The sequence below is a fragment of the Stegostoma tigrinum genome, chromosome 23 (assembly GCF_030684315.1).
Source record: "Stegostoma tigrinum isolate sSteTig4 chromosome 23, sSteTig4.hap1, whole genome shotgun sequence".
Lineage (NCBI taxonomy): Eukaryota > Metazoa > Chordata > Chondrichthyes > Orectolobiformes > Stegostomatidae > Stegostoma > Stegostoma tigrinum.
Window position 1 is genome coordinate 7,728,025 of NC_081376.1, and position 125,714 is coordinate 7,853,738.

Below are 125,714 nucleotides of genomic sequence, written 5' to 3' on the forward strand. Positions count from 1 at the left end.
GCATCTTACCACCACCTTCTCAGGCGCAACTAGGAATGCCACAGATGCCAGTCCAGCCAGCGATGCTCGCATCATATGGACAAAATAAACCTCTGTCCAGAATAATAATTATTTTCCTGAAGCCCAATCAAGGACAGCTCCAAGTTTTTATGTTCATTGTTATATTTGCTGTCTGATGCCTCTTTACTTCATTTATTAAGGCAGGCGTTGATAGTTTTCCTAAAGGTTCAGTAACCTTTACACTTTCATTTACATTTTCTTTGATATTTTGAATATAAGTTCCCATGCTGCATTTCCAGTTCAAAGTGTAACAAAGCTTAATTTTAGTTTGCATAATCAAGGATTTTGTAACTATAATACACAGAGTCATAGAGCAGGAGTAGACCATTCAGCCTGTCAATTCTATCATTCAATATGATCATGGCTGATCCTCTGGCCCAATACTCTTTCTGCCCCACACCCTGTGATGCTTTTAATATCAAGAAATTAACCTGCTTCTTTCTTGAATATATTCAGTGACTTGGTTTCCACAGCCTACTGAGAGTTTCACAGATTCATTATCTTTTGAACATAGGAGCCTAATAAATAGGAGCAGGAGTAGGCCATCTGGCCCTTCGAGCCTGCCCTCCCATTCAATAAGATCATGGCTGATCTTTTAGTGGACTCAGATCCACTTACACGCCCACTCAACATGATCTTGCATTCCTCTACTGTTCAAAAATCTATCTCTCTTTGCCTTAAAAACAATCAGTGAAGTAGCCTCAATTGCTTCACTGGGCAAAGAATTCCACAGATTCACAACCCTTTGGGTGAAGTAGTTCCTTCTCAACTCAGTTTGAAATCTGCTCCCCCTTATTTTGAGGCTATGGCCGTTAGTTCTAGCTACTCGTGCCAGTGGAAGCAACCTCCCTGCTTCTATCTTATCTATTCCTTTCATAATCTTAATTGTTTCTATAAGATTGCCACTCATTCTTCTAAACTCCAATGAGTATAGTCCCAGTCTACTCAATCTCTCTGCATAATCCAACCCTCTTAACTCTGGAAACAATCCTGTGAACCTCCTCTGAACCTCCTCCAGGGCCAGTACATCCTTTCTCAAATAGGGAAACCAAAACTGTACACATTACTCCAGGTGTGGCCTCACTTGCTCTCTATGCAGCTGCAGCAAAACATCCCTGTTTTTAAACTGAGTGCAGAAAAGATTCCTAATTTCATCCCTAAATAGCCTACCCCATCTGGTGAGACTGTGTGTCTTCGTCCTCCAGTCCCCAACCAGAGGAAAAAGTCCACTCTGCATCTAGTCTGTCCAACCATGTTATAATGTTGTACATTTCAACCATATCTCCTCTTATCTTTCTAAACTCCATGTGAATACAGACCCAGCCAAACTATGTCTCTCATGGGACAGTCCTTGTCATCTCCAGTGTCAGCCTAGTGAACCTCACTGCGTTACTTTTCTGACAAGCACATCATCTCTTAGGTAAGGAGATCAAAACTGTACACAATATTCCAACTATGGTCTCGCCGATACCTACTTACATAAGCCTTCCCTACTTCTGAACTCAAATCTTCTTGTACTGAAATCCAATATACCATTTGCTTTCCCAGTTGCTTGCAGCACCTACCTGTCTAGTTAGTGGCGTGGAAGGGGTCCCAGATCTCTTTGTAAATCTACTCTTCCCAATACATCACCATTTAGATAAAATTCTTCCATTCTGCTTTTCACATTGAAGCATGTAACTTCACATATAACCGTGTTGTGTTCCATCCACTACACATTTGTCCATGCCCTCAACTTATCTAAACCTCTTAGCATCTTCCTCACAACTCACAACCTCCACTGGAGGATTATTGATGACACTGTTGTGTCATCAATAAACCTTGATCCACCGAGTCAATTCCATTCTTGTTTTATTTGAATTTTCAATTGCATTGATGGTACTGACAATCCTCCTTTTACTGTGGGAAGATTTTTTTCAATAATTAGAGTACCATGTACATTCGTGGGCATGTCTGTGGCTAACTGATATTCATGTTATCTGCTGTATAAGCATCTAGCATTTCTGTCCTATTTTCTTTGACTACAAATGTATCTAACTTCTGTTTAATCAAATGTCAACATTGTATCTTACATAAGTAATAAAGTGGATCAATCTTTGTACGTGACACTCACAATGGGTCAATATTTTTAGTTTTGTTTAAGTCCAGTTGATGCGCATCAGTTTGCATGTCAATATTATTCTCACATAATGGTCCTTTCATTAAGACAAAATATCTTTGCTTTCCTATATTCACTGCCTATCTTGTCCATTAGCTTCGTGACCTGTACCATTTCATACTAATTTCCTCACACAATAGAGTAAAGTAGAGAGAGAATCATATGCACTTGTATTTGGTAAAATATTTTTAAAAAGCTGATGTTCCATTTCATTCCTCATTTGATTTGGTCATGTTTCCAATCTTTTGGCAGGCAATGTATTTTTATAGTAATATCTACATTTATATAGGCTCCTAAAATTGAATCTATTTATAATTTCCTATCTGAATTCCAAGATTTTATAATGTTGTCTTCAGAATACTATGTTGCACAGAAAAATCATTACATAATATGATTGAGAGACATTTATGTTTTTCCTGAGATGATCTTGTGAATATTCACATCCCTATAGATTTCTATTTGTACATTGATGAGGATCCTGTAGGGGTATAAGGAGCAAAGCGGTTTCGAATGTTGTTCCCATCCTTCAGTTCCATTTTGGACTACTTGTCTTTCACAATGATCTCCTACATGTTCATTTTTTTTGTTCTCAGGCAGTTTTTTTTGCATTGTGTCATGTTATTATATAACAGTGCATTAAAGTTCCATGGCACTATCATTTAAGTAAATCCTTTGGTAAACCTTCAGGTGAAAGAATAAAATCTGTCATACACTTTTTCAGAGAATCATGTAGCTTTCTTTCTTCTTCATTTTTCTCTTCTGTTTGGATTCCCAGTTGTTTATGAATGATCTCTGAAAAAAATCACTAAAGCTTTTGGCAGGCAGTATTTACTTTTTGTTAAGATTAGACCCTAAGACTACAAGAAATACAAACAAAAAGAAGGCTGTTTAACCCTTCAAGCCAGTTCAACAATTGAATGGGATCATGGTTAATCCAATATTCCTCAAGTCCAATTTTCTGCATTTTCTCCATTACCCTTGATTCAGCTCTCTGTGGCAACAAGTTCCATCTGGGAGAAGAAATTCCTCTTCATTTCATAGAATTCCTACATGGAAGCAGGTCATTTGGCACATCAAGTCAACACTGAATCTCTGAAGAGCATCTCACACAGACCCACACTCCCATCCCTGTATTTCCCCATGGCTGTCCTACCTTACCTACATATCCCCAGACACTATGTGCTACTTTGCATGGCCAGTGCACTTAACCTGCACATTTTTGGACTGTGAAACACCCAGAAGAAACCCACACAGACACAGGGAGAGGGAGAATGTGCAAACTTCACATAGACAGTCACCTGAGGGTGGAATTGAACCCAAGTCCCTGGCACTGTAAGGCAGCAGTGCTAACCACTGAGCCACCAAGCTGTCATCTCAGTCTTAAAATTACACTCTTCTATCCTGAGTCTGTGCACTCCTGTACTAAATTCTCTCATGAGGAAAAACAGCTTCTCATTTTTATAGTGATTTGAATGAGGCCCGCCTCATAGAATGTGAGTTTCCTGATTGGGCTTGTTAACTTGGTCCAACCAGAGAGCCCTGGCCGACAGATATAAACAGGAGTGTCAGGAGTTCTACTCACTCTTGGAACCAGCTCTGTGCTAGATGGATCAGTGTCTTGTATGGTGCACCTGTAAATCAAGGGTGGCTTTGTGATGGGATACTGGTCTTCTGGGAGTTATTTCAATTTTTGTAATTTCAAGATTAATAGTTGAAGGTTTCTGCTCCATTATATTCCATTTTGTACACTAGTTTTGGTCTATTTTAAGATGCCTTGGGCTTCTTTCAGTGACATTTTTCTCCTTTATGAGTGCCTGATTTTATATCACTTGCAAAACATCCAATGCTGATTATACCACTTGTGTTTGAGCACTGAATTATTATACCTAGAGCTAAAACACAGCTGGAAATATTATAATTAAAGTCATTGTGACCAGCAGCTAAGCTAGAACTATCCAACACTAATGCTGAAATTTCATCGCTGAGCTAGCTTTACCTGCTTTCTTTTCCTTTTCTATATTTTTTTTTGGCTAAGTGAGTTTGTTTTCCCCCATCTCTTGGAAAGTTTTTAGTTGCTTTTTGTTTCTGTCAGTCTCGCTTTCCTTGTATCATTGGTTCAAATTCTTTCCTAATTTATTGAACATCTGGAATCTGTCAGATTGGAATATATTTAAATGATTTGAGTAAATCCATTGAGTTCTGATCTTACATGTCTATTGCTACCTTTCCTTTGTTATCATTTTCTCTTTCCCTAGTCCTTTGCAATCTCGACTATTCTAAATCACTGTTACAGAGATAGTAGGAACTGCTGATGCTGGAGAATCTGAGATAACACGGTGTGAGGCTGGATGAACACAGCAGGCCAAGCAGCATCAGAGGAGCAGGAAAGTTTGACGTTTTGGATCGAGACCCTTCTTCAGAAAAAAAAGGGGTCTCGACCCGAAATGTCAAACTTTCCTGCTCCTCTGATGCTGCTTGGCCTGCTGTGTTCATCCAGCTTCACGCTGTGTTACTATATCACTGTGGAGTTTTAATATCTGTATTGGTTTCACGTCACTGCGCTGAGTTCCTTTTCCCTTGTATCAGTTATCCCGTTTGAAGAGGCTTGATTTCATTAATTGATCTCCATCTTCAGTGTTTCTGAATGGTTTCTGTTCAATGTGATGTATCATTTCAGTAACTTGCTGTAGCTATGCTACTCTATCCCTGATAATGACAACAGTTTCTGGACTAGCGCTCACAAAAGGTGCATTCATCTGTGTACCAAATTATAAGTCGTGTGTAGTTACAGAAGATACTGTACCATTTGACTGTTATAGCTGATTATTTGAAGTCATTTATACCCCTTTTATTATGGTGCTCCATGGATCAAAAGTAGTTTATTCAGAAGTTTCTTCATTGTTTTTCTTTCCTTTGCACCACGCTGCTGATAACAAGGTGCGCTGTGCACTCGAGCAGTCTTTTTTTTTTGCCTTTTGACCACTCTTGACTGACATTAGAAATAAAGGTACTGCCAGAGATCAGCATGCAATATACCATGCAAACCAACAGTAGGAACTAACTCTCTTTCAAGATCAACAAGAAGTGCATTCTCTGATATATCTTTGCCAAGGATGCACCACGTAAGTCGATACAATCGTCAATACAAACCAGTGCATATTTGTATCCATTTGAATTCAGTAGAAGCCCAATTACATCAATTATAACCTGATCCAATGGATGCTCCACCTTTAGGCTAAGACTGGTAATGCTATTATAATAGTCGTTTGAATTCAAGTGTTTCTTCCTTGATCAGCTGTGGAGATATGGCCGTGAAGTTCTCACCAGCATGCGCTTTTGACTCTAAGTCTGCTAACATATCTACATAGGTGTTAGAGGTTGCAGGAGGCAGCCTTGATGGTGCATCCTCTGAGGTGTTCATGCTCTCTTCCTCAGAAGTGGAAGATCGGTTGACTTGAGGCAGCACCCTTTTGACAGCAGACCAGGGTAATAATGCTCCTTGCACATGGAGGAGAGAATGTGTCATTAACAACGGGTAGAGGTTTGGGTATATTAAGAATACATTCGCAGTGTGGGCAATGAGAGAGTAATGCTTCTTCCATGATTGAAGAGACACAGATCTTTGTGCAGCTCCAAAGGACTAATCCTAGCACTTGTGATCAAGACCCAAAATCTTCTCTTAGTAAGGAATGAGCAACAAATTTCAGGGCACCTTTCCCTGCGTCCTGTCTCATTTAACCCTATTGCGGACCATTGTCCCATGGAATGAGACAAAAGGATGGGCTGACTGAGATAAAAGTGAGTGGCAAGAGTTTAAGTGCTCGTGCATGACAGGGGTGGAAGTGGTGAAGTGTCCCATGTGAGGATGTAAGTTGTGCAGAAACCAGACAAGGATGGGGGAACAGGAGTGGGGTTGTGGTTGGTGGGTGGGGGGGGGGGTGGTTTGGTGGGTGAGTGACGGAGAGGGGGAGAGAGAGAGAGAGAAAGAGAAGATGTCATGTGACCCTTGGTAGATGCTGTTGCAGAGATAGAGTGAGCATGAAGCAACACTCCCTGTCTGCTGAAACCTCTAGATTCCCATCTGAATGGCTGGCACTATTTTCCCATTGCCTTCACATTGAGTACAAATGTCATGAACCAAGCAGGGCACCTCTGGGCTGCTAGCACTTGATGATTTCAGAACAGCCTTGTAAAATAATGCTGGCACCAAGGTCACTAAATTTAGCAAATCGTTCCTCCTATAGCGAGCAGTAGAATCAGGTTAGTGTCAGATGAGTGGGCTGTTATATCATTCATGAAAGGTTGGGACAATTGGGCAAGAAAATCTGCTACACTTTGTGAACAGAAGCCCTCCATGTGCACGGTGGGTCAGTGGCTAGCACTGCTACCTCACAGCCCCGGGGACCCAGGTTCAATTCCACCCTCAGGTGACTGTCTGTGCAGAGTTTGCACATTCTCCCTGTGTCTGCGTGGGTTTCCTCCGGGCACTCTGGCTTCCTCCCACAGTCCACAGATGTGCAGGCTAGATGGGTTGGTCATGCTAAATTGCCTACAGCATTCAGGGATGCCTAGATTAGGTGGATTAAAGGGGGATGGGTCTGTGTGGGATGCTCTGAGGGTTGGAGTGGACTTGTTAGGCTGAAAGCCCTGTTTTCACACTGTAGGTATTATGCCACAAAATGTTAATGTATATTTATGAACATGATAATGTATTTGCATTAGATTAGATTCCCTACAGTGTGGAACAAGGCCCTTCGGCCCAACAAGTCCCACACACCCCTGAACACTATGGGCAATTTAGCATGGCCAATCCACCTAGCCCGCGCTTCAATGGACTGTGGGAGGAAACCGATGCACCCAGAGGAAACTCACGCAGACATGGGGAGAATGTACAAACTCTGCACAGACAGTCACCCAAGGCTGGAATCGAACCCGGGTCCCTGGCCCTGTGAGGCTGCAGTGCTAACCACTGAGCCACCTTGCCGCCCATTAAAGTGTCACCCATGACAGCCATTTGTCCTCAGTTGGCCTTCTTTCTCCTTTCCTTCTCACTCTGTCTAGGTTCAGTCCCAATGTCTGGTACCTGGAATGGCAGAACCTGTTGGCCTTCGAGTTTTGAGGCTAGAGGTCTCAGGGAGCTTTCATTTATCTTATATTTAATCATCTCATTGACCAAACTATCTTAAAAACCCAAACAAAAGCTTTCCAAAACATATGAGTCATGAAAGTATATGCTTGTAATAATATTCAGGAAGGCAACTGGATTTGATAATCCAATGTTGTGGGGGGGTGAGGAAGTTGCAGGTTCAGTACCTCTGGATCTCCAACATGACCAACAAATAATAGATGATCATAGAATGATCTCTGATTTGTCGGTCATGTTACAGATCCAAATGAACTGAACCTGCAACTCCGTCACCACACCCCCACAAAATGGAGCAGATTTTAAACAGAGATGGAAGAGGACGAGGAAAAGAGACCTTTGCATAACCATAATTGGCCTCTACTGTGAACTTCTTGTAGCTCCAGCCAACCCAGGAGCAGTTCCTGAGGTAGCCCAGGTTCATTCAGGAGGTGGCCACAGATTTCGTAGAGTCAAAGAACGCTGAATCTTGGAATATTTTCCCCATGTGACCCTTCCAAGGCTTGAACATTTTCGCAGCCACTGGGTGAAAACTGAGAGCATTGGACAACAGCTGTTATAACTCAATCAGAGCTCCATGGCAATACATAATGCTTTGGAACTCACAGCACAAAAAGTTCAGATCGTGACCCAACTTGGGATCCAACTTTGGGAAACCCCGTCATTAAATGATTACAGCTCAGAAGAGGCCATTTTTGGCTGGTTATTATCATCTTCAAGGGTGCAGATCCTTTATTTTATGTTTTTTTCTCATTCACCTCTGTCTCTTCTACTTCTGACTACTCACTTACAATCTTCTTCCTCAGTTCTACACACCCTTTCCCAGTCAATGGACTTTTCACAAGTTCTGCAATTCAATCTATCCGTGGGACACTTACTTCTGTTGTGAAATTTTGTGGCCATTCTCAGGAGTGGTCAACCTTAACAATGGAAGAGTCATTATGACCCGAAGCCCAATAGAATGTGCTCAGCCAGAGCAGAAAGCAACGACATTTCGTTTGTGTATTCCCCTGTTTTCGCCGGACCATAAGAACCATGGAGTGATTAAATCTTGGAAAGGGGAAGGCTGCACCTCGGGTGACCCAGCCTAATTTCTTTGGGTGCTGTGACCCCTGCCCTCTGACCCCATTGGCTGAAGCTGGAGAACATTCCAGAAGGGCTCAGAAAGTCGGGAGTGGGGGATAAAAAGGGACACCTGATGGCCATCCCCTCAGCGAAGACTGTCTCTGTGAGAGACCCACCTTCATACCAAGAGGATCCTGAGTGCACCCATTCGATGGAGCTCTGTGAATTGAATCCAGCATTCGAAGCCTATTCAACAGAGCAGGTGGTATGTGTGTTTTTCAGGTGGTCAGCCTAGTTTGGGGAAATGTTAATCAAATTTGTTGTATAGAAGTTATTTTTTTAACTTGCATTTGTTTTCATATAAGTTTGAATCACAGTCCTTTGTTTGTCTCACATAGTAAGAGTACCTGGGTAAACGCGCTTTACGAATAATAAACTGGTCAAAGCATCTGTATAGACTATTTCACAGGCTGCAGATTTTTCTCCATCTAATCCAACATTAACTTTGTTACTAAATACTTGAATTGTGTTCACAAATACCTGCTGTCAAAATGTACTGACTTGTGGTCACTGACATTTGGAATAATTGCATTTAAGGACACAATCACTGAAGATGTCAAATGAATTTCTCAGACCTCCCCACGTATTGCAGAATAATACATTGTTATTTAGATACATTAAAGGAGTGCAGTGTTGCAGAATTCTGGGTTTACGTATACACAAGAGCATGTCAATATAGTTCTTAAGTCTTTCAGATATCACATATTAGTCTATAATTTCTCCTCACGTCATTGCCACTACAGAAAGATGATTTTCCCTCATTTGTCTACTCTAAAGTCCTCTCTCACTATAGACTCCACCACCTCCACTTGATCTAATTCTCTCTGCTTCCTTTCATGTGTTGTAACTTCTCTGAATTAGCCATGGCAAACACAAGGTTACAGGGGCTGGCTCTTCAATGGGCCACATAGCCTGCTTCCACACTGCAAACATTCACTAATTCGGCAGATGTAGATGCTGGACAGTGGGCACACCAGGACCTAGGCATTTGCAGACTGCTGACCCAGACCTTCACATACCCAGCCCTGTACACTCAGGAACGTAGAATGGAACATTCACACAGCTAGCCAGCTGTGGGGCTGAACCTTAAATCCTTGCTTTCAAAAACTCTGTGAAAGTCACGGTGGGTGTGGCTACGCAGCAATATACAGATGTCTGACATATTGCATAATTTAGTCATGTCAACACTATGTCTGTTCTGACAAAATAATGTGCAGTTAAAGATGGGCATCTGCAAATTTTCTCTCATGTTGCCGACTCTGTATCATGGGTAGGAACTGTCAGTTCTTGGAAATTTGTATCAAAACGTGGAAACCCAACTTTTAATTCATACAATGAGGCCTTTATTGTTTTGTACATCACATCACAGAGAATGGCTTTTCAGATTTTGCAGAGAAAAAGACTGAACATTTAGAAAAATCTCCAAATATGTGTAAAATCCTGAATCTCTTGAAGAAATTTAACACGTTAATGACTTTTTCAGAAACAAAAAGTTATTGCTGATTTGCTGTTTGTGTAAATTTGTGTTTTGATTAGGTCATCATGTGATAAATTTTAAGTGATCTTTTCATTGCTCTGCAGGTTAATAAGCTTCCAGTAGTTAGTCTCTATTGTTTCAATATTTATGCGTGTGTGTATCTCACTGTGAATGGTGGGAAAACACAAACTATGCCAGTAGTAAAGATGGCGCCCAGCATTCAAACTGTCATAGGAGTGAAGAATAAACAGTGCCAATAAGAAAGCTGGCGGCCACACTGGTTCACTCACCATGGTAACCAGTGTGGTATTTCCCGTTCTATCTTCATTTCCGGTTGGTTTCCACGATCACGGAGGTGCTGCCTCTGAGCCGTTGTTTTTATTTGTCGGAGAATTGATGGGATTTTACATGAAATCCATTTCTACCCTTTTTTATTCCGGACTCTGGTGATTCCGGGCAGCGTCTCATCCAAATGGCTCTGGTTCAGATAAAGGACGGGGAATACACTACAACCATCTATAAACTGGTCAGTTCAATACCAGCTTCTCAGTCTGTGCCCAGGGGACAACGGTCAGTCTATAACCCAGTGGGTAGGGGGCAACGGTCAGTCTGTAACCCAGTGGGTAGGGGGCAACGGTCAGTCTGTAACCCAGTGGGTAGGGGCCAGTGTCAGTCTGCAACCCAGTGAGTATGGGTAATGGTCAGTCTGCAACCCAGTGGGTAGGGGGTAACCGTCAGTCTGTAACCCAGTGAGTATGGGTAATGGTCAGTCTGCAACCCAGTGGGTAGGGGGTAACCGTCAGTCTGTAACCCAGTGGGTAGGGGGTAACGATCAGTCTGTAACCCAGTGGGTAGGGGGTAACGGTCAGTCTGCAACCCAGTGGGTAGGGGGAAAAGTTCAGTCTGTGACCCATTGAGTATGGGGCAATGGTCAGTTTGTAACCCAGTGGGTAGGGAGCAACGGTCAGTCTGTAACCCAGTGGGTAGGGGGCAACGGTCAGTCTGTAACCCAGTGGGTAGGGGACAATGGTCGGTCTGTCCCCGGTGGGTGGGGGGTCAATATTCAGTATGTAACCCAGTGGGTGGGGGTCAATGATCAGTCTGTCCCCAGTGGGTAGGGGGCAACAGTCAGTCTGAAACCCAGTGGGTTGGGGGCAATGGTCAGTCTGAAACCCAGTGAGTAGGGGACAACGTTCAGTCTGTATCCTAGTGGATAGGGAGCAACGGTCAGTCTGTAACCCAGTGAGTAGGGGGCAGCGGTCAGTCTGTAACCCAGTGAGTCGGGGGCAATGGTCAGCCTGTAACCCAGTGGGTAGGGGCAACGGTCAGTCTGTAACCTAGTGGGTAGGGGCCAGTGGTCAATCTGTAACCTAGTGGGGAGGGGACAATGGTCAGTCTGTAACCCCAGTGGGTAGGGGGCAACGGTCAGCCTGTAACCCAGTGGGTAGGGGGCAACAGTCAGTCTGAAACCCAGTGGGTTGGGGGCAATGGTCAGTCTGAAACCCAGTGAGTAGGGGACAACGTTCAGTCTGTATCCCAGTGGATAGGGAGCAACGGTCAGTCTGTAACCCAGTGAGTAGGGGGCAGCGGTCAGTCTGTAACCCAGTGAGTCGGGGGCAATGGTCAGTCTGTAACCCAGTGGGTAGGGGCAATGGTCAGCCTGTAACCCAGTGGGTAGGGGCAACGGTCAGTCTGTAACCTAGTGGGTAGGGGCCAGTGATCAATCTGTAACCTAGTGGGTCAGGGGCAACGGTCAGTCTGTAACCCATTGAGTACGGGGCAACGGTCAGTCTGAAACCCAGTGGGTTGGGGGCAACAGTCAGTCTGTATCCCAGTGGATAGGGAGCAACGGTCAGTCTGTAACCCAGTGAGTAGGGGGCAGCGGTCAGTCTGTAACCCAGTGAGTCGGGAGCAATGGTCAGTCTGTAACCCAGTGGGTAGGGGCAATGGTCAGTCTGTAACCCCAGTGGGTAGGGGGCAACGGTCAGCCTGTAACCCAGTGGGTAGGGGGCAACGGTCAGTCTGTAACCCAGTGGGTCGGGGGCAACGGTCAGTCTGTAACCCAATGGGTAGGGGGCAGTGGTCGGTCTGTCCCCAGTGGGTGGTGGTCAGTATTCGGTATGTAGCCCGGTGGGTGGGGGTCAATGGTCAGTCTGTCCCCAGTGAATAGGGGGCAGTGTTCTATCTGTAACCCAGTGAGGGCAGAGGGGGCCATGGTCAGTCTGTAACCTAATGGGTAGGGGCCAGTGGTCAGTCTGTAACCTAGTGGACAGGGGGCAATGATCAGTCTATACCCAATGAGTAGGGATCACTGGTCAGTCTGTAGCCCAGTGGGTAGGGGCACTGGTCAGCCTGTAACCCAGTGGGTAGGGGCCAGTGGTCAATCTTTAACCTAGTGGGTAGGGGGCAACGGTCAGTCTGTAACCCAGTGGGTAGGGGGCAATGGTCAGTCTGTAACCCAGTGGGTAGGGGCAACGGTCAGTCTGTAACCCATTGAGTATGGGGCACTGGCCAGTCTGTGACCCAGTGGGTAGGGATCAATGGTCAGTCTGTAACCCAGTGCATAGGGGCCGGTGGTCAGTCTGTAACCCAGTGAGTATGGGGCCAGTAGTCAGTCTGTAACCCAGTAGGTAGGGGCCAGTGGTCAGTGTGTAACCTAATAAGTAGGGGGCAATAGTCAGTCTATAACCCAGTGGGTAGGGTATCAGTTGGCATTCTCTCACCTAGTGCGTAGGGCTCAATGGTCAGTCTGTAACCCAGTGAGTAGGGGGTAATGGTCAGTCTGTACCCTGCGAACAGAGGCCATCGAGCAGTTCGTGCCCATTGAGCAGCAAGCATTGGTTAGGCCGTACTCAGTGGGTGGGGAACATTAATCAGTTCATACATAAGTTAGGGCTCATTAGTCAGGCCAGATTCAGTGAGCAGAGAGCATCAATCAGTCCATTCCCAGTGGGCAGGGGCATTGGGCACACTATATGCAGTGGACAGGAGACGCTGATCATCCATGCCCAGTAGGCAGAGTTTGCAGTGGACAGAGAGCATCAGGTATTTCACGTGTAGTGGATAAAGAGCAATAACCGAAAAAGGGCCAGTCACAGTCAGAAACAACATGCTTTCCGATCTGAAACACAAACAGAAATTGTTGCACAAACTCACAGGCCTGGCAGCATCCGTGGAGAGAAAATATAGATAACGTTTCGAGTCCGGTGACCCTCCTTCAGATTGGACTGAAAAATGGTCACGAGTCAAAATGTTAATTCTGTTTTCTCTCCACAGATGCTGCCAGACCTGTTAAGTTTGTAGAGCAATTTTGGTTTCTGTTTCAGATTTCCAGCATCTAGAGTTCCTTTGTTCTGTTTTAGATCTGGTGTCAGGTCTGAATTAGATGGTGCTGTCTTGTATGTATGCAATAGTATCCAAGTGTTGTCAATTTGGAGATATTTATTGAACACAATATGTTAGAAACATTCAGAAGACTCAGCAATATTGCTGTGAGTCTAAGCAACTTGGTTAACTAATCTCTGTCTTGATGGTAATTCCTTCAGAGCTTAATGTAGCCACACCTTTGTTACTCTATGCTTGTTTGTTCTCTCCATCGATATTGCTGATCTGTGCTTATTGTGATTTGTGGTCTTGGACTCAAATATAAGAATGTGGTAAAGTCTGGAGGCAGTGCATTCATTGGCCATATTACTGATGGTGAGAAGGAAAGCTGTAGCCTGCAGGATACCAAAGATGGCCTGGTCAGTCTGTCAAAAAAGTGGATAATGGAATTCCTTTCAGTGAAGCATTGAATAAGACATTTGCAAATTCACAAAAAGAAGGGAAACAGAATAACTGTGAGGATACTGCACAGTGTGGAGAAACAGAGGAATTTTGGAGTGTGTGTCCACAGATCCTTAACATTAGCAACACAGTTTGATAAGCCTGGCAAGTGCATTTTACATATTTTCTGAGCTATTAACTATATGTGCAGGAAGTTATGCTTGAGCTAAATCTAATACTACTGAGAGCACAGTTTGTGTACTATGTGCAGTTCTCGTCACCACTAGAATCTGATTGGACTGGAGAGGGTGCAGAGGAAATTAATGAGAATATTGCCAGGGTTTGGAATTTTTAACCATTAGGAAAGAGTGTATAGGTTGGTGTTACTACTTGTGAAACAGAAGAGACTGAAGAATGACCTCAGTTGGGGATATAAAGTAATGAAGTGCCTATCTAGAGTAAGTAGTAACAACCCATTTATCCTGGGGGTGGTGGTGTCAAATATCAGGGAACATAGATTTAAAGTCATTGGTTTAAGAAATATTGGGAAGATGAGAAAACAGTTTTAATTCAGGAAACAATAGTAAACTAGAACTCTGCCTGAAAGGATGCAGCAGGCAGACCCTCTTCCCAACATTTGAAAAGCTCACAATGTTCTACTTTGATGTGCAGGAATATAGACCCAGTACAGGCTAGGTTTGGGTAGCTCTCCATCAACCATCATGGGACACGATTCGTCTAATGGCTTCTCTTTAGTTTTATAAATTTACTCTGATTTCAATAAATGTGGAATTATTAAAGACAAGTTGTGCCTAAGTTGATTTGAGTTCTTTGCTTGACTAATGAAGAGGACTGATTAAAGTGGTTCTGTTGATGTGGTGTATTCAAAAAATAGCAAAACTGAACCCTTTGCATTTCAATAGCAGAGGTGACATGACTGCAACATTGGCTCAGACAAAAAAAATTATTGGAGGAGGTTAAACTATGGTGTTCCCCTGGTTTTAAGATCACTACTCCTTTAATGTGGACATGAGCATATGGGTAATCGATTCCAAAGCTTGCAAGAAGGCATTGGTGTAGTGGTAATGTCATTGAGCTAGTAATCCAGAACCGAAGACTTATGTTCTGCTGACATGGGTTCTTATCACAGTGTGGCAGGTGGTGAAATCTGAATGAAAATCTGGAATAAAAAGCTAACTTTAATAGCAATCATACAAATTGCTATCAAAACCTATCTATCTCATTAAAGTTCTTAAAGGAAGAAAATGTGCCACCTTTAAGTTATCTGGCCTGTGAGTTCAGTTGAACAACAATGTGGATGACTCTTAACTACTATCTGGTAATTAGAGATGGGTGATATAAACTAGCCTATCAAACAATGCCTATGTCACATGAATGTTCTTTTTAAATAGAATAAGGAGGTCGGAAATGTAACATTCTTCAGGATAGAATGGTGAAGTGAACAAATACATGGCAGATAAGTTTTTGGACAAGTGTAAATGAAGACATATTTGAAGGAAAGATGATGAGAGGCAACTTAAAAGAAATTATATAATTTAAACAGGATGCAGGTGTAGAGATCCAGGGTGTTTACAAAGAGAAAAGCATGAAGATAACAGGGCAGATTCAGAAGCTTTTAAAAAGACGTATGGCTTTGTAAGCTGAGTAGAAAAAAAATGCACATTTAATCTAACCTAGGGTACTGTGCCCAATTTTGTGTACCAATTTAAAAAGATTATGAGGTTGTTGACTTGCTTGCTGAACTGGCTTGTTCTCGTTCAGATGTTGTGTCACTATGCTAGGTCACATCATCAGTGAGGCCTCCGATAAAACAATGTTATTGTACTCTGTTTGGAATTTATACTGACCAATCTGTTATAGTAAGTAGTGTCGTTTCTGGTTTCAATCTGAATGGGTTTGTATATGGGGTCCAATTCTATATGTTTGCTGTTTGCATTACTGATGGAGAACCATGCCTCTAGGAATTCCCATGCGTGTCTATGGGATAATTTGGTTACCTTGTCCCAATTAAACTGATGGCCTTCATTGTCTGTGTTTAGCGATATTAAGGAGAGTTCGTCATACCATTTTGCTGCTAGTTGATGTTCAAGTATTCTGCTGGCTAGTTTCCATCCTGTCTGTCGGATGTAAAGTTTGTGGCAGTCAGTGCATGGTATTTTGTAAACTACATTGGTTCTGCATGTTGTGGGAATGGAGTCTTTAATCCTTGTAAGTGTTTGTCGTAGAGTGGCTTTGGGCTTGTGGGCCACCATGATTCCGAGTGGTCTTAGAATCTTGTTGTCAGTTTCAGTATGTTTTTGAAGTAGGGCAGTGTGGCCAGTGTGTTGGGGCATACTGTGTCCTGTTGTTTTCTATTTAGTAGGCATCGGTGGATGAAGTTGCAGGATTATCATTTATTGCGAGGATTTCGTATAGGTACTCTTCCCGTTTGCTGTGTAGTTCCAGAATGTCGCAGTGTGTCCTGGCCTGTTTAAATTGTGGCCTAATGTAGCTTTGTTTGTGGACGTTGGGGTGGTTACTGTGGAAGTTGAGGACTGGATCCTTATGTGTTGCTGTTCTGTGTTCAGAGGTTCGGAACTCCCTGTTTGTCAATTGCTCTACTTTAACATCCAGAAACAGAAGTTGATTGTGAATTTAATCCCTGCAAATACGCTGTTGATGAGGAGGTGAGGCTGTTCCAATTTGTTGTGTTTAATAATGACAAATGTGTCGTCTGTGTACCGGATCCACAGTTTAGGTTGAATGCAGGAAAGGGTGGTGTGTTCTAGTCTTTGTATGAATGCTTCTGCAATGAGCCCTGAGATGTGTGACGCTGTTGGTGTACCGTTAACCTGTTTGTATACCTGTCCATAAAAGACGAAGCATGTGGTGAGGCATGGGGCTGGTAGTTTAAGTATGTTGTCATTACTGATGGAGCTGCTGGACAGCGTTGCTGTTTCCTCTAGTATTGTGGCCAGTATTTCTTTTGCTTTTGGAATGTTGATTGATGTGGATAAAGCTGTGACGTCAAAGGATACCATAATCTCATTGTCGCTGATTTTTATGTTCTCAAGGGTATTGAGAAAGTCTTGGGTGGAATGGATAGAATGGGGTGTTCCATCAACTAGGTGTTTAGTCTCTGTTGTAGGCCCTTGGTCAGTTCGTGTGACGGTGTGCCTGGTAGGGAAACCATGGGCCTGAGGGGGATGTCTGGTTTGTGTACTTTAGGAAGTCCTTGGAAACGTGGGGTTGTTCATACCTTCTGGTTTCATTCTCATGAAGTTTGCCCTGCATCCTTTAGTCTCTTCAGTGTCTGGATGATCCTAATTCCTAGCTGTGGTTTTGGGTTTATCGCCACTTGTTAGTAAGTGGTTGTATCTGCAAGCAGTTCCTGTGTTTTCTCAACGTAGTCTGGTTTGTTCATAGTGATAGTCATGGACCCTTTGTCTGCTGGTAGGATTAGGACGTTTCTTGTCTTTCTTGAGTTTATGTAGTGCTTTTCACTCTGTGTTCAGGTTGTCATCTTTGTTCCTTCTGTGTAGTGTCAGGATTGTAGTTTGCCTAATGGCTTGTTGATTGCATCCGTGTGTCTGTTCTCTTTTAATGTAGTCTCCAGGGCGGACATGGAGTCTGTCTGTTCACATCTTTGTGGTTATAGTTTAGTCCACATAACAGGACAGCTTTCTCAGTTTATGTGAGTTGTCTGCAGGATAGGTTTCTTATCCATGTGTGATTTGACATCACAGCTTTATTGATATCAATCAATATACCACCAGCCAAAGAAACAGTGGCTACATTACTAGAGAAAACAGCAGCGCAGACCAGCAGCCCATCAGCAATGACAACATATTTAAATTACTAGACCTCTGCCTCACCACACACTTCGTCTTTAATGGACAGATATAATAACAGATTAACGGTACACCAATGGGGTCACCCATCTCAGGGCTCATTGCAGAAGACTAGAACACACCATGCGCACCCCTCCACCCCCCCCCCCCCCAATTCAACCTAAACTGTGGATCTGGTACATAGACGACACATTTGTCATTATCAAATGCAACAAATTGGAGGAGACCCACCATCTCATTAACAGCATATTTGCATGTATTAAATTCATGAGGGAAGAAGAAAACAACAGTCAACTTCCGTTTCTGCATGTTACAGTAGAACGATTTGACAAACAGGGAGTTCCAAACCTCAATTTCCAGAAAAGCAACCCGTAAGGAGCAAATCCTCAACTTCCACAGCAACCACCCCAACGTCCACAAACAAAGCCACATTAGGACACTATTCAAACGGGCTAGGACACACTGAAACACTCTGGAACTACACCGCAAAGAGGAAGAGTACCCATCCCCGCAACTTCATCTCCAGATGTCTACTAAACAGACAGCAGCAACAGGACACAGTGTGCCCTAATATACTGGCCACATTGCCCTACATCAGGAACATATTGGAACTGACAACAAGACTCCTAAGACACTAGAAATCATGATGGCCCACAAGCCCACAGCTCCTTTACAACAAACGCTTACAAGGATTAAAGACCCCATTTGCACAACATGCAGAACCAATGTGGGCTATAAAATACCATGCAATGACTGCTACAAACATTACATTGGACAGACAGGAAGGAAACTAGCCAACAGAATATATGAATATCAACTAGCAGCAAAATGGCACAACAAACTCAATTTAATATTGGTACACACAGGAAACGAAGGTCATCAGTTTAACTGGGACAAGGTAACCATATAAGCCTAAGCCAAACATAGACATGCACAGGAATTCCTAGAGGCATGGTTCTCCACCCATAATGCATCAACAAACATACAGAATTGGACCCCATATACAAAACCACAAATGATACTAATCACCATAACGAATTGGATAGTATAAATTCCAAGCAGAGTGGAGTAACATTGCTTCATCAGAGGCTCCACCTAACATGTCTGAATGAGAACTAGCCAGCTCAGCGAGCAAATCAACAACCTCATCCACAAGCCGAGCTACAGATCTTTGCCAAAACTTTAAAAAGATTATAACAAGACCTTGAGTTAAGTCCAGTTATGTGGAGAGGCTGGAAAACTGGAATTGTTCTCTACAGAACAGAGTAGGTTAAGAAGAAATTATTTAGATAATCAAAGTGATTGCTTTAAGAGATTAGCTAGAAATGTAATTTCACTAGCAAGAAGCACAGTCATCAGAGGAACAGTAACATAAGTGACAAAGACACCAAGGAAGAGATAAGGAAATTTAGTTCTCTGGCATGAACTGCTGAAAGTATGTTGGGAGCAGATTGAATAGTAACTTTCGGAAAGGAAGTGGATTTATAATTAGAAAGTAATATTTAAAGGGGCAGGGCAAATGAGAAAGAAAATGGGACTAATTAGCACTTTTGCCAATAGATAGCCTTCTGCAGAATGGGATGAATGGTTCTTTTTATGCACTATGATTTTTTGATTATGAGATAACATTTGTATGTATTTTTAAATGTTTATTCCACACTCTTTCCAGTAATACTATGATTTTATTTTTATTTACCTCTATTTTTCCTTTTCTAACCTAAAATTCTACTTTGCAAACATTTTTTGGCAGTAATTTGCCTTTCTAACTTCCTTCCTTAGTGCTCATTTTACAGCTGTCAGTAGCATTTTATTTGAAATATATATTCATTAACTGGAACTAATTTTGAAATATTGCTTATGTTGGCAGACTCGTGTCTCCTGTGGGCACGGTATCGAGATGAAAATGCTTTTACAAAAGAGAATAGAAGTTTTGTTTCCTATTAGTTTGTTAAAAGCACTAAATTGTTCTCCAGTGTTGCAGAAAATCATTGCATTCTGTAAATCTATTTTACTTAATAATTGACATGACATCTAAGTGGTCTTAGGCAGTGGCTTGTTCTGTATCTGCTCATTATGGCAAGCATTTCTACTGCTGATATCTCTAATGGCATATTTTAATTTTTCAGATTCGAGATGCAAGATATGGAGAAGCCATTCATGTACTCAATAATGAACTTCAGAAACATTCAAAAGTAACTTCGAATTTGTCTTGTTTTAGTTCACGATGGTTATATTTATTTTCAAAACTTAACTAGATGTACATCTAATTTGAAGAAAAATGAGTGTTACCAATGTTGAAAACAAATTTCTGACAATGTAATAATCTCAGTGAGCCTCCTTTGCCCTCCATTTGCAATGATGCAGAACATCTGAGTTCAGTACTGTGGCTGAAAGATCCAGAAGCTATGACATTAGTTGTCAATGGTTTGCAATTTTATTAATCTCTTTATGTTTCTATAAAGTTATAAAGGGAAAAGTCCTAAGGAAGTTTACCAGAACTTGCAGTGGGATGAAAACTTGTCGTGGGGCTCTCCTTGTAACAATTAAGGTTAAGAAGTTACTTAATAGAGTTTTTCAAGATGATCACATATTTCAGTAGGATAGATGGGAAGAGGAAATTCCTCTGGTGAGTAGGCCAGTTTCTACTAGTATCAGTTTTAAGTCATTGTCAAAACATCCAGAGAGGAGACAAGAATTTCTTTGCTGTCAATTGTCAGAATCCAAAATTCTCTAATTGAAAAGGCAATGGAAGCTGACTTCAGAGATAATTTTAAAGTGGAGTTGGATAACTACTTGCCGATGTCAAACTTAATGAGTATGGGCAAAAAAAAGCAGGGTATTGAGACTAAGCGTGACTGTTTTTTAAAGAGCCGGCAGAGGCACAACAGGACAAATTGCCTCTTTCTGTGCTGGAAGATTTTACCAAAGTCTGAGATATTGCAATGTTTGAATTCTGTCAGTGTCGGCTGCTTTTTCTGAGAAATTACATGCTTCTGTTGTATAGGTTTGTTGCTAGATCTTTACCTTGTGTATTCATGGAACAAAAACACAGCATAAGCTTGTTTTTCTAAATTTGTCAATGATAGATTAGTGAATAAGGAAAAAAAACTGCAAATGCAGGGAGTAAAAACAGAAAGTGCTGGAGAAACATGGCAGGTCTAATAGCCTCTGTGGAGAGCGAAATAGAATTAACATTTCAAGTCTAATATGACTGTCCTTCAGATTGATAGATCAGTATCTTGATGCTCAGTTCATCAAGCTTAAATTAAAACATTACAACTAATGACATGTATTGGCTGTTAGAGTTTGAAAATATATTGTTCAAATAAGATATTTTGGTTGTACAAAATTATTGTTATTATTGCTAAACATTGATATGCACTTTTGCTTCCTCCTTTATAAATAACTTGTTTCCAGTCCCGGGCAGCACTCTCGCTACTGGGTTACTGCTACTTCCAGATGCAAGATTTTTCCAGTGCTGCAGACTGCTATGAGCAATTGGTACAGATCCATCCAGAAGTGGATGACTACAAACTCTATCATGCACAATCCCTTTACAAGGCATGCATGTATGCGGAAGCAATGAAAGCAACCTTTCTCATAGATAATCCAGTTTATCAAACTAAGGTAAGATTAGACGTGCATCAAACTATATGTTTACAACTTGTATCTTTTAGAAAGCTGTTATTTTATTGGGAAATTCAAATCTGTATTTTGCCTGATTCGAGAGGAAATTTATGTAAAATAGTATTATCAGACCTCGTATAGAGTAATTAACCATATAATAAAAATATATCATCATTAGCCATGCTGTTGTGAAGAACAACTTTGTTCTGTAATTCTTTATCTCATGCTTATCCTAATTACTGAGGTACAACTCAACTATTTGATTCTCGCCACTCTAAGAGAAGACTCCATGACAAAATAAAAACAGATGAATTATGGTTCTAAGAAAAGATGCCTTGATCTAATTTCTTTGAAACTGTAATATGGAGTTAATAACTCCAGTTGAATTTGACTTTTTTCAACGATTGGAGTATCTACACTCCAGAATGTCAAATAAAGCTCTTTGATTCCATTAGCATTTGCAGAATATAGTTACTCTTTTTATTTTAAGTAAGGTTTCTCATACTGTTTCAACATCCAATGCAGTCACGCTGTGGATTCTTGAAGAAAAACAAGTTTTTGAAGTATATTTATATGTACTTCAGCACCTGTAATATAGCAATGGCTCTATTGATTTTTAATTTTGATTTAAATAATTTTAATTCAGGATTTCCTATCTTTTAATATCCTGCTCACCACTTCTATTGCCAGCTGATTTGGTTTTTCTAGTTTCAGTATCACATGATTGTTATAAATTATTTTTAATCACCTGTTCCGAAGTGTTATGTCATAACTCCGAGCCAGGTTGGACTTGAATCACCTGACCCAGAAGAAAGAACACTACCACTGCATCACAAGAGCCCCAAAATGATTGTTATTTATTTGCATATTTTAACCTAATTACTTATTCTTAGTAGGAATTTTTCACAATAACTCACATTGTAATTCAGTCTTTGGGCTGAAAATGTATTATTTATAAAAAGTTAACAAAAGTAGAAGCCTGGAAATGTCACAAAATGTTCACCAATCACAATGCAATAAAATTGGCTAATGCTTCTCTTTGTTCCTTCGTCCCCCTTTCACTCAAATAATTTTACATTTCCTTTCAGCAGCGCCTTGCTCTTCAAACTAAACAAAAACTATCCATTCAGACTAAGCTGCAGAATCTTTAAGATCAGTGGTGGAGCATTTCTGTTTTGGGTTCAATTGGCAATACAAGTGCAAAACAATTCAGGAAGTATTTTATTTTCTCTTCAGTTTCCCTTCAAACTGAATTGCCTATCATCTGTCAGACATTCTACCATGAAGCAATAAAATGGGTCTCTGCAGCTTAAAAAGCAAAGGAACTCTTATGGCAGAGCAATAGTGTCCCTACCTCTGAGCTAAGAGGCCTGGGTTCAACTCCCACCTCATTTAGAGTTGCATAATAACATCCCTGAACAGATTGATTAAAATTGTCTGAAATTAGGCAACATTCTGAATGTAATTTTTTGAAAATCCTTAAAATATATTTCTTAGGCATTTGGTTATTATATTGTAAGTGGTCAATTCCAAAAATAAGCTGATGCCCCTCCAGCTCTTGCTAATACTTGGTTTTAACTTATTGAAAATTGCTTTTAAAAATTTGCTAGTTATAGCAGTGTCACTCTCTCAAGTTAAAGAAAAACGTGTTCAGAAACTTTAAAAATGAGCCTTTTACTATCCATGCACAAATGAACCAAATTAATTATTAGACCCTCCTCAAAAACATATAAAAAAGTGAATGAAGCTGTTGCAGAAAATTGATTTGTGCCAGAAATCTGCATCTTTTTGTCCTGGTCTTGCTGATTTCAGGATTAATCCTCAAAAAATGCAGTTCAGTCAGGTGTAAACTGCATGATAAACTGTGTTTAGCATCATTAATAGTTCAAATTTTCAGGTACAAAACTGATTTTCTCAAGAAAAGTACAGTGATAAATAAAATAATTCTGATTTCTTAACCAGGTATTAAAGTTACAAGCTGCAATTAAATATGGAGAAGAAGACCTTTCTGGAGCAAAGGTAAGGATAGATTCATTCTATTTAACTTTCAAATGCCCACAGTTTAAAGCAAATCTAGATGTTTAACTTGATCATATGCCTAATATAATGTAAATTAATTTTGCACACTGTGATTGTGTTGAAGTTTGTGTTGCCCACGTTAAACTGCAAGTAATGTACAGTAATCAACGAGCAATCAATCTGCATTCACAGGTAGTTCATGAGAAGATGATTATGTTCTTATGTCCTAGTCAGTTTCTATGGTCTTTTTCTGTATTCCCTCCCAAAATATCCTTTCTCCTGATTAGATCTCCCTAGTAGAACTGCTGCTTCTGCACCTCTCCCCCTCTCTCTGAACCTTTTCTCAACACCAACTCTCTAGTTTTAGTCAACACCCCTAACTTCTTGCTGATTCAGATTCTATTCTCATTATATCTGTTTATAACATTTCTTGGGCTTTTCTTCTTCACATTAAAGACTAGAATTTCCATTCAAGTTGTGCCAGTAATATAGGTTTCCTTGGTAGAATCTGCTAAATCGATGTATACATTGGAGGGTTTTTAGTTAGAGAATTCTATGGCATGTTATAAATAGATATAATGACAATAGATTCTGATTCAGCAAGAGGATAAGATGGGTGACCAATAACTACATCAAAGAGGAAGATTTTTCAAGGTGTTTTTTTAGTTAAGCTTTGCCAGATATAACTTATGTTGTGTTGATGTGATGTCTCATTAATTTAAGATTTAGTTTGAATGGATCAGGCTATATCTGCAAAGCTGGTCACTTAACTGCTTAGAACTGGAATATTTGGACCCATTTTCTTTGGCACACAGGCAGTGGAAAGTCAATTTTAAAAGTGCTCTCACGTAAAAAAAAAATTGCAAAGGAGTTGACAAGCATAGACCAATTAAACAGGTCAGTCTAGCTGTTTACCAACAATGTTTAGCTGTTGACTCGTGTGACTAAATAGCTGAAGGTGCTTCATAAAGGCACTTATAAAACAAAATGACACCAGCCATGTTTGCATATGTTGTCAATGCGACTCTTGGGGGAGTGCTTCCTGCACATCCAATTATTTCCCCTACTCCCTTGCCATAAAAAACACTCAAGCAAGCACAGGTCCATTATTTATACTTGCAATGAAACAAGGACTACCTTTCAGGCAGAAATAATCCCACTTGCAGTTCATTTCCAGAGTTCTCACTTGCACAGATGCCTGGCTGTCTCAGAAACAGCACACACAATACCCACAGTCTCATTAGAGGACCTTGATGTCCGATTGTGATAGACTGACTTGAGTTAGAGCGACTAATAACATTCTGATTCAGTTAGTACTGTTCTTGCGATTTGTTTGGGCCTGTGTGACTTCCTTTGGTATCATTTAGTGAATGAGGATTTCACATGGTGTCAGCAGTTAGAGTATGGTGATTCAAGGTCAGATAATGAAAAGTTTCATCAAATGAGTAGGCTTTTAAAAGTGTTTTTAAGGAGGAGAGTAAGGTGGAACATGAGAATGCAGGTCGCTTTGGGGCTCAATCAGTACAGCCTCAGAGTTGATTTGAGAGCAGGTGATATTTATGTACTGGTGGCAAAGTGTTAATGCCACTGCATTGTTCTTGTGGTGCAGTGGCAGTGGCCCTACCTCTGAGCCAGGAAACCCAGTAGAGGTGTGTGAAATTATGTCTGAACAAGTTGATTTAAAGTATCTTATATTAGCTTAGTTCTGATGCAGAATGAGAGAACTGACTTCTTTACTAATTAAACAAACAAGTTACACACACTGCTGATCAGGGGCAGACTGGTTGATTTGGTAGTGAGTCTATTTAAAAAAAAAGAGAGACCATGTATAGGGAGGTGGCCACTACGAGGTGCATTATTTCTCTCTCAAATTCCATTTCGATTTAGTCCCCTCCTTCATCGTTTTCACTTTTTGTGACACCGTCTGTAGTGGGCAGTGCTAGTTATTTGCGAGTTAGTTATCCAGGTGATTTGGTGTTGGGTGCTTCAAAATAGGAAAATGAGCTGAGTTTTTGTAATTTGGATACTAATAAAAAGAAATTGAGTTCTTGCCTGTTACCTGCAATTTATGTCCATGCCTGGATATCCTTGGAGGAGGAGCATGGGTTATCCACCAGCACCCTCCTTACTTCTGTAGGGAGGTGGGCACCACAGGGCTGAGGTGCGTTTTTCTCCATTGACTCTATTTTGATTTATCCTTTTCAGTATTTTGTTATTATGAACTGCTTCTGGTGGATTGGGTTTGTCAATTGGTTAATTTGGTGGTGAGAATCTTTATTTTATAAAAGACAGAAAATAAAATTAAAAGCAAACATCACTGTTTCTCTCATTCAAGTTTGAGTATTTCTAACAGTTTCCATATTTGCACTTACAACATCTTTTATATTAAGAATGGGTTAAGCAAGATATCATGGAAATAAAATGGTGATAGACTGAACACATTGTACAGAAACACCTGCTCAAGTGGAGGACAAACTCTTCATCGCCTATCTGCCCGATCAAGCAGATCGTTTCTCTGTTAATACAGTGTAACTTTTGGTTGACACTATTTTAAAAGAGCAATTTCAATTCAATTAATCATAAAGCAACAGTTTGTTTGTTTGTTTTTTGATTAGAAGGAAGTTGCAAGTGATACAATTATTCATGGTTCTTGAATTGTTATTTCTAAAACATATTTTTCTTTATGTTTGTAGAATGCAGTGTAACTAAATGTATTTTTACAGAGCCTTGTAGAGCAGCAAACTACTGATGATCCAGACACCGAGATTAATCTAGGATGTCTGCTGTACAAGGAAGGACACTACGAAGAGGCCTGCAAGAAATTTATCACAGCTATGCAGGTTGTAGGCTACAAACCAGGTAAACTGTCCAAAATGCAAAATTTGATGGGTGACTGAGTATTTATCAAGCTTTTCTTTCGTCAATTTTTTTTTGAAGCCCTTACCACATTTTTTTTTGACTCCTGTGGAATAGTACAGCACAGAAGATTGGCATTCAGTTCATCATGTCTGTACCAGCTCTGAGGTAGAGTTATTCAATTAATCCCTATCCTCTTTCCTTATGACCTTGTGTCTTTTCCCTTTCAGTATTTATCCAATTCCTTTGCAAATATTTTGGTGAATCTCTTCCATAACTTTTGAAGCAGTGTATTCAAGATGCAACAACATACTATTTTAAAAGAATGCTGTTTCCTCATGTCACCTCGGGCTTTTCTTGTCACCTTAATTATGTGTCTTCTGGTGACTGATGTTTTTTTCAATTTTTTTTATTCTATTTCTCCCAAAGCTAAATGCTACTGGACAGTTTTATGAATTCCGGTAATTGTGTAGCTTTGGTTTAAATATTTCCTATTTACTCGTTAAAGCAAAATAAAGAAAATTAGTTTTGAGTTATCTTGTAAAAATAAAAGTACTGCTTATAAAATGCAACCATTTTTATCATATCCTAAAATGACTGAAATTCATAGCATACTAGAATATAATATTCATTCTGGTTTGAGTCTTTTAAGTAACCAACCATTGATTTTTAACACAGAATTTCCCTGATCATTGCTCATGAAAATAAGAAGGAGATGAAATAGATAATTTTGCTCCTTGAGCCTGCTTCACTATTCAGTAAAATTTGTTTGTACTTTGAATTCCACATTCCCACTTCCCCTCAATTACTTTCGATTCCATTCCTAACAAACCTGAGAGAAACTTTAGCTTAAACATAGTGAAATCCTAAAATGGGCCAAAGATGTTCAGATTAGGTGGGTTGGTCATGCAAAATTGTTGTGTAGTATCTAGGGGATGTGCAGTCCAGGTGGATTAGCATGGTAGAAATAAAATATGTGCGGCATTATGGAGATGAGGTGAGTCTGGGTGAGATGTGCTTCGGAGGGTCGGTGCAGATACAATGGATTGAATGGCCTCCGACTCCTATATCTTAAAAATTTTCCCTATCTAAATAGAAAATGTTTAAAAGAAATTAGTGTTAGAGAGAAGTTAATCCTTAAAAAAAGAGTAAACTTTGAAATTACCACTCTCATCATACTCCCAAGATTTTCACACTACTAATTTTAATTGTATTGGATTAGATAGCTACAGTGTTTAAAGCAGGCTGCAGCTTGCAACTTCGAGATATAGTCTGATTTTATTCAAATGTCTCACTGTGCTTTCTTTCAGATTTGACCTACAATATTGCCCTGTGTTATTACAGCATGAAACAGTATGCACCCGCTCTGAAATACATTGCAGAAATAATAGAGCGAGGGATCAGGGAACATCCAGGCAAGATGCTTTATTCACATTCATTCTTGATTGTTGTGATCACTAAAATTTATAAATTAAAATATAGGTAACCTCAGTCCAGCATATCCCCAGGCTTGGTGGTAATGGCAGAGTGGGGATCAACCCCGGTTCAGTGAAGTGTGCAGGAGGCCATGCCAAGTGTAGCACCATAAATACAAATGAGTTCACTTTGTGAAGTTACAGCACTGGACTACGTGCTTTCCAAAAAGCAGATAGCAAAAAGTGATAAACTAAGGTAAGCAATTACACAGTCAGTGAATCACATCAAAGTTATACAGTTTTGCCACAATCAGTTGTGAATGGTGATGAGCAATTAAACAACTCAATGAAGGAGGACGAAGTTCCACTGATATTGACAATAGTACTGAAAGCTTGTGCTCTAGAACTAACTGCATCCGATTCCAAGCTTTTCTAGTAAAGCTACAACTCTGACTGTGTGGAAACTTGCACAGGATGGAAGCTGTCATCCATAGTCCTATTAAGAGAGACTTATTCGGCAGTACCTGCTCATTGATGCTTAGTTCGGGCCACTTGGATTCTGATCTACAGCTTTGGTTCAAGAATTGTCAAGGGATGACATGAGAATGACTGTTCAACACAGAGCTCAAAATACACAGAGGGTAGGGGAGTGTGTGGCAGTGCAGGATAAATTTGCCCTGAAAGCCTCCAAAACTACTAGGAAGATCCAAACGTAGGGATAACCAAACTGAGAAAAAGCTGTCCCCGTGTACAGAATGAAGAGACCCTCTTGGGGCTGCTCTTTCACTCACCAAAAGTTCACTCGCGTGCATGCTGCATAGACATGAGAAACAGCCTGTGATTGGAGGAGCAGCAAGCTATAAGAAGACCACAAATGCAAGGTGTTCCTGAACTGGTAGCTCCACCATTTGAATCAGTGTGGCATCAAGGTGTTGGAGTTAAACTAGAGTCCATGAAAATCAATGGTGACACTTTGTATTGACTATAGCACAAAGGAGCGTCCTTGTGTTTCGTGGAAACTAATCCTCTCAGCCTGAAATGTTGCTGGGACAGTTCCTTGAGCTAGTGTCCCCAGAACCAACCAAATTCGGCTTTCTGATCAGTGATCTTCCCTCCAAAATAAGGTCAGAAATGGGGATGTTCGCTGTTGTTTGCATAATATTCAGCACCTTTGCAACTCCAGAGGTACAGAAACAGCACTTATCCATATGTAACGATTCCTGGAAATGTTTGGGCTTGGCATGACAAGTAACATTCATGCCACACAAATGCCAGGTAATAGTCGTTTCCAAGAAGAGGGAACCTAACCATCTTCTTTTATCATTCAATGGTTTTACCATTGAATTCCCTCCCTATTCTAATCCCAAGGGTTACTATTGACCAGAAACTGAACTGAACCAGCAATATAAATACTATGACCACATCAGGGGCTGGGAATTCTGGTTGCAGTGATTCAACCCAACTCCCTAAAGCCTGTCCATTATCTGTAAGGCACAACTCAGCAGGGTGATGGGATATACCCCACTGGCCTGGGGAAGTGCAGCTTCAACAAGACTTCAGAAACCAGACAACATCAAGCACCCTGTCTTGCCTACATGTGACTCCAGACCCATATTAATGTGATTGACTGTGGGTAATTGGGCATGGGCAGTAAATACTGGCCTGACTAGTGACATCCATGCCCCATGAATGAATATATTTTTAAAAAAGCCAGCCCACTTGATGGGCACCCCTTCCACCATTCTCAGCATTCACTTCCTCTACCACCATGGGAACAGTGTGTACCATCTACAAGATACACTGCAGCAACTAAGCAAGGCTCCTGCAACAGCACTCTCCAAATGTACAACCAGTACCACCTACAAGGACAAAGGAAGGAGGTTGGTGAAAGTACCTTTGCCTGCAAGTTTCTTTCCAAATCACACATTCTCCTGATATGAAACAATATCACTGTTTCTTCACTGTCACTAGTTCAAAATCCTGTAACTCCATCTTTATCAGCACTGAACTCTTTTTAAATACACTGGTTCATGAAGGCGGCTCACCACCACCATTTCCTGGGCAATCAGGAAGAGGCATAAATGCTTGTCTTGCCAATGATGCCTGTATGCTGTGAAAAAAATTTAATGTAATTTAAAACAATTTAATTTCTAACTATCTTTTATGGTCTCAGCTCTTAAAAGGATGTTTGGTTTCCAGTCTTATTACCATGGTATAAACTGCTTTATGATTCTTCTGTAGGTTTAGAAAAATTTGTTTAAGTTATCATGCTTTTGTATTGCTGAATTATTAATTGCTTGGGTTTAGACATACGTAGCATTTTCAGCACAGAAACCGGCTATTGACCGAAAGGCTCATGTTGGTGATTGTACTCTATATGAACCTCCTTGCAACCTTTTCAGTCAACATTTCCATCAATTTATTTCTTTGTTGTGTTAATGTAATTTCTCACTTAATGCTTCTATATTATGTGCCTTCACTTTCCTTTCAGTAGGAAAGCTCCACATTTAACCAGACTAAGCCAAACATAAGTCCTTAAACTCCTGCAGGATTTTTAAAATAAATGTATCGTGTTTATGGTCCCCAGTCCTAGTTTCACTCACAAGTGGAAATATCTGTCTGAATTCTCTCTAAACCTGAGGTATCTTAACCTTAAATAACCTTGAATTACCTTAAATATCTATTTCAAATCACCTATTTTTTAATGTATGGAAAACAATCCTAACCTGTGTCTTTCCTGGTGGATATAACCTTTCAGTTCCCACATCATTCTAGCAAATTTTGTTTTTACACTGTCTCCAATTGTTCTGTATTCTTTCTGTAATATAAAGACCACAAGTGAACACAATATTCGAAGCAAATCCTAACCAAAGTTTGATAGAAGTTTAACATAACCCTTCTAGTTTTCAATTCTGTGTCTTGGAAGTGAACTCCACTGCTTTCTTTGCTTTTTTTTTATTAACTTCATTAATCTCCAACACTACTTCCATGATTTGTTGTTGTGTTCCTTTTCAGAGCTTAGTGTTGGTATGACAACTGAAGGAATTGATGTAAGAAGTGTTGGGAACACATTAGTGCTCCATGAAACTGCATTGATTGAAGCTTTTAATCTTAAAGCAGCTATCGAGTACCAACTGAAGAACTGTAAGTGTTTAAGATAAAAATAATTGGAACAGTTTTCTAACTTGTGTCATACTTTTTAGTGAGGCTAAATGCATTTCTGAAAATTCCAAAAAGGTTGCAGATGAAATTGAAAAAAAAAGACAACTAAATAATATCAAGAGAGGCCCAAGGTCCTTGGTACAAAGAGATAATAAGATAATGGCTTAATAGACCTTAAAATGAAAATAATGCTTAGAATGCAATTCAAGAGGACCAAAGTGTAAACATGTTTGAAAGACAGTTTGAATAAGTGCATGAATCGGAAAGATTTGGAGGGATATGGGCCAGGAACAGGCAGGTGGGACTAGTTTAGTTTGAGATTATGTTTGGCATGGACTGATTGGACCAAAGAATCTGTTTCCATGCTGTGTGTTTCTGTCTAAATAGATAGAATCTTGACTAAATCTACTTGGAATGCTGAATAAGGTTCTGATCTCTCATGGGAGCATAATGGAAGGTATAATAGTGATGTTCAAAAATGACAATCGCAATGGGTCACGACTCTCAAGGAGGCCAAGATTTTTCTCTTTTTTATTTCTCTTTTCCAATTTGTTTGTTTTACATTGCTTTGTTAAAATATGATTTCAAGAGTTTGTAAGGTTGTGATTTATGCTTTATTTCTGATGTTGACGAACTTACCCTGTGACCTTGGCCTGAAATTTCCTCAGAATTATTTTTGCTTCATGTGCTTCAGCTTCTCAGAAATTGGCAGAACCTATATTTCACGTTAACAAGGTTTGTGGCTCACTTCTGTCTAAATTTCAGCAGGAAAATGAGTGCAGTTGCAAGAAAATTCTGGTTCTGATTCATTGTGTTCAGCCAGTTTTAGGGAGAAACCTTATCCCCTGGATTTTCTGCATTCCAATGATGTTACAGATAAATATATGTTGGCAGACCATATCAGATACCACGCCCCATTGCCAATTCGCAACAGGCAGCATACAAATCATGTTCAACCAGTCAATGTTTGCAAGCCTTGGAAAAGTACATCCTCCATTAGATTCTGCTGTTGGACATCATTTGTTAATAATCCAGACTGCGCTAAGAGTTGCAGCAGAAGTCGATTTAAGATCATCAGTCAGGCTCACAGTTTAGTGCATTTGCTCATGCCACAAGCTATATATACCTATCTGTTTTAGATAGGTAATGTGAATTTATATATACAGTGTACATTTTTTATAAAAAGGTTTTATGGAGATAACCAATTGCTGCTGCATCCACATGGCAACACCCTGACTAATCAGAATCTACCTGCTTGGGCTAAGAATGAAGGTTGATAGTCATCTGTTCTTGCAACATATCCATGCCAACTATAGTCTGATCAGTTGGCAATGTCTTCACATGATGTTTAAAATGGTGTTCCTTTCTCCCTCAGCCTGTTTCTTGCAGTCTAGTTCTAATGATTGCAAAATGTAAAGCTTCGATACCTTGTGTCATTTTAGCAATGTTTTAGTTCTGTATTTAGTTCTGTACCAAGAAGTTCTTTCTGATTATCTTCTCTGTCATATAGTTATTTGTAATCTGGCTTCAAAGGGCTATGGGTGCAGAATATTGTTGCAGTGGCAACTATAGTGTCCATCTCTTGTCATCAAACAGATGAAGCAGCACAAGAAGCATTGACAGACATGCCGCCACGTTCTGAAGAGGTAAGGCCATTTTTAAAAGTTTTGTTTTATCTTAATCCGCAGTTAAAAATACAATAACTTCCTGTGTTCTCAAGTAGTAGGAATGCCCCACATAATCCACTCACATTCTAAAATGATTGAGCCTGTGGGTACAATGTTTCTATTTTTTCTGCTGAATGAATCTGGCAGCTCTTGATCCATGCAGTATTTTCAACTTTAATCGTTGCTGCAGAAGTTTGTGAATTAAAATAAAAGGATAAAATTAAGTAGAGATAGCAACAACTGCAGATGCTGGAGACAGAGACAAAACAGTGTGGAGCTGGAGGAACACAGTAGGCCAGGGAGCATCAGAGGAGCAGGAAAGTTGACATTTCACATCAGGACACTTCCTCAGAAATGGCGAGGGGAAACAGCTGGAAAATAAATAGAGAAGAGGGGTGGTGCTGAGGAAGGTAGGTGGGATGGTAATAGGTGAATACAGGTAAGGAGTGGTGGGGAGTGCTCAGTGGGATGGGTGTGGTGGATAGGTGGGAGAGACGATGGACAGGTTGTATCAGGTCAAGGAGGCAACGTGAGATGGAGAGTTGGACATGGGATGAGGTGGGCGGTGGGGAGATTTTAAAACTGGTAAATTCCATGTTTAGGCCATCGGGCTGTGGGCTTCCAAGGTGGAATGAGGTGCTGCTCCTCCAGTTTGTAAGTGCTATCATTGTGACACTGGAGGAAGCCCAGGTTAGACAAGTCACCCAGGGAGTTGGAGGGGGAGTTAAAATGGTTGACGACCGAAAGATGTTGTCGTTTGTCGTATACAGAGCACAGATGCAGCTACAAAACGGTCTCCAAGTCTACGCGTGGTCCCACCAATGTAGAGGACTGGGAGCAGTGGATGCGGTAGACCAAGTTGATGGATGTATAGGTGAACTCCTGTCTAATATGAACAGTTTGCTTTGGGCCTTGAATGGAGGTGAGGGGGGTGGGGGGGTAGTTTAGGGGCAGGTGTAGCACTTCCTGCGGTTGCAGGGAAAGGTGCTGGGGGTGGTTGGGTCCATGGGGAGTGCCGAACAGATGAGGGAGTCACAGAGAGAGCAGTCCCTACAAAAGGAAATAAGGGTGGGGAGGAAAATATCTGTTTGGTTATGGGGTCGGGTTATAGGTGGCAGAAGTGGCAGAGAATAATACGCTGGATGTGGACATTGGTACGGTGATATGTGAGGACAATGTGGATTCTGTCTTTATTCTCGTTGGGGGGGTTTTGAGGGTGGAAGCGTGGGAATTGCAACTGTAAATGCTTTGTCTTTCAGAACCAGTTATTAAAAACCTTTTCATTTTGCTTTAATTAAAATCATTCAGAGTTCTAACTTGTTTAATCTCACTCCCCTTTAATTTCCATTTAGCTTTTTTTTGAGTTTTTTTATAACTGAGGATAAAACTGGTGACTTTGAAAGCCACTGGAGCTTGCAAAGAAGTGGTATAATGCCAATTAGGGATGAGGAATCTCTGGGGTCCAGTGGAATTTTGCGTATAAGATCTTGGAATCCCACTCTTTGAATTTGCTTTCCTACCCCAGGGAACCATCACTCCTCTAACTCTGACCTGACTTTTCCTCCCTTTCTGTGTCTGGGACGTGCAGAGGCCATGCTTCCAGAAGTTTCTGTTCCTTTCGGTACCCTCTAGGGGGCCTTCCTGCACTGGGCAATTTTCATGACTGTGTCGGGCAACCAAAGCTGTGCCATCGGGCAGATTGAGCCAGAGTAGATCAAAGAATCAATTCACATGGATTAATACTTCAATTTATCAGCGACAAGAGTACAAGTGACAGTCAGAGGCTAAACTATTGGAATGGATAAAGGAGCTGTAGATTACCTCAACACATACTGAACCCTTCCATAAATAGCGCAGCATTTTTTTAATGCCAAAAGATGGCAGAGAATATGAATATATTGTACCTGAAAAAAAATTGCAAGCATTAAGGGTAGCAAACAGTATTGATGCTGTAGTCAGGACACACAAAGCAAGCATGCTATAGGGCAAGTGTAATCTGCCACACCCACTATAAAGTTGTCCTGCATTCCAAGATCTGCTCAAGGCACAAGGATAAAAGCACGCTGCATCCACCTGTGCAAGAATTATGGCTCCAAAGATGCAACCAGAGGTTACAACAGGTCATAACCGAACAGAAGACAGATGCAACTATATGGCAACAGCAGCAAATAATGCACCAGAAACCAGGATAAACTTAAGCCAATATACAAAGTTCACAGGCAGACCTGTATTACGTGGAGCAACTTTCAATCAGGAGTCGGAAAGGCTTTCCACATCGTGAATGTAAACGCACTGTTTGGACAAAGCCAATCAACTAGAAACTTATGCCAGAATCAACCTAACTTTCTTAAAGAAACTGGCAAACACACACTAAAACCAAGTCGGCATGGAAGTTTGTGTATTTCTATGCTGTATGACTCTATAAGTTCTGTCTGAATTCTAAATTAAATGCATGCAGTTGGTTGCCAGTCCTTTTCATTGAGTGCACTTAAAAACAATGCAGTGATGCAATTCAGCAAAGACACTAGAACATATTATCTGATGGTCACAAGTGGACCAGTGGTGGCAAGACTAACAACATCCTCGATCTTCAAAATACCGCTGGCTGCAAAAGAGACACAGTATGTTCACAGTGAATCAATTCAGGACTTACAACTTAAAAGCAGAAAGTACTTCAGAAACCAAGCAGGGCAGCACGGTTGCTCAGTGGTTAGCACTGCTGCCTCAACGCACCAGGGACCCAGATTCAATTCCACCTTCAGGCGACTGTGTGGAGTTTGCACATTCTCCCCGTGTCTGTGTGGGTTTCCTCCGGGTGCTCCGGTTTCCTCCCACAGTCCAAAGGTGTGCAGGTTAGGTGGATTGGCTATGCTAAATTGCTTATAGTGTTCAGAATGTCTAGATTAGGTGGGTTGTATGGAGATGGGTCTGGGTGGGATGCTGTGAAGGTTGATGTGGACTTGTTGGGTTGAAGGACCTGTTTCCAAATGGTAGGGGTTCTATGAACTAAGGTCTGGCAGTATCTAGGGAGAGAGAAACAGATTTGACATTTCAAGTCCTTTAACTTGTAGAGAAAAATTAATTGGATGACCTTTCAAAATATTGCAACTTATTTTAGAAACTGAGGCAGAATTTAATGTTGGAGCAAATTACTATAGATGCTTGAACTTGTACTGAAAACAAAATATGCTGGAGATCACAATGGGTCAGGCTACATCTGTAAAGAGAAAGCAAGCTTGCTTTCCATGGATGCTGCCTGACCCGCTGTGACCTCCAGCGCTTTTTGTTTTCAGCACAGATTCCAGCATCTATAGTTATTTGTTCCTACATTGTGGTTAATAGACTGGCATGTGTCTTTGAGGAATGCCCACCCTGAAGTCGTTTTGCTCATAGCTCTGACAGGAATTCCAGCTGTCTCTTTCAAAGTGCACATCTTTGTTTTCCTTTTCACTGCTGGTGCTCAACAAGATGTTTGCCAAAACTCACTTTCACAGCCATGTTTTCTTTCTGAGTGACTGCCAATGACTCCGACTTACCCCACATGGATTTCAATTTTGAGTTTCACCCTTGTGTTTCAAATCCACCCAGGATTATATTCTCCAGGGCGTAAGACATTCTTGGACTGCTGTTCCCATTACAGCCTACAATCCACGATCATTGCCATGCGCTATCATATTTGTACACTCGACTGCATCCTGCAGGAACATTGACTCACCCTCTCGCCAAGCTGTTTCACTTCATCCTTCATCTCGTCCATCACCTCAACAAAAGACTTTTTTTCTCTTTCTTTTGGGCATTGTGGCGCACAAGCTCCAGCAACTTATGGACTCCAGCATCCATCCTGCACCACCCTGCCCTTTCCGTCTCTTGGACCCCATCCCCTCCCATCCCTCAGATTCAATCCCATACTGTCCCTTAGCACCCTCCTGCCTTCCCAGAACTCAGATGCCATTGTTTTCTGGCTCTCAGAGGTCAATACCCCCAACACCAGCCCCTGCTCTGTTTTCACCATACCTCCTAAGCTTCCCCTCTCTAAGGTGAATATAATGCATTGGCAAAAACATCATACCCTTACGCTCCCACGTTAATAAAATACGGGCTTGCCAGCTTGCTTTCTGTCCATGGATGCTGCCTGACCTGCTGTGAGCTCCAGCATTTTTTTCGTTTTCAGTATACAATCTAACAGCTTTAGGAAAGCTTGTATTGTTAATAGATAACACAGCAGGCCAGGCAGCATCAGAGGAGCTGGAAAGCTGACGTTTCGGTTCGGGACCCTTCTTCAGAAATGGGAGAGGGGGCACGAAGCTGGGATGTAAGTCGCGAGAGGAGGGGTGAGAGAGAAGACAGACAGGTCAAGGAGATGGAGATGATTGCCCTGCCTCCTTGACCTGTCCGTCTCCTCCCCCACCTTTCCGCTCCTTCCACCTCACTGACCAATCCCCACCACTTTCTACCTGCACTCACCTATCGCCATTCCCACCTACCTTCCCCAGCCCGACCCTTCCCCTCTCTATTTATTTCAGAGCCCCCTTCCCCCTCCCCCATTTCTGAAGAAGGGTCCCGACCTGATACGTCAGCTTTCCTGCTCCTCTGACGCTGCCTGGCCTGCTGTGTTCCTCCAGGTCCACACTGTGCTATCTCAGACTCCAGGATCTGCAGTTGTTGCTATCTCTTGCATTGTTTTTATGTTGTCATTTATTTGAATGAGGTTAGTCAAGCATGGGTTCATCCACTGTATTTTCTTTCCAGGAACTTGACCCGGTTACTCTACACAACCAAGCTCTAATGAACATGGATTCCAAACCTACTGAGGGATTTGAAAAACTACAATTCTTACTTCAGCAGAATCCATTCCCACCAGAAACCTTTGGCAACCTGCTTTTGCTGTACTGCAAATACGAAGTGTGTTTACTGCTTTGCTATTATTTTTGCTTGTTTGTATGTGATATGCTCTGCCTACAGTGGGATTACTTTACTTTGAAAGAAATAGTGTGGAACAGATACTTTCAATCAGCATCATGACTGTCTTTTTTTGGTGAAGTCATCAGTCTATCTTTGGTTCGTTTTTACTGTCTAACACCCTTTAGAGAAACAAAAGTTGGGAGAATATGGAAAAGGAGATTGTGAGGAACTATATTAGACAGTAGGGAAACTATCAGGAGTATTTTAAGTGAAGAAAGATCTCTGATACTTGCAAAGAGGTTAAATACAACTTATAGAGCCTAAATGTTAGATCAGTTCACATGCCGCCTAATTTTTCCATCAACACCAGCGTAGGGTTGGGCAGTGCACTACTGTTTTCATATTGACGTGGAATTTTATCCCTGTATGGCAAAAGCTAGGGCTGAAAGATGAAGAGGGGAATGATGAGGCAGTATGATCGGTTGTATTCTCCAATTATGTTAGTTTCAGGTTTTATCAGTTTTATAAAGCTATAAAATGCTGCCCGTGAAAGAGGGCCTAAAACCCAGCTCCCTGCACGCACTTCAGAAATGTCCACCTACATTCTTCCTATGGAGTTGAATTACTTCTCACTTCTTTGCATTTAATATTTTCTGCCAGTATTCTGTTCATTCCACCGATCTATCTTGAATTCTTTTGAAATTATGCTCTATCCTCACAGTTGACAAATATTTTCTAAGTTTTATATAATCTGCAATTTTGAAATTGTGCACTGTACACAGCGATCTAATATAATTAATATATATCAGGAAAAGCAAGAGCCCTTTGACTCCTGCAGAGCTGCTATAAGCTTTCCTGAGAAACAAGCATTTACCACTACTCCCTGTTTTCTGTCACTGAGCCAATTTTGTATCCATGTTTCTACTCTGCTTTATTCCGTAAGCTCCAATTTTGGTCTTTTGTGGGCAGTTTATCAAAAGCCTTTTTGTAATACATGTACCTCAGATCAACAACATTACCTTCATCAGCTCTCCATTATCTTATCAAAGAACACTGGTAGGTTGAGCAGGATTTGGCCTCAACAAATCTATGCTGGCCTTCCTTAATTAACTCCTGTTTGTCTATTATGACTGCAGGGGTCTGAATTTTGTCCTAAATTTGCTCTCAAGTTTATAGTCAGGCCGTAAAATGTAATATTAAGGACTTCACCGTCATGTTTCAGTTCCCAGACTGTTCTGTTGCATATATTTTACAGTATAATTTATTCAAAGCACAGCATCTATTTGCATGTTTATGACTGCATTGAGATATCCATCTTGAACAACTAAAGGATCTGAAATAGTGTAAAAGTGTTATTCCCATGAAGTTGGGTTATTTATATTTTTGTTCTTTAAAACAAAATCAAATTAAAATTGATAGTTTATGCTGCGGGACATAATCTGTCATTTTGCCCATCTTTCTATATATGTCAAAGGGAAAAGACGTACTATATAGAAGTACCCTTTTCTATTTTTAATAAGCCTTCACCTCAGCCATGCTAATATATATGTAGCATGCAAAACATCAAATATGGTTCTCAATAAACAGAAGACCAATGGTCAAACAAGTTTCTTACACATTGGCAGAGTTTTCAACTAGCAAATTGGATGATGCAAATTTTCTGGCTGCACTGCTCTGGGCTAGAAGTTCTCCGTATTTGTACTTTTGTATGTTTTTTATTCATTTGAGGAATGTGGGCAGCAATAGCTAGGCCAGCATTCATTACCCTTCCTTAATTGACCTTCTGCAAGTGGTGATGAGCTGCCTCTTGGATTGCTGCAATCCTTGGAGTATGAGTACACCCATAATGCTGTTAGATGTTCCAGGATTTTGATACAGAAACTGTGAATGATCAGTGGTATAGTTTCAAGAGAATGATTCGTAGCTTGGTGGGGAACTTTGCAGATGATGGTGTTCACTTGTATTTGCTATCCTTGTCCTTCGAGATAGTAGATGTTGTGGATTTAGATGGAGTCTTGGTGTGCTACAGTAGTGTAACTGACTGTAACTCAATCCAACTAAACAAGTTGATATTGACCTTGATAGCTGTGCCATCACTTTTCTGATGACTGACAATAAAATGATAGGGCAGTAATTGGCCAAGTTGGAATAGTCCTTCCTTTTGTGGATAGAATATAGCTGGGCAATTTCCCCTATTGCCTGTTAAATACCACTATTATAACTATCTGGAACAGCTTGGCTTTTGGCATGGCTAGTTCTGGATCACAGGACTTCAGTACTATTTCTGGGATGTTGTCAGAGCCTATAGCCTTTGTGGTAAACAGTGCCTTCAATAATTTTGTGATGCAAATTGTGGTGAATTAAATTGAAGACTAGAATCTGTGATGCTAGGGACCTCATGAGGAGAACAGGATAAGTCATTAATTTGGCTCCTCTTGCTAAGGATGGATGCAAATACTTCAACCTTGTTGCACTGATGTGCTGGGCTCTTTCATCATTGAGAATAAGGATATTTGTGGAACCTCATTCTGTTAGCTGTTTAAGTGCCCACGACTAGAGCTTAGACTCTCTCCGTGGGCAATGAGATTGATTTATATGAGTTGACATGAAAGGTTATGTAGATTTGCAGTTCAACCCTCTTCGAATATTTTAAAGTCCAAGTATTAATAGACAGTCTTCCATTATATTTAAGTGCATGTACGGACAAATTTGATGATTAACCTTACATAATAATGTGTAATTGGAAGCACTGATATCGTAATTAAGTGTAAAAGCTATCAAAATCTCATAATTTTCATATGTGTTATATTTATTTGGTTCTTCATCATCCCAATGTAAAATTCCATTTTGAATGTTTAGCATATAGGTCACAATTTTCAAGCAATAACTTAGTGGTGGAATTTTTTAAAAAACTGCTATATTTTTAAAATTTACTTTTTCAGTATTTTGACTTGGCTGCTGATGTCTTGGCAGAAAACGCTCACCTAACTTACAAGTTCCTCACACCGGTAAGTTAAACAAAGGCAATTGCCATTTAGTAGTTTTGTCATGCTAAAATATTAGAAAAATTGGTTGATAGTGGGACATAAATCTGTAGGCTTCAAAAAGATAGGAATGGGCTGGTCAGGTAGAAGATAAATAGAAACATAGAAAATAAATGCAAGAGTAGGGTATTCAGCCCTTCAAGTCTGCAACACCACTCAATGCGATAATGTAATCTCAGTATCCCGTTCCGGCTTTCTCCCCACACCCCTTGATCCCTTTAGCCACAAGGGCCACATCCAACTCCCACTTGAGTATATCTAATGAACTGGCCCCAAAGGCTTCCTGTGGGGAAGAATTCCACAGGTTCACAACTCTCTGAATGGAAAAAATTCTTCCTCCTCTCTGTCCTGAATGGCTTACCCCTTATTCTTTAACTGTGAATGCTAGTTTTGAACTTCCCAACATCAGGAACATTCTTCCAGCATCTAGCCTGTCTAGTCCCATCAGGATTGTATATACTTCTATGAGATTCCCCCACCCCCTCCACCACCCTTCATCTAAATGGCAGCGAATACAAGCCCAGTTGAGCCAGTCTTTCCTCATATGTCAGTCTTGCCATCCTGGGAATCAGTCTGATGAACCTTTGCTGGACACCCTCAATAGCAAGAATGTCCTTCCTCAGATAAGGAGACTAAAACTGCACACAATACTCAAAGTGTGGCCTCACCAATGCCCTGTATAACTGCAGCAAGACATCCTTACTCTGATACTCAAATCCTCTTGCTATGAAGGCCAGCACGCCATTAACTTTCCTCACTGCCTGCTGCACCTGCATGCCAACCTTTGGTGACTGTTCCACCATCACACCCAGGTCTCATTGCACCTCACCTTTTCCTGAACTGGTGCCATGCAGATAATAGTCTGCCTTCCTGTTTTTCCGAAATGGACAACCTCACATATATTCACATTTATATTGCATTTGTCAAGTATTTGCCCACTCAACCAGTGTCCAAGTCACCCTGCAGCCTCTTCGCATCCTCCTCAGAGTACACACTGTCATCCAGCTTAGGGTCATCCGCAAATTGCAGACATTGCATTCAATTCCTTCGTCCAACTCGTAAATGTATATTGTGAACAGCTGAAAAAATGGTAAACAAAATTCAACCCAAATGCAAGGGGAATATATTTTTGGAGGACAAACAAGACATTATTCATTTATGTTATAATCAGATATAAGATGCTAAGAAGGTGAGGAACTGAAGAACTTTAGATATTGCATCTAAGGATCCCTGCAATTGGCAGGTTAGGTAGACAAAGTAGTTAAAAAAGCACACAATATGAGTTATTAGTTGAAGCACAGAATAAAAGGTCAGGGAGATTATACTGGAATGATGTAAAACTTTAATTAAACCACAGAACTGCGCAGCATTTTGGTCATCACATTTGAGGAAGATGCAGTTGCGTTGGAGAGGGTGTTGTCAGGAATGGCGAATCAACAGAAGTGTTTTTCCACCAGCTAGACCACTCCCTATAGACGCCAACAGATGCAGTGTCTTAACCTAAAAAATAATCTATTTATGTCTACTGTCTGCTTCCTGTAATCTAACAGATATTCTTTGCATGATAATGTTTCCTCTATTCTAATTGCTCCTAGTAATCTTTGATGTGAACCCTTCTCAAATACCTTTTAGAAATCCAAGTGCAGATTCGTTTGCCTACATTGTTTGTAACTTTCATAAAGATTCTGAAAAATTAGTAATGAGTAATTTCGCTTCTACAAAACCATGTTGACTCTGACTGATTTTGTTGAGTCTTCAAGTGCCCTGCTATACCATCTGTAATAATCAATTCTAATATTTTCTCAATAATGGATTCTAAGATTATTAAGTTTTTCGCTGTTAACTTAGAAACAATAAGGGGTCTTGAGTATGGCTGGGAAGCATTGAAGCATATGAATTGTCACGTATGAGAATGGAATGCTGATGGGAAGCTGGGTGCTGATGTGAGGAAAGAAAGCTCGGATGGTCTAATAGCTAAGAAAATAATGGGACAAACTTCCAGAGGAGTAACGTAGACCTTTTAAACAGCCCTAACTCTATCTCATGATTAGGAGTACTGAGACCAGAGGCAAGTGTGGAAAACTGGAAAATATCTCAACTCTACCAGCCAATCTGAGAGTGAAACTCCAGCCTAAGACTTCTGTTGGCTTTCATACGTCTTCATTGTCAAAGACATGTTCACATAGTTTTTAGAAGGCTGAACAGGCACAGCTTATCCACTTAAAAACCAAAAGAACTGCGGATGCTGTAAATGAGGAACAAAAACAGAAATTGCTGGAAAGGCTCAGCACGTCTGGCAGCAACTGTGAAGAAAAAATCAGAGCTAACATTTTGGGTCTGGTGATCAGTTCTGAGGAAGGGTCACTGGACCTGAAATGTTAACTCTTGATTTTTTCCTTCACAGAAGCTGCCAGATCTGCTGAGCTTTTCCAGAAACTTCTGTTTTTGTTATTGCTTATCTAGTGTTGGATCTCCTCATTGGCCTGCGAAAGGAAGTAACTAGTTAGGTTTCGGAAGAGTGCAATGTTCTTGAGAGTATCCAAGTAATTATATATGGAAAATATGTATTTACTATGTAGCAGCACCATAGACTGCTGCAGTTTCTTGGATTTCATTTTATTTGTCAGTGTTGCTTGTCAGTTTGACATATTTTGGGAATGCTCCCTGAATGCAAAAATTAAAGTATTTGTAAAATATTCTAAGCAAACGTTCCTCAAATCAATTGATTAAACTTTAGATTTATATTCTGTAAAAAAAAAGTCAGCATTGTCATGACAGGGTACATGTTTATAAATTTAGTTAATGTCTGAATGGTTGTCTGGATTTTTTCTTGTGTAGTACTTATATGAGTTCTTGGATGCCATGATAACGTGTCAGACAGCACCAGAAGAGGTAAGAACTCCAAAGTTTCTCCTCTTTTATTCTGAAACTACTACGCCTCACCCAGTACAATTGCATCGGCATGTGTTAAAAACAGTGTTAACGTTATGAATTAAAAATAAGCTTTGCAGTTAACACTGTAGGAGGATATAGCTGAATGCTTAATTTGTTCTGCTCCAATATCATAACATTACATTAGATGAGACCTTAAACTTTTTAAGATAATAGGGTTCTGTTTCTTTAAAGCAGTGAGAGAGTAATTGAGTAGTATATGATGGGAAGAGAAGTTTATAATAACAGCAGATGTGGCCAACAAGAACTAATGGCTGTTCAAGAAGTTGTCTGGTTCGTGTGCATAGGATCTAGCTTGTATGTGCTAAATGAGTAATTTGGTAAGAAGATATTGCTTTATTATTAAGTCTTAGATATGGAAGATTGAGCAAAAGATTTACCCTAATCCATGAGGAACACAATGTACGATGAACATGAGAAGGAATTACAAGGGGTTTGCCAATCTGAAACGTTAAAACTAATCATTTTGAGGGCACCTGCAAGAAGATTCCTTTAAAGGAGACTTCTCACTTTTTTGAAGAACTTCCTTGAAGGCATTTACTTCATTCAGCAGAAGACTTCATTTCTTTGAAAACTCATACGCTCTATTTTCAAAACAAGATGATTTTCAAATCATACTGTTGTCAGTTGTTTCCATTTTGTGCCATTCAGTAAAGTCGGATCAGCTTCAAGTTGTAGTTATTATGATACAAGTTTGTATATTAGGTTGAATGAGGGCTTTTGTGGCTGGATCTCTGCCAATGAGCTGGAAGGCCTGGGCCGAGTTTCATCATGTCTGAGCACATGAATTAAAAATTCCAAAAAGGCTCATCTTCAGAAGTTTTCACTGAGCAGTTTTACCACTAGAGGGAATCTCAGGAAGTTGCTAATGGTTAGATAGTGTGGGATAGGGGAGGTAGGGCCTTTTCTTCCTCCCTAGGTGACACTATCACCTCAACCTCTGAGTCCTATCTGCTACAACCCTGCCCAACATCCTCCACCCCCATCACCACAGTGCCTGAACCGGTACTGGACCAGCTACAAAAGATGGATAAATTGGCTAGTGTCCAAAGCCTTCATTGCCATTTAAATTTGGTAGTGTGGTAAAGCATATGTGACTAAGATACATGCTAGTTAGGGAAAAGTATTTTATTGTGGTCCTTTCATCTCATGGACTCCTCATCTCTATTCCCTGATGTCACTGCATGACCTGGTTTGCTGAAAAATACAAGCCTTGTTGTCTGCTCTCATTTTGTTTTTATTTCTTCTCTGTAATGTGCGATGGGAATCATGAATATTGCCCTCAATAGTTGTCTAATGAAATACTCATATCATAGAAAGTTATATTTTTGGCATTTTAGATAGTGTTCTAGTAACTTTTTCAAACATTGAAATTCATAATTAATTTGCTACATTTTTCTAGGCATTCAGAAAGTTTGATGAAATGGCAGGCAAACTTACTGAGCAGTTACGGAAATTGACCAAACAGGTAATTAACTAATTTCAGAAACAGTTGACTATGATTTAGATTGGATTCTTGTTAGTGCTTGTCTCATTTGTTGTTGTGTATCAGAAGGGCTATTTAACTTATCAGTATAGCTAAGTTTTACAGAAAAATTAAAAATGTGCTTTAGCATAGCAACACATTCTGACCCCAAACTATCAAACTATTGCCACACCGATTGCAAATCTATAATTACTTCTCCCCAGTGTCGCAGGGCCTTATATTCAAAGCCCAAGCTTTGGATGGAGAAAATATGTAATAACTGTTGGCTACTTTTCACAGTTCAAGAAGGCAGTAGAAACAATTTTGATATGTATAACTGAAATTTTATTAACAACGCTGTCCTTTTTAATCTGTGGTCTGTCCTTTCTATCTGTGATTTGCCCCAGTTTAAATTTCAACATACTGGCCTGAGCTATACCAAAAATGAGCAAATTGTCAATTTCGCGGAGTTTCACAGAGAGTTTCCATCTCTGAGCTTTGAGTTATCTCACACAATTTTATGCTGTGCATCTCAATATTGTGTGAGTCACTCCTCAATTATGCCACACTTGCACTATTGTCTGCTCACTGGTGGGTGTACTTGCCACTGCCTGGATCTCCCAGGATTCTTCACACAGGTGCCATATTTAAAGCCAGCTGTGCACCAGGTCAATCACTGCTAGTCATAGATAGCCCCTCACAATGCACATAGTGGTGTAAAATGGAAAAAAAAACAGCTTCTTTTGGCATACAGATGGCACAGGTGACAATTCATTGAAAGCAGAATGCCACAGGAATAAATACTGCTTGTTTATATCAAGAACTGTCTGAACGACTGTAACTGCTGCTAAAAGAATCATTCTACACAGGCAATCTGTCCTTCAGGCCATACCACTTTAGAACCATATCTAGGAGAGAGCTGCACTTTCTCTCTCACCCAGCATAGCATAGCATCTTATTTTATTTTAGCATAGCATCTTGTTGCTAAATGTGGGACCATCACATTATGGAAAGCTTCAAAAAGTTAAAAATGTTAACTTCTATTGAACAGCAGGAAAAGCAAAGAAATAGCGGAACAAAAAAAAATGCTGTATTTGCTCTGAAAACAATCAAGGATTCCCAGTATTTCAAGCAACAACAAATTTACAGTCAATGAATAATCGCTTTACCCTGTTCTCATCTGTTGGAACTGGGTATCCGCAAAGATCTATCTAGCTTGTTGTGTTTCATGATTGTTCTGCCATGCAGAAGGCAATGTTCCTCTTGTTCGTTTTCCTCATCATCTTCCTCAGAAGATAGCTGCCACTGTCTAAGGTCTTCAGTGTCTATCACAACCCCTCTTTCCTGCTCCAGTTGTGCATTGTCCGAACTGTACGACAGATTGATCCAAGCAGTGGAACCTCATTTTCAGCTGGCATATCATCTAGAGCCGTACAGAACAGAAACCAACTCCTCAGCCCATCTCATCTGTGCTGACCAGGTTTCCCAAACTAAACTCGTCCACTTGCCTGCATTTGGCTCATATCCCTCTAAACCTTTTGTATTCATGTACCTGTCCAAAAATCTTTTAAATGTTCTGACTGCACCTGCATCGGTCACTTCCTCTGGCAGTTCATTCCACATACGAGCCACCTGCTGTGTTAAAAGATTGCCCCTCAGATCCTTTCTAAATCTTTCTCCTCTCACCTTAAAAATATGCCCCCAAGTTTTGAACTCCCCCACTGTAGGGAAAAGACCTTTACTATTCACCTTGTCAATACCCTTCATGATTTTATAAACTTCTGTAAGGTGACCCCTCAATCTCCCACACTTCAGCAAATAAAGTTCCAACCCATCAAGCTTAACCTGATAACTCAAACCCTCCAGTTCTGGCAACATCTTTTCTGAACCCCTGTCCAATTTAATAATACCCTTCCTACAACAGGGGGTCCAGAACTGTAGACTGTATTCCAAAAGTGGCCTTGCCAACATTACAACCTCGACATGATGTCCAAATTCCTATATGCAGTGGCCTGAGCAACAATAGCAAGTGTGCTAAATGCCTCCTTAACTGCCCTGTTTACCTGTGATGTAACTTTCTAAGAACTATGTACCTGAACTCCTAAGTCTCTCTAAGTCCTTGAACACTATTCAGGGCCCTACCATTCACTGTGTAAGTCCTGCCCCTTGTTAGTATTGCCAAAATGTAATATCTTGCATTTATCCAAATTAAACTAGCCCTGGTCAAAATATAATTTCAAGTCTTTTACTTTTGTATTTCCAGTTGACTAAACACTTTTTTTTTCTTGAGTTTAATGTTTTTTTTCCTAAATGTTTGTGAACTTGCTTATGTATTTCCATCGAAGAAAATGTTTTCTTCAATGCAGTACTGTATTTAGTTTAGCAAAGTTTGGCCTAATTCAAAGTTTAGAGACTATTCTTTTTATGAGAAAGGATTATCAGTCATTATACTGACAGCTTTGTAAAATCTGGCGGTACTTCAGTAACCTACAGTGGAGAATAGTTGGTGCCTCTTTGATATTCAAATGAATTTTCTCGTGAGTATCACAAATGCAAAATAACATCTTCAATTTAGGTACAAGAAGCAAGACATAATCGAGATGATGATGCTGTGAAAAAGGCAGTAAATGAGTATGATGAAGCACTTGAAAGGTGAGTTTGATTCTATAATATCCTTCAATTATATATTTTAATAATTGCTGGGAAAAAAACTTGCCAGGTTGAATGAATAGAAATTGTGCAAAGACTTCAGAGCAAACAATTTCCATCCACTTCCTACATCCTTCAAGCTATTTATGGTCATGCCTTTATCTGCCAAAAGTTCTGGAATTTCTTCTGCGTGCCCCTCCACCTTGGTCGTGTTATGAGAGCTCCCTTAAAATCCAATTCTTCAGGGAAGCTTTTGATCATTCTTTCCAATATGGTATATCTTTCCCATATTGTGGATCCATTTTTTAAAAAAACTATGCTTCTGCAACATAACCTTGCATCTTTACTCATTGAGAGAAGAATGCAACAATGGGCTGGATTCTCCAATGTATGTCAATCCTGTGCACATTTTCATAAACATCACAGTTCTTTCGTAGTGCAAAACTGAGACGAAGGCAAGCATGCCTACTTCCTAAAGCAATCATTTGCTTTATTCTCGAACTTAGAGATTGTGACAGACCACTTTGACAGCTACTATAAAACATTATGTAAGATAAATATAGTGTCAGGGTGCTGAGAGGTAACGTGCCAGATATGTAGGGTGCCAGTTAGGGGAGAGGGCAGGATGCCAGCTGGGTAGGGGTCCTGGGGGATTGTCAGATCAGGGCCTAGATGTATATAAGGCAGAAGTATGGTTGGGAGCTTGGACTTAGACTCTATTAAATAATCTTAACATTTTCTGAGTAACTTTTCACTTTATTTCATTGAAGTCACCCGGAGTCTCCAATTTAAATGGAGACTTTCAGAGGGTTCCAGGCGTACAGGCCTTGCCCAATTGGATCATCAGTTGTCCAGACAATTCTTTTGGAATCTGCCACGATGGGACTTGCACAGCTCCAAGCTACACTGGAATAACAACAGTGTGGCCATTAGAAAATCTTAACCATAGTTTGCATGTTTGAATATGTGCCATAAGTGGACCAAAATTACAACCAATGCAGTGCACTCAATTCTGAAAATTGTACAGGGTGTCACCTTGGTGTGATCATTAGAACACATGTAGCTAATGTCCTAAGTGCTCTGAGCAGGCAAATCGTGACATTAATTAAGGCATAACATTGATTTGACACCAGTGGTACTATCTTGCACCTGACTGCTGATTCCTTCTCTTAATCTCTCACTACTGAATGCTTGTAGAGCAACAGGAAGGTCTGTACCAGAACTCTTTAAAAGGCTTGTCAACTATAGTAAGTTAAAACTTTGAACTGTTCCTTCAAGGTCTAATCCGCATACTTCATCCTTCCCAATCTTTGGATATGGAAAGTTATGCAGGAGCAGAAGTGGCTCCAGTGAACTTCTGCCTCTGTAAATGGTAAATTTGCAATTTGTAACCTTCCCCATTCCTCAGACTCACTGACTGTGAAAATGACGGGACTTGTATTACTAGGTAGGACTTCCAGATTTCATCCTTTGTGTCATCTTTGAAATGACTGAGGCCGTGCGCTTCTGTGAAAATTCAGGGAATAGAACGTAAAATTGCATTTGATGAAATCTAAACCTCCCGGCAGGTGTAGTTTCTCTGAGCAGCAAGCACAACTTCTCCCTCAGCTTTCAGCATTCTAAAGTGGCCATGCTCTTACACACTTGCCAATTCTAACACTGCAGTATCTGATCCATTTCCCTGGCATCTTTCGATGCAAGAACAGGAGACGTAACGTGAGCCTTCACTTCCTCCATTCTTTACATGCAGGATTCCAAACTCTTCTAAATGTCTACTTGCATAGCTCTGCTCTGCCGTTTCTGTTATCTTCTAAAACGATTTATTTGTACTTTCTTTCATTGAGTATATCATATTCACTGCTGAAGATTCAGTCTTGTTACTCTTATTACTGTCAATATTCTCATAAATCTGTATTGTACTTTGTAGGAAATCAAAGTATTCCGAATTGTAAGTTTTTTAATACTCACTTTACAGTTTTAGGGAATCACCTAAAGACTTTCACCTGTCACAGTAACTGCCTTCATTAAGGCCACAAGTTTGATTAGCTTCTTTTGCACAGAACTAGCAACTCCATGCTGTCTCTTCACTGTCCTATGATTCTGTCATCCCAAATCTTTCATTGCTGCACACTAATTTCCATTCACAGCTTATTGACATTTTCTTTCCATCTATCAAGTTTTAGGCTTATCAATATCATTCCACAGCTTTCTTTTGCTTTCTAAAATTGCATCATGTGAAAACGTTGACACCGCTGCCTTTAGTTTATATCAAAATCATTGACAAAGTTGAAAGAAGGGGCTACAGAATGAACCCTGTGGAAATGCCACTGACAATTACCTTATTGTCCTTAACTTCTTGTCTTAAGTTCCATCTGTACCACAGCTACTTGCATAACTCTGATCTGCCATAAGTGTTATCTCCTAAATGAATTCTCCTTATCAAGCCTGTTATTCATGAGGCAAGTTGAGAGAGAGAGCCCTTAAAATCAAGGCCACATTCAGTCAAGTGTGGCATCAAGGATCCCTAACAAAACTGGAATCAATGGGTATCAGGAGACAACTCTGCTGGTTGGAATCATACCTGGCTCATAGGAAGATGGTTATGTTTGGAGGTCAGTCATCTCGGATCCAGGACATCTCTGCAAGGTAATGTCCAACCATCTTCAGCTGCTTCATCAATGACCTTCCCTCCATCACAAGGTCGGAAGTGGGGATGTTTGCTGATAGCACTGTGCTCAGCACCGTTAGCGACTCCTCAGATACTGAAGCAGTCCATGTTCAAATGCAACAAGATCTGGACATTTCCATGCTGGGGCTGACTTGTACCAAACAAATACCAGGTAATGATCGTCTTCAATAAGAGATAATCTAACCAGTGCCCATGACATTCAGTGGAATTACCATCACTGAATTCTCCCCTATCAACATCCTTGGGATCACCGTGGGCCAGAAATTCAGCTGGACACAGCACATAAACAGAGTGGCTACAAAAGCAGGTCAGAGGCTAGTAATAATGTGGCAAATAACTCACCTCCTAACACCACAAAGCCTGTCCACCAACTACAAGTCACAAGTCAGGGATGTGATCAGATGCTCTTTGCTTAACTAAATGGATGCGGCTCCAACAACACTCAAGAAGCTTGACACCATCCAGGACAAGTCAATCCACTTGATTGACAATATATCCACAAGCATTCACTGCCTTCACCACTGACGCTCAGTGTCAGTAGTTTGTATTGTCTACAAGATACATTGCAGAAATTCACCAAAGATCCTTGCACAGCACTACTTCCATCTAGAAGGACAAGGACAGCAGATACTTGGGAGCACTACCATCTGTGAGTTCCTCTCTAAGACAGTCCCCATCCTGACTTGGAAATATCTTGCAGTTTCTTTATTGGTAAAGACAAATCTTGGAAACCCCTCCCTTAAAGGCATTGTGGGTCAATCTACAGCATGTGGACTGCAGAAGTTTAAGAAGAAAACTCACCACCACATTCTCAAGCAACTAGGAGCAGGCAATAAATGCTGGTTCAGCAAAGGGAGAGATTTTGAGAAGAAGACACCTTCATAGTAATCTCAGCTTGGTGCGGCAATTGAACCTACACTGCTGGTGTTAATATCCATTGCAAACCTGTCACCCAGTCAATTGATCTAACCAACTTCAGGCCATAAAGTGCATTTGAAATTAGAGATCAGCCACAACATAATTGAATGGTAGTTCAGGTTCTGGTAGCCCTGCTCGTAATTCTTATATGCTTTCGTTCTTATTTTTCAGGTATATTCCAGTGCTTATGGCTCAGGCCAGAATCTACTGGAATTTGGAAAACTACCAAATGGTTGAGAAGATCTTCCGAAAGTCAGTGGAGTTCTGCAATGAGCATGATGTTTGGAAATTGAATGTTGCCCATGTTCTCTTTATGCAAGAAAACAAGTATAAAGAGGCAATAGGCTTTTATGAACCAATTGTGAAAAAGCATTATGACAACGTAAGGCACCAACATTTGCATGCAGCTTTGTTTTTTTTAAACAATAGTGAATTATCATTTTTAAGTGATTATTGAGTGTTTTGTTCTTTTCCTTAGCCCAGTAATTTTAAGACCGTGTCCCTGAATATTGTATCGCTTGTTATTTATACTGTAATAGCTGTCAAACTACTATTAATGAAACAAATACAGAAATTGCTGGAAAAGCTCAGAAGGTCTGGCAGCATCTATGGAGAGAACTGAGGTCTGAGGAAGGGTCACTTGATTCAAAATGTTAATTCTGATTTCTCTCGACAGGATACTGCCAGACTCACTGAGCTTTTCCAGCAATTTCTGGTTTATAGCATCTGCGGTTTTTTTAATTTTTATTGTAAATGAAAGCTTAATAATTTAGATAATCAGTAATGTTATATTTTCAAGTGGTGGATATAATCATAATTCATATTTGTTGGATACTGCATTGCCATATCCTGGTATGCATTTTCAAATAAGTTCTCAGACTTGTGCCCTTAACCTGACCTCCTTTGTTATTTAGCAGCCATTGTCAAAATCCTATGGTTAACTTTGAATTTGAAAACATGGTAAAGACAAATCTGAAACTTCAGTGGCATCTGTCAATTGAGTGATCACTAGCTGCTCTTCTCTGTTACGTTGTTTGTTTTTTGGAAGTTTTCCCTTTGTGTAAAAACTAAATTTCGCAGATTCTATGATTAAACAATAAACACGTCCTCACTGAGCACAAACCTAAGCTTAAATTGACCAACTAGTTAGTGCTGAGATACTTTTATTTGGTGATTTTTGTCTGTCTATTAAGTTACAACAGAACATGTACCAGTTTTTTGGGGACACATAATGTTTAATTTTTAGAGATATCAAATTGGAAAATGTAGTATTTCGACAGTTTACCTGGATTTAGTTCAAAGACAAATAAAGCTGCCCATTCTTTTTTCGAGTAATAGATTTTTATACCAAAATGTGGCATTCTGCAAAGTCAAAAAGAATGTTGAATTTTAGATCAATCTCAAAAACCTTTATGAAGTACGTTCCCAATGTCCCAGAATTTCATAGGTTCTACAGAACAAAATCACCGTGTGAAGAACTTGAGTTAAAACCCATTAGCCCATTTAAGGAGTAATTAGATGTTAAGCAATCCTGTTTAGCAGCTTGAATCATATAAGAAATGAGATCAATTTTGCATGAACATAATTTACTAAAAATTTTCACATCACATTTTTAAGATGTTTTTATAACTTTTTCTGTTATGTCTTTAGATAACAGTCAAATGCTCCAAAGGAAAAGTTTTTTTTTTAAAAGTCAAAAGTTAAATTAGGCCTATTGTATTCATTTCAATTAAACTAAAATAATTAAAATTGCTAACATGTCCAAATCTGTACTATGTAGCAAGGGCTAAGAATTTTTGAGGTGAAACACTGAAAAGAAGTTGAGTTGTGAATGTTAATCAACTATAAAATATTTCCAATGCTTCACTGACCACAGGCGAACAAGCTCTACAGTATTTACATCTACATTGTACTGCGAGGCTCGTTAATAGGCAAAAAATATTAGTTACGAGGGTGATCAAAATATGATATCAGATTGATTTGAAAATTGATGTTCTTAATGAACATTATGGGCCAATGTATAGAATTAGTTAAAATTCATACAGAAACAGGCTATTTGCCCACCCAGTTCTTGTGAATGTCTATTCTGTGTTCCTGATCCCTTATGCTTGTCCTGCTGTCATATTTCATTTACGTTCTTTTCAACCCACCTATTCTTAAATAGTAGTACAGTCCCTTCTTCAGTCACTAACTGATAGCACGTTTTAATGTTTCCTTGCCCATTGTATAAAACCGTTGCTCTAACTTTTTTATACCTAAATTTGTCTTTGTACCTTTACAATCTCTACCTCTCCATCACTGGGAACAGGCTGTTTCAGCATTCTCATTCCTTTTGTTAATAGTTTTGAATATCTCTGTCAAATTACTCCATAATCTCTCATTTTCTAACCAGAACAGGAGCAATTTTCAAAGTCTTTATTCACATTTGATTCTACTCATATAAGGTAACATCTTCACAAATCTTCATTGAAATCTTTGACGATACAAACATCTCCCCTGTAGTATGAAGCTCAAACTAATTTGACTCTTCTAATTATTTCCTTTCCACCACATTTAAGAAGTTAATTTTTGAATGCAGACACCAAATTTTTCCTGACCACAGAGTCATACAGCGCGGAAACAGACTCTTCAGTCTAACAGCCCATTTCGAACATAATCCCAAATTAAACTAGTCACACTTGCCTGCTGTTGGCCTATATCCCTCTAAACTTTTCCTATTCATGTACTTATCCAAGTGTCATTTAAACGTTGTAATTGTACCCAGAGCCACCACTTTCTCAGGATATTCATTCCACACGCAAACCACCCTCTGTGTAAAAAAAAAAAATTGCTTCTCATGTCCTTTTTGAATCTCCTCTCACCTTTAAAAACATGTCCTGTAGTCTTAAATCCCCCATCCTCAGGAAAAGACAACTATCATCACCCTATCAGTATCCCTCATTATTTTATAAACTTCTAAAAGGTTGCCTCTCGATCCCTTATGTTCCAAGAAGTAAAGACCCCAGCCAATCCAGCCTTTCTTTCTTAACTCAATCCTTTCATACCCAGCTACACCCTGGTATCAGAGATAATGGGAACTGCAGATGCTGTCCCTGAGGTTGATCCGGAGGGAGGAGGGTAACTTCTTCAGGTTAGGCATCCCTGGAAGAGGCTTCGCAGTGAGGTTAAAATAGTATCAGAGATAATGGGAACTGCAGATGCTGGCCCTGAGGTTGGTCCGGAGGGAGGAGGGTAACTTCTTCAGGTTAGGCATCCCTGGAAGAGGCTTCGCAGTGAGGTTAAAATAGTATCAGAGATAATGGGAACTGCAGATGCTGGCCCTGAGGTTGGTCCGGAGGGAGGAGGGTAACTTCTTCAGGTTAGGCATCCCGGAAGAGGCTTCGCAGTGAGGTTAAAATAGTATCAGAGATAATGGGAACTGCAGATGCTGGCCCTGAGGTTGGTCCGGAGGGAGGAGGGTAACTTCTTCAGGTTAGGCATCCCCGGAAGAGGCTTCGCAGTGAGGTTAAAATAGTATCAGAGATAATGGGAACTGCAGATGCTGGCCCTGAGGTTGGTCCGGAGGGAGGAGGGTAACTTCTTCAGGTTAGGCATCCCGGAAGAGGCTTGGTAGATGTCTTCTCAGTCCTGTCCAGCTTAATAATATCCTGATCTGTCATTACTCAGGTTGGCTCTGTCTCTCTTTTTTTGTAAGGCGTGAATTGCTGTTCAGTTTTCCTGTGTACAACCACCAACTGTAGAACACTGTAACATATTTTCCAATATTCCCCCCAACCCACCCCCCAATTTCTGGGAATTATACTATGGAACGGTTGCCATATTATAGAGGCAGAAGAGATCTAGAAAGGTACCGAGGAGGAGGGACTAAAGTTAGTGAAGCTGTAATAGTTGACTTTAGACCAAAGATGTTTAAGGTCAATAGAGGTGTTCAAAATCGCAAAAGATTTTGGTCAAGTATATAAAAATAAACCATTGCTACTCACCAAGGGATCAAGTAACCAGAGGTGAGGTGAGGAGAATTTATTTTAAGCAGAGAGTTATTACAATCTGTTATGCACTGTCTGAAAGGGAAGTAGATTCACTGATAACTTGCAAATGATAATAGAATAAATACTTAAAGGGAGGAAATTTGCAGGAATATAGGGAAATGACAGGAAGAAGAACTCTTACAAAGTGCCCACAAAGCAACGATGGGCAATGATATAATATCTTATTTTACAGAAATAGAGATAACTCTTGCCCAACATGTTTCTCATCAGTCAATACTAGAACAAATAATTAAGTATTGCTGCTAATTTCCTTTCGTTGTCAATTGACTCACTAGGTGTTTGGATCCCACTTCCCATTTGATAATTTGCTAATATATTTGAAAAATACTTCATTGTTTTTTATTCTCTTTGTGTTTCTGTTGCTTCCTATACCTTTCTTAATCTTCCATCATTTTCTTGTTTCTTTCAATGTTACCAGATCTATAAATCTGATGACCTTTTCCCCACTCCTAGTTTGTTTTAACCTCTTTTTGTAGAAGCCCTATTCTGAAGCAATATTTTTAATAGTATATGTTTATTCAGCAACTTTGCAATTTCATCTTTGAAAGAATGTGGCTGTTAGTGTACAATTTTGTGCAGCAGTTTCTCCTTCTATCTCTCCTTACCCAGCTCACTCATTTGTCTGCAATCTGCTCTATTCCAATTCAACCCTTTTCTTTTCTATTAACTTGTTTCCTCTTCTGTTGATTTTGGGCTATTCTTGATGGAGAAACTAAATTCAGAGGAGATTTGATCAAAATAAATAAGATTATGATGGGTAGGGAACATATGTACCCCATGACATAGAACAAGGACTGTGAGATAAGAGTTTAGACAAGAGATAAGGGAGGAATCTTTTTACGCTGCGAATGATAATAGCCTCAAACTCCTTACCTGCAAATGTGGTGGAAGCAGAGATAATGTATGATTTTGGAATGCCATAGGAAGGACTCATAAAGGGCATTAAATTGACAAAGATAGAGCAAGGAAATGAGACTAATTGGATTGCCCTACAGAGAGCCAACATGGACTCACGGGCTAAATGACCTCCTTCTGTGTCATAATGACTTTAGGACCTGCGCATCTTCCCACCAACTATCTAAACAAAAATGGCAATTTTAAAGGCCCGTGTTTATGTCACCTGTTAAAACTTGTAATTTTAATACCTTTCCAATGCTAATAATTCATGATATATGCTTTATTAGAAAAGGTCCATTAGTATTATAGCAAAGAGGAAAATTGGAATTACTGCTATGAAAAGGATTGCTTAAGAAGATAAAATTGTTGTAGTACGTTGTTCCAAAAGAGAAATTATAAATGTTTCTTTAAATACTGTAAAAATAATTAATTTTTGTAAAATATCATTTCTAGTTTTTCCATTTTAAGAGAGCTTGTTCTTAAAATATTGCATCTATATTCCATCAGGATTTGTACTTGAACATGGCAAAATTGCAGGTAATTTAGAGTCCATTATAATCAGATTTTTTTGAACTGTGCCAAAATTAAAATAAGTTATTAAGAGACACTGGGCAGTTGGTTGATATAATTCTGTGAGTTTCCATTACCACTGATAAATAAAGAGGATAATGTGTTGATTGCTGCTTAAATTGTACAAAGCATTTGAACATCTACCTGTGTTTACTACATTAGGAAAATGTAACATCACTTCTCACCTCTGTTAGCTGTAGTTGGGCTAGTCTGATATGATCTTGCCCCACTATTCATTGCCATTGGGCCAATATTAGATAATATTTCTCTGTTTTTCTACATTTGGGCTAGGGTATCAGGTAAAGATGTTCCTGAGGAGATTCTCAGTAAAATCGAACTGTCAATAGATTTTTTTAACTTTTTGACCTGATTTAACAGAGCAGGATCTAAATGTGAGAGATAATGGGAACTGCAGATGCTGGAGAATTCCAAGATAATACAATGTGAGGCTGGATGAACACAGCAGGCCAAGCAGCATCTCAGGAGCACAAAAGCTGACGTTTCGGGCCTAGACCCTTCATCAGAGAGGGGGATGGGGAGAGGGAACTGGAATAAATAGGGAGAGAGGGGGAGGCGGACCGAAGATGGAGAGTAAAGGAGATAGATGGAGAGAGTGTAGGTGGGGAGGTAGGGAGGGGATAGGTCAGTCCAGGGAAGACGGACAGGTCAAGGAGGTGGGATGAGGTTAGTAGGTAGCTGGGGGTGCGGCTTGGGGTGGGAGGAAGGGATGGGTGAGAGGAAGAACCGGTTAGGGAGGCAGAGACAGGTTGGACTGGTTTTGGGATGCAGTGGGTGGGGGGGAAGAGCTGGGCTGGTTGTGTGGTGCAGTGGGGGGAGGGGCGAACTGGGCTGGTTTAGGGATGCAGTAGGGGAAGGGGAGATTTTGAAGCTGGTGAAGTCCACATTGATACCATATGTGGATCTAAATGTGAGAAGTGTTGTTTAGTATTATAGTTATATGTCTCCATTGTAATGTAACTATAAAGTGTGCAAGAGCTTATCTCAAGGTTATGTCAAGACTACTATATTAAATCCATCATATTAAATCAATTTTACTTGTAAAATGAGTTACTACATTTCTCCAATATTATGTTATTTTAAGGAATTGTTTTAAAGCTGGCATGGCCGCCTGTTTTTTGCCTCTACTAGGAACCAGTAGTAATGAAGACTAATTATCGAAATAATAAGTTAGATTGAACTAATTGAAGAACGTATCTTGAAAACAGATATTGTAGTAAGTTGTAGTACCACTTGTGTTGCACAGGTGAACTTATTTTGCTTGTAAATTGTTGGTAGATGTTTAAATCTTGCCAAGTTTGAGAGTGATAGGACTGATTTGGCTGGTTTAGATCAGGTCGTTGGATGGCTGGTTTACAATGCAGAATGATGCCAATAATGTGGGTTCAGCTTCCTTACCTGCTGAGGTGATCATGAAGGATTCTCCTTCTCGATCTCTCCCTTTGTCTGGTTAAACTACCATCAGACATCTCTCTGTAATGACAGAGCAGTTCTATGGTCAAGAAAGACAATGGTGATTTTACTTTTACACGGGTTCCACCACTTTAGTGCAAAATTCAGGTGCAAACGAGCAGAACTTGGGGCAAATCTTTAAACATGGTGTCCTGATGGTGCAACAGGAGGTAAGCCTTTTAAGCCCTCTGGCGTTTTGCTGATTCTCACTTAATTCCAGTGAAAGAACGTTAAGCAGTGGAGATGCTTGAGATCACGTAACAGGAGACATTTTTTCAGTGGTGAAACCCACTATTAGCTGATGGTATGGGAAGCACATATAAGACCCTCCTGCCCAAGATGGGAGGTTCCCCATCACAGACGTAGCTTTCCTATCCAACTCTATTGCTATGAACATAAGATTTATTGAGAACACAAAGGTAGCACATGTATTTTTCAAGCGTAAATTTAATATGTAAATATCCTTGGTGTTATTTTATTCATCTGCATGATTGTCACTTATTGAGACTAGCTTAGGCAGAGCAAAATGTAGTGGCACAGCCCATGGTTTCCACACGTCGATTGTTGTGGGTAGCTAGGGATAGTTCTCTATTGTGGGAGAAACTGATTTTGCATTCAGTTTTTATTGAAAGGTCTGTAGGACAAGTGTGAACTTGCAGGCTCACTGAGTCTTTTGCACTGTAAAGAACATGGTATAAGATCACGTTATTGGGTGACTTAAAAGCTCATTAAAGACACTACCTTTCAATACTTTTTTAAAATTTATTCATGGGATGTGGATATTGCTGGCTAGATAACATTTATTGCCCATCCTGCAATTAGGAGTCAACCACATTGCTGAGAGTCTGGAGTCACATGTAGGCCAGACCAGGTAAGGGTGACAGATTTTCTTCCCGAAAGGGCATTCCCAGAACATTACCTGAGTGTCTAGATTAATAATCTAGCAATAATACCGTTAGGTCATCACCTACGCTTGATGCTCTTGCAAGGAATCCACATGTAGACAGTACTGACACTGCACTTGACCAGCAAAGTGGTAGAGATTACAGGTTTGGAACAGCTTTTGTGTTTTAACTAATTGTTAAACTATCAGATTACTGTAACAATTCAATGTGAATGTTTTATTGTGAGTTCTTATGGAACTGTATGTCCTTCATACAGCACAGATTTAATTCCTCCCAATTCAGCTGCAGGAGTCTGTATTTAAATGCGATCTTTAGTTGAAGTTCAGTTACTTGTTCTAAATACCTGTACTCCTACAACTTTTTTCTTAAACAATAGAATCCAAAAGTCAACTGGTTACTGGAGTTAAAATTTGTCATCTTTGTTTGATTAGACTGTTCATACTACTCTGTTCACCAGTTCCAAATAGAAAAATCACAGTACTGAAAGAGGTATTGAACTCATTGGCATTAAACCATGACTAACTCCAAAAAGGGAGCTACCTAATCTAATTGCATTTTCTTGCCTTTCCTTTGCATCTTTTTGTACTCATTTCAAGATCCCTTTTAAAGCTATAATTTTTGCTTCAACAGTCATTTGTTTAAAAAGTGCAAATTCCAGTTTTAAAGTACAGAAAATTGGCAAACTACATTGAAACAAAGTCTATTGATTATAAAATAGCAAGTGCCTGCAATATTTTCAAAACAGTTTCTTTTGAATAACTGGAATCTGCAGCACACTTGCAGGCTATTTGGCCCAACGGTATTTATCCTGTACATTAGTTTTCCCCTTATTCGGCTCAACATCTCCATGTGCTACCAAGTTCCCCAGCCTTTCCACTCTGATGAAAGGTGTTTCAACTGAATTCCCTATTAGATGTATTGATGAATATTTTAGATTTCTGACCTTGATTTTGGAGTCCCCCTCAATAGGAAACATTTCTCGACAGTTAACAAACACCTACATAATTTTAAAGATCTCTTTTTCACCTCGACTCCACCCTCTCATTTCTAGGAAAAAAGACCATACCTGTTTAATCTTGTATCCTTTCAGTTCATCGATCTAAACCATTTTTGGTCTTTGAACAATGGTGCAATAATGTTTTAGACCCAGACTGCTGAAACGTGCATTAAAATATCTTTTTGTAATATTGAACCTAAAACTGTATTGTATTCCAAATGTGGCCTAACCACATTTTGAGTTTAACTCAACTTTTGTGCTTTTAAATTTTATGGCTCTACAAATCAACTGATGTATTTTTGTGGTGTTTTTAAGGTCTATCATTAATTTTGATGATCAGCTCATTGTACCCCCAAGGTCTCTTTGATTCCTTAATCTATCTGCAGTTCTTTGAAGCTGTTTGCCTCCTCTTCTTATTCAAATGTTATAGTTCATACTTATATACTGAACTTCATGTTCCAATTATATGCATATACTGCAAGTTTGTTAATGATGATATAGTTCACTGGAAATATTCCTGATGAAACCTACACATACTGTGTGTTTGTATCACAATAATTCAATATCAGCATTTTGCATGTTGATTTTGCCAGGTGAATTATATGTAACAGTGTTGGCCCCATGTTGTCACACTGTTCACCTCTCAAGGGTGTTTAGCACTTTTCATGATTTACTGAAAATCTAACCTCAGACTTCCTAGAGTTCTGTCCTCCGTCAGTATGAGAAGTGAACTTGACAAAGGAATTAAAATTGAAGCCACAGTCCTATTGAATAGACTGCTTGTGCTCCTCCTTCTTATGTTCTGATATTTAATGGAGCGTATCTCAAGGATGTTGTTTTCTAGAGCTACTTAGTTCAGGCAATTAACTTAAATATCTTTAAGAAACATAAGAAATAGGAGTAGGAATAGGCCATTCAACCTTTCGAGCTTACTCAGGCACTCAACTATATCATGATGTTTCTCAGCAGTATTTGCACAGAATTTCTTTAACCTCTAGAAATCTACCTATCTCTATCTTGACTATATATTACAGTTGGATGTCCACAGCCCTCTGAAGTTGAGAATTCCATAGAGTCTGAAGAAAGTCCTCCTCATCTCGGTCCAAGTGAGCAACTTCTACTCCTGAGAGTTTTCCCCTGGTTCTACTCCCACTTCTGGGCCAGGGGAGATTGCTTCTCATTTTTCTGAACCCTAGTGAATATAGGCCTATTCATATCAATCCCCCCAAGGATAGGACAAAACAACCATCCCAGGGACCACTCTGCTGAACATTTGTTCCATTCCTTCTGTGGCAAATATATCCTTCCTTTGTTTCCACACTGTTGGGATTCTATGAAAAGAAAATAAAGAAGCCAAAATGTGCCAAGCCATTATACAGTCGCAGCAATGATTGTGTACACCTTCATTCACATTTTCTTGATTATAAAGGCCAACACACCATTTGCTTTCCTAGTTGCTTGGTGCACTTCCATGGGGCTTTTAGTACCTCATGGACTCAGATATCCAGGTCCCTTTGGACTTCAGCAATTAATAATGTCTCCCCATTCAAGACATTTTCTGAAATTCTGTCTGTCTTACCAAAGTGGATAACTTCCCATTTTCTTCTTCTATTTTCTTGCTCACTTACTTAGCCTGACTAAGTTCCCTTGAGTTCTCACCATCTCCTCACGATTAATATTCCCACCTTGTTTTGTATCAGCGACAAAACTGGAGACATTACATTTGGTCCCCGATTCTCAGGACTGTTTAATTCACTCAGGGTGGAATTTTCCCACTTTCAGACCAAATCTGAAAGCAAAGAATTTTGTGCAGAAAATCCTGTGGCCCACTTGTTCAATGAATCTAGTGGGTCAAATGTCAACCTAGCAGCCTTTTGGTCTTGGGTGAGATTTCTAATGCATTATGAAGCTGGAGCAGGATATCCAGGCCACTTAGTGCTTCTGGCCAGCAATGAACTGGCATCTCCAGGTCTCGGCAGCATTATGCAGCATTTATAGCTGCTGCCTGAACAACGCTCTCTGGAACCCCAGCTGGAAGATTAACGGGAAAATAGCAGGTGTTGTTTGGTTCCTGACTTTAAGGGTCGCAAGATGAGGAAGCAGGGGGTGGGACTCAGGTCATACCTCTGCCCCAGGTCAAGTTCTTCGGTCTTGTAAAACTGAGCATAGATCAAGGAGACCCCCATGATCAAACTGTCGGTCTGCACAGAATGCCTTTACTATCAGAAAAGTGAGCTCTTTCTCTTCCTGCATGGAACTGGACTATCTGCAACCGGGTAGAATGAGACCCTAGTTAATTAATCACTTGACTCCATTAATTGGCAGTCGGATGGGAAGTTTGACCATCAGGTTCACCAATTAGAATTTAATTTCTGAGCGGGCAGTAAAGAAGTGGGTAGCTCTCCCCGTCCTACCTTATTATCTAGCCTATCCCTGCCACATTCACTGCTGCTCCCTTAGAAAATCCACCTTGTTTTATGAAATGCAAATTAGAAATTATTCGCACAAATTCAACGATAGGAAATAAAATAAATATTGTGCTACTTTGTCACCTAAGAAAAGTTACTTTTTACTCTTTAACCAAGTTAGCATTTGATAGATTTTTGAAGCTACTGTTAAACATTTACACTTTCTCATAAGTGGGTAGTATGCTTGGTCAATGAAATCAAATATGCTGTCTTCAATTTAACTAATGCTACAATAAGTCACTTCATTGACCTTGCTCATACAAAATAGAGTTTACTATAATAGCAGTTTTGAACCTGTGAAATAAATGCATTGTGACATTGTAACAGTTTATATCTATTCCTATTGTGCTTGTCATACTCTGCAGTGCTTACACGTGTATTAGTTTAATTGTGTTGCTTGAAGTACTTTAATTGCTCATACTTTAAATGTCTGATTTTAATATTATGTATATTATAATTGTCCTTTTGCATGCATTGATTTTGAGATCTACTTAGATGTAATTTATGTCCTTCACAGTTTTAATGCATTGTTACTTTTCAGTTGACAAATGCTGAAACTTATTCTATTTTGTTTCCAGATCTTAAATGTGAGTGCCATTGTCCTTGCTAATCTCTGTGTTTCCTACATTATGACCAGTCAAAATGAAGAGGTGAGTAAAAAACACCCGTTTACTGATGACCTGAATAAAAAAAGTTTTCTTTTTTATTTTTGCATTTGTTTGAATGTATCTGCCTTAGCTTCAGACGTGTTGTGTTCAAATATGACTTCTGATCAGCACCCCGCAATCGCCCCACCTTAAGCTATAGAGCAGCACAGCAGTACTTGAAAGAGTTTAAAAGGATGGGAGGGATAGAATCTGATTGAAACTTACTGAATACTGAGAGGTCTAGATGGAGTGGATGTGGAAAAGATGTTTCCAATAGTAGGAGAGACTCAGACCCAAGGGCATCACCTCAGAGTGAACGTATGACCCTTTAAAACTGAGCTGAAGAGGAATTTCTTCAGCCAGAGGGTGATGAATCTGTGGAACTCTTTACCACAGAATACTGTGGACTCAAAGTCATTGAATGTATTTAAGACTGAGAGAGAGAGACGTTTTTGATTGGTAAGGAAGTTGAGGGTTACAAGCAGAAGGCAAGAGAATGGGGTTGAGAAGCATATCATCCGTGATCAAATGGCAGAGTAGAGTTGATGGGCTGAATGGCCTAATTCTGCTCCTATATCTTATGACCTGCTTACTGACACTCAGTCTTGATTCCACAAGGGCCGCTGGTCTAAACGTGGACGAAAGAGCTGAACTCCAGAGATGAAGTGGGAATGTCAGCATTTCATAAGATTGCTTTGTATAACCTTGAGGCCATAAATATTTAGAATGATATCCAGTGTTTTGTCTTAAACGCATTAATGTGTAGAAAAAGGAAAAGCCTAATAATAAACCACAAAGTAGATAACATGAGTAATCTAAATTGTTATGGTTGAGCAGTTTGTATTGTCTAGTCTGCAGTAAATGGAGCTGTGAGCTGTCCCTTAGTGGGTCTGTTTTCATAGATTCTGCAACTTACGACTTGTGGGTTAGTAACATTGAGCTAACATGCAAGTTGGGGAAACTTCAACACAAAAGAAAGAGGGAACAATGTCAGAACAGTTTCTCAAGACAGTTATACCAAAGAGAGAGGTACAGATTCAGAACATGATTTGGTGTGACTGATGATGTGCTGAACTAAGGGGAACTCAGGTGAGAGAGAGAGTGAAGATCTATAGAGTCAGATCTAACTCCTGAGTTCCTTCCAAATTGGTGCTGATTAGGAAAGAGAACAGAAAATGTCTCAGAAACTTATGTCTGGCAACATTTGTGGAGAGAGAAACAAAGTTAACATTTCAAGTTCAGTTACTCTGATTTTCAGTGATTTTGGGACTTGCTATCTCTGCTTCTGTCCTCATACGCTACCAGATCCGGTATTTCTGCAGTGATTTCTAATTGTCATTTCCAACATCTGCAATATTTTGCTGTTAGAGGACTGAGAACATGACTGACTGAAGGAATGGTCGAGAGAAAGAGGGTTTTCATTTCATTTGACACAGCAAGATGTTGTACCATTTGAATGGACTTGACTTGAACTGACCTGAAGGCAAAATCCGAGCAGAAAGGATCAGCTGTGATCCTATTAAGTGGCGGAGCAGTCTCGAGGAGCTGAATGGACCACTCCTGTTTCCATTTCTTATGGCCTGATATGTTATCTTTAAACTGGCAAATGGGGAGTGAGGGGAAAATTTCAGGTGGAAAAGCTGATGGGAATAATAAGTCGGAACAAAAAAAAGCAACAAAATTAAGTAAAAGTCAGAAATTTTGCTTTACGCATTACAGGTACAGAGAATCCTAACAGATATAGCATAATTAAAATTGGGGAAAGAACTAAGTAATTCAAGAGCATAACAGAGCAGAAGGCCAAGTTGGTGTTGCGGTCTAAATAAGAGATTTGTTACATATGGAAAACATAGCGATATTGAATAAATTGCAGCATAAATTCAGCCTGAAGGGTACAACTTTGTCACTATTACACATAGATGGCCGAATTCAGGTCAGAACAAGGAACTAATTAAACCAGACTGAAGGTCCACAAAGTCGGAAGTCACACAACACCAAGTTATAGTCCAACAGGTTTATTTAAAATCACAAGCTTCTGGGGCACTGCTTCTTCACCCGATGAAGGAGCAGCACTCTAAAAGCTTATGATGCTAAATAAATCTGTTAGGCTATAACCTTGTCATGTGACTTCTTTGTCCACCCCAGTCCCACACCGACATCTCCATATCCAGAGACGACAAAACGGTTAGGGAGTGTAGTAGAGGGTGAGAAGTAGCCTTCGTGTTTACAGTGAGTGGGTTCGCATTCAGGCCCCTGTTAATGATAGCCACCAAGAGCTGTCTGTGAATGCACCAATTGCACCTGTAACAGTGGTGCAATGATAGGTGCCTGCCAGTATATCTCTGTGCATCTCATGTCACAGCTGTTGTGTGTGATGACATCTGTATCACATCAGTTTCACATCACCTGAGTTTCTCAGATGTGTTTGTTCATAATAACAATGACTTTGGAAATTCCACTTGACCAGAATAGATCACCGTTCCGAGGAATAGCTTACTATTCGGAACAGTGAACTTCCTTTTTATTTAATCGAACACTGCACTCAATGTTAAATCACATGTTTACTGTTCTCATCAAGGCCCATATTAATAGCAAATAACTATTCACTATATTGATCATGAATATCATTCACATTTCTTAGAGTACGTTTGGCAACTCCACATTGCAATCAGGATCGGTTGATGCAGTTCTCAGCTTTATTTTTAATACAACGTTCAGATTTCTGACATTCAGGAATTTCATTCTGTCTAATGATTATATGGGCAGCACTTTCCTTGTGATAGGGTTTAGCTGCTCTGTCCCTTAGCAGTGACGTAGCATTGCAGTGCTCTGTTTTTGCACGTGCATGCTCATTGCTCCATCTAAAAGTAAAATTGATGTTAAATGCAGGCTATTGATTAAGAATTTTACAGGTAGAATTAAGAAATATAAGCAAATTTAAAACTATGGGACAGCTTCCATAGGTTACAGCTATGAAATTGTAGATGGTATAAATGCAGCAAGCTGAGTTTTGTGTAGCAATGGTGGTTTAATCAAAATATTTAACTTTATTTATTGGGGCTTTCCGAAAATTCTTGATTGGTTCAGGATAGATTTCTGCAGCAGTTTGTTTTTAACTTGTTCACTAGATGTAGATGTCACTGTCTAGGCCAAAATTTAATGTTTATTCCTCTTGGATAGATGATGGTAAAATACCTTCTCGAACTGTTGCAGTTCATGGAGTATAGTTACGCCCACAGTGCTCTGAGGGAGGGAGCTCGAGGACTTTGACTTAATGAAAGAATGACAATATAATTGCATATCAGGGTGATGAAAGGCTTAGATGGGAATTTGCAGGTGCTGCCTTGTAGATGGTCCACATTGTTGCACCCGTGGTAGAGAGTGTGTGCCAATCAATGGGCTGTTTTATCCTGGATGGTATCAAGCCTTTTGAGCTTTGTCCAAGCTCTGACTGGAGAGTATTTCATCACTGATTGCAAAACTTGTGTCTTGTGAACAGTGGTCACATCTTGAGGAGTCAAGAGGTAAGTTATTCACTGCAGATATCTTAGCCTCTGATCTACTCTTATAGCCACCAATTGTCAATTAAACTTATGGGAGGTAATTTTTTTATCGCAGCATTGCATTCATCTCCTAGCATTGGCTCCCATAGCTGTCTGGTTCCATTGCCTTCTGAGAATTTGAAAGGAGCTTTTGCTGGATCACAGTGAATGGAATACATTTCTCTTCCTCTGTACTTCGAGAAAGTATCGCAAAATCTTGAAACCCACTTTCTACTTCGTCATCTCACCATTCAGTCATTTTCCACCTCAGAATGAGTTGCACAGCATCTTCCAGAGCTTGATCCAGCCACAATGCACTTACCATTTAGATGATGCAATTTGGCACACTGGCCTTGGATGACAGCATGGTATTCATTCAGGGATGTGGATGAGGGATAGATTCGGGCTTGCCACTGTGGACATGGAATGTGGGTGGACACAGGGTCTGTCAAGTGCTAAGACGAGTTGGTCAAAAGGTCGCCTCGATTCACTGAAGCTTTGCTTGGGTTATATTGTAAAATATTAGGTCCTCTGGCCCTGAACCTTGATATCTGACCATCTCTGTACTCCTTTCATACCCATTCATGCAAATCATGCTCCAACCCACGTCAATGGCCCCTCATATCTGCCATGCCAATTCTCATTCCCTCTACTCTTTCCCAAGGCCACTTACAGCCCCAGGACTTGCAATGCACCAATACATACACTACCCCTACCGCCATCCAACCATCCTCCACACCCTCCATAGTACTTAGTGTGGACAGAGAGCATGAGCCATGCTGAGATAATGTAAATTCAAAATAAGGATGGCTAATCCTTAAATAACCACATGTAACTGTTAGTCAAGCTGTGAACCCTAGGGTTCTATTGATTGATTGTGGAAGCACCAACGGCCGTTGTGGTAGTGTTCTTACCTTAGAGCCAGGAGGCCTGGATTCAAGCCCCACTTGCTCTAGAGCTATGTCATAGCATCACAGAAAAGGCAGGCATCCTTTGTCAAAATTTAAAGGGCAGTGTGATTTAAATAACTTGGCAGCTTGATAGTTCTTCATACTTGACCCACCCTCGTAAACATTTGTGTCTCTACCGTAAAGTCAGAGGTCACAGACAGACTGAAGCCATTCCTGGAGTGAAAATTGAATCTGCTTGTTCGGTGCACTTAATTTAATTATGCCAGCCAATTTTGTAGTGTAAACCTGTGTGCCCTTAACATCCTGCCCGTATCCCTACCAGTCAAAATGGAATTTGCTGCAAATGGTAGCAGGACTTTCAGATCTGTCACTCATAAAAATCCACTGAGTCTCTCCAGCTCTGAGACAGTCTGTTAGCCAGTCAGTCATTTTAATGAAATTTGTTGCATTTTGCTGTGCTTCTATTTTGCCTTCTCTTGTATTGCAACTGTCATTGTACTTCAAAAATATTTCATTGTTTATCAGGGATTTTCTAATGTTGTAAAAAACACTATGCGAATTACATGTCTATTTTTTCTTTCTGCAATTTTTCACATTATCCTAACAGATATGAAGTATCTTGTAGTTTTTGATCAGGCCAAGAGTCTGCAGTTTCTTTCCTCTTCGCTAGATTCCTCATATCCTGTTGTCAGTTGTAAATTTCTCATTATGTATCCATAACCTTGGACTTGATGAACTGTCCTTGAAGGGCCTTGTTCCATTCCTGTTAATAGTGTCTGCAAAAGAATTGAATATAGTGGCTTCTCCTCCAGCTCCCACAGCATTACTACTGCAGTTACTGAAGGATTATTCCTTAATCCTCTCCTATTCCTCATAGATAGACTGGTGAAAAAGGCAAACAAGTAGCAGATTACATTTGGCACAAAAAAGCGTGAAATGTTTGGATTCCCAATTCTGCTTAACTTCATTCCAGGTTTCTTCATTGTTGATCTTCACCACCCACCCCCCCCCCCCCCCCCACACCCCCCAACCTTGGAATCCCTGCTTCTGCAGTTCATTATTAAGCTTCTACTGAAGAGCTCCTCTGGTCTGACTTGTGTTCCCATCATCTTCCACGAAGCCTCACTGACGTGGTCAGGTTCCTTCACTGTTTAAATTCATTTCTTGTTTCTCCATCAATGCTTCGTTGCCCTCAGTCTGGTTCCCTGAGTTGTTTGAATTTGCTGCAGACTTTTTTCACTGAGCTGCATGGTTTGAATTCATTGTGTCATATGTTAGACATAACAGTGTCTTCACTTCAAGCTGTTGAAATGACAACATTACAACTTTTTATAGTTTTGGAACTAGCTACTGGTGAAAAGTATTACATATATAATGTACGTCATACATTAAAAGCACAAAAGTTCTAAAATGAGTCCTGGCTGCTGACATAATGACCATGTAAGTTAGTAATATGTAAGGCATATATGAAAAAATATGCTTCAGTGAATTCATTTTAAGCCCTGACTATTGGGTACTTCTCTCATTGCCTTTATTGCAGTTTTGCATTTAGTACCAGTGACAATACTATTATTCAAAACTAGTTCTGAACTTGGTCAGTTATTTGGAAACAAATGTGTTGATTTTATGAATTGATTACATGAAGGTTCTATGTCAATTTAACTTACTTTGACATAATGTTTGGACATGTCTCCCTTGAAAGGCAGAGGAGCTAATGCGGAAGATTGAAAAGGAAGAGGAACAACTGGCATATGATGACCCTGACAAAAAAATTTATCATCTCTGCATTGTTAATCTTGTTATAGGGTAAGTTGGATATCATTTGACAGTGACATATTAAGTGTGAGAACAACGCAATCCGGTGTAGTATATTAGAGGTTTTCATCTCAGAAATCAGTGATATCGTGAATGGGGTTGCTGCTGCAAATAATATTCAAGAGGGAGGAGTAACTTTGCAAAGTGATGCTCACCCTAAGCAGTGATTAGGGAATGCAGCTTGTGCTGCCATGGACAGCAGAGTGTGGTTAATACAAGCAGCAGTTGCACTAAGAAAACTGGTTTTAAATGTTGAAGTTAAGCTTTTAAACAGCAGTTTTAAAGACGTACAAATAACATGTAAAGGAAATTAATTTCAAACATTTGGTAATGCACTAATAAGTAATTTTAGAATTGATATGAGAAAACAATTAGAAACAGTATATTGTAAAAATTGTTCAGTTATAGCAATGTCAGGAACGCTGCAGTACCTAGTCCTTTCCTTCAGCTGACTATTGTAATTTTTGTAGTGTGTGTTGCCAATGCCAAGATGGCCGACAAAGTTGGCAATCGGCCACCTTCATGTGGGCAGATTGCAGTGACGATGTACAACCGTGACAGAACCGTCCGGCCATTCACCTTTCCATCCCACTGGCTGCCGCTCCAACCCCCTTTGCACCAACATTTAGATATTATAAAGTTGTGTTTGGAATTGGTCCAAATATGAAGTAGAGAATGCTCGCTATAAAATTCAGAGATGCACATTCTAATGTTGTGAAGACATTTGCTGAGCTCTATCCAAATTCCAGGCACCTCAGGTCATTTCAAAGCCCAGATCTATGTTACATCAGACAAATACGACTGGTAAATGTAGAGAATCCCTCTGCCATCTGATTTAACTTGTTTCAAATAATATGGATCTTCTAACAATTTTCTCAAGTTAAAAGAATTCTCACATATTTTGAGGCAATCATGTGTCAAATAATGCATACTTTTCTCAGCTTTGGAAATCTATCCAATATTAAGATTGGTAGCCACCTGTTTTTATCTTCCAATAAACAACAGTGTCCTCTCCAATTTGATTTTTTTTCTTTAAATCATCAGTAAGTAGTTCAAATCAAGTACATGTTCAAAGAGCAAATGTGAACAAATGAAACATAAGACTATGTGGTACAAAATTCATATTACATAGAACCCCTATAGTGTGGGAGCAGGCCATTGAGCCCATCAAGTCCACGCCACCCCTCCAAAGAGGATTCCATCCAGACCCACTACCCTATCCTATCCCTGTAACCCTGCATTTTACATGGTTAATCCACTGAACTTGCACAACCCTGGACTTTGGGAGGAAACTGGAGTACTCGGAGGAAACCCACGCAAACACGGGTAGAGAGTTGCCCAAGGGTGGAATTGAACTCGGTTCCCTGGCGCTGTGATATAGCATTGCTTAGCACTGAGCCACTATGCTGCCCCTACTGCATCCTATTGTGAATGCTTGAGACACATTTACAGTAGCAGATTTCCTAATGGGGGGATCATTTATTTGTAAAGTTATATTTCAAGTCACATGTCCTTCTAATATACGTAAATAAAGCTAATTAGCAGTCATGCTGTAATTGTTGGGGAGAGAGGAATGTTTGCAGTCATAGGGCTTTTAAATAACCAGCCCCAGAGCAGAAAAGATATATTTCTTTACTCTTCATAGTATATCCAGCACTTTCAGCATTTGTAAATGAATCATGTTTAATATTTTATGCTATTTGGTGAGCAAGTACTTTGTGATAATAGGGATGAATTGTTTCACTTAAATGGCATTATGTAATTGAATCTTCAGGGAAAAGGGAATAGTCTCATGCTAATGGATGATGAAGATAGCTGGAAGTGAAACTTAGTGAGGTTATTTGCTGCTACTTATAGAAATCGAGGCAATGTGGGCTTTGATGGAAAGTTTTAGAATTTGGGTGTTTTTTTAAATGATTTACGTTTGTGAAATGCATATTCATATCAAACCTACGTGGGTTTGATCCTGTTGTTAAGTGTTTGAATACTGTGAGGAAGCCAGTGACTTTCTTCAAAAAAGAAATATGTTACTCTAGTACAACTCCTTCATTCATAAATTGATGCTTTTAGTAATGAATCTGTGTTGACCTTTACAGGTATAGTGCTATTTTCATGTAATTTTATGTTCTCAATTCTCTCAGAACATTATACTGTGCAAAAGGAAATTATGAATTTGGCATTTCAAGAGTAATAAAGAGCTTGGAGCCGTACAATAAAAAGGTAAGATGAAGCAAAAAATAGCACATTATATCAAGTGAAAACTTCTATCTTGATAGGGCTTCTACAATATCCATTTGATGTTGAGAAAAATTTGGGTAGTGTTACTGTACAAGGTGAACCCCATCAGCCCATTTTGATAATCCAATTCTGGCTTTCAAATTTATCTCTTTAAGTGAGTAATGTAATCATTAATGTAATAAGATCATAAGATGTAGGAACAAAAGTTAGGCATTAATCCCATCAAGTCTGCTCTGCCATTCAATGAAATCATGACTGATCTGACAATCGCCGAGCTGGCTTGTTGTTCCGCCGACGTTTTGTTACTATATTAAACCTAGAGTTCCCCAGAGTTTAAAAATCAGGCGGAAAGACACACCGACACTTCATCAGAGGCTGCACTGAGGATGTTACCAAATATGTTAACAAAACGTCGGTGGAACAACAAACCAATTTGGTGAGCCAACCTACCTCAACATCCACAACCCGAGCTACAGATCTACTCCAAAACCTTAGATCTGACAATCCTTAATTCCACTTATCTGCCGTGTGTACGTAATAATACTTGATGTGATCACTTGATTAAACATCTGTCTATCTCAGCCTTGAATGCACTTAACATGCCAACCTCTGCCACCCTCTGCAGTAAAATATTCCACAGTTTCACTGTTCCTGAGAGAAGAAATTCTTCTTCATCTCTGTCTTAAATGAGTTTAACCCCTTATTCTGAGATTATGCCCTCTGATCCTAGACTTTCCAGCAAGGCGTCAAAAGCTCTCTGCAGCTACGCTGTCAAACCCACTAAGAATCTTTTATTTTCAAGAAGGCCTCCTCTCATTCTTCTAAACTCCAATAAGTACAGGCCCAATCTACTCAATTTCTCTTCGTAAGGAAATATCTCCATACTTAAGATCAACCAGAAAACCTTCTCTGGATTGCCTCCAGTACCAGTGAATCACTCTTGGGTAAGGGGACCAAAACTGTTCTCAGTATTCTAGATATAGTCCAACTCGTGCCTTTTATCATTTCAGCAAGACTTCCCTTTTTTTATACTCCATTAACTTTGAAATATAGGCCAACATTCCATTTGCTTTTCCTATTACCTGCTGAACTTCAGTGCTAGATTTTTGTGAATCTTTTACAAAGACCTTCAAATCTCTCTGCGCTGTAGCTTTCTGCAGTCTTACTCCCATTTAACCAATATAATCAATACTGAGCTTTTCTGTTCTACCTTCTGAAGTGTATCACCTCACATTTTCCCACATTATATTGCATCTACCACCTTGGCAATGATATGTTCATTTTCCTATTTGTGACCCCAGCACTGATCCCTGTGGCACTCCACTAGTTACAGGTTGCTATTCTAAGAATGCTCCCCCATTATCCCAACTCTGCCTTCTGTTAGTTAGCTAATCATCAATCCATACTAATGTCCAATCCCCACACCATGCATTCCTATTTTATTAAAATGCCTGATATGATGTACCTTTATTTAACATATTTTGGAAGTCCAAATGTAATATATCTACTGGGTCATTCTTTATCTATTCAGTTTGGTTTTTTTTAATTCATTCATGGGATGAGGTGTTTCTGGCCAGGCAGCATTTATTATCCATTCCTAATTGCCCAGAGGGCAGTTAAAGAGTTAGCCACATTAGTCTGGAGTCACATGTAGGCCAGACCAGGTAAAAATAGCCGTTTCCTTCCCTAAAGGACATTAGTGAACCAGATGGGATTTTCTGACAATCGACAACGGATTCATGGTCATCATTAGACCCTTTATTCCAGATTTTAATTGAATTCAAATTCCACCATCTGCTATGGCTGGATTCAAACCCAGGTTCCCAGAACATTATCTGGATATCTGGATCAACAGTCCAGAGATAATACCACAAGACCATCACCTCCCTATGCCTTCTCAAAAAATTCTATTAAATTTGTCAAGCCTGATTTTCCCTTCATGCACCCTGCTGATTCTAATTGATTTATGTTATATATTTCCAAATTCTCTGCTATTGTGTATTTTATAATGGACAGCACCATTTTCTCAATGAACAATTGTTAAACCTATAGTTACTTGTTTTTTTGTTTCCCTTCCTTTTTGAATAAGGGTATTACATAGGCAGTATTCCAATGCACTGGAAGTTTCCACGAATCGAAAGATTCTTGAAAAATTACTGTGAATGCATCCATTATCTCTGAGAAATTCAAAAATACAGTTGTATCCATGGCACTTGAATAATTGCAGTGGTATGCCACAGGGCTCAGTTTTGGGGGCCTTGCTGTTTGTGGTATAATAATTCAGATTTAAGTGTTGAATGCATGAATGGAAAAATTTGCAAACAGCACAAAAATTGGCAGGGTAGTTAATAGTGAAGAGAATAGCAGTCAACTGCAAGATGATATCAATAGATAAGTGAGGAGAAAAATATCATATTAAATTCAATCTGGAGAAGTGCAAGATTATCCATTTGGAAAAGGTTATCATAGCATGTAAATACACAACAAACGGGCGAGTATTCAAAGGATTTCCTATGCCCTTACGAGTAGACGAAGTGAGAGACCTTGATAGCATGTGCACAGGCCTCTGGAGGTGACAGTAGTTAAGGCAGTAGAAAAAGGTCTGTGGGATGCTTTCTTCGTTTGGGAGAGGTATTGAATACTAAAGCAGGAATGTAGTAGCGAAACTGTATGGACACTAAGTAGGCCACAGCTGGAGTTCTGTGTACAGTTCTAGTTGTCACCCTGAAGGAACGACAAGATGAGCTTTGACAACATGTGTTTTTTTATAGCCTTCCTGAATAATTGTGGAATTTCAATTTCAAGAATAGCTGTACAGTCGAGTTCTGTGCTGCCAAATTATTAAATGGTTAGGAAGCCAATTATATAATTTTCTTTTAAAAATGTTTTGAATCATCAGATTAAAATGAGTCACGGTGGGGAGGCAATTTTATTTAGGAATGTATGCAAAAGAAAACGGAAAGTGATCTATCTTATTTGCAAGCCATAGTCCATTTAACCCAACACATACTGTGCAAATACTTCAGGGAACGTAAATCTTAGGATTTATATAAATGAAACTGATTCTTTAAATTTTGAAATTAATGTTCATTTGTTCCTGTAGTTCAATATACATCCTTTGGCATTAAAACTAAAATGTGGTTTCAGTGTAGTTCCCCAGAAAGTTTTTTTTCAGTTTAGAAACTCTGTATGTGGAGTAATGATTGCATATTTGTTAATGCCTGGACAGGGGTACAGAAAAGTGAGAGTAAAAATATGACTACCTATAGATAGCAAATACCCCTGATGGAAAACAAAATAGTTTCTTTGGCGAATCAATCTAATATTGTTGAAATTTCTTTTCAGTCAAAATGGCAAAAAAAGACTGACTTTGAATATTCAAGTTAGTCACTCCCCCCAAGATGATGTGAATGATTGGAATTTTTTTGATTTACAAAATAACACACATCTTTCAAAGGCTATTACTTCTGTGAAAGGAATCATGTATACTTTGGCCTTGATGTTTTAAAGTAGCCAATTGGATGCCAATACATTATATTTTAGAGAAAATACATGCAAATCTTTTGAACAGAAGATTTTATTACAGTCTTCGAAAAAGGTTCATGAAATGAATACGCAACTGATTTAACATAAAGTTTTGTCCAAGTTTCATGAGTTAACCCTCGCTACAAAACACTGGCCTATTCTTTTCCCTTTACAGCTTGGAACAGATACTTGGTATTATGCCAAACGGTGCTTCTTGTCTTTACTGGAGAATATGGCAAAACACATGATTATGCTGAGAGACACGGTTATACAAGAATGTATTCAGTTCTTAGAACATTGTGAAAGTAAGTATCCAGTCATTATTACTCAAGCTGTTGGACCCCTGTTGATAAGTGATATTCCAATGACTGGATAGTCTTTTTGTTTAGTTATATTTATTTAAGTTGTGAAGGTAACAGCGTCAATTCCTTTTTGTGGAGGTGAGTTCCAAACTCCTATCATCCTTACTTCGTTAAAAAAACTCCCAATTTCACCGTTGAAAGGTCTTTAACTTTTAGACTGTACCCCCTAATCCTAGGCTCTTCAACTCTCAAAAACCGTTTTATTCTAACTACCAGATCTATTCCTCTTTTAATATCCTGGAAACATTGATCAAACCACCCTTTAACCTTCTAAATTCCAGGGAATACATCCCTAGTTCCCTTTAATTTAAAACTTTAATTCCCTCAGGAATAATTCTGGTAAATTTATACAGCACTTCTCAAAGACCAATATATAGTTTCTGACGTATGGTTCCCAAGCCACTCTCAGTACTCCACGTGTTTAACCTGAGTCTTGTATAGCTGCTGCATCATTTTTAACTCCCTAATATTTTAATCCTCTAGATTTAAAGGCCAGCATTTCAAGCTGAATTAATTAATTTCTGTGCTTCTTCAATGCTGTTTTAATGGCCTAAATTCCTGGATCCCAAATCTCTTTGGGCATTCCACTATTTCTAACCTTCCATCATTCAGAAGTATCCTGTTCTATCTTTACAGTGCCTTTCCCAATATTACTACCACAGATCTGCTGTATTTGGACGTGGACTGCTTCAGTATCTGAGGAGTTGCAAATGCTGGACACAATGTTGGCCTTTATTTAGAAAATGGAGTATAAAAATGCAGAAGTCTTGCTAAAGCTAGACGAGGCACTACATAGACCATACCTAGAATCCTGTGAACAGTTCGGGGCCCTTATCTAAGGAAATAGACACTGGCATTGGAGGCAGTCCAGGGAAGGTTTGCTTAGTTAATCCTGGGCGTGGAGGGATTTTCATGTGAGGCAAGGTTGAGTAGAATGGACATCTAAGGCTGAGAGGCAACCTTATTAAATCATTTGAACTTTTTAGGTGGCTCAACAGGGTAGATGGTGAGAGGTTATTTCCCCTTGAGGGAGAACCTAGGACCATAGGGCATAATCCCCTGAGTTCCAAGGATTTGTTCTTCAGTCCCATTAATTTCTCCAATATTATTTTTAACATAATTAATTTATTTCATTTCCATACTCTTACTAGATCCTTTGATCTAATTATTTCAGGGTAATTTGTGTATTCATCTGTGAAGACAAACACAAATGATATACCTAGCTTCTGTGCCATGTCCTTCATTTCCTGTTATAATTTCTCCTGTTGCTGCCAGCATTTATTGCACATCCTGAAGTGTCTTTAAGACGGTGGTAGTGAGCTGCTTTCCTGACCCTCAATAATCCTTGGGCGGGTGTAACTACACCTACTGTTCTGTTAGGAAGTGACTTCCAGGATTTTACCCAGTAACGATGAAGGAACAGCAGCATATTTCCAAGTCGGGGTGAAGTGCGAGTTGGATGGAAGCATGCTGGTACTGGTTTTCCTAAGTATCTGCTGCCCCTGTCCTTCTAGATGGTTATGTGCCCCAGAATTCCTATTCTCTGACCTGCTCTCGTAGTGGACTGTTTCTGTAGATGGCTCAGGACCTGATAATGTTTTATGTGGTTTAACCAGATATAGCAATGGATGGATAAACTGTTGCCCACCATATCCATCCAAGTCTAAGTTTCTGGGACTTGATGGAACAGAGGTGAAAGGAACAAAGGTCAGGGTGAGTGCAAGTAATATGCTTAATGGGGATTAGGGCATCACATGTCAGCTGTGCTTCAGCAGATTGGCAATTGCAGAAATGTCATGCTGGGCATGGAGCCATACACAAAACAGTTGGAATTTTGTTAATGCAGTTGTAAGTGAATTATGTTTTCTTTTCCAGAGGGAGAAATAGAAAGAAGCAAGATTGGGAGTGGTAAGGGGACTGTGGGTGGGAATGGGACAAGGAAATGGTCAGAGATAGGTCTTATCTGTGACAGAGAGCACAGTCATGATGGTAAGGTCAAGGGTGTGTCTGTGAATATTGATTAGGGATCTTATATAGTAGGAGATTAGGAGGACAATGAATTGAGATGGAGGCTGAAATCATCAGGGGTTAAAAGTCAGTGGGCTCGGGGAATATAAAGGATGAAATAGTGAAAGCTCGAGGTGAGAATTTTTGTTCTGGTGCTTGATATAGGGACAAGGATTTTAAATGAAGCACTTTGTGTTGACCTGAAGTTGTGAAAAGCACTACATATGTGTTCTTTGCTTAAAAATTTGCAGATTTAATAATATTGTAATTTTATTTTTGATCCATTTAGTTTATGGCAAGAATGTGTTAGCAGTAATCGAGCAGCCCTTGGAAGAACAGAAACTGCACTCAGGGAAAAATACAGTTACGTATCAGGCACGGCTGTTAAAGTCATTGATTTATGAGATCATTGGCTGGAATAACTAGCAAAATATTTATCTTCCTTGAAGCAAGGTTGAGCTTGCTAAGAATTGTTTTACATTTCAACTTGTCCAAAGGAATATATCATTTTAGAAAATATTTGACCTAAACCTTTTGCAATGCAATATTTACGTATTGGCTCTATAAATTCTCTAATTCATTTTATATACTGAAACTTCGACAGGTATGTTCTTTATGTATCTTGTTAGTGACATAAGAAATGACTGTTCCTCATGGATAGGAAATATTACTCCATACCTTATTTGTGACTTAATCATTTGTTAGTCCATGTTCAACAGAGACTGTGTTTTAATTTTGCACTAAAATTTTGTCAAGGTGTTTAAAAACTTACTGGTCAGAGTTGTGTTTTTTTTTTACTGTGACATACTTGTAAGTAAAAGATTTTGGACTACGATTTCATCTACTTTAATGAGCACATTTTGTTCTGAAAGACCTGTCATATAAAATTGACAAAGGCTCTGTACTTCACTTTATATTTATTGAATAAAGTGGACAATAAGAAAAACAGCAGTTTATGATACATCATTTAATGTTCTGCAGAGTTATGTAGTTCTACTGCAGTCAATATGAATTCTGTAAATAGAGCAGAATTGAGGAGTGCACTAGGACTAATGAAATTGACCAGTGGGAATTGTTGGTTTTCATTCCGGGGTGCACTGGGCCCACCTGAGGATCCTCTTCAACTACAGCGAATTGCTGGCATTCTTTATAAAACTCAGTAAGAAGCAGCTAGGTAGAAGACAGGAAAAACATTGAAAAGTAATACATTTTCTACAAGCAAAGGTGTTAACTACCAGCAGTATTTTGTAAATGGAACAGTGGTTTCTCAGAGGCATCAGCACAGAAGCAGACCCCTCGGTCCAACCAGTCCATGCCAACCATAATACCAAACTAAACTAGTTCCACCTGCCTGTGCTTGTCCTATTATCTCTCCAAATCTTTCCTTTTCATGTTCTTATCCAAGTGTCTTTTAAATGTAACTGTATGTGCATCAACCACTTCCTCTGGATTTAACTCCACACACAGACCATTTTGTGTAAAAAAAAAAGTTGTCCCTCAGTTCTTAAATCTTTCTCCATTCATCTTAAAAATATGTCCCCTAGACTTGAAATCCCCCACCATAGAGAAAACTATTGTGACAGTTAAGCCTAGTGAACTGGAAACATTCCCTTGGATTATACATATTTTGGAACAATCTGTAGGGTGGAACTTTTCCTGCACTTTTACTTTATAACATTTTACTATAAGTTAACATTGTATTTCATTCCTTTACTGTAAAGTATAGAGATGATGCTGTTTGTTTTTAACTTCCATCCAGCCAACATATCACTTACACCACTGCATTTCTAATGGAAAGGTGAATTGCCTTTCATTGGGGTAAATACCATCATAAACAAAAATAGAGTGCCTGTCCACATCACCCCTTGTTGCTGTTTTTAATCTTTTCTGGAACTATTGTATATTCCAGAAAAGATCAGAAACTCCTGATTCATGAGCAGAGGTTGATTCTTTAAAAAATGGATAATTAGTATTTCTTGCAAGTTATCCTGATCAGTGCAAGATGAAGAGCTTGGAGACAATGTCTTTTTATTCGCAAGTCCTACACTACCAACTAACTATCTATAATTTGAACGGGTATCTTTCTAGAATTCTAACGTGCTAGCTTGTATCTCATTATGTTTTGAGCCTAGGTAGATGACAATAAACATATTTGTATGGGTAACTACACTCATTCTTAGATTGATAAACAAAACTAGTTGTAATGTGCTATAAATGATGCGATAAAGCCTTGTTGCTAAATTGCTGGTGTTCAAGGTCTGCTTGTTCCATAGAAACGAAGGTAACCACCCAGGGCTCCAACAGCAACACTGGTCGTGTGATCCAAACAGCCACCTGAAATAAAAACACTTCCATGAACATTTTGATGAGAGTATTTTCCAGTGAATGTAAATACCCACTGTATCCAGTTTTGTATGCTTTGATGTCATGTTGAAGAAACAAAACTGCAAACATTTAGTGAACTTAGATGCATTCTGTAGTTCTTAATCTTTCATCCCATTGATGTTTCATTTCTAAAGTTGCATGCTGTCTTTATTGTTGCATGATTTTCCAACATTAACGAAATCTGGTAATTTCCTAGACGCAAGTCTTAAATGTATGCAAGAAGTGAGCGCAGAGGCTCCTGACATTAACAGAACTCAAGGTCACAGTCTGAGAATAAAGGGTCAGCCGATTAGAAGTGAAATGAGAAAGTTTTTTCAACAGGGCAGATGTGAATCTTTCATATTTTCTACCCCAGTAGAGCTATGATTGCTCTTATTGTACATATTTAATACTGAGCTTCATCTCAGAGAAATTACAACACTGATGGAGGCCATTCAGCCCATTAGAATCTCTCTAGAGCAATCCAATCAATCTCATTCACGTGCTCAGCCCTGATTATCCTGAAAGTTTAATTTGCTTGATTTTCCATCCAATTTAATTTCAAAATCATTCATCGCCTCTACTTTCACCATCTCATTCGGTAGTGTGTTCCAGGTCACTTTCACTCCATGTATAAAAAAGTTCCTGTTTTACATAGAGTCAGAATCATTTGGCACGGAGACAGACCCTTCAATTCAATCAATCCATGCTGAACGTGATCCCAAACTAAACTAGTCCCCCCTGCCTGCTCCTGGCCCGTATACCTTCAAAACCTTTCCTATTCATGTACTTATCTAAGTGTGTTTTAAATGTTGTAACTGTACCCGCATCTACCATTTCCTCAGGAAGTTCACTCCTGATGGCACACTAACAAAAACCTTAAAATCAAAGTCCCTTTGTCCTTGTTCCATCATTTTGTGGGAACACCCATCCCCTACCTTAACAACATTCGTCATCATCTTATTTACTTCAAACAGACCTCCTCCGTTAGCTCCATTGAAAATAGCCCGTAATCAAAACAAATGAACACAAAACAGGGGATAAAAATTGGAATAGAGCAGATTGTCAGAAAATAGTTGAACTGGCCAAAGAGGGGCCAAGGAGAAAGTGATATACAGGATTGACATCAACAACGGCATACTTTTCATGAGCAGATTATAAAGTTATAAAATAAATATATGCTATACAACATCTACTCCAAGTTGCAGAATGGCACCTCCACGAAAAGATGTTAAAACAAACCAGGTTTGCAGGAGATGACATTATAGATCTGAGAAAATAGCAGAGAGAGTTGAGCAAACAACATTTGGATGGATCATTTTCTGTCGCTTATTTTATCATAAGGCATTGATAAATACCAGAACAATGAATTAAATTGAGAGATAGTAGGAACTGCAGATGCTAGAAAATCTGAGGTAATAAAGTGTAGAGCTGGATGAAAACAGCAGGCCAGGCAGCGTCAGAGGAGCAGGAAAGCTGACGTTTCGGGCCTAGACCCGAAATGTCAGCTTTCCTGCTCCTCTGATGCTGCTTGGCCTGCTGTGTTCATCCAGCTCTACACCTTGTTATCTGGAGATTAAATTGAGAGTGCAGGTCCATAGTTCCTTGAAGTTGGAGTCCCGGGAGAGGAAGGAGTTTAGTATGCTTGCCTTTATTGGATTGAGGATAGGAGTTGGGAGGTCATGTTGTAACTGTACAGGACATTGGTTAGGCCACTTTTGGAATACTGTGCACAATTCTAGTCTCCCTACTATAGGAACAATGTTGTGAAACTTATAAGGGTTCAGAAAAGATTGACAAGGACGTTGCCAGGGTTGGAGAGTTTGAGCTACAGGGAGAGGTTGAATAGACTGGGGCTATTTTGCTTGGAGCATCAGAGGCTGAAAGGTGACCTTTCAGAGGTTTATAACATCATGAACAGTGTGAATAAGGTGGCTATCCAAAATCTTTTCCCTGGGGTGGTAGTATCCAAAATTAGAGGGCATAGGTTTAAGGTGAGAGGGGAAAGATTTAAAAGGGACCTAATGGACAACGTTTTCACACAGAGGGTGGTGCATGTATGGAATGAGCTGCCAGAGGAAGTGGTGTACAATTACAATATTTAAAAGACATCTGGACAGGTACATGAATAGGAAGGGTTTAGAGGGATATGGGCCAAATGCTGGCAAATGAGACTGGATTAATTTAGAATATCTGGTCAACATGAACAAATTGCACCAAAGGGTCTGTTTCCATGCTGTATAGCTCAATGATTCTATAACTATTTATCATCAAACATTAATGTTCACCATTTAGTCACAGTTCTGTCAGTTTTGTAATCCAATACCTCATTAACAGGAACAACAAGAAATACTTTTTCAAAATTAATATTTTACCTTCCAAATTGTTTGATCTTCTCTTCACTCGCTTGTGTTTTGTGTATTTTTGCCCTGGTGAAAATGCAAATTGAATTAATTGCAAATGAATTACAATGTAAAAACCCTTAAGATATTACAAAACAGGAAAATTGAGGCACGGCCCTTACTGTTGAATGTATTGTTAACTTACTTTTAAAAGGTATGTTAATTTTTAAAATGCATATGTTGGTACCTGTGATGTAGCTGACAATTTTTGAAGGGAAATCTCAGTGAGAATTAGCCCTTGTTACTCTAGAAGAAAATGATGATTCAAGCCTACTTTATTTTCCTTTTTTAATGAGTCAGTTTCCTTTGGGAGTCACCAAATAAGGTCTCTCTTTCTTTCTCCCTCTTTTCAATGAGGACAATTATTGGCAAAATCCCACAGCATCTGTATCTTAAAGGGACAAGAGGAGGACATTCTCTTAAAGCAGTGTGTGAATTGTTTTACACCTAGACCAACCTCAGGAAGTCACTATCAACATCTGAAAAAAGCAAAATCAGGCCCATTCACAGGCTGACCTGAAGTTTCACGATATTGGAACCGTTCCAGACCGTGTGAAATAAGACAATCCAAATTGCCAGAAATCCAAATACAGATAGAAATGCTGCAAATACTCAGCAGGTCTGCCAGTAACTGTGGAGAACACTAACATTTTAGACCTTACACTCTTCCACAGGGCTGGAAGAAATGACCCATGAACAGCATTTTAACAGAGGAAACGAAACATATTTAAAACAGGATGGCTTTGAGTTTGGGTGGAGATTGGTCAAATTGCAAAAGTTACATTTGGAAATTAAAGGTGGGAAATTGTCAATGTCCCAAGTATTGTTATGTTACAGAAGAAGCAATTTAGCCCCTCAAACCCCTCCATAAGTGCCATTTAAACCTTCTCTTGGCTAATTCCTTGTTGCTTAACTCACACCCAACTCAATGTCGGTTTAATATCAGGTTATTTTTCTTTGCATTGTCTTCAACACTGACCAGTTGGGTTTGTAACACCTCAAACTGAATGGAGTTGAGATCTGTTGAATGGAAATTCAGGTGCACCAGGCAAAGCAGTATTCCCTCCCTAGCGCCCTGACTAACCTGTAAACCATCTCAGCAATTTACAGTCTCATCTCCACCAAGGTGAGATCAACTGATTAACTTGAACTGATTGATTGTTAATATCGCTACTGACACATTTAGGAATGTTCACCACATATTGTCCAATCTCAGAGTGGAGGGTTTGTTTGGGATTTGCAAGCACGAGCTGGTTGAGTACAGTACACCCTTTGCCCATTGAAAGCATTTGATCTGATCAACTAATTGTGGGAATGTATAATCTCCGTTACTGGCACTGTTGAATTGCGTGCGAGGCAGAATATCTTTCTAGACTAACAGCTACATCCTATTAATTGGAACTTACCACTTGCATCAGCCTTGCATCACAAGAGCACGAAATGCCTTCCTATCCTGCTGTTCAAATTTTTGACATAGTTTGCCTTTTTGGAATAATTCGAGGTATACCAGGTTACTTACAGATCTGAAAGTGATATCCTTTGGCCCGTTTACAAGTCCACGCAATACACAGTGAGTAACAACCTGATCAGGTTAGTTATTGCACTACAAGATACCTTTCAACTTCTGCATTAAGCTTCAAGATGAGCAATTGGCCAGGGCTCTACTGAAAAGGTAAGTATGGAATTATACAAATCACAATGTATATATATTCACTAGTGAAAGTTCAATTGAGGTAGAGAGTAATGGAGAATCCAGTGGACTTCTTAAACTTCCAGTATTTAGACCTGGAGGACAGAATGTGTTTAGGAGTCACTTCTATACATTCCTATACAATCTTTCTAAATCAACATTTCAGGCATGCAAAGGGTATTAAGTAATATTTCTCATTTAAAATGAATCACTCACCAGATTCCCCAAAGCAGCCACCTGGTTGTTGCCATGCCAGGATGTGGTCAAGCCACTGGGCCTGGAAAAACTCCGAAAATCCAGCCTGCCCACAAAGCATCACTGCAAATGTAAGACATTTAATTATTAACTGGGCATTCAGGCAGCTAAAGACAATAACGCGACTTTGCATTTTCAATGTACTTCTCCACCTGCTTTAGGCTAATCTCAGGCAGTCTCTAGGCCCACCTGACAACAACGAAAAGAGCAGCCCACAATGAGACCTGATAACCACCTCTCGTAAAATGCCACCAGAGTGATGTCTCCTATCAGCAGCCGTACATGAAAGTCCCCCACCTCCTCGGGATTTGCTGGATGTCTACTATCTCATTATTACTGTTGCTGGGAATGGAAGGTTTGAGTTATAAGGAGAGGCTGGGACTTCTCTCACAGAAGTGTAGGAGGTTGAGGGATGACTTCTAGAGGTTTCTACAATCATGAGGGGTATAGATAAGGTGAATGACAGGTGTCTTTTCCCTAGAGTGGGGGATTTCAAGAATGGGGGCATATTTTTAACAGGAGAGGAGAAAGATTTTAAAAAGATATGGGGGCATGTGTTTTTACAGGGTGGTTCGTGTGTGGAATGAACTTACAGAGGAAGTGATAGGTGGAGGTACAGTTACAACATGTAAAAGACAATCAGATAAGTACGTGAGTAAGAAATATTTGGAGCAAATGGACCAAGTGCTGGCAGGTGGGACGAGTTTAGTTTGGGATTCTGGTCAGCATGGGCTGGTCGGTCTGAAGGGTTTGTTTTCGTGCTGTATGACTCTGTAAGAATGCCAATGACTAGGGAACAGGGAACTGTGGATCATCTTCCAACATTCCATCCATCATAAATTTCACGCACCACCCCTCAAAAGCTATGGTTCCTAATCCATCAGTCATTGAAAGATTGTTTGAAATTAGAAATTGGGTCTTTATTTTCTTGTTCAACACTGATAACTGTCCTGCCATTGCCCTGCTTTAGCCCCGTCTCTCTCAAGTTTCTTTTGTTCAAGTGCCCATCCAATTTCCTTTTGAAATCATTGAGCATCTCCACTTACATCACCCTCATAGGCAGCAAGTTCAGTTGTCTATGGGTCTGAGAGGATTAACAGCACTCTGCAGTGCCACCCAAGGTGATGAAATCATATGAATTTGGTGGCAGGACAGTTTAGGCTCTCAAAAGAGTGAGACCTAATATCCAGCCCTGCTGAAAATTTCTGTGACCACGTCTATCAGATCAATAGAAACTGTAACTGGGGGAATAGCATGCAATAAACTAGATCTTGTTAAGCACAAGAGCCTTTTCTGATTAGGCGAGGAAGTGGTTTTCCTCAATCGCACCAGGCTAAGGCAAGAACACTTTCCTTCCTTTCTCCATGGATGCTGTCAAATGCTGAATTTTTGTTTTAGTTTGTTGAAGATCATGATGGGTCTAGTTAAGGTGGAGAAATGGTGTTCCCCATGTCTTGACAGATCCAGGACTATGAGATGCAACGTTTAGGCAAGGGATGTTGGAGATTTTTTTTATATGATGTAAGGGCTGGCACAGTCACTCAGTGGTTAGCAGTATTACCTCACAGCGCCAGGGGGTTTGGGTTTGATTCCACCCTTGAGTGATTGTGTCGATGTGGAATTTGCACATTTATCCCTGTGTCTGCTTGGGTTTCCTCCATGTGCTCTGGTTTCCTCTCACAATCCAAAGATGTGCAGGTTAGGTGGATTGACCATGGAAAATTTCCCACAGCATCCAGGGATGTGCAAGGCTAGGTGGATTAGTCGTGGGAAATGCAGGGATAACATTGGGGTATGAGTTTGGTTAGGATGCATTTAGTGTTTTTCAAATTAATGACAGCTTGTTTTCGGACAGTAACATGATCTATGTCAGCATGACTACTGGAGTTTTTCAGTGTTTGCATGAGGAAAGGTGAGAGCAAAGGAGTGCAGGTGGGAGATATGGGTTGGCAGGAGTTGACACTGCGTTGGAATAGGGATGATGAAAAGACAGAGTGATTGGTACACACATGTAGGTTAGTATAAGCTCTCTTAGCAATGAGCAGTGAGACTCTGGGCCATGGAGAGGGTGTAGAAAGCATATTCCTAAAGGAACTCATTGGGGTATGAGTTTGGGTAGGATGCTCTTCAGAGGGTTGGTGTAGACTCAATGGCTTCCACACTGTAGGGATTCTACGCTCTGGAACTTACTGCCTACAAAGTTTTGGTGATGAATAATTTTGGAGTGAAATTGAATGGGCCCGTAAAACATGAAAATAAATATACAGCATGGGACTGATGAGATTGCCCAATGGAGAGTCAATACGGGCAGATTGGATTGAATGGCCTCATTCTTTACCACAATGACTACTATTCCATGGCACCTTCAACCCTCCATGTCCCTGTATGCTACCCAACACTGTCCACGGCCACTCATAGGCATTATGCCAACCAATAACCCTGTAGTCACCACCGTCTCCCTTTCTAGACCCTATGCCAACTAGTGCCAACTCTTACGAACCCATGTCCCCACCGACTATTCTTTGGATTTCACAGCTTTGACAGTTCTTTGACAGCTGTGACTGTTACAATGGGTTTTAGTACACATTTTCCAGAAGCCGATGGCCTAGCGGCAATAATAGCGACATTCTGGGCAGCCAGGTTCGAATGCTGCCATGGGAGATGGTGGAATTTGAATTCAATAAAATATCTGGAATTAAGCATCTAATGATGACTGTGAATCCATTGTTGATTGTCAGGAAAAACCCATCTGATTCACTAATGTCCTTTAGGGAAGGAAACTGCCATCCTTACCTGGTCTGGCCTGCATGTGACTCCAGACCCACAGCAACGTGGTTGACTCTTAACTGCCCTCTGGCCAATTAGGAGTGGGCAATAAATGCTGCCTGGCCAACGATAGCCTCATCCCATGAATGAATTTAAAAAATACCTTTAGGCACATTCTTCTCTATTTTTTGGCATATCTACACTGTCACAATTGTGGCTAGCACTCCGAAGGGCACCCAAACCCACATCCTACCCCATGTTGGTGGAGCCTCCACCAAGGTCAGATGCCCTTGTCCCTCAAGATGCCTTGTGACATCTTCAGAGAGATACCACAACTCTTAGAAACAATGACCAGTCACCGCTGTCAAGTATCTTAAAATTAGTTGTTCTTACAAGAGCTGAGTTGAAGGAATTCAAATGCATTTCGTGTTTTTCAAATTAATGAGAGCTTGTTTGTCGGACAGTAACATGGTCTTTAGGCAAATAACTTTATGTCAGCATGACTACTGGAGTTTTTCAGGGTTTGCATGAGGAAAGGTGGGGGCAAAGGAGTGCAGGTGGGAGATATGGGTTGGCAGGAGTTGACACTGAGTTGGAATAGGGATGATGAAAAGACAGAGTGATTGGTACACAGATGCAGGTTAGTATAAGCTCTCTTAGCAATGAGCAGTGAGACTCTGGGCCATGGAGAGGGTGTAGAAAGCATATTCCTAAAGGAACTTAAGCCAAATTACAATAGATAATGAATTTCTTTTTAAGTCCTATTCAGGAGAATATTTCCTGTTTCCACTTGCATCAGAGCAGTTTGCTTTTGAATGGAAATTACCTTACCATACTCCAGAAATAAATCTTGTTCTGCCAATGGATAATCATTCTCTTCAATTTGCAGGTTTCTTTGCAGCATATTGGAGCAGAAAATTTTCTCATAGCCCTGAACAATGAGGGAAGCTTGAGAATCCATGTGTTGTGCTCCTACTACATTTGAGCATTTTTTCTGGAATTTCAATGAAAAAAATAAACCGTTTGGCAAGTAAAGATACTCTTATCAAAATTAATATGCCCATAAACTTTGATTTGCCTCAATTAAACCTTGATATTTTTCAACAAAATAATTACCAATTATTAGCACCGTATTATGTTACATTTATGTTTGTCCACGATTCCTTATCTTTGAGCCATCAGCAAGTTTACAATCATATGATCAGTCCCTGAAACCAAATCATTGACAGAGGTTGTAAACAGTTGAGGTCCCAACACCAATCTCTGTGGGACCCACTGCTTACATTTTGCCAACCTGAAAATTATCCATTTGTGCCACTCTCTATTTCCTGTTAGCTCATCAACCTTCTTTCATGCAAATATGTTACACCATGTGCTCTGGTTTTGTACAGTCACCCTTAATGTGGGAATTGGTCAAATGCCTTTCAGAAACTCAAGTACATCAAGTCTACAGGTTTCCCCTAATAAAGACAAATAGTACAGATGTTAGAAACTGAAATAAGAGCAGACATGGTGGTCAAGAAGGTGTTTACCATGTTTCCCTTCATTGCTCAGATTTTTGACTACAAGAGTTGGGATGTTATGTTGAGGTTGGAGTAGCCTCTTCTAGAGTATTGTGTCCAGTTCTGTTGCACGAATGATATTATTAAGGTGGAGAGGGCTCAGAAAAACCTTTACCAGGATGTTGCTGGGAATGGAGTGTTTGGGTTTCAAGGAGAGGCTGAGACTTTTTCACTGGGGCATAGGAGGTTGAGGAATGGCCTTAGAGAGGTTCATAAAATCATGAGTTTTTAGGTAAAGCAAATGGTGGGTGTCTTCTCCCTAGGGTGTGGGATTTGAAGACTGTGGGCCATATCTTTAAGGAGAGAGGAGAAAGATTTAAAAAAGACATGGGGGCAACTTTTTTTACACAGAGGGTAGCTCGTGCGTGGAATGAACTTCCAGAGGAAGTGATAGATGTGGGTACAGTTACAACATTTAAAAGACATTTGAATAAGTATGTGAATAAGAAATGTTTGGAGAGATTTAGGTTAAGCTCAGGCAGGTAGGATTAGTTTAGTTTGAGATTATCATCAGCATGGACTGGTTGCACCGAAGGGTCTATTTCCATGCTGTATGATTCAATGATGGCATGGTGGCTCCTTGGTTAGCACTGCTCCCTCACAGTGTCAGAGACCCAGGTTTGATTCCAGCCTCGGGTAACTGTCTGTGCGGAGTTTGCACATTCGCCCCGTGTCTGCGTGGGTTTCCTCCAGGTGCTCCGGTTTCCTCCGACAGTCCAAAGATGCGCAGGCTTAGGTGGATTGGCCATGCTAAATTGCCGGTGGTGTTCAGGGATGTGTAGATTAGGTGGGTTATGGGGGGATGGGTCTGGGTGGATGCTGTAAGGGGTGGTGTGGACTTGTTGATCCGAAGGGCCTGTTTCCATACTGTAGAAATTCTACAACTCTAAGTGCTGGAGAAACTCAGCAGTTCCAGTCACATCTGTGGAAAGAAGAATAGAGTTAACCTTCCAAAGTCCAATACAACTCTTCCAGAAGAGAAATTATCTCGGACTCAAAATATTGATTCTGTCTCTCTCTCTCCATAGATGCCACCATACCTACTGGGTTTCTCCAGCACTTTTCTCAAAGAAATTAATCAAAAGTGATTTCCCTTTCAAAACACATGTTGACAATTTCTCTTGTTCCCTTTTATGAAACCGATCAGCTTAAAACATTTTTGAGGCCAACTTTGCTGGAAATGGACACTGACATTGACAGCGTACATTCAACAAGATCATAGAGTCATTGAATCAAACAGCACAGAAACAGACCCTTCAGTCCAACCAGTCCATGCTGAACACAATCCCAAACAAAACTAGTCTGACATGCCTGCTCCTGGCCCATATACCTCCTAACCCTTCCTCTACATGTACTTCTCCAAGTGTCTTTTAGATGTTGTACGGTGCCCACATCCATCTTAGTGAACAATGAAAGGATTGGTGCAGAAATGAAGGAGTTGAGTTGGAGTCAAATCAGGTAAAAGAAAGTGAATAAAAGGACACAAGAAGAATATTGGGTTAAGAGAGAAAAATACAAAGGAAAGAAAATGTTTAGTGCGATTTTTAGAATCTCCAACAACAATTAACACGTGAAAGAATGAAACAGTAAGTGTAGCTAATTGGTCATACTGCAAAGGGACTGACGAGCAGCTAGTATATCATTATAAAAAACCGAAACAAAGTTGCTAGAGAAGCTCAGCCGGTCTGACAGCATCTGTGAAGGTAAAAAAACAGAGTTAACATTTCAGGTCCGAAATGTTAACTCTGTTTTTTCCTTCATAGATGCTGCCAAACCGGCTGAGCTTTTCTAGAAACCTCGTTTTTGCTCCTGGTTTACAGCATCTGCAGTTCTTTCAGTTTTTGTATGATTAAGGTTGCTTTGACTGCAAAGAATAGCATTAAACATTCAGGGGTGAACTTAATTGATCACCATAGAAATATACCAGCCCAGCAGCATTTATTGTACACTGCCTGTGAATGTTCACCTGCTTTTGCACAGCTAATAGTGAGACAGTTTAGTCAACAATTTTTAGATACTGACATTTCAAGACATCCCGTTCTACCTCGGAAGACACTGAATTTTATTAATGGAGGTGAGTGCCATAAAACTCACCACTATTTTCACAGCAAGTCATGACCTATTATTTTTCCAAAATCTGGCCCATTTTGTACAATAAATGTCAAAGATCTATGGGTACAGTTTGGATTTTGATGAGCAATGATTATTGAGAGGCTGGAATTGAGAACAAAATCATAGATATTGGCTTCAAGTGATGTCAATGAACCACTGAACACTAGTGGGTTTTACTTGCTAAGTAAAGCTGAATGATTTCTGCTTTGGGCAACTCATGTGCCGCAGTTGTCCTTTCTCTGCTGAATGAAGGATGATCCAGATGCTCAGTCGTGATGTATGTGAAAGACAAAGGGTGCAGTCTTCCTGTCACAGAGGGACGGCAAGAAGGGGGAAGTAATCGGCTCTAGAAAGATACGCACTTCCCTCCACCAAATATGTGCGACACGAGAAGGTCCACTGTTTCAACTTGCCAATGATTAAGGCCCTTAAGTAATTAATTAATCACTACTTAAGGGCCTCCACATATCAACTGCCAGACTGCCAGCTTTTCCCAACAGAAAAGAAAACTGGATGGTTTCTTAACGAGGGCCAGGTTTGGGCGAAGCCCTGGTTTGCCCCAATCAGAGCCAGAGATAAGGGGAAAAGGGGGTATTCTCTGCAAGCCACCCTGACGGCCTTGCCTCTGATCTCCCCCGAACGCTCTCTCCTTGTGACACCCACCTCAAGAGAAGCAAAAGAGATAGAGCTATCTTCTCGTCATTGGATCCCCAGAGGTGTTGGCCTCAACCTTGAGGAAGCAGAGTGATCCAGGGAGCTTGGGCCTGTTTCCATGTTGTGAACATTTATGGCCTTATGAGCCACTGTCAAGGCCTGCCATAGGCCAGGAGGCTCACCAAAGCTTTCTGATCAGATCGTAAGGAGCTGATTGGAGAGAGATAAGGTGAGCTTTTTGATGTACAGGCAGAGTTAATGGACATCTAGCATGCCTAACTTGGGGAAAAGGGAAAATCATGTTTTAATGCTGATTAATTTCTGAAAAGGACTAGAGTCTCATTCTTTTGGCTCAGGATTGGAAGACCTGATTTTCTTCAAATGTCTTCAGATGTACCAGTGAATTGCACTGGGCAATGCCAACAATACATTCAAAGTGAAAAGAAGAGAGTTTTAAATCAAAGCTTTTAATCAATGAATAATTTTCTTACGCGCTCCACAATAATGAAATACAGCAGTTGGTGCGATAGAGAGTAACCTTGACAATTTAAAGTCGTCATCATTCGCTTACACAAATCGGATTCCAGGCAAGAGGTTCCATTATTCTCCCTTCGGGTAAAAGAATGAAAACAAATAACATTTATAAAACTATTTTCAGTGGATTTTTGAAAGTGTTACAAACTCACATAAAATTACATTGCAAATCAATAGCTTGGAATAAAAAGCTGTTTTAATGATCATCACGTAGCCACTGTCAATTGCTGTAAGAACTCGCTTGATTCACTCATGTCTATTTGTGGAGAGAATCAGCCATCGTCATCTGGTCTGGGCTACATGTGACTCCAAACCTAAAGCAATGTTGTTGATTGTCAACACCCAACTGCATAGCCTGCAATACCCGCATCCCATAAAATGAATAAAACAAGCAAAAAAAAATCAGTGATAATGGGAACTGCAGATGCTGGAGAATCCGAAGTGACAAAGTGTGGAGCTGGATGAACACAGCAGGCCAAGCAGCATCTCAGGAGCACAAAAGCTGACGTTTCGGGCCTAGACCCTTCATCAGAAAAGAGGGATGGGGAGAGGATTCCGAAATAAATAGGGAGAGAGGGGGAGGTGGATCAAAGATGGATAGAGGAGAAGATAGGTGGAGAGGAGACAGACAAGTTAAAGGGACATGCGCAGTTGTAGTATGGTGCACTGATCTCTACACTGCGGAGGCCAGACACCAACTCTCCGACACCTCCTCCTACCGCCCCCTGGATCATGACCCCACACCCGAGCACCAAACCATCATCTCCCAAACCATCCACAAACTCATCACCTCAGGTGACCTCCCACCCACAGCCTCCAACCTCATTGTTCCCCAACCCCGCACCGCCTGCTTCTATCTCCTTCCCAAAATCCACAAACCCGCCTGCCCTGGTCGACCCATTGACTCCACCTGCTCCTGCCCCACCAAACTTATCTCCACCTATCTGGACTCCACTTTCTCCCCCTTGGTCCAGGAACTCCCTACCTACGTCCGTGACACCACCCACGCCCTCCACCTCCTCCACGACTTCCAATTCCCTGGCCCCCAACACCTCATATTCACCATGGACGTCCAGTCCCTGTACACCTGTATTCCGCATGCAGATGGCCTCAAGGCCCTCCGCTTCTTCCTGTCCCGCAGGCCCGACCAGTCCCCCTCCACCGACACTCTCATCCGCCTAGCCAAACTCGTCCTCAGCCTCAACAACTTCTCTTTCGATTCCTCCCACTTCCTACAGACAAAGGGGGTAGCCATGGGTACCCACATGGGGCCAAGCTATGCCTGCCTTTTTGTAGGTTACGTGGAACAGTCCCACCTACACTGGCACTAAACACCACCTCTTCCTCCATTACATTGATGACTGTATCGGCACCGCCTCGTGTTCCCAAGAGGAGCTCGAACAGTTCATCCACTTCACCAACACCTTCCACCCCAACCTCAAGTTCACCTGGGCCATCTCCAACACATCCCTCACCTTCCTGGACCTTTCTGTCTCCCTCTCAGGCAACCACCTAGAAACCGATATCCACTTCAAGCCCACCGACTCCCACAGCTCCTCCATCCCCTATTCCCATTTCCTTCGTCTCACCGCATCTGCTCCCAGGATGAGGTATTCTACTCCCTTACATCCCGGATATCCTCGTTCTTCAAGGACCGCAACGTCCACACCTCCCCCCCACCCCACCCCCGCAGTGGTCGAGAACGCACTCAACCATGTCTCCCACATTTCCTGCAACGCATCCCTCACACCCCGTCCCCACAATAACCGCCAAAAGAGAATCTCCCTCATCCTCACATACCACCCCATCAACCTCCGGATCCAACACATCATCCTCCGACACTTCCACCATCTACAATCCGACCCCACCACTAAAGACATTTTTCCATCCCCACCCTTTTCTGCTTTCCGGAGAGACCACTCTCTCCGAGACTCCCTTATCCACTCCACACTCCCCTCCAGCCCCACCACACCCGGCACCTTCCCCTGCAACCGCAGGAAGTGCTACACTTGCCCCCACACCTCCTCCTTCACCCACATCCAAGGCCCCAAGATGACTTTCCACATCAAGCAGATGTTCACCTGCACATCTGCCAAAGTGGTATACTGCATCTGCTGTACCCAGTGTGGATTCCTGTACATTGGGGAAACCAAGCGGAGGCTCGGGGACCGCCTTGCAGAACACCTCCGCTCGGTTCGCAATAAACAACTGCACCTCCCAGTCGCGAGCCATTTCAACTCCCCCTTCCATTCCTCAGACGACATGTCCATCATGGGCCTCCTGCAGTGCCACAATGATGCCACCCGAAGGTTGCAGGAACAGCAACTTATATTCCGCTTGGGAACCCTGCAGCCCAATGGTATCAATGTGGACTTCACAAGCTTCAAAATCTCCCCTCCCCGCACTGCATCCCAAAACCAGCCCAGCTCGTCCCTGCCTCCTTAACCTGTTCTTCCTCTCACCTACCCCCACCTCCCACCTCAAGCCGCACCTCCATTTCCTACCTACTAACCTCATCCCACCCCCTTGACCGGTCCATCCTCCCCGGACTGACCCATCCCCTCCCCACCTCCCCACCTATACTCGCCTCTGCAGGCTCCATCCCCGCCCCTTTAACTTGTCTGTCTCCTCTCCACCTACCTTCTCCTCTATCCATCTTCGGTTCACCTCCCCCCTCACCCTATTTATTTCATAATCCTCTCCCCATTCCCCTTGTCTGATGAAGGGTCTAGGCCCGAAACGTCAGCTCTTGTGCTCCTAAGATGCTGCTTGGCCTGCTGTGTTCATCCAGCTCCACACTTTGTTATCTCAAAAAAAACCCTGTTATTTTGCTTTCTGAACATGGGGTAGCACAGTGGCTCAGTGATTTGCACTGCTGCCTCGAATGACTGTCTGTGTGTGGAGTTTGCACATTTTCCCTGTGTCTGCGTGGGTTTCCTCCAGGTGCTCTGGTTACCTCCCTGGGTCTGGGTGAGATGCTCTTCAGAGTGGTGGCATGGACTGGATGAGCCGAATGGCCTGCTTCCACACTGTAGGGGTTCTACGATGCTTGTCAGCCAGGACCATGCTCCAGTACTTCCTCCAAGGTTCCTGTGCAGAGGCAACAGCAGGTGTGGTTCCTGGGGCAGACACACACACACACACACACACACACAGACACAGACACACATATACACACACACACACACACACACACACACACACACACACACACAGACTCATACTCAGTCTGGATTGCTTTGGAGGGCAGTCCTTTCTTATAAGCTTCCTCAGCAACTGTGCATTGACCATCTCCTCCTCTGAGCTGGGTCCCTTGAGCAAAGTCTTAGATTAATGTTCAGTCCCAGTATCCACAGGCGTGTCTGGTTGTTGAATCTTGTTGTAAATTGGACAGATCAGTGCTGTGCAGGCTCCAGGACAGGTTACATTATTTTTCAGCTGTGTCATTGAGAATCATGATGAGATGACACTCTGCAATGTTACAGCGAATGGGATTCTTTTCCTAATTTCTATTTGTACATAACGTGTACTGGATACATTCATCCATCACATCTAATTTTTTAAAAATTTTCTTGCTTCCTTTAAAGCAACAGGTTTTTTCTCGTGGTACTAATTTACGGTCGCAAAGGGATGTCAGCATCATATGTTTGTTTTAATGAGCACTTAACACAGTAATCACATCTAAAAGTATCACACTAATACTGGCTTTGTTTTTTGCACTTGTTCCTGAGATGGTGATTTATTGCCTGTCCCTAATGGCCCTTGGCAAGGTGATGGTAAGTCAACTTCTTGGAACACTGCAGTCCTCGGGCTGTAGAGACATACTCAGTACTGTCATGATGGTAGCATTGGGATTTTGAATCAGCAACACTGAACGAAATATATTACAAGATAATGTATGGTTTAGAAAGGGTGGACGCTAGGAAGTTGTTTCCGTTAGGCGGGGAGACTAGGACCCGTGGGCACAGCCTTAAAATTAGAGGGGGTAAATTTAAAACTGAAATGAGACGACATTTCTTCAGCCAGAGAGTGGTGGGCTTGTGGAATTCATTGCCACGGAGTGCAGTGGAGGCCAAGACGTTGGATGCCTTCAAGGCAGAGATCGACAAATTCTTGATCTCAAAAGGAATCAAGTGCTACGGGGAGAGTGCAGGGAAGTGGTGTTGAAATGCCCATCAGCCATGATTTAAATGGTGGAGTGGACGTGATGGGCCGAATGGCCTTACTTCCACTCCTATGTCTTATGGTCTTATGGTTTGAATTCCCCTGGAAGCTTGCAGGGGATCTTTGGACATAGTGATACCTTCATGCACCTGTTGTCCCTGTCCTTCAGGATGGTACAGCCAGCGACTTTGGAAGCTGTTGTCGAAAGGAGCCTCGCTGAGTTCCTCCAGTGCATCATGTGGATGACATACACTGTGTGTCAGTGGTGGACAGAGTGGATGGCCAAGACGTTAATGGTTAATGGATAAGATGTTGGTGAACTGGGACGCTTTGTCCTAGACATAACATCAAATAATCTAGAGATAGCAGGAACTGCAGATGCTGGAGAATCTGAGATAACAAGGTGTAGGGCTGGATGAACACAGCAGGCCAAGCAGCACCAGAGGAGCAGGAAGGCCAGCGTTTCGGGCCTCGACCCTTCTTCAGAAAACAATCCAATAATCTATACCGCTTCTAAACATTTCCCCTTTATAGCTAAGGACTTTTCCTCCTGAGTTAGGGCCGCTTTTGGAACACTGCATTCAATTCTGGTCTCCATGCTATAAGGAGGATGTTGTGAAACTTGAAAGGGTTCAGAAAAGATTTACAGGTTTGGAAGATGTGAACTACTGTATAGGCTATGGCTGTTTTCCCTGGAATGTTGGAGGCTGAGGGGTGACCTTATAGAGGCTTATAAAATCATGAGGGGCATGGATAGGGTGAATAGCCAAGGTCTTCCCCAGGGTAGGGGAGTCCAAAACTAGAAGGGCTTAAGGTGAGACGGGAAATATTTAAAAGGGTCTAAGGGGCAACTTTTTCACGCAGAGGGTGGTGCGTGTGTGGAATGAGCTGCCAGAGGAAGTGGTGGAGGCTGGTACAATTACAACATTTAAAAGGCATCTGGATGGGTACAGGAATAGGAAGGGACTAGAAGGGTATGGGCCAAATGCTGGCAAATGGGACTTGGACGAGTTGGAACCAAGGGTCTGTTTCTGCGCTGTTCAGCTCTATGTCTCTATAATGGTTGGCTTAATTCTTGAGCTTCCCTCCTGCGGACCTTCTGCACACTAAGAGTCATGATATACGCACAAAGTAAGAACAGATAAGGGCCTATTTGGAACGTTTAGTCTTTAAGAAAGTTCAATCTCGGATTGATAATAAAGCACACACAAAGTGATGGCAAATGCGGTAAAGAAGAGATGAGGATGATATCAATCAACTGCTAAAGGAGTAACAAAATGGGCAGGAAAGTGGCAAATACAAAAACAGAAATTGCTGGAGAACCCAGCAGGTCTGACAGCATCTGCAGAGAGAAAGCAGAGTTAACGTTTTGAGCCCTTCGATACAAGCAGATTCCGTCTGTTAGAGAAGTCAGAAGCAATGCGCTCTGACAGAAGGAATACACAGGTATTATGCACTGAATGGCACAATTCTAAATGCTGGTCAGGAGCAGAAGCACCTGGGAGTTCACATGCATCAATCTTTTTAAGATTACAGGACGTACTGAGAATACAGTTAAGCATGTGTGACCTTGAGTTTTATAAACGGAGCAACTGAGTACAAAAGCAGGGAAGCTATACTGAACCCTTACAAAGCTCTTTTCAGGCTACAACCAGGGTGGAAATGGGCCTAGTGCTTAGCATTGCTGCCTCACAGTGTCAGCGACCCAGGTTCAGTTCCAATCTGGGCAAATGTGTGCACCTTGCACATTCATCCCCATGTCTGCGTGGGTTTCCTCTTGAATGCTCCGGTTTCCTCTCACAGTCCAAAGATATGCAGGGTAGGAGGATTGGCCGTGCCAAATTACCCATAGTGTTCAAGGATGTGCAGGCTGGGTGAGTTAGCCATGGAGGAAATACGGGGACAGGGTAGAGGGGTGGGGCTGGGTGGGATTCTCTTCAGGGGGTTGGTGAGGAATCAATGGGCTGAATGGCCTGCTTCCATACTGTAGGAGTTCTTATAACTGGAGAATTGTGTCCAGTTCTGGTCAGTACACTTTAGGAAGGATATGGGGGCCCTTTACAGCATGAACAGGAGATTTACCGGAATAGTTCCAGGAATGGAGATTTTTGCCTACAAGGTTAGGTTAGAAGCTCTTGGAGCAAGGATGGTTGAATGAACTGATTGAGGTGTATACATTTATGACAGGTATGGCTGAGGTAAACAGAGCTGCTCCCACTAACTAATGGATCAAATAAATTAAACCTGCCTTTTAAAAACATTTCAACAATTAAAATTACAGCTATTGGACAATGAACATTTAAATTCATTATGCTTCATTAAAAATTATTTAATGAAGTCAGTTAATTTGTTAAAGAGTGTAATTGTTGTTCTGGGCGATATGAAGGGGAGATAAATGTCCAAGTGGGACAATGGGATTGAGAAAAAAATGGAGCAGGAATACAAAACAATAACCAGAAAGACACAGATTTTAAAGTCTCACGCAAATGAAACAAGGCTAACGTTAATGTAAACTCTTTTTATTCCACAGAGTTAGGGTGTGGAATGCACTAACTGGAAATATGGTGGAGGACGGTTCAATCAAGTCATTCAAGAGGGGCATGAGATGGTTATTTGCTTAGAAATGGTGTGTGTGGATGTGGACAAAAGGCAGTAGATTGGCACTAGGGAATAGAACCACTGCATGGACATGATGGGCTGAATGGCCTCTTTCTTTGTTGTATCAATTCTGGGATTCTGAGCAGTTTCTAAATTTGCAATGTCACCAAACTGGGAGGAAGTTTGTTCATCAATATGCAATAATCCAAAAGAAGTCAGGCATCAGTGGGTGAGCACAGCAAGTGTAAAACTATAAGACAATGTAGAAGTGAAAATGTGCACATTAAACATCGTTGTGGCTGAGGTGAGAAAGCAAGAAATATATCTTTTCAAAAGGTTACTAAAAACAGTGCACACAGACAGATGTGCTAGGAATTACAGTGGGGTATGAGATCTGTGTTAAAAAGGGGCATGTTTTGACAGTTTTGCTCAATTTAATGAGAAAATATTTAACCACTGTGTTTTTGTCAGATCTCAGCTTTCGAAGAGCCATGTTGTAGATCATTTTGCCCAGGTAGACCTTCACACCCAAGAGGAAGTGCCCAAGGAGTGACTCAATTGGAATTGTACAAAACTTCCCTGGAGAATTTGTAGCCATGAATTTTTTTGCCTGGTGAAAGATCCAAAGGTTCAGGAATTTAATGGGGTGTTTGGAAAAATGGATGAGATGGATAAATCTCCTGCTCAAAATGCTACAAAATTTGTTTTATATACTTTTCACCCATTTGGTTTACAATTGCTAGGAATCAGTGCATTATTTTGATATTTATAGCCTATGCCCTATTCCCTCTGAACAAATAACTTCTTCTCATTTCCTTGCATTGTGACTTTATAAATGGTTCATTCCCCTTAGGTACCACCTACATCCCTCACATAACTATTATTAGTCATTCCCTCCTTAAAAATTTCCTTCCTGTGCACTCCAAGACCCCTAAATATGTTGCATAATGCTCTCACAGTAAATCACTTGTCAGGGATCGATTAATTTCTTGGGTTCATTTTAAAACAATGTAAAGCACAGTGTATGTTAGGAAGCAGACATTACTACAAACCAACTGATTTCTGTGTGTGCAGTTTGCAAACGCTTTGGGAGACCAACTGGCAGCACCACAAAACTGTACATACACAGAACATGGAGTCCTTAAAAGTGAACTCCCTTAAAGGCCAAGGTGGTCCAAAGGCTCAGTGGCTATCACTGCAGCTGTAGGGGAGGTGCTGGCCTAGTGGTATGGTCACTGGACTGTTAAGCCAGACACCCAGGTAATGCTCTGGGACCTGGGTTCAAATCTTGCCAAGGCAGATAGTGGAATTTGAATGCAAGAACTATCTGGAATTAAGAGTCTAATGATGATTATAAATCCATTGCTGATTGCCAGGGGAAAAACCCATCTGGTTCACTAATGCCCTTTAAGGGAAGATTCTCACTCAACATGTGACTATAGACTCAGAGCAATATGATAGACTCAGCTGCCCTCGGGGGGTGCAGTTGGGAATGGGCATGGCCAGGATGCCCTCATCCTGCAAATGAATAAAAAATTACACAGGAGCAGAGACCCAGGTTCAGTTCCACCCTCGGGTGACTGTATGGAGTTTGCACATTCTCCCTGTGTCTGCAGGTGCTTTGGTTTCCCCACCTACTCCAAAGATCTGGACTGGCCAGGCTAAATTGCCCGTAATGTCCAAGGATATATAGGTTAGGTCAATAAGCCATGGCAAATGCAGGATTATAGGATAATGGTGGGGATCTAGTTGGGATTCTGTTTGGAGGGTCGGTGTGGATCCGATGGGCAGAATAGCCTGCTTCCACACTGTAGGGATTCTATGATCTTCAGGCTGGAATGTCTCCAGTGATGTTTTCAGCCTCAAACAGTCCTGAAATCTGCTTTTTGTCCTGGCTCTACCTTATATTTGCACATTTTTCATTAGCGATATAATTCACCAGAATAGCAGATTTATATACACTAATGACACACAATCTGCACTGCTCATAACCCTGCTGCTACTTTGTATTCAACTTGTATTGCTCACTAATGACTGTTGCTGCAGGGCCTTTAGTCAAACAATGGAGAACAGAGAGCATTCTCCTTAGTCTTCACCTTAGCTCGGCGATAGCACTTGCATCACATAGTCAACGATTTGTGGGTTTGTGTCTCGTTCAAAAGATCTGAATTCTCAAATCTAGCCTGATAGTTCAGTGCAGCACGAAGGGGGCACTGAACTGTCAGGGGCAATGCCTTTCAACAGTGGCATTGACTGTTTTCAAAGCTGGAAGCCGAACATCTCAAAACACTATTTTCAAGGCAGGTTTGTTCACCAGTGTTGCAACTAAAATAAGCTACCTGGCTATCATCATATTGCTCTTTATGGGAGCGTACTGTGCACAAATCAGTTGCTGGGTGACACCTCACTGGTTGCACAGCAAGTTCCTGAGATCATGAAAGTTGCCACAGCAATGCAAACCTAGTTTCTCTCTTCCACACTCATAACCATTCCCTGCGTGGTTTGATGAGCTATGATGGGTTGAATGGCCTCCTCTGATGACAGTGTCTCAGGTTGAACCAGTTGATTGGTAATCTCAGCATCTGATTTAACCCTGAGCTGAGCCTGAGGGTCCATGTTCTCGCCATTACACTGACCACCAACTTCCATCTCCACAATATCCCACTCCCTGGACCCTGCCTCATCCCATTAGCCAGTGAAACTCTAAATCTTGACCATAATCAACCCTGGGACAATTATTCATGCTTTATTCATAGACGTCTATTCATCTCCCATTGCCATTCATGATCAACTTTGACTCATTCAAAACACACATCCCTCAATACTACCATTAACAAAGTCTCTGTTCATCCATCCACTCTGTATATCAAAATGCATTAATTCCTGATCAAATTTATCCTCTTGACCCTTTTGCCCCTTCTTATCTTTGTAACCCCGTTCAGCCTTGCAAGAGTTGGCTTCAGCAACCTAGTGCCTGCGTTTCAGGAGTCCCTTCCAAAGCGTTTAATTATATACTTCCCTGTTTTCACGACCCTCCTTATGGCTCTTCTGTAACTCAATGTCCATTTTTGTTAGATTGAACTTTATGAGCTATATATTCCATATGATAGGTGCTAATAAACTGAAGGTGTTACTATCACATGAAAAGAAATACATGTCTATATCATTTGCACCTAACATTTGTATATTTCAGAAATCGTAAAATGGAAAGGGAGACAATTTTACCCATTTCCAAAGGCTGTGAACCGCTTAAACTGTAGTGATGGACTAAACTCCAAACCTCCCCATAATAGTGTACTAAAGATGACATCAGGAGTGATCCACAATCAGTTATCGATCCTAACCCAACCACAGAGAGAGGAGAGACAGATGATCATTGTCACATTTTGTGGCAGGGGGAAGCTTGGTCCAACCCCATTCTGAAAAGAGTCCTCAGAAATTTGTGTATATCTTGTCAAATTCCTTTGCTGTTCTCAAATGTCATCGGGTGCTAGATTGCCCAAGTGTACCACGGCAGAAGGAGAAAATACAAAAGTTTGGTTGTGATTATCTCCAATCTCAGTCAATCAATCAAAACTCAGAAAAGCAAACGCACAAAATAAGAACATAGTGAATAAAAAAGGCTAAGTTAGGAACTGTGCTGTATGTCTCTTCAACAAATGAGATAAAAGTTAATATTCAAAGGTTAGTACTATATTTGATGGCAAGGAAGAGAGAAATGCAAAACCCCTGTAAATGTATAATCACTAAACCAAACATTGAAAATAATGCCTTGCTTATCACATTGAGAGCATTAGGCTACAGAGATTAAACTGCATATTTTAAAAAAAACAGGAATACATAGGCATTGAACATTGTTACTGCATTTGTAATCCAGAGACTAGAGCTATGGGTCCAAGTCCCATGATGGCAGCTGGTGGAACTGAACTACAATTAATAAATCTGAAATATTAAATTCAATGACGATGACCAAGACAACCATCATCAGTTGTACTAAAAATCCATCTGGCTCACTCGTTCTTCAGGGAAGGAAATAAGTCCATAAGGAATAGGAGCAGGAGTAGGCCACCTGGCCCCTCGAGTCTGCTCTGCCATTCAATTAGATCATGGCTGACCTTTGCATGGTCTCAGCTCCCCTTACCCACCCACTCACCATGACCTTTCATTCCTTCACTGTTCAAAAATCTATCCATCTTTGCCTTCAAAACATTCAGTGAGGTGCCTCAACTGCTTCACTGGGCAGGGAATTGCACAGATTCACAACCCTTTGGGTGAAGAAGTTCCTCCTCAACTGTATCTGCTCCCCTTCATTTTGAGGCTGTGCCCCCTAGTTCTAATTTTACTTGCCAGTGGAAACCACCTCCCTGCTTCTTTCTTATCTATTCCCTTCATAATTTTATATGTTCCTATATGAACCTCCCTCATTCTTCTAAATTCCAATGAGTATAGTCCCAGGCTACGAAATGTCTCCTCATAAGCCAACCCTCTCAAATCCCGAATCAACCAAGTGAACCTCCTCTGCACTCCTAATGCCAGTACATCCTTCCTGAAGTTTGGAGACCAGAAATTTGATACACAACACAGTGTTGCTCAACTCTAAATCATCAATGTAAATTGTAAACAATTGCAGTCCCAACACTGATTTGAGGCATACCACTAGCCTCTGATTACCAACCAGAAAACACCCATTTATCCCCACTATTTGCTTCCTGTGGGTCACCAACCCTCTATCCACACTAATTCATTACCTGTAACACCGTGCACCTCTATCCAATGCAGCTGCCTTTTGCAAATGCCTTCTGGCAATCCGGATACACGGCATCCACCAATTCCCCATTGTCCACGGCGGTGGTAATGTCCTCAAAGAATTCAAGTGAATTAGTTAAACATGACCTGCCTTTCACGAACCCATGCTGTGTCTGCCCGATGGGACAGTTTCTATCGAGATGTCTTGCTCTTTCTTCCCTGATGGTAGATTCAAGCATTTTCATCCATACCTGGTCTGACCTGCATGTGACTCCAGACCCACAGCTGACCCCTATCTGTGCTCTGAAATGATCCAGAGAGCCCATCAGTTCAAAGGCAATAAAAGGGGCAGGCAATAAATGCTGGCCTTGCAAGTAATATTCATATCCCGCAAATGAATGAGAACCAATTATAAACCCAAACACCGATGCCCAAATTCACCCATGGAACAGAATTCTGCATGCTGTAGCCTCTAGAAAATTAAAAGAGACTTGTTAAAAATATTTATTTTTTGTAGATGTGTAAGCACTTTACAGAGTTTCAATTGTATGCAAGTATTGTAGTATTTTTGGTTCATTTTCGATTCTAGACGTCTAACATTTGTAGAATTCAAAGACAAGACATACCAAGTACCCAGGAGTTGCGTTATACATCGGTCACTGATATTCTCTCCAAAACACTCTGTCTCTCTCACTTCAGGATAAACCAGTTTGATGTCTGTTTTTATCCACTGGGGATTAAAACTCCAAAAATCAACTTGCAGCACTGTTTGAAATCCTATGGAAAGAAAAAGCAGAACTTGAGGTTAAAGCATGTCCCTGTTACTATAACACAAGGAAAAGGAGCAAAAGTCAAACATTTGAGCTTTTGGGACAGTTCCACCATTTAATATAGCTGAACCAAATGACTTGATCAGAAATGGGGGTTGGAACAAGGGCTCTTGTTATGCAGTCCCTAGCTCTGAGAGAGGAGGCCTTGGTGCACATCCAAACTGCTGCAGAATATCTCTAAACAGGTTGATTAAGAAAGTATGTCTTGTTCAAAACAAGTAAGGAAGTCTCAAGAGGAGTACTCAGAAGAAAAATACATTATTTGGGCTTTTGTGGAGCAATGGTAGTGTCCCTACTTTGGAACTAAGAGACCTGGGTTCAAGTCCCACTTGCTCCAGAGGTGTGTAATAACATCACTGAACAGGCAGTTAGGCAAATATCTGTAGAACGCATATAGATATATTCCAACAAGTAAGAAATCTCAATAGAAGTGCTCCGAAGAATACATTATTTTGAGCCCCTGGAACCATGTTCCTTGTCCGTGAGTCAAAATCTCAGAAATTCTTTCTGAATAACATTGCATGTCTACATCCTAGGACTGCAGTGGCTCAAGAAGGCAGCTCACCACCTCTCCAAGGGGTAGTTAGGGGTGGGCAGCAAATGTCAGCAATGTCCTTATCTCATGACTGCATTGTCTACTGAAAAAAAAGGCAGAACAAGATGCGGCAATTTTCATGAAACCTTTGCATTGACAACAGGTGTAGTTCTGCTAGGAACAAATCAGTGACTGAATGGAATTAGTGACAAACAGAAATCGGATGAGGAATGGTCAGGTCAGAGAACACTGGGTCAAAGCATGACAATGCCATACAGATGCCACTCAGATTTCCATACCCAATGGCACCTTGGCCCAGGAAACCTCATCCCATCATCTCCTATACTCTCCATTGATATTGCATTAGCTGTTGAGTGTTAAAACTGGAGACATTAGACTACATTAGTATCTCATTGATACTGTGATAAGAGTCACACAAAACCTGTCCTTACATTAGTTGCAACATCCTTGAGGCCTGGCAGTGCTTTCATTTTGCTCTTGATTTCTTTTTACAAGAATTACGTTTGGAAATATGATGAAAATGACTATCAAACTGGAGCACACATAAGGCAATTACCATTAAAATACACAGGGTCAGTCACTTTAACTGCTTCGATTGCTTTTGCTGCTGTGAAGTCTAGTCTTCTTACGAGATCATGCACCTTCTTGAACTGTGAGGCCGCTTCAGGTCCTGACAGTGACCATCCCTTTAACGTGTCTTCAAGGTGAGCTGTGGGAGTAAAACAGAACTGGACTGTTATGGACCAGAACAGACCCCCTCGAAAGATTTTAAGAAGGCAGCCTAGACCCTGAAGCTTTTCTTATTTTTAAGGACAGATACAAAGTTCTATGTTCCAGATGCAATTTAACTGGTCAAAACTATTCGACCTTAAGTAAAACACAATTTATTCGAACACTATAGTTAAAATTCAACAAAAGGAAGGGTAATTTAAAATAACTTCACTCTATTGGAAAATTTAACAGAATAATAGATACGGTAACTGTTACTAACTAACTGTTCCAATAAAGCAACATCCTGTAAACACACCCTTTAGCAAAACAGCAAATTCAGAAAATAGGTATGTCTCACAGGTGACCCAGTAGCAGAGAGAAACCCCAGTTTCTAGCTGTAAGAGGAAAGATAGCTTCTACTTCTTCAAAACTCCAGCAGCTTCTACCTTGCTGATACTCCAATCTAAACCTAACAGCTAAAAAAAAACTAGAAATCCTAGTCCATGAGAGCTGGCCACACCCAGCCATGCTGCTTCTATTGTTCTGATTTTTTAAAAAAAATCCCAAGGCCTCAAAATCTGTTTAATTTACTGGTTTTCCAAGTAGATAGCTCATCACCTCTGTCTTAGAATCTCTCTTCTTTTTCTGACAAAAAAGGACAAAATAACCTCTTAAGGCCACAGCATTGCTACAGGACATATTCATGTTCAGCATCAGTCTCAGATGGAATGATAACTACTGCAAAGTCTGGTGGCCAAAACCACCAACTGAGTCTGCAATTTCAAACAAAAAGCTTTACTTTTTTTGGTTGTGCAGGAGAGTTACTGACTCAAGCTGCGAATGCTGTTTCTCTGCAGATGCTGCCAAACCTTCTGAAGTTCTCCCTCACTTTCTGTTTTATTTTAGATCTCTAGTATCTGAAATATGTTGGAAGAAGGGTCTAGACCCATAAGGTGAGCTTTCCTGCTCCTCTGATGCTGCTTGGCCTGCTGTGTTCATCCTGCTCCACACCTTGTTATCTCTGTAAAATGTTGCTTTTTTTTGCTATTGTTGCTTGCGTAGTGTAATAAGCTTCAATATACTTTGATGGTTCGGGGCAGGTCATAATTTTTGTCACTGGATGGAAAATTGATGGTTCTTCATTCTCACTCAATTTCTCTCCTTGCCGTGGAAAAGAAAACAGGTTCACTCTTAAGGAAAGGATCCCTTGCCCTCACTGATTCCAATCTATATAGCTCCCTAGTCTGAAACCGAGTGGGTTGATTCATTAACAGTAAAGTCCTGCAGATGCTGGAGATCCAAAATCCAATCTGAAACACCACAGGTCTGGCAGCATACATGGAAAGAAAAGCAGACTTAATGTTCTAAGTCCAATAATGAGTCTATGTCAGAAGTGAAGCTGGCCAGAATTGTAATGGCTTTATGTTGTCCTAAATGAGGGGAGGAGGAACAGATGGGAAAGATGCCCAGGAGCAGAAGGGATATGAGTGGCTGATGATAGTTAAGAGGAGATTATAAATGAAGAATATATGTTAGTGGTAGCTGTTAATAGCAGAAAATAGACTAGCCACACTGTGAACAAACTGCTACTACTCATGGAGGAGGTGTGAGTGTGTGGAAGGGGTTATAATCAAATTGGACAGCAGTGTTTTTTTTATTTATTCATTCACAAAATGAGAGCAATGCTGGCTAGGCAGCATTTATTGCCCATCCCTAATTGCCCAGAGGGCAGTTAGGAGTCAACCACATTACTGTGGGTCTGGAGTCACATATAGGCCAGACCAGGGAATGATGGCAGTTTCCTTTCCTAAAGGGCATTAGTGAACCAGGTGGGTTTTCCTCAACAATCAAAAGGATTTATGGCCATCATTAGATTCTTAATTCCAGATATTCATTGAGTTCAAACTCTGCTACCTTCCATGATGGGATTTGAACCTGGAGCCACAGAATATTATCTGGGTCTCTCTCTGGACACTGGTTTAACTATCTAGCGGTAATAGCAATAGGTCACTGCCTCCACTCATTCATGTTTTGAAGTGTTGGATGCACTGTTGACTCCCGAGGCTGAAAAGTGCCTAAGCAGTGGAAAAGGAGGTCCTTTCACCACTGTTGGGATTCCATGAGGATGGGACCTGGGAGAGAATATCAGGAAGATCAAAAAGCATGAAACAGCACCAGAATAGGACAGAGCAAATTGATTTGCAGGATCCTAGTACAGGAGAACATTATAAAGTCTCCCTCAGGCTTAATGTGCGTGTGTGTGAACAAGATTGGTGAGTTGTTTATTTCTGGAATATGATGTTGTGACTAAAACAAAGACTTGGCTGAAACAACGGCAGGAGTAAATATTAAATAGTCCTGTTATAATTGATTATTTTCATTTATGACATGAAATATTAAATAATCCACATTTATATTTTCTTTAAATCCATTTAGTCTAAAGGCTGTAGTTCGCCAAATGTTTAGGAGTTTCTTTTTATTCATATTTTATTGAAAATGGCGTTATATCTCGGTCAAGTATAAACGGATGTTGAGAACGCACCGTGTCCTATTCGTGAGCACAGAAAGATCCCACAGCAGAAACCATAATTTGCCTCCAGTTCCATCGCTGTATGTGAATTACAGCACAGCACATGACTGCTGAATGCTACATCCCATTGTCACTGTTCAAATTTATCACCCTCGTCTGTTTTATTTGACACTAACTTCCTACAAGTGTGTCCGTCCCATCAGAACTCCAAGATAATAAAATGTAAGGCTGGATGAACACAGCAGGCCAAGCAGCATCTCAGGAGCACAAACGCTGACGTTTCGGGCCTAGACCCTTCATCAGAGAGGGGGATGGGGTGAGGGTTCTGGAATAAATAGAGAGAGAGGGGGAGGCGGACCGAAGATGGAGAGAAAAGAAGATAGGTGGAGAGGAGAGTATAGGTGGGGAGGTAGGGAGGGGATAGGTCAGTCCAGGGAAGACGGACAGGTCAAGGAGGTGGAATGAGGTTAGTAGGTAGGAGATGGAGGTGCGGCTTGCGGTGGGAGGAAGGGATGGGTGAGAGGAAGAACAGGTTAGGGAGGCAGAGACAGGTTGGACTGGTTTTGGGATGCAGTGGGTGGAGGGGAAGAGCTGAGCTGGTTGTGTGGTGCAGTGGGGGGAGGGAACGAACTGGGCTGGTTTTGGGATGCGGTGGGGGAAGGGGAGATTTTGAAGCTGGTGAAGTCCACATTGATACCATTGGGCTGCAGGGTTCCCAAGCGGAATATGAGTTGCTGTTCCTGCAACCTTCGGGTGGCATCATGATGGACATGTCATCTAAGGAATGGGAGGGGGAGTGGAAATGGTTTGCGACTGGGAGGTGCAGTTGTTTATTGCGAACCAAGTGGAGGTGTTCTGCAAAGCGGTCTCCAAGCCTCCGCTTGGTTTCCCCAATGTAGAGGAAGCCACACCGGGTACAGTGGATGCAGTATACCACATTGGCAGATGTGCAGGTGAACCTCTGCTTAATGTGGATAGTCATCTTGGGGCCTGGGATAGGGGTGAGGGAGGAGGTGTGGGGACAAGTGTAGCATTTCCTGCGGTTGCAGGGGAAGGTGACGGGTGTGGTGGGGTTGGAGGGCAGTGTGGAGCGAACAAGGGAGTCACGGAGAGAGTGGTCATTCCGGAAAGCAGACAGGGGTAGGGATGGAAAAATGTCTTGGGTGGTGGGGTCGGATTGTAGATGGCGGAAGTGTCAGAGGATGACGCGTTGTATCCGGAGGTTGGTGGGGTCGTGTGTGAGAACGAGGGGGATCCTCTTTAGGCGGTTGTGGCGGGGGCGGGGTGTGAGGAATGTGTTGCGGGAAATGCGGGAGATGCGGTCAAGGGCGTTCTCAACCACTGTGGGGGGAAAGTTGCGGTCCTCGAAGAACTTGGACATCTGGGATGTGCGGGAGTGGAATGCCTCATCATGGGAGCAGATGCGGCGGAGGCGGAGGAATTGGGAATAGGGGATGGAATTTTTGCAGGAGGGTGGATGGGAGGAGGTGTATTCACACACCACCCCACCAACCTCCGGATACAACGCATCATCCTCCGACACTTCCGCCATCTACAATCCGACCCCACCACCCAAGACATTTTTCCATCCCCACCCCTGTCTGCTTTCGGGAGAGACCACTCTCTCCGTGACTCCCTTGTTCGCTCCACACTGCCCTCCAACCCCACCACACCCGGCACCTTCCCCTGCAACCGCAGGAAATGCTACACTTGCCCCCACACCTCCTCCCTCACCCCTATCCCAGGCTCCAAGATGACTTTCCACATTAAGCAATGGTTCACCTACACATCTGCCAACGTGGTATACTGCATCCACTGTACCCGGTGTGGCTTCCTCTACATTGGGGAAACCAAGCGGAGGCTTGGGGACCGCTTGCAGAACACCTCCGCTCGGTTCGCAATAAACAACTGCACCTCCCAGTCGCAAACCATTTCCACTCCCCCTCCCATTCTTTAGATGACATGTCCATCATGGGCCTCCTGCAATGCCACAATGATGCCACCCGAAGGTTGCAGGAACAGCAACTCATATTCCGCTTGGGAACCCTGCAGCCCAATGGTATCAGTGTGGAATTCATCAGCTTCAAAATCTCCCCTTCCCCCACCGCATCCCAAAACCAGCCCAGTTCGTCCCCTCCCCACACTGCACCACACAACCAGCCCAGCTCTTCTCCTCCACCCACTGCATCCCAAAACCAGTCCAACCTGTCTCTGCCTCCCTAACCTGTTCTTCCTCTCACCCATCCCTTCCTCCCACCCCAAGCCGCACCCCCATCTACCTACTAACCTCATCCCACCTCCTTGACCTGTCCGTCTTCCCTGGACTGACCTATCCCCTCCCTACCTCCCCACCTATACTCTCTCCACCTATCTTCTTTACTCTCCATCTTCGGTCCGCCTCCCCCTCTCTCCCTATTTATTCCAGAACCCTCACCCCATCCCCCTCTCTGATGAAGGGTCTAGGCCCGAAACGTCAGCTTTTGTGCTCCTGAGATGCTGCTGGCCCTGCTGTGTTCATCCAGCTCCACATTTTATTATCTTGGATTCTCCAGCATCTGCAGCTCCCATTATCACCGTCAGAACTCCAGCCTCTTAACGTCCTCAATCTGGCCTTTGGCCGGGTCAACCGACCCCCCGCACACACACAGCGTGAATGTCACTGTGTGAGACTTGCAGAGTGACACTTCCACAGCACGGCGATGCCGGAGCCGACTGGGTTATTCCCCTGAGATAACAAGGTGTGGAGCAGCAGGAAAGCTGACGTTTCGGGCCGAGACCCTTCTGTCAGTCACAGCTAGAGATGACACTGTCACTTACTCATTGGATAATGACAGTGGAGCAGGAACGCTCCCACACCCAGACAATATTCCGATTGACTGGCTTCCAACGCCGCTCCCAGGACCAGTACCTGCCGCTGTTAATCTGCTGCTCACCTTGTAACATCTGGAATCCTATCACCCCGTCCAACGTGAAACGGTCATACTCATTTTCGAAGAAAACAGTTGCTTTCTGCAGTCCTAAAATCACATCGTTCAGCCTTGTCCCCTGGGCTGAAACAAAACTAACAATGGTAAATACAATCCGAGCCGCATTCATGCTCCACTTCCAGCGTCAACACCTTCTGAGAGCTGGTGCTTCAGAGCTGTGGGAACAGTACTCTCCTTATTCACGTGACTTTCTCTCACTAATCCTGGCATCTTTGTGCTTTCTCAATCTGTTATACACGCCTTCATCAAAGCCTGCGGGTAAAATCGGCTTTAGGAATGCTTGCAGTAGAGAAAAAACAAACATTTTAAAAATCATTTCACAAAGCTCTTTGAGGATGCGACTAGAAAAGTTGATGAGGGTCGAGCTGTGGATGTGGTGTATATGGACTTCAGTAAGGCATTTGATAAGGTTCCCCATGGTAGGCTCATTCAGAAGGTCAGGAGGAATGGGATACAGGGGAACTTAGCTGCTTGGATACAGAATTGGCTGGCCAACAGAAGACAGCGAGTGGTAGTAGAAGGAAAATATTCTGCCTGGAAGTCAGTGGTGAGTGGGGTTCCACAGGGCTCTGTCCTTGGGCCTCTACTGTTTGTAATTTTTATTAATGACTTGGATGGGTCAGCAAGTTTGCAGACGACACAAAGGTCGGAGGGGTCATTGACAGTATAGAGGGCTGTTGTAGGCTGCAGCGGGACATTGACAGGATGCAGAGATGGGCTGAGAGTTGGCAGATGGAGTTCAACCTGGATAAATGCGAGGTGATGCATTTTGGAAGGTCGAATTTGAAAGCTGAGTACAGGATTAAGGATAGGATTCTTGGCAGTGTGGAGGAACAGAGGGATCTTGGTGTGCAGATACATAGATCCCTTAAAATGGCCACCCAAGTGGACAGGGTTGTTAAGAAAGCATATGGTGTTTTGGCTTTCATTAACAGGGGGATTGAGTTTAAGAGTCGTGAGATCTTGTTGCAGCTCTATAAAACTTTGGTTAGACCGCACTTGGAATACTGCGTCCAGTTCTGGTCGCCCTATTATAGGAAAGATGTGGATGCTTTGGAGAGGGTTCAGAGGAGGTTTACCAGGATGCTGCCTGGACTGGAGGACTTATCTTATGAAGAGAGGTTGACTGAGCTCGGTCTCTTTTCATTGGAGAAAAGGAGGAGGAGAGGGGACCTAATTGAGGTATACAAGATAATGAGAGGCATAGATAGAGTTGATAGCCAGAGACTATTTCCCAGGGCAGAAATGGCTAGCACGAGGGGTCATAGTTTTAAGCTGGTTGGAGGAAAGTATAGAGGGGATGTCAGAGGCGGGTTCTTTACACAGAGAGTTGTGAGAGCATGGAATGCGTTGCCAGCAGCAGTTGTGGAAGCAAGGTCATTGGGGTCATTTAAGAGACTGCTGGACATGCATATGGTCACAGAAATTTGAGGGTGCATACATGAGGATCAATGGTCGGCACAACATTGTGGGCTGAAGGGCCTGTTCTGTGCTGTACTGTTCTATGTTCTATGTTCTATGTTAAAGAGCTGTCAACGCAAACTGAAGCTGCGCTTTACTGTATGATAGGGAACCAGTTTTAACTGGTTACACTTAATATCATTGCAGCCAGCATCCTCAATGTGTGTAAGCGAATCTATTAAGGAGCTTTAAATGGAATTATTCAGGGAATATAGCTTTTTCAGTATTGGGTCCTCAAATGCACTGAACTGCCGTGAGCATTGAACCATCCAGCCAAATGAGTTATTGTAGTTTTGCGGTGTTGCATTGAAGTTCAATCAAACAATAACTCGTTTTCTACCCTGGGGTCACCAGTTTTGATGTCTCAAAAGTCTGAAGGCTATCATCACCTGCTTTTGCCTGAAAACAAAGCCAGGTTTTATAGAAAAGAATCCCTACAGTGTGGAAACAGGCCCTTCAGCCCAACAAGTCAGCATCGACCAAACTCATCCCCCTACAACCCACCGAATCTACAAATCCCTGAACACTCCGGGCAATTTAGCCTGGCCAGTCCACCTAACCTGCACAATCTCTGGACTGTGGGAGGAAACCAGAGCACCCGGAGGAAACGCATGCAGACACGGGGAGAATGTGCAAACTCCACACAGTCGCCCGAGGCTGGAATTGAACCTGGGCCTCTGGCGCTGTGAGGCAGCAGTGCTAACCACCGAGCCACCGTGCCGCCCAAATTGTCTGATTGGAACAAAAGGTTTTTTTTCTTAATGGCATGGGCTTCACAGAAACAAAGCCACTATTTCATTTTAAAATGAATTTGTTGTATTTATTATCAGTGTGCTTTATCAGTCACACAGTGAGTAGAGGTGATCATGTTGCAGCTATACAGGACATTGGTGAGGCCACTTTTGGAATACTGTGTACAATTCTTGTCACCCTTCGAAAGGAAGGGTGTTGGTAAACTAGAAGGTGTCCAGAAAACATTTGCAAGAATGTTACTGGGACTAGAGGGTTTGAGTTATAAGGAGAGGCTTCATATGAGATTTTTTTCCCTGGAGCACTGAAGGCTGCAGGATGACCCAACCGAACTTCATAAAATCATGAGGGGCGCTGGATAAGGTGAATAGCTAAGGTGTTTTTCCAAGAGTAGGGGGATCCAAAACTAGAGGGCATAGGTCTAAGGGGAAAGGAAAAATATTTAACAGGGACCTGTGGGGCAACTTTTTCACCCAGCAGGCAGTGCGTGAATGGACTGAGCTGCCAGAGGAAGTGATAGAGATGGAGACAATGACTGCATTTAAAAAACATTTGGACAGGTACATGAATAGGAAAGGTTTAGAGGGATGTAGGCCAAACACAGGGAAGTGGGAGTAGTTCAGTTTAGGGTACTTGATTGGCATGGACAAGTTGTACGGAATAATCTGTTACCGTGCTGCATGACTCTTTGACTCTAAAACAGACGATCAGAATGAATTGTATCAAACCAGGATGTAGAGACAGCTCCCAAGATTTACTAATGAAAATCCCACTACTTGAATAAGTCACCCCTCTACCTCAACATTGCCCTTTGTTCCATGTGGTAATATTGCCATAGCCTTAGGGGACCATTCTCCCATTAATGAGAGAGAGTTTAGATTCCCTACAGTGTGGAGACAGGCCCTTCGGCCCAACAAGTCCACACTGCCCCTTGGAGCATCCCATGCAGAACCATCCCACTATAACCCACACACCCCTGAACACTACAGGCAGTTTAGCATGGCCAATCCACCTAGCCTGCGCATCTTTGGACTATGGGAGGAAACCGGAGCACCCAGAGGAAACCCACACAGACACAGGGAGGACGTGCAACCTCCACATAGACAGTTACCCAAGGCTGGAATCGAACCCGGGTCCCTGGTGCTGTGAGGCTGCAGTGCTAACCACTGAGCCACTATGCTGCCTGGGGGTGGCTTAACCTGAGAGTCACCATGCCTCAGGCAAGGGGAGAGGTTGAAAAGGAGAGCCCTTCATGGTAACCTCCGCCAGTGTGGGAATTGAATGAATACTGTTGGTATTTCACAATATTGCAAACCAGCCATCCAACCAACTCTGCTACCTGACCCACAAAATCAGCAGCAACCTCACCAACAAGTCAAACTGACCATAACTCCAACAGGGCATGCAGCATTGAGACATATGAGAGATTACAAGTTGAAATCTTCTAGGTATGTGATAATTTTCAAGAAGATATTCAGTACCTGCTGATATTATTATACTATTTACCTGTAATATTTGAAATCCAACCGCTGCATCCAAAGTGAAACTGTCATACTCATTGGGGGAGGTGATGGCCCAGTGGTTTTATTGCTGGACTGTCAATCCAGAGACCCAGATAATGTTCTGGGGACACAGGTTCAAATCCTGCCACAATAGATGGTGGAATTTGATTTCAATAAATGTCTGAAATTGAGAATCTAATGATGACTGTGAATCCATTGCTGATTGTTGGGGGAAAAACCCATCTGGCTCACTAGCATTTTTCATGCTACTACATGTGACTCTGGACCAATGTGGTTGACTCTTAAGTGCCCTCTGGGCAATTAGGGATGGGCAATAAATGCTGCCCAGCTAGCAATGCCCTCATCCTGTGAATGAATTTTAAAAAACTCATTTTTGAAGGAAAGAATTTCTTTTTGTAATTATTCTGAATTTTTAACAACACAAAGATGAATGCCAAACAGAAGTTATCCCAGAGAAATCATCTCCAACCAGGGCTTGGGGTCTCCTTCTCAAGTCCTAGCTTTCAGCTTGTCCTTTCAGTTTTAGTTTGAGACTCAGGCAAAGTTCCCATCTGCAATCTTTGCAAGACAGCAAATGAAGAACCAAGAGTTAAGGCAGGGGTGTTCGGACTTGCCAATGATTGATTGCCCTGTGTTATAGATTTAAAGTTGCTTTGGACAGTCCTTGTGATGGTTTTAAGATGACTCCATATGTCTAGCAGTCAGACTTAATGCATGTGGTGTTTATTGCAAAGAAAAATTGGAAGGTGTTGATCCTTGGCTAGGCTGTGATTTCAACCCTTGTGCCCCCTCCAATGTATCCTCAGTCATCCAAACTGCCTTTCAGTTCAATAAACTACACTGAGAGAGCCAAATCCTCATACTTACAATGCACCTCTCCAAAGAAAAGCACCAAAATTCATCCACCAGTGCCTCATTCCGTATCTCTGAGTGTGAAGCTCCCTATTAGTGGAATTGCAGTGTATGTGACCAGGTGAAAACAGGGCACGGAATGTTTAATTGTTTAAATCTGTCAGCCAGGGCTCCCTTATTAGACTGGATTAACAGCCCCAATCAGGGAAATCATATGGTCTGAGGTACACCTGGCTGACCTCATTACAAGCACTACAATTCTAGCTGTGAAAACAAAATTCAAAATTAAGGAACTGTCTCTTTTTGAAATTAGAGAAGTAAAACTTAAACTCAGAAAAGTTTAATATTAATTTTAAATTCAACGAAGCTTTAAACATGAAAAATAATGAGGATTTATAACATGAATTAATGCATTTATAAAATGTATGATTATATTTCAATAAATAACAAGAGTTGTCAGGTAAGCATGACAACACCAGGAGATTGGCAATAGAGCCACCATAGACCCAGAGGACTGTTCTCTTATTAGAGAGAGGTGACTGTTGGTGAGTCTGTTTTTCCTTTTATTCATTCATAGGATAAGGGTGCCACTGGCAAGGCAGCATTTATTGCCCATCCCTAACTGCCCACATTGTTGAGGGTCTGGAGTCACATGTGGGCCAGACCAGGTAAGCACGGCAGTTTCCTTCCCTAAAGGACATTACTGAACCAGATGGGTTTTCCCAACAATCGATAATGGATTTGTGGTCAATGTAATTCCAGATATTTTATTAAATTCAAATTCCACCATCTGCCGTGGCGGGATTTGAACCTGCATCCCCAGAACATTACCTGGGTCTCTGGATTAACAGTCCGATGATAATACGACTACACCATTGCCCCCCCCATCATGATGAGCTGAGGGACATCATCCTTTATCCAATAATCTAGCCTGGGTGATGGCATTTACAGATTGTGTCGTGAAAACTAGCCTAGAATTAAGAAGCAAGAACATAAACTGAGAACCAGGAAGCAGCAAAATGAAGAATTTGTGAGGGAAAGCCAGAGACAGAATGCAACAGGAGCTCATGAAAAAAGGACCAATGTCTCATCATCAATGGGAACTCGAAAACAAATCAAAAACACTCCCTTCATAAGCAGCAGCAACAAAGTAATTCACTGATAGTGTCTTTGTAACTGGCAGTAAAAGATCTGAAATCTTGATGCCTCATGCATAACCTGGAACAAACCTTGTACCCCTGTAACTACAGGGGACTCCCCCAACAGTGTGCAAGATAATATGATGGTTACACTCTAGGATTGCTTTACAGGTGGGTGACCCTACAGGACACCAGAGTCAACAGATTTTTAAATGAAAATAAAACCAAAATAAAAGAGTTTGTGTTCAAATTCAGGGTGCAATCTAGACATTGTTGTTATGATCATTTCACGGATTATCTCAAAATGTTTTATCTTCACTCGGTCACTTAATCCTCGTTGTGTGGCCATTAGTTTGCCTGTCCTTCTCTATTGTGACAGCTGCTTGTAAGAAGGAGAAAGAGAACCAATGTCTCTGTTTCACACTGTATGTGCAAAGGAAACAGTCAGGTGAGCAGTGTTAACTTTGTGCATCGTTGTAAGTCGTTCGCATGGTGAGACTGTGTGCTTATTGGAAGACAAGCAAGAACTGCACAGCAACAGTAGCATGACTCTTGGAGTCATAGAGACAGCATTTATTTTGCACAATGGGTGGGTAGGATCTGGAGTGTCAAACCTTAGAGAGTGATGGAGGGCAGGATCCTACAGATCTACATTGCAAAAAAGGCCCTTCAGCCCATCAAGTCCATGAGGCCGAGGACAAACACCAAACTATTAGAGTCGTAAAGATTTACAGCATGGGAACAGACCCTTCTGTCCAACTTGTTTATCCCGACCAGATATTCTAAATTAATCTAGTCCCATTTGCCAGCATTTGGCCCCAGACCCCGCTAAACCCTTCCTATTCATAAACCCATCCAGATGGCTTTTAAATGTTGTCTTTGTACCAGCCACCCCCACTTCTTCTGGCATCTCATTCCATTTACGCACCACCCTCTGCATGAAAAAGTTGCCCCTTAGGTCCCATTTAAATATTTCCTCTCTCACCTTAAATCCATGCCCTCTAGTTTTAGTCCACCTACCCTGGGGAAAAGGTCTTGGCTATTCACCATATGCATGACCCTCATGATTTTATAATCCTCTATAAGGTCACCCCCTCAGCCTCTGACAATCCAAGGAAAATAGCCCCACCCATTCAGCATTACCCTAAAGCTCAAACCCTTCAACCCTGTCAACATCCTTGTAAATCTTTTCTGAACCATTTTGAGTTTCACAACATCTTCCTAATCCCATTTTGCAGCACTCTCCCATAGCCTTGTATGACTCAGCATCGCAAGTGCACATCTAAGTACATCTTAAATATTACAAGGGTTTCTGCTTCCACTGCCCATATGGGCAGTGAGGTCCAGATTCCCACTGGGTCATGAAGTCTTTTCTTCACGTCTCCTGCCCCTTGCTTCAATCTATACCCCCTGGTCATTGATCCCTGCACCAAAGAAAAAGCCCACTCCTGCCTACCCTGTATTATTTTACTGTCATCTGAGGCATTCAAGAGGGAATTGGGTTATTAGCTGAAAAGGAAAAATGGACAGGGAGAAAGCATAATAGTAATGGTGAATTGCTCCTCTAGATACAACTGGCAGATTGACCTCTATCTGTGTTGTTATTATTCAATGGATTCAAAGCTTTTTGGCTACGAGATTGGGCTGTGGAGCTAAATCAGTAAAAGAAACAGTACATGAATCATGAACAGATCGTGGAATTAGTTAGTGCCTAGCGCTGATTTGACATTCAAGTTTCCATTTTTGAGCTCATCATTCCTGTTAATGCCCTAAGAAGCATAAACAGTTGATCATCTGTCAATTACACAATGACTCCTACACCAATGCTGTTTAAAGAGTTTGCCAGTGATAATGGGAACTGCAGATGCTGGAGATTCCAAGATAATAAAATGTGAGGCTGGATGAACACAGCAGGCCAAGCAGCATCTCAGGAGCACAAAAGCTGACGTTTCGGGCCTAGACCCTTCATCAGAGAGGGGGATGGAGGGAGGGAACTGGAATAAATAGGGAGAGAGGGGGAGGCGGACCGAAGATGGAGAGTAAAGAAGATAGGTGGAGAGAGTGTAGGTGGGGAGGTAGGGAGGGGATAGGTCAGTCCAGGGAAGACGGACAGGTCAAGGAGGTGGGATGAGGTTAGTAGGTAGCGGGGGGTGCGGCTTGGGTTGGGAGGAAGGGATGGGTGAGAGGAAGAACTGGTTAGGGAGGCAGAGACAGGTTGGACTGGTTTTGGGATGCAGTGGGTGGGGGGGAAGAGCTGGGCTGGTTGTGTGGTGCAGTGGGGGGAGGGGACGAACTGGGCTGGTTGAGGGATGCAGTAGGGGAAGGGGAGATTTTGAAACTGGTGAAGTCCACATTGATACCATATGGCTGCAGGGTTCCCAGGCGGAATATGAGTTGCTGTTCCTGCAACCTTCGGGTGGCATCATTGTGGCAGTGCAGGAGGCCCATGATGGACATGTCATCAAGAGAATGGGAGGGGGAGTGGAAATGGTTTGCGACTGGGAGGTGCAGTTGTTTTTTGCGAACTGAGCGGAGGTGTTCTACAAAGCGGTCCCCAAGCCTCCGCTTGGTTTCCCCAATGTAGAGGAAGCCGCACCGGGTACAGTGGATGCAGTATACCACATTGGCAGATGTGCAGGTGAACCTCTGCTTGATGTGGAATGTCATCTTGGGGCCTGGGATGGGGGTGAGGGAGGAGGTGTGGGGACAAGTGTAGCATTTCCTGCGGTTGCAGGGGAAGGTGCCGGGTGTTGTGGGGTTGGAGGGCAGTGTGGAGCGAACAAGGGAGTCATGGAGAGAGTGGTCTCTCCGGAAAGCAGACAGGGGAGGGGATGGAAAAATGTCTTGGGTGGTGGGGTCGGATTGTAAATGGCGGAAGTGTCGGAGGATAATGCGTTGTATCCGGAGGTTGGTAGGGTGGTGTGTGAGAACGAGGGGGATCCTCTTGGGGCGGTTGTGGCGGGGGCGGGGTGTGAGGGATGTGTCGCGGGAAATGCGGGAGACGCGGTCAAGGGCGTTCTCGATCACCGTGGGGGGAAAGTTGCGGTCCTTAAAGAACTTGGACATCTGGGATGTGCGGGAGTGGAATGTCTTGTCGTGGGAGCAGATGCGGCGGAGGCGGAGGAATTGGGAATAGGGGATGGAATTTTTGCAGGAGGGTGGGTGGGAGGAGGTGTATTCTCGGTAGCTGTGGGAGTCGGTGGGCTTGAAATGGACATCAGTTACAAGCTGGTTGCCTGAGATGGAGACTGAGAGGTCCAGGAAGGTGAGGGATGTGCTGGAGATGGCCCAGGTGAACTGAAGGTTGGGGTGGAAGGTGTTGGTGAAGTGGATGAACTGTTCGAGCTCCTCTGGGGAGCAAGAGGCGGCGCCGATACAGTCATCAATGTACCGGAGGAAGAGGTGGGGTTTGGGGCCTGTGTAGGTGCGGAAGAGGGACTGTTCCACGTAACCTACAAAGAGGCAGGCATAGCTGGGGCCCATGCGGGTGCCCATGGCCACCCCCTTAGTCTGTAGGAAGTGGGAGGAGTCAAAAGAGAAGTTGTTGAGTGTGAGGACGAGTTCAGCTAGGCGGATGAGAGTGTCGGTGGAGGGGGACTGGTCGGGCCTGCGGGATAGGAAGAAGCGGAGGGCCTTGAGGCCATCTCCATGCGGAATGCAGGTGTACAGGGACTGGACGTCCATGGTGAAAATGAGGTGTTGGGGGCCAGGGAATTGGAAGTCCTGGAGGAGGTGGAGGGCGTGGGTGGTGTCACGGACGTAGGTGGGGAGTTCCTGGACCAAAGGGGAGAAAATGGAGTCCAGATGGGTGGAGATGAGTTCGGTGGGGCAGGAGCAGGCTGAGACAATGGGTCGACCAGGGCAGGCAGGTTTGTGGATTTTGGGAAGGAGATAGAAACGGGCCGTGCGGGGTTGGGGAACAATGAGGTTGGAGGCTGTGGGTGGGAGGTCCCCTGAGGTGATGAGGTCGTGAATGGTGTTGGAGATGATGGTTTGGTGCTCGGGTGTGGGGTCATGATCGAGGAGGCGGTAGGAGGTGGTGTCGGAGAGTTGGCGTCTGGCCTCGGCGATGTAGAGGTCAGTGCGCCATACTACCACTGCGCCACCCTTGTCTGCGGGTTTGATGGTGAGGTTGGGGTTGGAGCGGAGGGCTGCCCGTTCTGCGGGGGAGAGGTTGGAGTGGGTGAGAGGGGTGGAGAGGTTGAGGCGGTTGATGTCTCGACGGCAGTTGGAGATGAAGAGGTCGAGGGAGGGTAGGAGGCCTGGGGGTGGTGTCCAGGAGGAGGACTTGTGTTGGAAGCGGGTGAAGGGGTCAGTGGAAGGAGGGTTGGGTTCCCGGTTGAAGAAGTAGGCATGGAGGCGAAGACGGCGGAAAAACTGCTCTATGTCCGACCGTGACTGGTATTCGTTGATGTGTGGTTGTAGGGGGACAAAGGTGAGCCCCTTGCTAAGGACTGACCGTTCGTCCTCAGTCAGTGGGAGGTCTGGGGGAAGGTGAAGATGCGGCAGGGTTCAGTGTAGCTGTCTCCTCTGGGGTTGCAGGCTGTGGAGGTTGTGGGCGGAGCGATGAGGTCGTCGGCCGTGGGCGGGGTTCCGTCGGCCGTGGGCGGGGTTCCGTCGGCCGTGGGCGGGGTTCCGTCGGCCATGGGCGGGGTTCCGTCGGCGGAGACCGTGGGCGGGGTTCCGTCGGCGGAGACTGTGGGCGGGGTTCCGTCGGCGGTTGGAGGATCGGGGTGGGCGGCAGCAGCTGCGGTGAGGGTGGTGTGTGGGCTGTAGTACCTGGACGTGGAGGTGGTGACTGCAGCAGCGGTTCCGGAAGTTCTGTGGCCGGCGGAGGCGGATGTGACGTCATCGGTGGGGTCTCCGGCCGTGTCCTCATGGTCAATGGCGGCGGGTGCATGGTGGGGGAGGGGCAGGGACAGAGTCGGGATTTGGGAGGCGCAGGAATCCTCTTGTGGGTGGCAGGGGCCCGTGAGTTTGTTGTACTTACGATTTTTGGTGTCCAGTAAAGCTGAGTGGAACTGGGTGTTCAGTCTGTGGATCCTGCGGAGGATAAAAAACAGCAGGGGTCCTTTGCAGATCTGGGAGAGGGAGGCTCTGAGCTGGGGCAGGCTGGATTGCAGTGTGTGGAGGTGCTGGCGCATGGCTGCGAGTGTCTGTTTCAGGACTCGCAGGGAGAACCGCTTCTGAAGGGTCTGAATATTCTGGGTGTAGAGGTGGTCACGGTTGGGGCCAAATTGGGAAGGCTGAAATGTGGACTGTAGTCCCTTTGGGATGATCTGGTGCCGTAGGCAGGTGCTGAGGAAGGTGATGTGGCTGTGGTACCTGGTTTGCTTCAGGACATGGTCGAGCAGTTTCAAGGCCGAAGAGATTACAAGAGAGTTGCAATGGGAGAGAGATTCCCTGAGGTTGGTCCGGAGGGAGGAGGGTAACTTCTTCAGGTTAGGCATCCCTGGAAGAGGCTTCGCAGTGAGGTTAAAATAGTATCAGAGATAATGGGAACTGCAGATGCTGGAGATTCCAAGATAATAAAATGTGAGGCTGGATGAACACAGCAGGCCAAGCAGCATCTCAGGAGCACAAAAGCTGACGTTTCGGGCCTAGACCCTTCATCAGAGAGGGGGATGGAGGGAGGGAACTGGAATAAATAGAGAGAGAAGGGGAGGCGGACCGAAGATGGAGAGTAAAGAAGATAGGTGGAGAGTGTGTAGGTGGGGAGGTAGGGAGGGGATAGGTCAGTCCAGGGAAGACGGACAGGTCAAGGAGGTGGGATGAGGTTAGTAGGTAGCGGGGGGTGCGGCTTGGGGTGGGAGGAAGGGATGGGTGAGAGGAAGAACTGGTTAGGGAGGCAGAGACAGGTTGGACTGGTTTTGGGATGCAGTGGGTGGGGGGGAAGAGCTGGGCTGGTTGTGTGGTGCAGTGGGGGGAGGGGACGAACTGGGCTGGTTGAGGGATGCAGTAGGGGAAGGGGAGATTTTGAAACTGGTGAAGTCCACATTGATACCATATGGCTGCAGGGTTCCCAGGCGGAATATGAGTTGCTGTTCCTGCAACCTTCGGGTGGCATCGTTGTGGCAGTGCAGGAGGCCCATGATGGACATGTCATCAAGAGAATGGGAGGGGGAGTGGAAATGGTTTGCGACTGGGAGGTGCAGTTGTTTTTTGCGAACTGAGCGGAGGTGTTCTGCAAAGCGGTCCCCAAGCCTCCGCTTGGTTTCCCCAATGTAGAGGAAGCCGCACCGGGTACAGTGGATGCAGTATACCACATTGGCAGATGTGCAGGTGAACCTCTGCTTGATGTGGAATGTCATCTTGGGGCCTGGGATGGGGGTGAGGGAGGAGGTGTGGGGACAAGTGTAGCATTTCCTGCGGTTGCAGGGGAAGGTGCCGGGTGTGGTGGGGTTGGAGGGCAGTGTGGAGCGAACAAGGGAGTCACGGAGAGAGTGGTCTCTCCGGAAAGCAGACAGGGGAGGGGATGGAAAAATGTCTTAGGTGGTGGGGTCGGATTGTAAATGGCGGAAGTGTCGGAGCCCAGTTCGTCCCCTCCCCCCACTGCACCACACAACCAGCCCAGCTCTTCCCCCCCACCCACTGCATCCCAAAACCAGTCCAACCTGTCTCTGCCTCCCTAACCGGTTCTTCCTCTCACCCATCCCTTCCTCCCACCCCAAGCCGCACCCCCCGCTACCTACTAACCTCATCCCACCTCCTTGACCTGTCCGTCTTCCCTGGACTGACCTATCCCCTCCCTACCTCCCCACCTACACTCTCTCCACCTATCTTCTTTACTCTCCATCTTCGGTCCGCCTCCCCCTCTCTCCCTATTTATTCCAGTTCCCTCCCCCCATCCCCCTCTCTGATGAAGGGTCTAGGCCCGAAACGTCAGCTTTTGTGCTCCTGAGATGCTGCTTGGCCTGCTGTGTTCATCCAGCCTCACATTTTATTATCTAAAGAGTTTGCCATTCAGCTTTCAGCTTTGCTGCTCCCAACTGCGTGTTTGCTGCTACAGATTTAATAGAAGTACTGTTTGTTATTACAAACTCTTAGCATTCACCAGAGCAGTAGCAAATTCAATCAATGATTCAACCAGTTTATCCTTTAACTTCAGCATAAAAAGATAATTTACATGCAGAGTGTTCCAAACAGGTCATACACAAATGAATCTCACTTAAATAAAGGAAAATGACAAATATATATATGTTATTAACTGGAAAGGCATTGCTTTACATGATAATCCTTTGCTTAACCCTGAGTAGGTTCAGTACATGTTTATCCAATATTTTTTGCAACTTATGTACAAAATATTCTTTAATGTTGCCAACAAATCAGGTAAGACTCTGTGACCTTGTTTGTTTTGGCTAGTTCATTGGCATAAAATATATTCTCTTAACTGACTCTGAGCAAACAGAGTTTCTAGGCTCAGCAGTGACACTGAATCTCCTGCTCCCTATCTGACTGATTGTTGCTCGACACTGTAACAATTGTGATACAGCAATATTTTTTCTTTGTCTTTTTATTGGTCAACTACATTTTAACAGTGCTTTATATCTCTCTCTCTATGTATATTTATATTCACATATATATTCATGATTCTGACTTGCTCTCAATGTGTTTGCTATTTTTGGCCTAAGTTTGCTATATTTGTTGCTGACTCTGTCATACAAAACAGAAGTCAGAACTGCTAATGCTATCACTTCTACGAACACCGATCCCACATATAATTTCCAGACCCATGGAGGTTTTTCCACACTTAATGAAAAATGGAGTTACCACAATGTCTAAGATAATAAAGTGTGGAGCTGGATGAACACAGCAGGCCAAGCAGCATCTCAGGAGCACAAAAGCTGACGTTTCGGGCCTAGACCCTTCATCAGAGAGGGGAATGGGGTGAGGGTTCTGGAATAAATAGGGAGAGAGGGGGAAGCGGACCAAAGATGGAGAGAAAAGAAGGTAGGTGGAGAGGAGAGCATAGGTGGGGAGGTAGGGAGGGGATAGGTCAGTCCAGGGAAGATGGACAGGTCAAGGAGGTGCGTTGAAGTTAGTAGGTAGGAAATGGAGGTGCGGCTTGGGGTGGGAGGAAGGGATGGGTGAGAGGAAGAACAGGTTAGGGAGGCAGAGACAGGCTGGGCTGGTTTTGGGATGCAGTGGGGGGAGGGGAAGAGCTGGGCTGGTTGTGTGGTGCAGTGGGGGGAGGGGACGAACCGGGCTGGTTTTGGGATGCAGTGGGGGAAGGGAAGATTTTGAAGCTGGTGAATTCCACATTGATACCATTGGGCTGCAGGGTTCCCAAGCGGAATATGAGTTGCTGTTCCTGCAACCTTCGGGTGGCATCATTGTGGCACTGCAGGAGGCCCATGATGGACATGTCATCTAAAGAATGGGATGGGGAGTTGAAATGGTTCGCGACTGGGAGGTGCAGTTGTTTATTGCGAACCAAGCGGAGGTGTTCTGCAAAGCGGTCCCCAAGCCTCCGCTTGGTTTCCCCAGTGTAGAGGAAGCCACTCCGGGTACAATGGATACAGTATACCACATTGGCAGATGTGCAGGTGAACCTCTGCTTAATGTGGAATGTCATCTTGGGGCCTGGGATGGGTGTGAGGGAGGAGGTGTGGGGACAAGTGTAGCATTTCCTGCGGTTGCAGGGGAAGGTGCCGGGTGTGGTGGGGTTGGAGGGCAGTGTGGAGCGAACAAGGGAGTCACGGAGAGAGTGGTCTCTCCGGAAAGCAGACAGGGGTGGGGTTGGAAAAATGTCTTGGGTGGTGGGGTCGGATTGTAGACGGCGGAAATGTCGGAGGATGATGCGTTGTATCCGGAGGTTGGTAGGGTGGTGTGTGAGAACGAGGGGGATCCTCTTTGGGCGGTTGTGGCGGGGGCGGGGTGTGAGGGATGTGTTGCGGGAAACACGGGAGACGCATGTCTGTAGTGATGCAAGTTTTAAAGAGATTGGAACTTCCAATTGATAGCTGAAAGAATTCACATCCTAAAACTTTTATTCTAACAAATGACTAAAGCAATATTGACGAGATGTTTGTTTATGTAGGCGATTTATAGAATGCAAAACATAATGTCTCTGTTTTATACTTATCACACATCACACTCACCATGGAATTACTTGCTGTTTGTAGTTCTGTTCATTCCTGATATACTTTGGTTATTGTTATGCTACACTATCTTTTGTCTT

General features: G+C 41.9%; 2 protein-coding genes across 5 annotated transcripts; one reads left to right on the forward strand and one right to left on the reverse strand.

Annotated features, from left to right (window-relative positions):
• Positions 1–10,291: 10,291 nt before the first annotated feature.
• Positions 10,292–78,251, forward strand: ift70 (intraflagellar transport 70). Of its 4 annotated transcripts, none has more exons than XM_048552640.2 (20): positions 10,292–10,489; positions 19,706–19,771; positions 20,997–21,206; positions 23,169–23,225; positions 25,949–26,084; positions 27,392–27,496; positions 30,512–30,640; positions 32,192–32,304; positions 37,075–37,227; positions 40,170–40,235; positions 43,110–43,163; positions 44,626–44,691; positions 47,264–47,340; positions 51,116–51,326; positions 56,398–56,427; positions 62,879–62,950; positions 69,103–69,206; positions 71,357–71,435; positions 75,154–75,283; positions 77,637–78,251. In XM_048552640.2, exons 1-20 carry the CDS (start codon positions 10,436–10,438, stop codon positions 77,771–77,773), a joined length of 2,049 nt encoding a protein of 682 aa, XP_048408597.2. In that variant the 5' UTR covers positions 10,292–10,435; the 3' UTR covers positions 77,774–78,251. The 4 variants fall into 4 exon arrangements, with proteins under 4 accessions (XP_048408597.2, XP_048408599.2, XP_048408598.2 ...); XM_048552642.2 differs by having other exon boundaries at positions 32,255–32,304; positions 77,637–78,249; XM_048552641.2 differs by lacking the exon at positions 56,398–56,427 and having other exon boundaries at positions 77,637–78,250.
• On the reverse strand, positions 78,250–110,977 carry c23h16orf89 (chromosome 23 C16orf89 homolog). Its single transcript, XM_059653898.1, has 8 exons — positions 110,755–110,977; positions 105,137–105,289; positions 103,821–103,971; positions 91,644–91,761; positions 87,656–87,818; positions 84,020–84,121; positions 82,087–82,140; positions 78,250–79,681 (listed from the first exon to the last, which is right to left on the reverse strand). The coding sequence occupies exons 1-8, from the start codon at positions 110,915–110,917 to the stop codon at positions 79,599–79,601; spliced, it is 987 nt and encodes a 328-aa protein (XP_059509881.1). The 5' UTR covers positions 110,918–110,977; the 3' UTR covers positions 78,250–79,598.
• Positions 110,978–125,714: the final 14,737 nt, after the last annotated feature.

Excerpts from the sequence above, each read along its gene's own strand:
- ift70 (XM_048552640.2), top strand. The coding sequence starts at position 10,436 with ATGGCTCTGGTTCAGATAAAGGACGGGGAATACACTACAACCATCTAT. Across the intron at positions 32,305-37,074 it reads TGCCGCCACGTTCTGAAGAG|GAACTTGACCCGGTTACTCT; the intron begins GTAAGGCCATTT and ends TTTTCTTTCCAG. Across the intron at positions 37,228-40,169 it reads TGCTGTACTGCAAATACGAA|TATTTTGACTTGGCTGCTGA; the intron begins GTGTGTTTACTG and ends TTACTTTTTCAG.
- c23h16orf89 (XM_059653898.1), bottom strand. The coding sequence starts at position 110,917 with ATGAATGCGGCTCGGATTGTATTTACCATTGTTAGTTTTGTTTCAGCC. Across the intron at positions 103,972-105,136 it reads TGACCCTGTGTATTTTAATG|GATTTCAAACAGTGCTGCAA; the intron begins GTAATTGCCTTA and ends TTCTTTCCATAG. Across the intron at positions 91,762-103,820 it reads ACGCAACTCCTGGGTACTTG|GGAGAATAATGGAACCTCTT; the intron begins GTATGTCTTGTC and ends TTTTACCCGAAG.